This window comes from Stigmatopora argus, chromosome 21, assembly GCF_051989625.1.
Source record: "Stigmatopora argus isolate UIUO_Sarg chromosome 21, RoL_Sarg_1.0, whole genome shotgun sequence".
Classification (NCBI taxonomy): domain Eukaryota; kingdom Metazoa; phylum Chordata; class Actinopteri; order Syngnathiformes; family Syngnathidae; genus Stigmatopora; species Stigmatopora argus.
Genome location: NC_135407.1, coordinates 11568347 through 11712525, shown reverse-complemented (window position 1 = coordinate 11712525; position 144179 = coordinate 11568347). Strand labels below are relative to the sequence as shown.

Here is a 144179-nt window from a genome sequence, read left to right as displayed (position 1 = left end):
CATTCGTCCAAATTATTAGGTAAATTGAACCTGGTTGGATAAGATAATTGATTTAGGATAGGCATAGTTTCCCTAGAAGAAACATGGAGCGTCTTTAGGTGCACAAAAGACTTTCCCTGTTTGGCCTGAAGGGGGATATGCTTTGGTATAGGTCATATTGATGACTATTGGGACGTTACTGCCTATTGCTTTAGGGGCATACAAATTAAGAATTTAGCCAAAACTTACTGCATTGCAATTATGGGGTTAATACACCTAAATGTTACGGTGATAACGATTGGCAATAACAAGCTTAGATAAAGGGGAATATCTACAACAAATTCTGGTAGGGCCTTCCATGGTGTGAAACAAGTGAAATAATGTCTATGTTTTAGAAATAACATCTCCAAATTATAAAATATCAACCTTGGAGAAATGCTTTAAGTAGATGGGTTGACTAGAATGGGCGAAATTCGATATTATTAAAAGGGGGTGTAACTTAATGCAGAACATGGAGATAAAGTTTTTACAAACGGTTAAATAAAAGGGGGTGTGTGTGTGTTTCAATGTGTCACAACTTTTCCGTTATTGCATTATTGGCGAATAGATAGTTAATCACAGCCACTCGCTTGGCAGTCTACATGCTGACTGACTGGGGTAAGGGGCGGTGGCAATTGAACAAATTTCTATTTTTAGATATGTGGCATGTGGATCTAATACATTAATTATCTAGTTTCTTCAGGCATCAATTTTGCGGTTCGAGGATCTACTAATGCGGAGTAGATCCAGACCTTCCGGAGTGTGGAGTGTTCCTGGTGTCCTCATGAATTCGTAGGTTTTCTCTGGGTACTCCAGTTTTACGCCAACAAACCAAAATTATGGATGATTGGGGGAGCACTCAAAGCAAATTCCTTGATTATGAGTGCGAGCGTGGATGAGTGTCTGTCTTTTGTGTTTTAATTGGCTGGCCACCAAGATATATCAATATTCTAATATCAAGGTGGAATATTTCTGAAATCGCTGATAAGCCTTTCAAGGACGGCGGTGGCAGAGTAGGACAGAAACAAAAAGAAAAGAATTTCGCCAAATGAAATTTTTTTTGATTTCTGCGATGGGAAATTTTGGGGACCTGGGGGACTAAACAAAACCAAAAGACTTATCTGGGAGGGCTGCCATTTGGAGTCGTGGTAAATTTCATGCCTCAAAAAAAAGGGGGAGGTTATATATATTCAATCTATATGCATATATATGGCCAAAACACGGGCGATTCCCCCTCATGTCAAGCTACAAAAGCTACACTGCCATTCAAAGTATACATATGGATTTAAACAGATTGGGGAAACCTTGTTGCAGAAACTGGTCTAGATTGGCAAGCTTGGATGACACACCCGTGCAAAAAAAAAAAACCCATCAGGCCTTCGATAAAATTAAACCATACGGTGGGGGCATTACAAATCATTATTCAGACTGACAAATTAACTTGTGGATCCTTGTCTGACGTTTTTCCTAAGTCCATGGGCAGGTGGAGAAGACTCTTTTTACAAAAATTCTACAATTGTGTCTCAACAACAATGGCCATGTCTATGAGACGGTAAGAAAATCGTCAGAGATGGAAACACCCGGATTCGCCCTAGTAAAATTAAAATCTGAGATGACCAGAGAATTCATTTCTGCAACAGGGAGTTCCCAAACGGGAGGCGGTAAGAAATAATTGGTTGTTGTTGATGGAAAATGCAGCTATTATAAATCAAACCTGGATAACATGTATTGTGCCCCGCCCTCTCTTACGAGTAGTACCCGCGCAAATTACTCCTGATTGTGTAATGGAGATAATGACAAATGAAAATGTAAGCCCCAATTGTGAGAAATGGAATAATGTCTACCCAGTTACAAGAACTTTTCAACACATGTCGTTTAAATCATTTTACCTGCTTAAAACCTTACAGGGCATGGTCTGAAGCTGGAGGCGATAAATGAGACGTGGTGTGCCCACGTCCTAAAACCGACTACACCCTGGTACCACGTTCTGACCTATGATGGTGGTGGGGTGGAAATAAATTATACGACTCCTGCCAAAATGACAGCAGGACTTTGTGCCTTGGTCTCACTGCTATTACCAGTGTCTGTTTTTCCATCTACAGTAGAGGAGATACAATTGGCTGCACAGAAATCCGGTATGATGGCGGGCCCCTCGCGACGGCGTCGATCGGCATGGAGAGAGGGTGATCCGACATACATTGATGCGATTGGCATCCACGGGGCGTACCAGATGAGTATAAGTTGGCTAATCAGATCGCAGCAGGTTGGGAGTATATTTTTCTTTTAATTACTCCAAACAAAATGTTGATTGGATAAATTACCTGCATTACAATGTCAAAAAACTTGGAAACTATACTGAACAGGGATTTGTGGCGATAAAGGAACAATTGGCAGCCACCAGTCTTATGGCATTCCAGGATCGCATAGCAGTTGATATGCTGCTTGCGGAGAAAGGGGGCGTATGCAATGTTTGAAAATGTTGCACTCAACAACACGTCACCCGGTGGGTCCCTCACCCAGGCCATTAGTGGCCTGCAGATCCTCAACCGCAATATGAAGAAGCATTCTGGAGTCGGAGAATTCCGCCTTGGAAAGCTGGTGGCATGTCCTTTTGATTTGGCCCAAATTTGTTGCATTTTTCGTAGCCCTTTTTGCTACGATTTTGACATTATGTGGGTGGTGTATTATTCCCTGCTTAAGATCTTTGATAAGCCGACTTATAACCACTGCGATTGCCCCTACAAACTCTAAATTGCATGAATTATATCCTCTGTTGATGAGACGTGCTGAGGGGAGCAGTGGATTTCAAGAGCATGGAAATTGCGAGGATGAATTGGGCGAAGATGATTTTGTGTTTTGCTTTTCAGACCAGCCGTGCCAGTGAGCAGGTAAAACTAAAGCCTACGGAGACGGACATTTCCTCCCCATTTGTATTTTTTTGCCATAAAATGAATTAATGGAATAAAGCCGAAAGGAAGTTTTATTAAGGAGATCATGTGCAAATTTATAATATAGGGGGGAATGTTGGGGTAATCATTATTATAAATGTGTTTGCAATGAATATAAAGCCTTATAATATACATGCTTACTATATTAATCAATATATTTGCTTATTAGGAATAGTAATGCTCATCCTAAATGTGTAACTATATTAAACAATATAGTTATATGTGTTGATCGCTTTCAACGAAGACAAATGCCTACGCCAAGGTCGCTCTCCAGGACAGCTGGGTCCAGCGAGAGATACAAGTTCGAAAGGACATAAAACAATCCACTGAGTTCTTGCTCCGAGGACTGATTACTGGAAGAGACGCGTCGACCCCTTCCCCAGATGCGAGTTCAACAGGGAAGATCGGTGAAGGACGCTTAAATTGTTGTTGGCTCAACGGATGGCTATCAATCAACTTGTATATTGTTTTTCCTTTGTGACGCTTGATATGGAATTGTTTTGTTTCTTGCTTACGCAATTGGATCGATTACTCGCATATTGTTTTAATTTGTGACGCCAGGTTGACGCTTGGTTTGCTTGATTATGGAATTGTTTTGTTTCTTGCTTACGCAAATGGAATCGATAACCTTGTAATTGTTTTGATTTGAAGCCTTAAATGGGCAGGACATAATGCCGCTCTTTAGAATAATCTTGGGGGGGCGAGCTGCCGGATGTATTCTCTTCTTGCAAGAATTAAATGTGATGTGACTACAGATGCCTTTTTTATTGAAAGCTGAATTGGGAAAACCTAAGGATAAACGTACAATTGGATGAACCCAACACCACCACTCTAATTAAAGACCTGTACTCACATGACTTGTTGTTTTGCTGATAATTGGCTTGGGTTTGTATTTTAGGTTTGGCCTTTGACTCCAGTAAAAAGGCATGGAGCCTCTTGTCTATGGGAGGAAAATAGCATTGTGAAATTATTCAACAAACTTTTAAACTATTTTCATAAGGAACGACATGATATAGAAAACAATTAAGAGTCCAGGAAACAGTTGTCATACTTGCCTGCACAAAGGAAGCCTTGGCTCCCTCATACAAAACAAGCTGCTCAGTTTCAACAAAATTAGCAGCATGACCTTCTGAGTCGATGCCTAGAAAGAGGATTTTTTAAAATGAAAAATGCATTATCCACCTCTAGATAGTGTTTACATGTATAATCCGAACTAGGGTTACTATACAAATCTACAATATTAGAGTTTTTACCCTTCTCAATAGCTTGATGAGGCTAAAAGCTTTTTCTTACCTCTGACATAGTACCTGACACCAGCACGGAAACAGCTTCTCCGTGAAATGAGGACCCATTCAAAGATCTTACCATTGATGCGACACGGTTTCATGACAATAACTGATCAACAGATCAAGGAGAGTAAAGTATAGTTTGTAAGCAAAAAAGCCAACATTTCTCTTCTCACCATCATCAGTTAAATATGTAAACGAAAGGATACAGCCATGTACAATAGGGATAGCAAACCTGTGGAGCTATGGAAACTTAGATCAGAAATCAGCAGATAAATATTGTAAAAAAAAAAAAAAAAAATCAGAGTAATAAAGTGAGTGAGTTTTGTTCAGTCTTGCTACCTCTGGCTGGGCCGCCAGCTCTCGAAGGAGATTAGCATTCCACACAAACCTCTGATCAGCCTGAAACAGAATGCAATACAATCATTTATGTTTAAGTTTGTGAGCTATGAAATTGTTTTACATGCTGAACTGTTACATTTGATTATCAAGGAAATTACAACCCAAGATTTTCTTCTCATCTCATCTCATTTTCTGAACCGCTTTATCCTCATGAGGGTCTCCGGGCCAGGTGCGGGGGACACCTTGAATCAGTGGCCAGCCGATCGCAGGGCACAAGGAGACGGACAACCATGCACACTCAACCATACCTAGGGGCAATTTAGAGTGTCCAATCAGCCTACCATGCATGTTTTGGGAATGTGGGAGGAAACCGGAGTACCCGGAGGAAACCCACGCAGGCGAACATGCGAACTCCACCCAGATGGACATGACCTGGATTTGAACCCAGGACCCCAAAGCTGTGAGGCCGACGTGCTAACACTCGCTCCACCGGGCTGCCCCCAAGATTTTCTTCTATACCAATTATCATTGTTGGGGTCATGGGTGTTTGGAACCTCTGCACTGAACTGGTCGCAAGTCAATACTCATACTATATGGAAATGGGAAACCTTTTACATAAACTTGGTGGAAATAAACCCCCTATCGAATTTAAAACTACAAAACCAGTGTAAAAAAATCACATTACACCGAGTTTCATAAAGGGGTGGTGCATGGGCCTCACTCACCCTCTCGAGCAGGCTCATCTCTTGGAAGTCGGGGCTGGTATTGGCCAGTCGCTGAAGGGTGTGTGTCAGGTCGTAATCAGTGCAGAAGTAAAAACCGTCTGTTGTCAGCACATTATTTAGCATGGACAGGAAGGTTTTATTCTCCTGAGACTAAAAAGGACAGAAAATTACAAGGAGAGGGCAAAATTACATAAACCTGTGTTGGAGATGGAAAGTGGTGAAAATCCTTATCCCTTTATTCTCCCAATATTGTCACACCTCACTTTGTACTTTACTTCTTGTAACTTGTAAAAAAGAAAATGATTGCCTGATCGATAATCTAATTTTGAAAAAAAAAATACAGGATCAACCAAATTTTGTTAAAATGCAATATGGAAAACTGCAGGATAGAGTCATAAATAAACCATAAGGAGACATTTTGCATTGTATATCATCATTAAGAATTGTATCAAAAATGAAAAAATAAACAGTGTTGTTGATGTTGCTGGTGCCATTGACTGTGATAAATGTCCCAACCATTTCAACCGAGAGGCTGGCAGTGAAAATGATCACTTCCTGCTGTCCAAGATGGATTGGGGGTTATTAAAGTCAATAAATTTAGAAATGTGTAAAACTGAACCAATTGAATTTAGTTTATATTTTAAATACCTATGTACCTTTTGTTTACAAATACAATTCGTGAGTTAATGCAGTTGTGGAGGCCTCAACCACTAAAAAAATTCCAACTGAAGTCAGACTGATGTCAAACCCAGGATAGTTACAGATTTTTGCATTTTGGGACCATGCGGTCGATAGGATTTCATTTCTCCTCATGCCGTGTGACCGGTCTGTCAACATGTGACAGCTAGCGCAGCAATTCAAAACTAAATGCAGCGCTGACAACTACCCCGGAATTTCTGGGGTTTATCCCGGAAATGCAACACAAACTCCGGGACCCCGGACACCCTCCCTAAAGTCCGGAAATCCAAAGAAATTGTCACTTAATTTTTTTTTAAGCAACCATTTTGGAAAAGTACCAAATTTCCTATTTTAATTGCTCGAAATTCACACCATCACTACGGCCTCTGCCATCTTGATTCAATGGCACTGTAAACCGGAAGAATTCGGTAACACGAGTGGATTGTGAATCGTCCGAGTTAGAAGTTCTGACAAATGATTCGTCTTGTGCGACTTCAGCGTGGCAATAGATTCGGAATCGATTACATAGGCTAGTAGCCTCGATCGCTTTAACATTTTAGTTTTCCTTTTTTTCCATAAGAGAAGTAAGTATTATTAAGGCTGACTAAACCACCAGTCTTTTGTTTTGAAAAAAATCCTATAATTTCCGGGGTTGTTCTAAAGGAAGTAGTACATAACACTGGTAAGTCAATGACAATAAAGCTTTCAATTCAATTAAATTCAATGTGCTTCCTCAGAATAAGCGGAAAATGGATCGCAATTTGGATGAAACTTTTAAGAAATCGAGACACTTGCAGAACTTTATTGCTTCTTATTCGACGAAATATCCCATATTGACGCCGTCTCCAAAAGGACCGAAATTTGCACATTGCACAACATGAAAGGTAAGGGATCAATATGCCTCCTCAGAATAAGCGCAAAATGGAACGCAATTTGGATTAAGCTTTTAAGAAATCCAGACACTTGCGGAAATTTATTGCTTCTTTTTCGACGAAATATCCCATGTTGATGCCATCTCCAAAAGGACCGACATTTGCACATTGCACAAAATGCAAGTGCGGGTAAGGGACCAGCTGAAAAACTTATGTTAATGTTGTAAAAAAATTGAATTTGACAATAAATGATCAACAAATTATACTTTGTTCACTTTTATACTTATTTTAGTTATGCTGTACTTTTTCAATAGTTTGCAAAAACCCAATATTTCAATTGATGTAAAAACATGACCATAACAGTTTGATTTAAATTGTCCTACGCTTGTTTTTTTTACATTTTATATCAATTTTGCGTGAATTCATTCACCCCAGAAATACCCCGGAAATGGGTCAAGGGTACCTATAAAATGCATCGTCTGATAGGGCGCAGTCTCAGTTGCGGGTATATTTTCTTTTTTTTGTCAATACATAGGGTGCCTCGTCGGATAAGGCGCGAGCATGACACTAGGCTAGCGTATGTTATGCTAGCCGCTAGCATATGTTATGCTGGCCGCTACCGTATGTTATGCTGGCCGCTAGCGTATGTTATGCTAGCCGCTAGTGTGTCTTTATAAAGACAGCACGAGCAAACACAAGTTTGATAGTGCTTTATTGAACTAAAATGTACACAAGTTAATAGAAGTTAAAGCAGTTAAACATCTACAAACCCGTCAAACTCCTCATCTTCTGTATCTGATATAAAGAGTTCGGCGTTCAACATGCTATGCTCCATCTCACGGTCAGTCAGAGATGTGTATTCCGGGAACTTGATTCCAGCTTTGGCGAAAGTTCGAACAACAGTGCTGGCCGACATTTGAGCCCAGTCACCCACAATCCATTGTAACTTGTGACATGCACCACTCCCAAGCCTTTGACTCTCCTCGCTGTTATATCGGCATCGACAATCCATTCCAAAGCGTCAGGTAACTCGTGCGACGGTGCCTGCCCGAACTACTATGTTCGCCATCCGGCATTCATCACTCCCAAGCCGTTGGCAAAGCTGTTAAAAATTGTGTTTGATCCATGGCTTCAGTCCACTTTCCAAGCGTTCATACCCGCATTCTGTTGTTATTCGCGTCAGGCATTTCCTCCGTATAACTCTAATGTGCTGTTTCTTTGAGTATTGAGAGTGTTTTTGAGGGTTAAAAGCGCTGCGAGCACACGGAAGTCAAATGTCTTGCCACTCGCCTGGGATGTTTTGAATGGATTTATCGAAATGCTTGGAATGCACGGGGAGGGTATTTTTAGGGTGAACGTCCGCTGGGTCAAAATCACTCAAGCGGTCAGGGCCATACAAAAATTAAATTTAGTGCACTAACAAGGCGTACCGACCGATTGGGCGCATCGACCATTTTAGAGAAAATTTAGACTTTTAAGTGCGCCCTATATTTGTGAAAATACGGTACTCCTGAAATGGGGTATACGGAGGTTGGCAGCTCTGTAAATGTGATCAATTCTGGTTCTGATTTCACAACCAAAACTACTTTAAAAAAGTGGATGTTCCCTGACGCATTCTTTTGGGGGTTTGATCTAAAGTCATACTTTGATATGCGAGCTTAATGCGTTCCGGGACTGAGCTTGTATGTTGATTTACTCGTATCACAAATCAACGTTTCCCATAGAAATTAACTAAATACAAGTTAATTCGTTCCCACCCTGTGAAAAACACCCAAAAACAGGATATTACAATGGAAAAACATTTTTATTGGTTGTAATTCACCAACCACTAACATAGTAACAAATAACTTGTGGTTTAAAATGAGGGTGGTATACTAGTATACTTCGCGTTAAATTACAATGTTTCAAAGTTTGTTTTTATACTACCTCTGCAGCTTTACAAATTCAACGTTCTACACAAGGTTACATGCCTTATTATGAGCCTTTGCATGTTTTCCCTGTCTTTGCATGAGTTTTGATACCTGGATCTCGGACAGATGCAAAATTGTCTTCTTGTAGGAGATGATGTCAAAATCCACTGCTTTCCACACTGCATGACCAAAGAGGCTGCCCACATTTTTCTTCCTTGTGAGGACGATTAGGTACATTCCTAAGTAAAGTCAGTTGGGGCAATATATCACATCCAGAACAATATGCTCAAACTGCGTTGATAAGATACATTTATCATACCTACCAGCAACCAGGCGAATGGTTCCAAGGATGCCACAAATAGGCCTGGTGACTGCTGAGGCAGGGATATCTTTTTTACCTGTGAAAACACTTCAAATTACATGTTTCATATTCAGGAGTTTCAAATATTTTTCTTTGTGAGAGTTGCTTTGACAAGATAAACAAAGGATAAAGATACAGATTTACTGTGCCTGCCTGACCAGTCAAAGAATATCAAGTCAAGTCACTCTGTGTCATAAGACCGTAGTTAGTTTATTATTATTACCATTCAATTCCAATAACAGATTACCTTTCATAGATAAGAGAAGTTACTTTTTTTCAAACCATCCTAAATAAACATCTTTACTGTGGATTGTCAAATATATATATATATATATATATATATATATATATATATATATATATATATATATATATATATATTTTTTTTTTTGTTAAATGACTGCCTACATTTTTGCTTTGAAATACACATTTGTCTCAGAGAGATCCCGTGCTTTTCTTACTTTTGAGAGTCATTTCATTAGACACTCTGTCGATAGCCAGGACAGCATCCGACCCTTCATCGCAGGCCTCAATGAAAAACTTTTCCGGGGTAGTATGTCTGATGAGAAATTGTGAAAATTAGAAATATTCGGGTGTGCTAATCATTCAGTTAGATGTTAACTACTGTCTGAAGAAAATAATATAAAGCCCTGAACTTTTTATCTCATAATAAAGATTTTTTTCCTCTGAATATTACAATGTATGACTTCTTGTGATCTCCCGTGACCATCGCAAACCAGTGTACCGTGGCACAGTGGTTGGAAAACACTGGTCTAGAGGTTCAACAACTTCTTGGAGACCCAAGAATTTTGGCCTGAAATTTGACTAAAAATGCAGTTTCGGTCCATACTCCTTTTTTCATTGAAATAACACTATAAAATGATATGTTGTGATAGGATGTTCCCCCTTTTCACCGGTTTGTTTGTTGTTTGTTTTCCCTCACGTTCATTAGGTACATATTTGAGGAATTTGAGATTTACACATTTTCTGCAGCAGTCTTGTCTTTGTGACTATAACCAACATGAATTTTGAAAAAAAAAAGCCTCTATTTAAAAATGAAAAAAGCAACTACTATCACCTACTTTATGACCCTTAAAAGGGGACACGAAGATGTACAGGAAAGATGCAGCACTTTGGTAGGGATTGGAATCTAGTAATACAGCATTAAGAAGTAAGGATTTGATAGAAAGTTGTTTTATAATGGAGGATTTACAAAGGAAGAATGGAGTTAGGGTAATCTTGAAGAAAGAGTTTGTACAGAGCTCTAGAGGTGAATAGAGTGTCAGATACACTAATGACTTTGAAGCTGGAGATTGAGGGTATCATGCTTATAAAATGTTAGCGGGTACGCTACAAAAGTAGGATGTGAGTTGGAACAGAAGCAGAAATTCTGGAGTGACTTGGATGAAATAGTGTTGGAATTATTGTAAATAAGTTATCCTGATTCTGGTATGACTGTCGAAATGCTTGCTAATAGAATTAGGGGTGTCTTGAGCCCTGGGGAAAGTTTCACCTTATTCAACAAAGGGGAACTGCCCCAGGGGTCTGGAGCCTGTTTGAACCATTGTGTGAAGATTGCGGGAGATCGGGAAAGAGACTGTAAAGGTGTTACCTTGAAAGAGCATATGGTCATACATCCAAGAACCTTTTGTAACTGGGAGATAACGCTCTCTTTCCTTTGATCAGCTTGAAACTTCCTGTAACTTGGACTCCCAAAACACAATTGTGCAAGTTCTCCTACTTGAAAAGATTAGAGAGGCCTGTAATTGTCAACATGGGAAAACTTCAACCATGAGAGACAGAATGTGGAAAAAAACTGAAAATCCCATGGTTTGATTTTTAAAGAATTTATTTCCAAATTAGAGGTAAGTATTTGGTCACCTACAAACAAGCAAGGTTTCTGGCTGTCAAAGAGGTCTAACTTCTTCTCATGAGGTCTCCACTCGTTACCTGTATTAATAGCATCTGTTTTAACTCATTATTGGTATAAAAGACAGCTGTCCACAACCTCAATCTCTCACACTCCAAACTCCCCTATGGCCAAGACCAAAGAGCTGTCAAAGGACACCAGAGACAAAATTGTAGACCTGCATCAGGCCGGGAAGACTGAATCTGCAATAGGTAAAACGCTTGGTGTAAAGAAATCAACTGTGGGAACAATTATTAGAAAATGGAAGACATACAAGACCACTGATAATCATCTCCCTCGATCTGGGGCTCCATGCAAGATCTCATCCCGTGGCGTCAAAATGATAACAAGAACGGTGAGCAAAAATCCTAGAACCACACGGGGGACCTAGTGAATGACCTACATAGAGCTGGGACCACAGTAACAAAGGCTACTATCAGTAAAACAATGCGCCGCCAGGGACTCAAATCCTGCACTGCTAGACGTGTCCACCTGCTGAAGCCAGTACACATCCAGGCCCGTCTGCAGTTCGCTAGAGAGCACTTGGATGATCCAGAAGAGGACTGGGAGAATCTGTTATGGTCAGATGAAACCAAAATAGATTTTTTTGGTAGAAACACAGGTTCTCGTGTTTGGAGGAGAAAGAATACCGAATTGTATCCAAAGAACACCATACCCACTGTGAAGCATGGGGGTGGAAACATCATGTTTTGGGGCCGTTTTTCTGTAAAGGGACCAGAATGACTGATCTGTGTAAAAGAAAAAATGAATGGGGCCATGTATCCAGAGATTTTGAGTGAAAATCTCCTTCCATCAGCAATGTTGGGTTCATTCTGGGATGTTACTATATGTTCATTTGGAATTAATGGAATAAAGCTGAAAGGAAGTTTTATTAAGGGGATTATGTGCAAATTTATAATATAGGGGGGAATGTTGGAGTAATCATTATTATAAATGTGTTTGCAATGAATATAAAGCCTTATAATATACATGCTTACTATATTAATCAATATATTTGCTTATTAGGAATAGTAATGCTCATCCTAAATGTGTAACTATATTAAACAATATATATATGTGTTGATCGCTTTCAACGAAGACAAACGCTTACGCCAAGGTCGCTCTCCAGGACAGCTGGGTCCAGCGAGAGATACAAGTTCGCAAGGACATAAAACAATACACTAAGTTCTTGCTCCGAGGACTGAGTACTGGAAGATACACCTCAACCCTTTCCCCAGATGCGAGTTCGCAATGAAGATCGGTGAAGGACGCTTAAATTGTTGTTGGCTCAACGGATGGCTATCAATCAACTCGCATATTGTTTTCCTTTGTGACGCTTGATATGGAATTGTTTTGTTTCTTGCTTACGCAATTGGATCGATTACTCGCATATTGTTTTAATTTGTGACGCTAGGTTGACGCTTGGTTTGCTTGATTATGGAATTGTTTTGTTTCTTGCTTACGCAAATGGAATCGATAACCTTGTAATTGTTTTGATTTGAAGCCTTAAATGGGCAGGACATAATGCCGCTCTTTAGAATAATCTTGGTCGGCCGAGCGGTCCGGATGTATTCTCTTCTTGCAAGAATTAAATGTGATGTGACTACAGATGCCTTTTTTATTGAAAGCTGAATTGGAAAAACCTAAGGATAAACTTACAATTGGATGAACCTAACAATCAGCAAGGACATTGAAGATGAGACGTGGCTGGGTCTTTCAGGATGACAATGATCCCAAACACACAGCCGGGGCAACAAAGGAGTGGCTTCGTAAGAAGCATTTCAAGGTCCTGGAGTGGCTTAGCCAGCGTCCAGATCTCACTCAACCCCATAGAAAATCTGTGGAGGGAGTTGAAAGTCCGTGTTGCCCAATGACAGCCCCTAAACTTCATTGCTCTAGAGGAGATCTGCATGGAGGAATGGGCCAAAATACCAGCAACAGTGTGAAAAGCTTGTGAAGAGTTACAGAAAACGTTTGGCCTCTGTTGTTGCCAACAAAGGGTACATAAAGTATTGCGCTGAACTTTTGGTATTCACCAAATACTTATTTTCCACCATGATTTGCAAATAATTCTTTAAAAATCAAACAATGTGATTTTCAGTTTTTTTTCCACATTCTGTCTCTCATGGTTGAGGTTTACCCGTGTTGACAATTACAGGCCTCTCTAATCTTTTCAAGTAGGACAAGTTGCACAATTGGTGGTTGACGAAATCCTCATTTGCCCCACTTTATATACAGTAATCCCTCGCAAATCATGGTTAATGTAGACAAGACATTGCCGTGATAAATGAAAAATCGAGAAGTTGGATCAACCCCATTATAACTACCACAATACAGGTTTTCGCGCCTATACAGAAATACAAGTACAATTATCAAAATATAATATATATAAAATGTAAATATTTATATTATAATAAATCATATTTATTCAAGTTTAACACTCAATTTTGTACCAAAAACTGAAGCAAAGTTCGGATGCGCGTTATAAATAAATCCCGGTGAAAAACGGTCCTCCGCAGCCGTTATAATGGGAGACGTAAAACCTGTCTTTGTCCGCCAGATGGTGATAATCTACCTTCTTTTACAAAAGCCAGCCCCCTCCAAAAAGCCTTCGGCAAGTTTATAGGGGAGGGTAAAAGAAAAAAAAAGTTGCTCCAGAGAAACATTAGGGGGACACCTGCTCACGAGTCCCGCTATTCTCGCACAAGAAGAATGGAATCAAATGTTTGGTGAATCTGATGATGATGAATCAGACTTTGAAAATTTTTAAATACTATGATGATGAATTAGACTTTAAGGATTTAAAATTGTAAATTTCATTTGAGACTTGTGTTCATATTTGTAGTAGTTTGTTTTACCAGGTTTCTGTGCCACATGTTGTAAATAAATGTTTTGTCATGGTTGCCATGTGTTAAGCATTTGGCAGTTACCAGTACCAGTGCAATCCTTGGTGTGAGCTGAGAAAAACTGAGAAGAAAAATGTTATACCAATTTTTAGTCACAAATTATGGGTGTGCGTTATACTCGAATAAGTACAGTACAGTGGTACCTCGTCACACGACCGCTCGTCATACAAAATTCTCATCTTACGACGGAAATTTCGATCGAATAATTCGCCCATCATGCGATCAAAATTTCGTGATGCGACCAAGCTTTTTTGCATATCTTTCGTGTATAACAATATCTACGAGCACTGAACGATTAATTCAGACGAGTTTTTCCTCCTACGCATCGACCAGGAAACGCACAACGCGCATGCGCGGGCAAAAAGAGGGCTTTCTGGGTAATGAAGTATACTCGTGCACACAACGCCAATAGGCAAGGGCACTCTTTCTCAGAATGAAACTTCATTACCCACAATCAATACGTGGGTAAGCTGAGCTGTTGCATTTCCTGTTATTTTTATTGTCTAATACGAGGAGTATTATATTACTTCTCGTTCGCTGCTCCTAAGAACATCAGCGGCACTGGCTCGCAATTACCTCTTTGTAATATTTCTGGTCGCAACTCTCTCTCAGAGGCGCCGTTCAAAGCGGTTGCAACCAGAGCCATTTCAACGAGGGAGTTGCGAGCCGGTCTTTGAGCAGCGGAGCGATCGCTAAAATGTACTCCAAGACTATTTCTCGTTGGCAAGTGGTCGTGGGTTATCCGATTGTGAGAACATTTGTGTGAATCGTTTTCGGAATATTTTGAAGGGAATACGTAGTACAACAGCAAACAGCCCATCGATAGCGAACGTGAGGGTGGAGGCGTGGCAAACCGCTAACCCGGAAAACGAAGGTAACAAAAGATTACAACAAAATTAGAATTCAGTTTTGTGTAAAGTTACACTAAACGTATGTTTGAGTGTCGGTATATATTAATCCAAGTTAATTTAAATTTGTTTGTTCCGTTTACGAGTGCCTTGTCGTGGAAAAAAAAAACGGTGACTTCAACAAAGCATGTTTAAAGACTGTTCTGCCTAAGTTTATCCAGTACGTGAATTGTCACACCAGAGGAGATAAGACTCTAGACCACATGTGTCAAAGTGGCGGCCCGCGGGCCAAATCTGGCCCACCGCATCATTTTGTGTGGCCCGAGAAAGTAAATGATGAGTGCCAATGTGACATACTAGAGTGTTTGATCTATTAGTGTGACATACTAGAGTGTTTGATTTATTAACGATTGCATGTAAAGAAGGTATAACGAGTTTGGATTGAATGGGTGTATCGGTGTTCGATTGTTGATCCTTGGATCCACATGGCAAGTGTGGGGCATGTTAAAGAATATCGGTATTCGATTATTGATGTCTTAGCAAATAGCTTGAGGCACGGGAGATGTGTTGAATTATTACAGTAAAAGTTGGATTGAAGAAACAACAACATCTCACTGTTCTGATTATTTCCCCCTGTGTGTCAAGATCAAATGCAGGGTGTAACATTTTGGAGGCACCGCTCCGATTGCTGTTCAGATGTCCAGTGTCCATGACCTGCTCACTGAATTCTGAGCCAGCTAAATCCCCCCACAAAACCAGGCAGAGGGCAGTGAGAGGAGGTGTTGCTGTTTAAGAAGAACTGGAAGTTGGCGGTTGAGTACTTGTCATCTGAGGCCAATACGAGATCATCAGAGGGACAGTAAAGACGTGCCAGTTCAGAGTTCACTCCTGTACAGTCAACAGAGCTCCTAGATCGTCAACAAAATGGAACAGTTACTCGAAGAGGGGGTAGGAACATTGAACAACCTGACGGAAAGTAACCTACTGGAAATATGTGATTTTCTTAACATATTAAGAAGTGTAAAACGGAAATCGCGTCGATCATTAGTGGCTCACATTGTGAAGTACCTAGAAAGAGAAGAACTAGAGGAACTGCAGGACGAAGGCATGTCTGAATTGTTGAAACTGAAGGATGAAATATCAGATATGAAGCATTAAGTCAAAAGAGATGAAAACGAAAAGCAAGGATCAAGATTGGAAGTTTGCCCAAGCTACCAGATGCTGCGGACCCTCAGGGGTGTGTGTCTCCCCAGCCCCAGCCAAGCTCATACTGGCGCAAGGACTTCAAAATTGCCGGCCAAATAGGTGAACCAGGCCAGAGGGACAAGCTGACATTCTCCAGCCTTGTTCATCAAATTGAAAATGGACTGAATAGGGGTTACCTAGATGTGGAAATTATTGATGCAGTTATCAGAGCTATCTCCCCTAGTTTGCAGCTACGTAATTATTTGGAAGAGAAACCTAACCTCACTCTTCGCACACTCAAATGCATCCTACGCGCTCATTTTCAGGAAAGGAGTGCTACCGACCTCTATGTGCAGTTAGCTTCAGAAGTGCAGCATATCAAAGAGACTCCTCAAAGTTTCTTAATGAGAGTCTTAGTTCTTAGGCAGAAGGTACTGTTTGCATCTCGAGAATCAGAATCAGGAATCCAGTACAACCAAAGTTTAGTCCAGCGTATGTGCTTGCACACGATACTCACTGGTCTCCAGAGTGACAGTGTTAGAGTAGATATGCAGCCTCTCTTGCTGAACTGTAAGACTTCAGATGAGCTTTTGCTAGAGCGGTTAAATGTAGCCTGTGCTAATGAAACAGAAAGGAGAAATAAAAAGAAGTTTAGTACCCCACAGGCAGCGACACATGTTAGCAAGGTGCACTCAGAAGAACTACAACCTACCAATTGCCCTGGAGAAGAAAAACCAAAAGTGTCCCGTGAGGTACGAGCGGAGTTGACTGAACTTAAGACAAGTGTTGCTTCTCTTATAGATCTCAGTGCAGAAATAGCCCAGATCAAAGAGAAACTACAGCAGGCTATGTTTCAGCCTCAGTCCTACCTCCCACCTTCAGTTAGAAGACCAGTTAGGGAGCCCCAGTCACCTTCTGCAAAACAAAATTACTACAGCAAGCCCCCAGCAACCCCCTGGAACACTAGCCGCCCTGCTTATGTCCCAAGAAGGTGTTTTGCTTGTCAGCAGGGAGGGCGAGATGTGAAGTGTACACATTGTTATCGGTGTGGGAGTGGAGAACATTTCCAAGCTGGATGTAAAATCCGAGGAGGCAGACCACTAAAAGAAGAGACTATAGCAGAGCTAACTCAGGAAAGGGAAGGTGTGGTTCGTGTGCTTTGTGGCACATCCAGTCCACTGGCCATCGTCAATCCTCCCAGCATGAAACAGCAGCAGGTGGGAACTCAGCAACACCTGATGGTGGCACTTGCCGATTCAAAGGCAAAGATCAGACGACTTAGACAAGAGCTAGAAAAGAGGAATGAACAACTGCTGGACAACAGACACAAGCAGGAAAACATGGAGGGAGAAATAAAGAGGCTCCAGCAGGAGAATTTGAAGCTGCTCGTAGACGCCAGTGCAGCCCGCGCCTATCGCGATGAACTGGATGCGCTGAGAGAACGTGCAATCAAAGCTGACAAGCTGGAGAGTGAGGTGGCACGCTACAGGGAGCAAATGCACAAGATGGAGTTATACAAGGCCAAAGTGGAGAAAGGGAGACGAGGGATGGAGGAAGCGTACACCATTGCCACCGTGAGTGTACGGAAAGCTGCAGAACGAGGTAAAAAGCACTATGACAGCAAAGTGAGGAGCTCCGTGCTACAACCAGGAGAGCGGATCCTGATAAAAAACCTGACACCAGAAGGAGGAAAAATTGACAAGAGTATGGAGAGAAATAAACAGCAGCCAGTATCTCATCTTCAAGAGACAGACCAAGACAGTGGTTACGAAGATGACTTTCACTACGAGCCCCTCCAGGTGCTAAAAGAGAGAGATGCCCAAGGGATGGAGTCTGAGCACAGGCCACTGCCAGCGGATCAGAGACTTAAAGTGAAGGGCCCTGCTGCCGGACCAGTATAAGCAGAAGATGACTAACAGCTGGAGGACCTGCTTGGTGAGGGAACAAATCTGGCTGTTGAAGATCCTCGTGATGATCATTTATCAGAGACCTCTCCGCCAACCGCTGTGAATGAACCCGAGGCGTTGACTTATGAATGGCCAAGAAGGGAGAGACATCCACCACGACGAACGACCTATGATCAGCTCGGTGTCCCCTCCTGTTATAGTACTCAGTCACCACATCAACTGCTACCTGCTTACCCTGCACCAGGAGTGGTTCCTTGGTTAGTACACCTGCAGCCATATTACATTCAACCACCCTTTATGTATGGACTCCAACAGGCTTGAGCCTACAAGGGTGACATGTATTATGCGAACATGGACTGTTACGGACTGTGATTACAGTTTCCATCCAGTGAACATGGACCGTACGAGTTGTGGATTATATTTGAACTGTGGCCCTTGCCGCCTGGAGTTTTCATGAGTATCAGCTTACAGAAGAGGATGTGAAATGATAAGTTCGCTAGACTGTTTAGCATAACAACCAACAAGGGGAAGATATTTGGAATGTACTGAGGTCGGGACGGCATTTGTTTTTGTGGGGGAGTGTGTGACATACTAGAGTGTTTGATCTATTAGTGTGACATACTAGAGCAGGGGTCTCGAACTCAATTTACCTGGGGGCCGCTAGAGGCCGAGTCTGGGTGAGACTGGGCCGCATCAGGATTTCCACAAGAAAAGCACTGATAAAACTTTCCAACGTTATCAAATATCTTTATTTTTTAACAAAAAATAATGAATTAAATAAATTAACTTAAAGATGAATAAAAAATAAATCAATCAGTAATATAAAACCAAATAATACTAATGAGCATACAGTAGATATACACTGGCTGGCTAAGTAGAGAAAATGAATTATTTTTATTCCGTTTCAAATGTCTGTATTAACAGCTCTTTAACCTTTAACTTTCTGAACTTGAATGGAACATTGAACATGAAATATTCTGAACACGGCTTCTTTTGCCTACTCCTTGCTGCTAGAGACCTGGCAGCGCTTCTTCTCACATAGTCACATTTGGCTTGAGGGAGGAAGCAGTGGAGACCCTCAGTAGAGCTTGAAGATGCTCATCAGTAAGTCTGGACCTGTACTTGGACTTATTGAAGTTCAAGGTGGAGAAGAGCTTCTCACACAAGTATGTGCTCCCAAAAAGGCACATGGTCCGCTTGAACCTTCGGGAAAGTTCAGGGAAGCTGGGGGTCAACTCTCTCAAAAATTGCCCAAGCTTGTCTGCTTCTCCACTCACCTCCCTGAACTTGGCTTTGAGTGCAGAGTTGCACTGCAGGTCAATGAGCTCCATTTGAAGCTCAGGAGGGGCATCTTGCACATCAAAGGAGAAGGGGTCCGCAAACATTTGAAATGTGGCTTTGTGTGTCTTGAAGTCTGCAAATCTGTGATCAAATTCCTCCTGTAGCTTCGAAATGGCCTCAACATACTTCTCACCACTGAATGGTGTGCCTGCATCCACGAGAGCCTTGCATGCTGGGAAATGGCAAAGGTTTGTCTGAGAGAGCTGGGCTTTCCATAACACAAGTTTAGTGCAGAATGCTCTCACGTTGTCATAGGCAGCACTGACAAGTTGCCCCTGGCCTTGTAGCTTCTTGTTCAGTACATTAAGCTCATGTGTGATATCAACAAGAAAAGCCAAGTCCATGAGCCATTTGGGATCACTTAGCACAGGATCAATCAACTCACAAACGGCGTAGCTAGCTTTGACTGCTGCATTACTGTCTTTGGTAGCCTTCTTGAAGAGATCCTGTTGCCTCAGAAGACGTGTTTTAAGACTGGCAACCTGGTTGGCTCTCTCATCTCCCTGGTATTTTTCGTACTCCTCAGCATGTCTCGTAGTACAATTACGTTTCAAATTGTATTCCTTGTGCACCGCAACTTTTTCAGTGTAAATGAGACATGTCGGGGTGCCCCTGTGTTCAACAAAGAAATATTGCACTCCCCACTTTTCTTGAAACTGTCTGTGCTCATCACCGACCTTTCTCTTCACGGCAGGCTTTGAAAGAGACATCTCTGGGGCTCTGTAATATGTTTTTCCACTTGGAATGAGTCTCGGGTTGATCTTTCACATTCAGTCGCGCGGGTTTGTGGCGCATGTGCACTTTCGCTCTCCGTTTCAATCGCGGAGATGGCTACAGACACTGACACAGGCTGGATCACGGATCATAGCGCCTCATTCAGTTCTATGCTGAGAGCAGCGGAGGAGTGTGCGCGCCGAGCGGAGGGATCGGCCTCACGGCTTCTCCTCCGCCCAGCTGATTGGAGGAATGAATGAGTGAGTGAGCGAGGCACTGGACAGCCCGGCCGATGTCCCGCCCTCCAGAGCCGTATACCTCACCGTGATTGGTTCATTCAGCTCCGAACCAAAGTTCCCTCTATTTTTTTGTTGGTCTGAGCAGAAAGACAACCTCCCTGAGCGCACTGAGTACCAGTGTGAGCGACATCATCGGTACTTAAAGACGTTTCGCCGACGGACGTTTGACAGACGGGCAGGTCGCCGAATGGATGTTCCACCGAACGTTCATTCGGCCGAACGGAGGTTTTGCCGAAACGGGATTCGAACGCTCGCCCCGCCGGATCGTGTGTGTACAAGTTTTTCAACCTCGGCCCGTGGGCCATATACGGCCCGTTAGGATTTTTAATCCGGCCCGCCGCCGGTGTTTTCCAAATTATAGTAAAAATCAATGTTCGTCTACCATCAATGGCAGTCCGGGAATAAGCACTCTTGGGCAGGCAGATGTAGCAGAACCGAGCCGTAAAATGACAGCAATCGGGTCAAATCCATCCTAAAACAGCATTTAATGATTAAATACAAATACTGGATGATATCGCGATGGAGGCAAAAAAACGTCTATAGACGTCCATTCGCCAAACGGCTCAAAATGCTCTCAAATTCGGTCAAATCCAGCTGAAAACAGCGTTTAATGATTAAATACAAATACTAGTATTTGTATTTAATCATTAAACTAACAAATACTAGTACGACCTGTCCGTCTGTCAAACGTCCGTCGGCGAAACGTCTTTAGGCGAATCATCCGGTCACGACATCATCATTGCTCGCTATCGGCAGACCAGTATCACACCTGCCACAAGCAGGTGCATGTCAATGTTCCCTCTAATTTTTCATGTAAAACATGCTGTAAAACAAGAAAAACATGAGTGGACAGAGCTACTGCCACTGGCTGCCACTTAAACGGCGCCATCATGGGGAAAGGGGTAAAAAAAAAAAAAAAAAAAAAAAAAAAAAAAAAATATATATATATATATATTAAAAAAAAAAATCGATATTTCATATTAAGACGGGGGCCGCAAATTATCGTCCCGCGGGCCGCAGTTGGCCCGCGGGCCGCAAGTTTGAGACCCCTGTACTAGAGTGTTTGATTTATTAACGATTGCATGTAAAGAAGGTATAACGAGTTTGGATTGAATGGGAGTATCGGTGTTCGATTGTTGATCCTTGGATCCACATGGCAAGTGTGGGGCATGTTAAAGAATATCGGTATTCGATTATTGATGTCTTAGCAAATAGCTTGAGGCATGGGAGATGTGTTGAATCATTACAGTAAAAGTTGGATTGAAGAAACAACAATGGATCACTGTTCTGATTATTTCTCCCTGTGTTTCAAGGTATGCTGTATGTTTAAAAGGATGGTTGAGTTTGGGGTTTGTAATATACACTGTTTAGTGTGTGAGAAAATAGATAATGTTTATTAATGTTTATTTACTTTTGAACTACGGGCGTGAATGTGCGATTCGGGTCACGCACATGGAATAGCATTTAGCATGCTAACTTCGGCCACCATTATCGTGGACAGTGTCTATAACGGTCATAGAAAGGATGTTATATTATTGATATTGCATTGTTTGCCCTGTTGAATAGATAAGTTGTAAAAGGAAAAGATATAACAAGTTAGGAGTGTGTGTGCATTGTGTTCTGGGTTCTAAAGTGTTGCTAATATATATGTATATGTATATGTATATATATATATATACATATACATATACATATACATATACATATACATATACATATACATATACATATACATATACATATACATATACATATACATATACATATACATATACATATACATATACATATACATATACATATACATATACATATACATATACATATACATATACATATACATATACATATACATATACATATATATATATATATATATACACATATACATATATATATATATATATATATATGTATATATATATATATATATATATATATATATATATATATATATATGTATATATATATATATATATATATATATATATATATATATGTATATATATATATATATATATATATATATATATATATATATGTATATGTATATGTATGTATATGTATATGTATATATATATATATATATATATATATATATATATATATAGGTGTAATTGTACATTGTTTTGGGTTCTAACGTGTTGATAATGTATATATATATATATATGGGTGTAATTGTATGTTATGGGTTTTTGTGTTGAATCATTACAGTAAAAGTTGGATTGAAGAAACAACAATGGATCACTGTTCTGATTATTTCTCCCTGTGTTTCAAGATCAAATGCAGGGTGTAACACCAACTTTCTGTTTTATGATGAAATTCAAATGAAGATTGTAGATTATTTCCTGTGTTTCCTCATTTTAAATCAATAATTGCAAACAATTTGTACTAATTTGAATGTCCAAAAATGATCTATCGATTAGCACGATTGAGAAAGCTGTCTATTTATTAATCGATTAATTTTGGCAGCCTAGTTGGAAGATATAACGGCCCTCCGGATGTAATCGAAACTACCACGATTAGTTGGGGTGTCAAACAAAAAATGAGTTTGACACCCCTGCTTTAGTCCATGTTTATTCTAATATCAAACTTGCTTAAAGAGCCACACCCCTCCCTCACCTTGCTGGATCAGACCATCTCTGCCTGTCCCTCACCCCTCATACACCCCACTCCGGAGGCTAACAAGGCCACAAATAAAGATAATAAAAACATGGCCCGAGGACGCCCTTTCTCAGCTGCAGGACTGTTTTGATGACCAGTGAGACACAGGCACTCATCAAATGCCGTAACACCGCCTTCAGGTCAGGGGACAAGGTGCAATACAGCGCTGCCAGAGCAGACCTGAAGAGAGGCATTAAAAAGGCCAAGGCAGCATATACAAGGAAAATTGAGGAGCACTTCACAGGAAATAACCCAAAGAAGATGTGGCAGGGAATACGACATATTACCAATTACAATGACAATAATGTCTGTTAACGCAGATGCCTCACTAGCAGAGGAACTGAACCGTTTCTTGGATAACTTTATTGGATAACTTTATTAGTCTATTGCTAGAAGAGCTTCGGAGGGACTCTACAGACTCATGCAGGGGGTGGGAGGTGCTGTCCATGATGGACATCATCCTGGTCAGCATCCTCCGCTCTCCCACTTCCTCCACAGAGTCCAAAGGACAGCCCAGAACAGAGCTGGCCCTCCTGACCAGCTTATTCAGCCTGTTCCTGTCCCTCTCCGTGCTCCCGCATCCCCAACAGACCACTGCATAAAACACTGTAGATGCCACCACAGTGTCGTAAAAAGTCCTCAGCAGTGTCCTGCACACTCCAAAGGACCGTAGACTCCTCAGTATGTAGAGGCGGCTCTGGCCCCTTTTATACAGGGCATCTATGTTTGTGGACCAGTCTAGTTTGTTGTTGAGGTGAACACCCAGATACTTAAAATTCTCCACGATTTCTGTCTGTACCCTGGATGTTCACCTGAGTGGTCTGTTGAGGATTCCTCTGAAAATCGATGACCATTTCCTTTGTCTTACTGGTGTTGATGTAGAGGTGGTTTTGCCTACACCAGTCAACAAAGGCTGTGATGACTCCCCTGTACTCCAGGTCGTTCCCGTCCGTCACCCATCCAAGAATAGCGGTGTCTGACAAATCAGACCCCGTCTCAACACATCCACCACCACCCTGCCGCAGTACACTGGAGCTTCAGGAACATGAAGTGAGACAGGTACTGCGGACTGTGAACACCAGGAAGGCTGCTGGCCCTGACGGAGTACCCGGGGACGTGTGCGGTCGATTGGTCGCCGGTCTTTTGGTGGCCGTCTTTTGGTCGCCAGTCTTTTGGTCGCCAGTCTTTTGGTCGCGGTCTTTTGGTCGCCCCGACCGCGATAACGGGCGACCAAAAGACCGACGACCCAAAGACCGGCGACAAAACAAGGTAAAACAACACGGTCTACGCATCAATAAAAGCCAACAATGGCCATGAGCAGTTTCACTGAGCCGACGTGTGAGTGTATAAGAGTTTGTATGTACATGCGTTGTCCCTTTAAGAAGCTACGTCAGTCAGGGTCTTAACAAGTTCTCCAGGAAATGTGGAGCTTTTCTTTAGCCCAATAATTACTAGGGCATTAAGTATGACTAAATAGTAATTCGCAGTTTGTATTTAGGGAATTTGAACAACGATTTTAAATGGTAATTATCACTTACCTTCCGGGCGACCAAGAGACCGGCGACCAAAAGACCGGCGACCAAAAGACCGGCGACCAATCGACCGTGTACCCCGGGGAGGTGCTCAAAGCCTGTGCTGACCAGCTGACTGGTGTTTTCACAAAGATCTTCAATTGTTCCCTGCAACAATCCATCATCCTATCCTGCCTGAAATCTGCCACCATTATCCCTATCCCTAAAAAGCCAACCATTGACAGCCTGAATGATTATAGGCCTGTTGCACTTATGCCTGTGATCATGAAGTGCTTAGAAAAGTTGGTCGCCCGCCATATCAGGGTTACAATCCCTCCTTCAGTTGACCCTCACCAGTTTGCCTATAGAGCAAATAGGTCCACTGAGGACCCCATTGCCGTAGCTCTACACACAGCACTGAGCCACCTGGAGCACCATGGGAACTACGTGAGGATGCTTTTCATTGACTATAGCTCAGCCTTCAACACTATAATACCAGACATTCTGGCTGACAAACTCTCCCACCTTGGACTATCCGCTTCCATCTGCTACTGGATTAAGAACTTTTTAACCAACCATCCAGAAACTGTTAGACTTGGTGCCCACCTCTCTTCCTCCATTACACTGAGCACTGGCTCCCCTCAAGGCTGTGCACTGAGTCTTCTTCTGTACTCCCTGTACACATACGACTGTACAGCGACCCACCACTCTAACTCCATTATCAAATTTGCCGATGACACTACTGTGGTCGGACTCATCTCGGGGGGTGAGTCTGCTTACAGAGATGAGGTCAACAAACTGTCTTCGTGGTGTTTGGTGCACAATCTCACACTAAACACCACGAAAACTAAAGAAATAATCCTGGACTTTTGCAAACGCAGCCCAGATCTGGCCCCACTCCTCATAAATGGAGTATGCGTAGACAGGGGCCAGTCCTTCAAATTCCTGGGGGTCCACGTCACGGACAAGCTCTCCTGGTCTACCAACACCACGGCAGTGGTGAAGAAGACCCAGAAACGACTCCATTTCCTGAGGGTACTCAGGAGGAACAACTTGGACACTAAGCTTCTGGTAACCTTCTATAGAGCCACTGTGGAGAGCATCCTGGCATACTGCATTACAGTGTGGTACGCTGGAAGCACGGCAGCAGACAGAAAGGCCATGCAGAGAGTGATCAACACTGCCCAGAAGATCATCGGCTGCTCTCTGCCCTCACTGGATGACATTGCCAGCCCTCGCTACCTCAGCAGAGCCAGGAACAGTCAGGGACCAATACCACCCTGGTCACAACCTGCTCCAGCTGCTGCCCTCTGGCAGACGCTACAGGTCTCACAAAGCACGGACAAATAGACTTAAGGACAGTTTTTTTTCCACCGCCATAGGGACTCTGAACTTGCGTTAGCACGACACACAATCCCTTCTGTGCAATAACTTCGGTGTGTGCAAAAACAATGTGCAATATCTTAGATTGTGCAATATTTTAGAATTTACCTAGCCGGGTTGTGACTTTTTATACTTTTGCACAAGTTGTCAAGTGCACTTGTTCCAAGTTCCGGATTAAAGTACCAATACCAACTGCTCTCTTCAATTCCTTGTGTTCTGACCGACAGCCCCAAGCGAACAGAGCATAAGTCATATTGAGCAAACACCTTATAGAGTCCTCAAAAAACCTCTTCAACATCAATTATAAAGAGTACCCTTGTGCCTCCAAGCACAATTACTATATGTCAGCTCACGCCTTTGTGCAGTTATTTTCGCAGATTGGAAGGGGCAGCGACTGGGTGTTTCCAACTACTGGACTGGAAGTCTAGTCACCTATTGTTTATTTCCACCAAAAATACGGATTTGGAATTCATGTGAGAATTGTGTTAGGTAATATCGCAATACAGTAATACCGTGAGATACGAGCTTAATGCGTTCGGGGACCGAGCTCGTATGTTGATTTATTTGTATCTCAAACCAACTTTTCCCATTGAAATGAACTAAATACAAATTAATTTGTTCCCACCCTCTGAAAAAACACCAAAAAGCAGGATATTGAAATGGAAAAACGTTTTATTTGTTCTAATTTGGCATTTACTAGAGTAAAAAAATAAAGTGGTTATGATATTTGAGTCTAAAATTAGACATTATTCAGTACATACAACGCGGAGTGCGCGGGGGGAGTTTTTGCACGGCAACGTGCTTTTAACATAACATAAACAAATTTAAATGAACTTGGATTACTATACACACTCAAAAATAAGTTTAATCTAACCTTACACTAAATTTAATTCTAATTTTGTTTTAATTTATTTTACCTTTATTCTCCCGGGTTTGCTCTTATTGCCCCGCCTCCACCCTGACTTTCAGCCAGATGGAAAAGAGACACCCGGAGAAGTTGGCAAGTGATAGTGCGTTATTCTATTGTGAAGACATTTGTGTGCATCATTGTGCGAAGGGAAGACAAAAGCAAACAACCCTTGAGAGGTTTGTTGGCAGCTCTGCTTTGATTAAGAATGTCCGGGAAGGCATCTTCTTCCAAAAATCTCATCCATGTTAAAAAACATTCTCTTCAGTTATGTTGGGGAACTCTTCCTCGTCGTACCGTGTCGCTGCCTGATCTGGCAGGGGCTGTGTTGCATGGCAAACCTCGCTCGCCGCCGGATTGCTGGCCAACTGGCCGCTCGAGTGACGCACCCACGCCACCGGATCGCCGGCCGACCGGCTGCTCGCGGCGGTGCACTCGCGCCACCGGATTACCAGCCGACCGGCTGCTCAAGGGTTGCTGTGGCTCCACTTTTCAGTCCTCGCTCTACAACGGGGAGGCGGCGGTGGCTCCGGTAATGATTATTTGGCAGGATGCTTAGGAGACATTTCAAATGACGATTCAAAGTCCAAACAAAGCAGTGAAAGGCTCGGCATGATATTAACTAATCGAAGGTACTCGGATGATTTGCCTAAAGACGTTTCGCCGACGGACGTTTGACAGATGGACAGGTCGCCGAATGGACGTTCCACCAAACGGTCATTCGGCCGAACGGCTGTTCGGCCGGACGGAGGTTTCGCCGAAACGGGATTCGCGCGCTCGCCCCGCCCCCGGATCGTGTGTGTAAAAGTTTTTCAACCACGGCCCGCGGGCCATATACGGCCCGTTAGGATTTTTAATCCGGCCTGGCGGTGTCCAAATTATAGTAAAAATCAATGATTCATTTCCCTTTGCCGCTCATCACCGTCAATACCAGCCCGGGAATAAGCACTCTTGTGCGGGCATGTCAGCCCGAGATTAAGCACTCTTGGGTGGGCAGATGTAGCAGAACCGAGCCGTGAAATGACAGCAATCAGGTTAAATCCATCCTAAAACAGCATTTAATGCTCAAATACAAATACTGGAGCTCTTTGGACATTAGAACTGAGCCCAGGGAAGTGAATTCCTCGGTAAAATGTTGCGATAAGGCAAAAAAACATCTATATACGTCCATTCCCCAAACGGGTCAAAATGCTCTCAAATTCGGTCAAATCCAGCCGAAAACAGTGTTTAATGATTAAATACAAATACTAGTATTTGTATATACAATACTAGTATTTGTATATACAATACTAGTATTTGTATATACAATACTAGTATTTGTATTTAATCATTAAACACATTTTGAGCCGTGAAGTGAATCATTGATTTTTACTATTATTTGGACACCGCCGGCGGCGGGCCGGATTAAAAATCCTAACGGGCCGTATATGGCCCGCGGGCCGAGGTTGAAAAACTTGTACACACACGATCCGGGGGCGGGGCGAGCGCGCGAATCCCGTTTTGGCGAAACCTCTGTTCGGCCGAACCGCCGTTCGGCGGAACGTCCATTCGGCGACCTGTCCATCTGTCAAACGTCCATCGGCGAAACATCTTTAGGCGAATCATCCGGCCACGCTAATCGAATGATGACAGCATAAAGAATGTATGAAAATGTTTGCATTGCCAACAAACATGGCTTGTGAGAAACAATAAGGAGAGTTTATGAATCAAAAGAATTTATGCAACAGCGTACTAAATCCCAGCGGCGGAAAAGGCTGAGCTGTTGCTTAGCCATGGTGACAAATGGAACTCAAGGTATGTACTTTGAGTCTTAAAACACTGGCCTAAAACAGCGACACACAAGCAACCTATTGTTGCCCTTTCATAATCAAAACCTTTCAAAATCTCTGTATAGTGTTTAGGGGCCACAGCAACATTTACTTTAAAAGCAGTACTTGAGCTGTGTAAGTATATGTGAGTGTGTGCGTGCGTGTGTGTATACAGTAATCCCTCGAATATTGCGGATAATGTACCGGACATGGCCACGATAATTGAAAAACCGCGAAGTAAGAAAAGACTAAATGTATTTTTTTATTTATATTTTATATATATATGTGTATATATATATATAATAAAAAAATAAATATATATATATAAACATATATATATATATATATATATATATAAATATATATATATATATATATATAAATATATATATATATATATAAATATATATATATATATATATATATATATATATATATATATATACACACACACACACAGTGGCGCAAATAAGTATTTAGTCAACCACCAATTGTGCAAGTTCTCCTACTTGAAAAGATTAGAGAGGCCTGTAATTGTCAACATGGGTAAACCTCAACCATGAGAGACAGAATTTGAAAAAAAAAATGAAAATCACATTGTCCACAACCTCAATCTCTCACACTCCAAACTCCACTATGGCCAAGACCAAAGAGCTGTCAAAGGACACCAGAGACAAAATTGAAGACCTGCACCTGGCTGGGAAGACTGAATCTACAATAGGTAAAATGCTTGGTGTAAAGAAATCAACTGTGGGAGCAATTATTAGAAAATGGAAGACATACAAGACCGGCTCCATGCAAGATCCCGTGTCGTCAAAATGATAACAAGAACGGTGAGCAAAAATCCCAGAACCACATGGGAGGACCTAGTGAATGACCTACAGAGCTGGGACCACAGTAACAAAGGCTACTATCAGTAACATAATGTGCCGACAGGGACTCAAATCCTGCACTGCCAGACGAGCCAGATGAAACCAAAATAGAACTTTTTGGTAGAAACACATGTTCCTTTGTTTGGAGGAGAAAGAATACTGAATTGCATCTGAAGAACACCATACCCACTGAGAAGTATGGGGGTGCAAACATCCTGCTTTGGAGCTGTTTTTCTGCAAAGGGACGAGGATGACTTCTCTGTATAAAGGAAAGAATGAATGGGGCCAGTCTTTCAGCATGACAAGGATCCCAAACACAGCCAGGGCAAAAAAGGAGTGGCTTCGTAAGAAGCATTTCAAGGTCCTGGAGTGGCCTTGCCAGTCTCCAGATCTCAACCCCATAGAAAATCTGTGGAGGGACTTGAAACTCTGTGTTGCCCAACGAAACGACAGCCCCAAAACATCACTGCTCTAGAGGAGATCTGCATGGAGGAACGGGCCAAAATACCAGCAACAGTGTGTGAAAAGCTTGTGAAGAGTTACAGAACACGGTTGGCCTCAGTTATTGCCAACAAAGTATTGTGATGAACGTTTGGTATTGACCTAATACTTATTTTCCACCATGATTTGCAAATAAATTATTTAAAAATCAAACAATGTGATTTTCTGGATTTTTTCCCCACATTCTGTCTCTCATGGTTGAGGTTTACCCATGTTGACAATTACAGGCCGCTCTAATCTTTTCAAGTAGGATAACTTGCACAACTGGTTGTTGACTAAATACTTATTTGCCCCACTGTATGTATATGTATGTGTATTATAAATATATATATATATATATATATATATATATATATATATATATATATATATATATATATATATATATATATATATATATATATGTATATCTATATATATATATATAAATAATATTGCACATCCCTCAGAGAGCAGGTAAAATAGGTTTCGAATAGACTAAAAGAGAGTTAAAGTTGTTTAGTGCAGTAATGCCTCTTGCATCGCAATGTTTTCCAGACATTGTACTCCATTGTTGCATAAAAAGGACATAAAACAAATCCACATGAAAATGGATATTATTCAAGATCATGAGTGTTCTCCTTGACACAGACGAATGTCTGAAATGATAATCGGTCAAACTTGCTGTAAATTCCAAAACTAAAAGAAATGGACAAAAACATTACCTAGACTATCAGAAACAACTAAAGAAACGTATTGCCTTACTGTCCTTGTGTACTATTGTTATACGAGTTCAATCAAAGGAAATACAAAAGCCAAGGTAAGTATTTTATATTTTACCTTCATAGAAAATAATGAATTTATTAATTATGAATGGAGAGTTTAAACTTCCCTACTTCCTGATGCCCAGTCACGAGCTAGTCGATGAACTTTAGCTGTCCTGTCACCTTGTTTACATAAACAAAATCACAACACGTTTCCTGTCTTTCTTCCCTCCGAGCAGTTAACTGGTGCCTGGACAAAGTATTGACAAATGAAACTAGGTTAAATATACTTACAAATTGTAACGCTCGTAGGCAATCGCCATCTTCATTTCGTCGACTAAGTAAAGCGAGCCGAATGTGACAGCGACTGAACACGAGTTGCCAGATGAATAATGATGACGACGAGACTCAAATCAATGTTTAAACAGCTGATATTGTGTGAAATCTGGCAACCACTCAAAGGCGTGACTATGGCCTCAAATGAACGAACCAACCCAGTATGCGCCTTCATGTTGATATTTAAAGTTTCAGTCGCTTTAATGTAAAAGCAAAATCACAATTTTTTAAATTGCGGAATATTTCCCTTTTCCCCAGCTATCCGTTTTTTTCGCACATTTTTGGGTATGTGAATTTCAATCAGGCACAGTTCACGTCTACCAGCTCAAACGGTGAAGGACCCTGCTGTATAAAAGTTGGAAAGCCTCTCTTTCGATCTCTTTCCACTTCCGATCATCACTCCGGATCCTGTGTTACTGTGGAATCTTGACGGTCAACGTTTGTTACAAATTGAGTATATGTATTCTTCGGAACTCAAATGGAAGGTAATTCCGATGTTACGTCTCATATGAATGACTTCTCTGTTTGGAGTTAGTACTGCATTGCCTCCTTTCGTAATTTTGGAAACACGTGTTTTGGAGCTGCGAGGCGCATGGTCTTGGTAACCATTCGTGGAAATTTCCTCATACCTGCTATATAACCTTTTGTTTGAGTGCAAATGGAATGTCAAAATGCATCGGAACTATTTAATATATTCATTATCTTCATTTCAGGCATTTCAAACGATGCATACATTCCCAGGCTTTATGGGAATAACAACACCACACTACTGGAACCAATCTTCTGCATACAGATGAATGTTTGCCTTTGTGTTAATGGTGAGTAATAATTCCCCCAAACTAGACACATGAGAAGGCTGCAGTGATGATTCACTAGACTAGAGTCTCTGATAACACAATGATGCTTTTCACAGTGCACTGAGTATGCCTGCAGTTTGTTATGAATAGATTGTGTAAACACAACCCATTTCTAATTTTTCCCCCCTCCCCTCAGGTACACTTGGTTTTGCCAAACTATGTTTTTAAAACAAAGTTGTATTCGTACAACAGACAGCAAGGCCACACATTTGTGTCCTACAGGCGAGACCTACTCAGCGGAGCTGACCAGTTGCAGAGTGATGCCACACAAAGGTAGCACCTTGCGGGGACTCTGTGTTGGCTGTTTGGTAGAACAGTTTCCCAACCACTGGTGTGCCGTGAGCAATGGTCAGATGTGCCGTGGGGAATTCATCAATAATCTCTAATTTTCTGAATTGCTTAAGCCTCACGAGGGTTGTGAGGGGTGCTGGAGCCTATCCCAGCTGACTTTGGGCCATAGGCTGGCGACACCCTGAATTGGTGGCCAGCCAATCGCGGGGCACAATGAGACACGCAACCATTCACGTTCGTACTCGTATCTAGGGGACATTAGTGTCCAGTCAGCCCAATGTCTTTGGAATGTGGGGGGAAACCATAGTACCTGGAGAACACGCACGCAGGCCTGGATTTGAACCCAGGTCCCACACTGAGGCTGACACGCTAACCACTCACCCTCCAGCCTGCCTGCAAAAAGTCATAATGTAATATTCAGATAAATTTAATTATAACAAGATTAAAATTGAACTATTACAAGTTTGATTTAAGCAACTCTGAGTGGCTTTATTTACTGCATACATTTTATTGATGACACATTTTAATCAAATTGCCAATAGTGTAATGTGACTTTCTAATGGAAGTTATGTTCAATAAAATCATATTTCTACTCTAGATGTGGACTGTCAAAACCTGTCTCAGATGGCAATGTTTTTACAGTTGAGTGATCCTAGTCATTTTAGACCAGAAATTGCATTTCTGAGAAGTGTTTACCATATTTTCCATTGTGTTTTTGTCCAAGTGTGGTATTACATCATTGGACCTACTTTAAATATAGTATCTTAAGGTGTGGAATTTTGTCACACAGGTGTTTTGGTACCAATTGGGTGCTCCAGCTGGTCACTAGAACAGGAATGCTACAGAACCTCAGTGGTAAGATTTGTTAGGGTTTGTCTAATGTCAAATTATTCTTGGGTAATGTGTAAGAACCCTAAAACTTTTGTTAAAATTGGATATAAGTTTTTTTTTTTTATCAGCCGGTGCAGGGGGGTGTAAGTTAATATTGGTCTGTTGCGTCAATGATGATTCATTACTCGGTTCTACTGATGTATAACTGAAGATTAACTCGCAGCGCACTGAGACTTTCAGACCAATGTGTGTGTATATATGTTTGCCTTCAACCTAGCAATAAATGTTAACTAATGTTTTTCCTTCTTGCAGCTGTTTTTGAGCTGCCCAACATGACCAAGGACTACAGTATTTGAGAAGATGGGGAAGATTTGTAACTAGGTTTACTGCAAAGTTATTTTCTTTTCGGGCATTTCAAACGATTCATACATTCCCGGGCTTTATGGGAAAAACCAACACCACACTACTGGAACCAATCTTCTGCATACAGATGAATGTTTGCTGTTGTATTAATGGTGAGTAATAATTCCCCCAAACTAGACACATGAGAAGGCTGCAGTGATGATTCACTTGACTAGAGTCTCTGATAACACAATGATGCATTCACAGTGCACTGAGTATGCCTGTAGTTTGGTATGAATAGATTGTGTAAACACGACCCGTTTTTATTTTTTTCCCCCTCTTCCCCCCCCAGGTACAGTTGGTTTTGCCAAACTATGTTTTTTAAAAAAGTTGTATTCGAACAACAGACAGCACGGTCGCACGTGTGTCCTACAATGGCTTCCGTCAGGTGAGACCTACTAAGCGGAGCTGACCAGTTGCACAGTGATGCCACACAAAGGTAGCACCTTGCGGGGGCTCAGTGTTGGCAGTTTGGTAGAATAGTTTAAGGTTTAAAGTTATTATTGGTCTGTTGCGTCAATGATGATTCACTAATCGGTTCTACTGATATATAATTGAAGATTACCTCGCAGCGCACTGAGACTCTCAGACCAATGTGTGTGTATATGTTTGCCTTCAACCTAGCAATAAATGTTAACTAATGTTTTTCCTCCTTGCAGCTGTTTTTGAGCTGCCCAACATGACCAAGGACTACAGTATTTGAGAAGATGGGGAAGATTTGTAACTAGGTTTACTGCAAAGTTATTTTCTTTTCGGGCATTTCAAACGATGCATACATTCCCGGGCTTTATGGGAAAAACAACACCACTACTGGAACCAATCTTCTGCATACAGATGAATGTTTGCTGTTGTATTAATGGTGAGTAATAATTCCCCCAAACTAGACACATGAGAAGGCTGCAGTGATGATTCACTAGACTAGAGTCTCTGATAACACAATGATGTGTTCACAGTGCACTGAGTATGCCTGTAGTTTGGTATGAATAGATTGTGTAAACGTGACCCATTTTTAATTTTTTCCCCCCTCTTCCCCCCCAGGTACAGTTGGTTTTGCCAATCCATGTTTTTTAAAACAAAGTTGTATTCGTACAACAGACAGCATGGTCGCACGTGTGTCCTACAATGGCTTCCGTCAGGTGAGACCTACTAAGCAGAGCTGACCAGTTGCACAGTGATGCCACACAAAGGTAGCACCTTGCGGGGGCTCAGTGTTGGCAGTTTGGTAGAATAGTTTAAGGTTTAAAGTTATTATTGGTCTGTTGCGTCAATGATGATTCACTAATCGGTTCTACTGATATATAATTGAAGATTACCTCGCAGCGCACTGAGACTCTCAGACCAATGTGTGTGTATAAATGTTTGCCTTCAACCTAGCAATAAATGTTAACTAATGTTTTTCCTCCTTGCAGCTGTTTTTGAGCTGCCCAACATGACCAAGGACTACAGTATTTGAGAAGATGGGGAAGATTTGTAACTAGGTTTACTGCAAAGTTATTTTCTTTTCGGGCATTTCAAACGATGCATACATTCCCGGGCTTTATGGGAAAAACAACACCACTACTGGAACCAATCTTCTGCATACAGATGAATGTTTGCTGTTGTATTAATGGTGAGTAATAATTCCCCCAAACTAGACACATGAGAAGGCTGCAGTGATGATTCACTAGACTAGAGTCTCTGATAACACAATGATGCGTTCACAGTGCACTGAGTATGCCTGTAGTTTGGTATGAATAGATTGTGTAAACACGACCCGTTTTTATTTTTTTCCCCCTCTTCCCCCCCCAGGTACAGTTGGTTTTGCCAAACTATGTTTTTTAAAAAAGTTGTATTCGAACAACAGACAGCACGGTCGCACGTGTGTCCTACAATGGCTTCCGTCAGGTGAGACCTACTAAGCGGAGCTGACCAGTTGCACAGTGATGCCACACAAAGGTAGCACCTTGCGGGGGCTCAGTGTTGGCAGTTTGGTAGAATAGTTTAAGGTTTAAAGTTATTATTGGTCTGTTGCGTCAATGATGATTCACTAATCGGTTCTACTGATATATAATTGAAGATTACCTCGCAGCGCACTGAGACTCTCAGACCAATGTGTGTGTATAAATGTTTGCCTTCAACCTAGCAATAAATGTTAACTAATGTTTTTCCTCCTTGCAGCTGTTTTTGAGCTGCCCAACATGACCAAGGACTACAGTATTTGAGAAGATGGGGAAGATTTGTAACTAGGTTTACTGCAAAGTTATTTTCTTTTCGGGCATTTCAAACGATGCATACATTCCCGGGCTTTATGGGAAAAACAACACCACTACTGGAACCAATCTTCTGCATACAGATGAATGTTTGCTGTTGTATTAATGGTGAGTAATAATTCCCCCAAACTAGACACATGAGAAGGCTGCAGTGATGATTCACTAGACTAGAGTCTCTGATAACACAATGATGCGTTCACAGTGCACTGAGTATGCCTGTAGTTTGGTATGAATAGATTGTGTAAACGTGACCCATTTTTAATTTTTTCCCCCTCTTCCCCCCAGGTACAGTTGGTTTTGCCAATCTATGTTTTTTTAAAACAAAGTTGTATTCGTACAACAGACAGCATGGTCGCACGTGTGTCCTACAATGGCTTCCGTCAGGTGAGACCTAAGCGGCGCTGACCAGTTGCACAGTGATGCCACACAAAGGTAGCACCTTGCGGGGGCTCAGTGTTGGCAGTTTGGTAGAATAGTTTAAGGTTTAAAGTTATTATTGGTCTGTTGCGTCAATGATGATTCACTACTCGGTTCTACTGATGTATAATTGAAGATTACCTCGCAGCGCACTGAGACTCTCAGACCAGTGTGTGTGTATATATGTTTGCCTTCAACCTAGCAATAAATGATAACTTTTTTTTTTTCCCCCCTTTGCAGCTGTTTTTCAGCTGCCCCAACATGACCAAGAACTACAGTATTTGAGAAGATGGGACATTTCTGTAACTAGATATACTGCAAAGTAAACTTAAGCCTTTAGCTTAAGCAAATTAAAATTGTTGAAGCTTCCACTGAGTGAATGGTTTAAAATAAATTTATGAAAATAAGTGTATTTGGTGTGCTGCTTATTTGTATACATCATCATATTTAGTCATTGTATCATTAAATAAGTTTGTGTAGTGTTAACATTTTCTGGTGAAAATAAGCCAAAGTATCCCCTCCATATGGTATCACTTATGACTGGTATTTTAACTATTGACAGGCTTTTAAATGTATTTGGTAGTTTTATGCCTGTTAACTGATGCAGCTTATTATTTACATTGGATCTTGGTTATACTATAAAGATTCAAATCATGATGGAACTCTACCAATAGAAGAGTGATGGTCAAATTTAAACTCACGCGTGGGGTTATATTTTTGTTTTAACCAAAGGCATTAGTGCAACGGAAAAGGTTAACACTTATTTTGAAGGATGTAAGAGTACGCCCTTATTGTTCTCTGCTCTGCATTTTCGATTTAATGTTAGGTTTTGGATTCACGCTGCAGTCCTAGAAATATACTGGAATTTCCGCCAGTCATTCAGAGACACTACCAGGCAAGAATAAATTGACGACTTCGTCTCGAGGTCTATGTGGGCTATTCAAGCTAACTGCCATACAAGCTAGCAGCAGCTCACAGTCAACGTCGAGCAAGGTGATCTTTTAACATTTGTTAAATATGTTAAAACTATATGGGCAATTCGGTGTTAGCCATACCAAGTGGACAATGCCACAAAATTGCTTTACAGTAATCGTTGTCAGAAATAGCCTAATCAAAACACCTAATGTAACTGACGTCCTTGTGCGACGTTAGCAATAATAGATTGCGTGGCAATGAAAATTACGAGACTGAGCATTCTCACTCTATTCACAGGTTCGCGGGGTACAACAGCGATCTAAACTCAGAAAGAGTTGGACAAGCTTGCCGAACAATAACGTAGGCTTCATGACATTGAAGACGTCAAATCGACGAACAGAAACGTATCCCAACATACTTCCGCATTCAATTTACCTGAGCAGTAAGTGTTGCGGAGCCATTATATGGAGACTAGCTATAACAAGTTTATTGTGTCGACGCTAAAGTTTCACAACAGTGCACTGCAATTTTATGGAGCTGTACTGTTGTCTAGTCCCGCCTGTCACTAATACGTTTTTCTAATCAACTTTAACCACGGCACAAACTTTTAAACAAGAGGAATTGAGCATTTTTACAATTCCTAGAGGAATAATGGCATCTTTGGTAGGAAGAGCATGGGGCTGGGTGCGCTCTTGGGGTAGCAGTGGTCTGCCAGATAAGACTTCATTGGGCAAAATTGAGGATAAAAAGCTTAATCAGTCCAGTGGAAGACAAAAAGAACAAATTACACAGGGAGAGGAGGAGTACTGTGAGGCTCAAGAGAATCTACAACCCGTGGAAAATGAAGATCTCGGTGCTGGAAAACAGATGGAGGAGATGGGTGTTGACCATGTTCCTAGATGGTGGAATAAATATCTTTCTACGCCTTTCTTACCCTGGACAAGAAAAACACAGCCAAGTGGATTCAAGGAAACAAAACATTTTAGCAGGAACTGTGATCTGGAAATTGATGGGGACTTTTCAGACTATGGGACACCTCCTCCTTCCCCGACGCCACATTCCAGGCTGCCATCCCCCTTTCGACTCTTTGTGCACAGTTGGAATGTGGAATTGTTTCCAGAGCACTACGAGATCTGCTTCAACTTTCTCCGCCATCTGTTTGACCTATTCGTGGTGGGATTCCTCTGGATTGTGTCGCCACCCGTCAAGCTGATTTTAGAAATTTTGGGGATTCAGGGACCACTAAGGCTTTGGCTACATGGCATGGCCATGTTTTTTGTATCTACAGTAGGAATGGCTGGAGTCCTTTGGCTGATCCAAGAGCATCTGCCTGAGTTTGCTTTTATCTATGGTATTGTGCAAGCATTAGTGATCTCTGTTAGCCTAAAAAAGAGTGTTCTCCTTGGACTGGATGAAGAAAAGACACAATTGGAAGAGGAGAACAGAGAAAGCGAAGTGACAGAGGAAGACAGAAAAGAATTTATTCCCACAAGTGATAAAATAAAGATGACATGACTTTGGTAAGTTGAATTATTGTTATACTTTAAGCTCACTTCAAGCAGTTTGTGATTATTAAACAAAATTACTGAATCGTATCTAATATCAGTGATTACAAATGCAATAAATCTGGAAATAACTGCCACTTTACTGTATACAGCCACTGAAATTCACACTAGACAAAAATAATGCACAATCACTCTAGTTTGTTCTCTATTTGGTTGGTTATCTTTGTGGTTGAATGAAAAGTGCCCCTGGTTATTATATGAGCTGAGCGGTTTTGTGTTAATTAAGACCTTCATAGTCGATGAAAGCTTGATCTTATAAACATAACCACAAAGGCTTGTGCCATTTGTTGGTTTACCCTTAAATATCAAGATCAGAACCTACAAAACCCATTGACAAAATTTCATTCATTCATTCTATCCTCTGAAATATTTAACCTTAATGTGGCTCTAAATCATGGCTGCCCATTTTTTTCATTGCTTTTGAGCTACTTTTCTAGTTATCAACCATAAAAAAGACGTGAATAGTTGCAAGAGAAAATGGGAATCGTTTGGGAATATACTTGAATTTCTGCTTAATTGGCTGCTCAAATGTTCTGATCTTCATCTTAGTTAAATCACTGACAAGACAAACAGTCTTTGTAAACTACTATTATGAAACAAAAAAAGAGTTTATAGTTTTTATGAAACACAACAAGTAAACCAGTGGTTCTTAACCTGGGTTCGATCGAACGCTAGGGGTTTGGTGAGTCGGTCTCAGGGGTTCGGTGGAGCCTCTGCCATGGAGGTAAAGACACATGGACTCATCATGTCTATTCACGATAACATGCCCCGCTTGACCATCACTGGCTGCAGATAATCACGTAACATTGCTTGGCCAATCAGTGCTGCGAGGAATTTATATACAGTGGTACCTCTACATATGAGCAGCTTTACCTACGAGATGCTCGAGATACGAGGAAAATTTCGAGCAAATAATTCGCTCTAGATACGAGAAAAATTTTGAGCTGCGAGAAAGCCAGGTGGCCTTGACATGAGAGGCTGTTTATCATTGTAGCCCACTGTCTTTTTTGGCCGCATCTCTCAAAACGCACAACGCGCATGCGCGGGCAAAAAGAGGGCTTACTGGGTAATGAAGTATACTCGTGCACACAACACCGATAGCCAATGGCACCCTTTCTCAGAATAAAACTTCATTACCCACAATCAATGCATTTCCTGCTTTTCCTTCCTTAGCCTGTTAGTTCCCGCGATCGCTCATTCAAGACTACTTCTCGTTGGCAAGTGGTCGTGCGTTATCCTATTGTGAGGACATTTGTGGGCATCATTTTCGGAATATTTTGAAGGGAATACAACAGCAAACAGCCCATCAATAGTGAACGTGGGGGTGGAGGCGTGGAGGGGTGGACAGCTAACCCGGCCAGAACGTAGGTAAAAAATTTTTTAATTCAGTTTTGTGTAAAGTTACAATAAACATATGTTTGAGTGTGTCTGTATATATTAATCCAAGTAAATTAAAATTTGTTTGTTCGGTTACGAGTGCGTTGCCGTGGATAAAGTCCGCCCGAAATCCCAAACATCTCCCCCTGCCTGCTCCTATGTCCGCCTGTGTATCCTCCGCGAAATGCGTCTAATTTTAGTTATATTAAACACTTTGAATTACTATTAAACCACTAGTTATGTGTTACGTTGTTAATAGATGGCTAATTAGAAGAAATAAAACTTTTTCCAATCCAATATCCTGTTTTTGGTGTTTTTAGTTCATTTCAATGCGAAACGTTCGCTCGAGTTACGAGAAGATCGACATACAAGATCAGTCCTGGAACGAATTAAGATCGTATGTAGAGGTACCACTGTATCTTGAATTTGAAACTGGTGGTTTTCGATGAATGCGCATATGAAACTGGGGGGGTTCGGTATCTTCAACAAGGTTAAGAATTACTAATGTAAACAATCACAGTTCAGAGTAGAAAACTGAAAATTTGGGACTTGATAACTGGTTGACCCTCCTTTCGATTCAATAACCTCAACCAAACATCTCTGACATTCAGGATTATTTTTTAACTCATTGATCATTCTGCGCTGTTCCCTCATAGTAATCCTTACTGGATAACCACGCCTTGGCAGAGTGGAACAGTGCTGAACTTTCTCCATTTGTATACAGCAGTGGCGGTCCTTGCATTTCCTAGTGACGCCTTCAGCAAAAACTTTTTTATAGCTATAAAATCTCTACTGCAGCTACAGCTGCGACACATAAAAAAGTAATCAATAAATCACTGCACAAAAAATGGGGTAAAATCCCTTTCCTAGCTGCATTTATTGATTAAATACAAATACTGGAGCTTTTCAGACATTACAACCGGCCGGGCCAGGGCGGTGATTTGCCCGGGAAAAGACACCAATAAACGTCAATGGCGAAACGGCAAAAATTGCATTAAAATGGGGTAAAATCCACTTCCTAGCAGCATTTAGTGATTAAATAAAAATACTGGAGCTTTTCAGGCATTACAACTGGGCCAGGGGGGTGATTTTCCCGGGAAAAGACAGTGATGGACGTCCATGGCGAACCGGCAAAAATTGCACTAAAATGGGGTAAAATCCACTTCCTAGAAGCATTTATTGATTAAATACAAATACTGGAGCTTTTCAGACATTACAACTGGGCCAGGGGGTGATTTTCCCGGAAAAAGACAGCGATGGACGACCATGGCGAACCGGCAAAAATGGCTTTAAATCAACACAACAATATATTTGCTTGTGGAGCTTGCTCCAGATGCAGTTTGTTAGCTCTGGCTAGTCCACTCTATCACTAGCCAATCATAGTTGGTGAAAGCGATGACGTATCCCTACGCCTGCGAGAAGGCATTGTGGTGTTGCCAACTCAAAATCTGATTGGTTAAAGCAACAGTCTTATCAACACTTGTTTAATGCAGCAGAGCCTGCAGAACTGATTGTGAAGGCCTTGAGGCAGATTTCTGACCCTGGCAACAAATAAGGGCTGAAATGTGATTGATTAAATGCTTCAATATGAAAACACATCTGAAAGCAGTGCAACCAGGGGGAAAGGCAATGAAAGGAAGCTAACAGACACTTTGGAATTATTTAATAAGTATTCATGGACAAAATATAATTAACATCAGTCTGTGATTCAGATATTTCTTAGACCAGCAGAGAAGGCCTTGAAGGCCCTGACGGCACACCACTGGTATACAGTGTTTGCTACCATGGGCACATCGACATCAAGGTTTTTGTAAATCTTTTGGTGAATACTTTCCAGCTTCATGCAAATTATTCTTGATCACAGAGCTTCTTAGAGTGCTTCTCTGTGTGACCTGGCTCACGTCATCCAATGCCTCTTGACACCAGCAAACCCATAATTGCTGTGTTCTTTTTTATAGGCCAGGGCATCTTTAACCAGCACATCCTAACTAATCACATTGTTTGGATCCCAGGTTACCGGACTGCTGGCACACATAGCTCTTTGTAATTAGCCGAGGGGTTCATTTTTCAAGTTTCTACCCTTCACTGTGACTGTTTAATATTGTGTTGAATAAAAACATGAAAACTTAGTTTTTGTGTTTTGTTCGTTTAGGCAGAATGAATGTCTAGTTATGTGACTATGGTCCTCCTCAGACAGGCAGTTATATCTTAGTTGTCTCCAAATCCACATTGACTAACTGCTCTTTCCTTCATAGGTGCTAAATTCTAGCTGATTGATCGATTCAATAACAGAACACATTACACAGGGAGAGGAAGAGTACTGTGAGGCTCAGGAGAATCTACAACCCGTGGAAAATGAAGATCTCGGCACTGGAAAACAGATGGACGAGACGGCTGTTGACCATGTTCCTTCAATGAATTTCACATTGATTGACACGTTCACGGGAACACTATTCTTTTAATCTTTGCTGTCACCACTTGACACCAACAGGAGGACCACCTACTACTACTTGGAACATTTAAATGCTCTTGAAATGCACCCTTTGCCAAAGAATTGTGAGACTTTTTGTTTATTTTTTTTCTGGTCTAATTTTTCACAAATGACAATTTCCCAGTTTGTGGTATTTTGAAAATCCCTTCGAGTTTGCTCAAAATTACAAACATTGTGCCAAAATTTCATTTTTGTAAGAAAAGCACAAAAACATGCAGCATAAGAGCAGAGAGACTTTAAAGTCCAACTATCACAAATTTTTACATGCTAATTAAATGATAGAATTTTTTTCAAAAAGTATTCAAAAAATAAATTAACATTCACATAAAGCCACAACTATTGAAATTGTACAATAAACATAATTTATGTAATGTCCCTCTTCGTAGTTGAAAGGAATGAAATTAGGGAAACCAAGGATGCGGGAAAGGGCAAATGACTCAATGGCAAACAGATAAGCAGACGAGTAGACTCATTGTATTTATCATGCGACGAGTTGGAATACAAAATTAAAATCCTCATCACGCCCACGTCACTGAATGGTAAGTATCTTACATTTACAACCCACGACTCTACAAGCAAGTAAAGGTATTGAAAAAATAATATATAATCTGAAATTATGCAAACTGGAATTTTTTGTTGGTGCACTTTTGCGACGCCAAGACCAAAAACGCTGAAAGAATGTTGTTTTGGTTTCCATCTTTGTTAACAATTCTTTATTGGCAAAATATTTTACACTTGGTCAAAGCAGTCTTTAGTAATATGTATTGATATATAACAACGGAATTTTAAAATCTTATTGGACTTGTATTATAACAATAAAGGCATTCAATTCACTTATCTTAATGGCTGCTCAACTTCCTTCTATGTGCTCAGTCCACTCAGCTCACCGCTCGGTTGGCCGGAAAAAAGTAGAGGTTTATATCGGCAGTGTTCATGTTGGAGCAATTTCCTACACATCATGTATTAATCATATTTCTGATATTACGATTGAATTTCTTGGGCAACAAATGGAAACAAATATAAAGTCAACTTGGTTATTTCAGGCCCAAACTATTACAAAACCTTTATTACATAAACAGGCAAAAAAAACATCTAAATGCCTTAATGGCAACAATTTATTTTATATTCCTTATCTTTATCGGTTCAAGAAAAAATAATTTAAATAAACGCAACACTTTTGAACGTTAGAGGAAACAAGTGTTCCCTCATATATATCTTACACTTGTTTCCTATTAACTACTCATTTTCTATTACCATTACCATTTCATCGCATATATACTGTATTTGTCGCAAAAATAAATCCAGGGTAGGGCTTATATGCCCACAAATTAGACTTGACATGCACGAAACTGCAAGGTGACAGACGAAACGCCATAGCGCAAGACAATGCTGACGATACGGGCATTTATTTCAAAATGGAGAAAAGATACAGATAAAACGCTAAACAAAATGTATTTTGATGTCTATGAATCAAATTCAAGAAAAAACTCATCTTGCATAAAACGTGAAAAAAAACTCACTTACTTGTGCCTGCCATTGTTCGCTCCGGACGCCGCCATCTTTCCGTAGTTAAACGTGCTCTGACTGGCCAGACGCGAGTAGCCTTGATACATGTCATACCAATGCCAACACATTCCAATAGCTAAGGCTGATCGAAGGTCTTGTGGTTGATGCTTAAAATATCAGCCTTGATACCTGTGTAATGTGCATCTCATGCTATTATTGCACCCAGAGACTTTATGAACACTAGACCGCTACTGACAGACTTCCTGAGTGTACTGCTCACGTGACTACCTCTTTCAATTTGTCTACGTGCAGGCAACACTCTTTTGGAGCACAGAAATAAAACCATTGTACATTTGTGATTAGGAAATAAAACAAAATTCCGTTTTGATTTTTTTCTTTTTATTTGTTTTTCATAAGTGACAACGATTACATTAACATGAACCATCGAAAGAATCGAGATATTTCGACATTAGAAGCAATATGGCCGCCACAACATTTTAAACTTTTAGTAAAAAAATTGTAATTTCTGTCTTTAAAAAGCATCAGGTTCTCGTCAAGATAGACTTACTAACTCTTTTTCCAATTTGAATAATTTGATATTTTGCATTTACAAAGGCAGGCATATTAACTTCCTTGCGATAATGACCCAAATAATATGCAATCCAGCAGACGATCCTTTCGATTTATATAGTATCTCAGAAATACCATGTGCAATTTTTCTTAAGATTTTCCCTTCAAAGTAACGCACTTGAACTCCCTATTAAAACCATGCATATGGAGGTGAACATTGTGAATAACTTATGAGAGAAATTGTAAAATTAGACGAATTTAAGGCAATTTTAAGGGTATGGCTTATACGGTGGGCATTTTAGGTATATGCGAGAAAATACGGTATATTTGTTAAACTTTGTTTTTCATAGTTCACTATCATTAGATGCTGTTACAATAATTTTTACAGGGACTTCAGTTACTAGTGTTTTCCTGATTATTGTAGTTTAGTCAGTTCGTGGCTTTTTCTTGGCATTGTTAGAGGTCAATGTTGTATGCATATTTTAATCAAGCTATAGATAAAGCCAAACACTTCAGATGCTCTTTGGACAAAAACTGCTTCCAAACTGTACCACTTTTGGGGATTCAATTTCAGGGGTCCATTATAATTTTATTATTATTATGATAGTAGCAACACCCTCACTAGATATGTTTAAATATGGGATCAAGCTGATTGTATCATAAAGATGTGTAACCATGGTTATGGTTCTCAACAATTCATGCATCTATTTTAAAAAAGTATTTCCCTTTTCCACTTTTAACTCCATAATAACAGCAATTCAATGATGGCCTCTCATTTTATGTCTTATTCCAGAGAACACCAAAAATGAACAAAAGCCTGAAAATAATAAACTAAATTAGGATTATGTTCAATTGAATATGTTGAGGATTTACCAGAGATGGACAATAACATGAGGAAACTCCTTAATTTTCCGTTCATCTTATGCTCACAAGAGTTGCGGGGAATGTAACATTTCATGCGCACACTCATACCTAGAGGCAATTTCAAGTGTTCAAAAAAGCCCTACCATGCATGTTTTTGGAATGTGGGAGGAAATCGGTGTATCTGGAGAAAACCCACACAAGCCAGGTGAGAACATACAAACTCCAGAGAGAAAGGTCAGAACCCACAGGGGATTGAACCCGCGATCTCAGAACTGTGAGGCGAATGTGCCAACCCAGGCATGGGCAAACTACGGCCCGGGGGCCACATGCGGCCCGTTAAACATTTTAATCCGGCTCGTCGAACTTGATAATATTAAATTAATAAACCTTGTTATTTTTTATTTTCCCTGCAATTCTAATAGTTTCCACTAGATAGCACTGTAGAAGCATTGGCTTTGTTGAGATGAAGCAGAGGCCTATTACTCCACGTTTGCACTTTACCCTCTGACCCTTCTCGGCTCATAAGCCCCTCTGTAAAGATGAGCGGACCTAAGAAAAGGAAAGTGGACATAAAATGTCGAGTGTTCAATACGGAGTGGACAAATAAATATGTTTTTCGCTGAACAGCGATCATCTGCTGTTGGTCTAATATGCCAAGAAACTGGCGGTTTTTAAAGAGTATAATATTAGCTGGCACTTTGCCACAAAGCATGCTAACTATGCTAGCAACCTGCCAACAAAAAAAGGAAGCTGCTGCTCAGAAGTTGGCAGCTAAATTAAAGGCTCAACAAAGTTTTGTTTCCACCGTCAAACTGCCATTCAAGATTCAAGTACCAAGGTCAGTTTTATGCTTTCATTCAAAATAGCAAAGGCCAGCAAAACACTGTAATGAGGGCAAGTTTTTAAAATAATGTATGGTGGAGACAGCAGGCATTTTGTGCCAGGAGAGCAGAGACAAATTTGAGAAAATAAGTTATCACGGCAGACAGTGACTCGCCGTGTGGAACTGATAGATGAAGATATCAAGAGCATCATCTTAAACAAAAAGACAGTCATTCGTATTGTATTCTTAAGACACTGCTCGGCTCCTCATTTTTATCCGAGGTATCAACAACACGGACGGAGGAGTCTGACAGTGGAGTCTCTGAAAGGACAAACACGGGGAGAGGAATTGTTTGACCGGGTGTCTGCTGTCATCGAAAATGTGAAGCTCGGGTTTCGACAAAATTGACAAGTCATTTCAGTTGGTGGCCTATCCTCTGTAATAGACTGCAGTGGTCCAGTGGAGCTGCAGCTCGAACTGATCGACCTTCAGCCAACCCTGTCTTAAAATGGAAGTTTAACTCTCTGAAACTAAATGACTTCTATGCTTCACTCAAGAAAGCGGCCTTTCCAAGGCGTCGGCGGACAGCGCAGAAGATGCAGCTGTTGTTTGGCTCAACCAACGTGTATGAACAGACCTTTAGCATCATGAACATCAACAAAGTCAGCCACAGATCCAAGTTAACAGACAACACCTCAGATCAATTTTGTGAATTGCCACAACAGAACTACATCCAGACTTTGATGCGCTGGCTAAAAAGGAGAACAACACTGTTCCCATTGAAATTGAAAGTGTCTCTGTGATGGCCACATTCTCCAAATAAACAGTCCACGCTGATCAAATATAATTCCACTCCACAGACTGACTTGCTGCCACTGTTTTGTCCTTGTACTAGTCGTTGTTGTCTTTTGGCACCGGTGACACACATTGAATATAAGAAGCAGGACAAGTACATCTGCTTCTGCTATCATTTTTTGGAAGAAGAAAAAAGACAGCCAGGAGAGTGATGGTGATATCGAAGGATAACAGAATTTTCCATGCTTTAAAATAGAAATGGTTAGTCATTTAAAAAAGGCACCTTTTATTTATTTGATTTTCAGTGTTCCAAAGTCAGATATTTTGTTGTAATGCTTTTCTTCATTTTCATTTGAAATTAAAGCAAACCTTTTCTCCATGTCCCAAGATGTGTATTTTTTCTTCTTCAATGAGGTGGGGTTACCAAAGCAATCCATCCATCTGCTCCTGGTCTGGCCCCTTTGTCAAATGTGAGAACCCATTGTGGCCCGCGAATCAAAAAGTTTGCCCACCCCTGTGCTAACCACTCTCCTCTGGGCCACTGCATTAGGGAATTAGTACGACTGAAAAAAATACCCTAGCCTTCATTTCTAGAACGCATAAATAGATGGGCATAAGTTGTTTAACCTTAGCTGTTACTGACTACCGTAATTACTCGAATATAACGCGCACTCGAAAATAACACGCAGGTATAACTTTGGGCCAAAAAAATCTGGAAAAACGCAGTACTCGAATATAGTGCGCACCTAAAATTTCCCGCTGACGAAAATCAGAAATCTTACCTTTTTTTCTTCGTTTCACGATTGTTTTGTTCAAACAAATTTATTCATTAGAATCCTTCAAATGAAAAGTTCCTCTCTCTTTGTCTGTCCTCTCATACATCTCTTCGTTGAGAATCCTATCAACGTCCACGCTTCCTTCATCCACTTCCTCTTCCTCCCACAACACATCATCCGATTGGCTTTACGAGATGACGTAAAATCCGTGCGTCAAAGTGAGTTTGACAATGCTTTTTTTCGATCGAAAATTTGTAATTTATTTTAGTTATTGATTATAACACTGAACTGAGAGAGGGTGAACTGAGACGGGTACGAGGCTAGAGGGGGGCAGTGGTGGTCTCGGCTTTACGAGATGACGTAAAATCCGTGCGTCGGCTTCACGAGATGACGTAAAATCCGTGCGTCGGCTCTACGAGATGACGTAAAATCCGTGCGTCAAAGTGAGTTTGACAATGCTTTTTTCGATCGAAAATTTGTAATTTATTTTATTCAATTCAATTTCAATTCAATTTATTTGGCAAGAAAAAGCACCAGGCTAAGGGCCATGTAACAAGACACAAAAAAAAAAAAAAGTTTTTGATTATAACACGCACCCCCAACTATTGGAATTAATTATTTTGCAAAAACCTGCGTGTTATATTCGAGTAATTACGGTAATTTCATAGCCTAGATGCCATATGTCATGTATGAAGGCACACTCACCTTGGTCCTGTGAAACAGGAACACTAAGGAGATGTCCAACAGCCTGATGAAGCCCTCCTCAAAGCCTGCCTTTTCAATGGCCTCCCCTTCTGGCTCTTCAAACTTGGAATGTACCTCCATAGTCTGTGGTTGGCAAAATAGCTGGCTTATTGTACGTACACGCCACACATGTTGAGGGTGAAGAAGCATCCCAGAAGTAAAAACAAAATGAAATTGATATGGGGCAGGTGATGCTTTCAGCTTTTATGACAGCCATCAGCATCCTGATCAATGATAACGGCTTGGACATGGTTCCAAGAAATGCCGTAAGGAGGACAACGATCCTGTCATTTTGTTCCCAGTGGACCCGCCTGAGTTAGTATGATGTCTGCATTAATTTTGGTGAGATTGGGTTTTGTAATAGAGACGGACGGTCCTTGTCCCTGTTGTAATAACCCCCAGATCGCAACATATGGGTGAATCATCTTTGAAAATTGATAAAAGGCAGCAGTGCTCACTGAAAGCACTCCCAGTCCAAATTGATGAGATGTCGTGGCACTGAAACATGATGATTCAATGACGGCCATGCCAGCGACAACAATATTACAAAACAAAAACAAAAATCATAGCGCAGGACCTAAGTCCTCCTCCAGCTATTCAAATCCTTCTCCTTGGTGCTTGTCGTCTCTGCTGAAATGGATTACTGATAAAATTTGCTAAGAAATTCTATAGCAAATAACTTGAAAAATGATAGACAATATTTAGGACACAAATCCATCAGTAAAGGCTTAAAAATGAAATTATATCCAATTTAGTCTTACCCTCTCAGCTGCCTTGGCCCACTCAAAAAATCTCTGAAGAAAAGATGTGACACCCAGAATGTGCTGCTCAAAAGCAATCCACATGCAACCCGATGGTGTAGTGGTTCTTCGGCCTGTCTTCGGTGTGGACAGTCTGGGTTTGACTCCCACTCGGTGGAAGTGTGATTGTGAGAGCGAGTCATTGGTTGTCTGTCTCTCTTTGTGCCTTAATGTGTAAAATGTATAGTGTAATCTGCCTTTTGCCCGAAGACAGCTGGGTTAGGCTCCAGCAACCCACGCCAAATATGGGAACCAGGCAGGGGACACGCTGAATTGGTAGCAAGCCAATCGCAGGGCACAAGGAGACGGACAACCAATCGTGAACACAACCATACATACCTAGGGCAATTTTGAGTGCTCAACCAGTCAACCATGCATGTCTTTGGGATGTAAGAGGAAACCGGAGTAACCCGAGAAAACCCACGCGAGCCCGGAGAGAACATGGGATCGAACATCAGCAGCAGCATTGCGTGTAACATCATTACTGTGATCCTTCTTCACTTTGCGGCTTCATACATCGCAGATTTTTTCTGCAGTATAAAAAAATAAAAAGTACATAATGTGAAAATCCACGTTGAAACTCACAAGCAGAAGCCACTTCCCTGTCTTCTGCTTGCTACTAAAGCAACAATCTTCTTGGCGGGGGCCCCGACGGCGGAGATCCTCTTGGCGAGAGTCCCGATTGGCAGCGATCCTCTTGGCAGGGGCCCCGATGCCAGAGATCCCCTTGGCGAGGGCCCCGACGGCAGCGATCCTTTTGGCGGAGGCCCCGACGGCGGCATTCCTTTTGGCAACGACTTTGAAGCCGAGGGCGGAGACTCTCGGCAACGGCGAGGACTTTGAGGCCAAGGGCGGAGACCATCTCGGCGACGGCGACAATAAGGCTGATGGCGGAGACCCCCTCGGCAGTGACTCTGATGACGATCACCCTGCATGCTTCCCGGGCGAGGCGACCTGCAAAGACGCCATGGTTTTGGGTGAGTCACTTCGCCACCGCGCACCAACATGACGGTCAGGAGACCGTTCAGGGGGAGGCGACCTGCGACAGTGCCGTCGCCTCTCCAGAGACTGTCCAGGGCGAGACGCCTGGCTACTGCCTAGCGGGACTCCCCAGCCGATCGCTTGACGGGCGAGCCAGTCACCTCCTCGCATGCCGTCCGGGAAGACTTCCCGACGGGCCAGCTCGCCGCCTCCTCATGGGCCGACCGGGACGATGCCCTGGCGGGCCAGCTCGCCGATTCTTCGCGGGTCGCCCAGGACAACCCCTTGACGGGCCAGCTCGCTGCTTCTTTGTGGGCCAGCCAGGACGACCTCCCGATTAAGGATTGTTTCTTTTTCGGGTTTTGGACATTCAGGGGTTGTTTTTATTTTCATTCCTGTTTGGACAGCACGTTTGCCCTCCTCCGGGGCCCCCTGGCACCCTCCCTTTGTTTTGATATTGGTGTTGGATTTTGGGACGTCTGGGATTCATCCCTTAAGGAGGCGGGGGTCCTGTCACGTTTTGTTGGGGTTTTGGATGGATGTGTGCGTGTTTTTCCTTGTGTGTGCTGTCTGGGTGATTTGGCGTTTCGCTTCGTGTCCTTTGGGGCTCCCCTTCCCTTATGTTGCCAGGTGTGTGTGATTGGTAATCAGCCCTTGTGTGTGCATTTAAATCTGTGTCTGACATATCTGGTGTGGGAGTATTACTTAGTGTTTCGTTTGGGCTCATTCACGTAAATCATGTTTTTGCCTCTTCGTCAGTGTGCGTCCTCTCTGCTCAGTTTTGTTTTTGATATCCTTGTCCCAATTTTTGTACTGACCACTTTGCATTAAAATCCTGAATTGTGCACCAAGACGTCCCTCGCCTTTTCTTTGCTTGTCGCATTCTGGGTTCAACTTCGCCACGCCCCGAGGCGAATCATGACTAATTTTAAATTATTGCAATATATTTCAACTCGTAGCTGCCTGGCAGCTTGACAGCTCTGGGGTCCTGGGTTCAAATCCAGGTCGGTCCACCGGTGTGGAGTTCGCATGTTCTGATGCAGTGTGAATGCTTGTTCCAGACCAACGATCAGTAGACGAAGAAGATAATGAGGAACAGCTAATCATTTAGCATGGTTAGCAAGAGCAGCAACACAGAGAATGAAAGTGAAAGTACTATAACATATATGATCTCATATTGCACAGCCACTTTGGTTTGAAAGCATATTTATAAAAATAAAGATGCCTTGTCAAAATATATACAGGTTTTAGAATTATTTTCAGTGTAAGGAGGGTGCTGTCTTTATTGCCCAACAGAACAAAATACTTTTAAAATCATAATATATATTTATTTCTTCAAAATAAAGTAACGTAATTACTTTCATTACATGAGTGAATAACGAGTAAAGTAATTAATTTTCTTGTTCACAGAAGTTTGAAGTTTCATTGTCAAAATGTGTTATTGTACTAATGAAGTGAGAAATGTTATCGTGGTAATACTTTTTTGTCATATCGCCCAGGCCAAGTAAATTATGACAACCAATCGTGTTCTTCTCTACTCTGCATTGTATAAAAATTGAGAGTCATCTTCCATGTTTGAGACTGGTTAAGTACATAAAAACAGCAATGCTCCAGGAAGACAGCATCACTGTCTTTTGGCCTGACAGTGTAGGAGTATTCAGCAAGAGTTGTTTTTCATTTAACAATAACAATAGAACATAGTAGTTCCATAAAAAGACTGGTAGGCCGTGTCGCACAAGTTACGTGACGATTTAGAATGGATTGTCAATGCCTTGGCCAAAGTGTCGGCGAGCACTGTAGTTTGAGCTTTTGTGAAAGCTGGAATGACTATCATGAAACCCTATGGTGACAACTCTGACCCTGACAATGAGATGGAACCCAAAATTGTTGCCGAACTCGCCCACTTGGCCGAACTTTTATGTCGGATACAGAAGATGACGACTTTGACAGATTATTAAATGTTTGAACGATTTGCATTTATTACTGTGAATATACATTACGTCAATAAAACACAATTTTGCTCCTGTTGCCTTTTTTGTCCCTGTCTTTAGTTTGGGTAATTTACAAATATGTTAGGTTTAGCAAGATTGCTATTGCATTTTCATCAAAATTATATCAGTCTCATTTAACAACATAAAGTGAATTAAAAATAAAGGATGAAATTTCAGGACTAATCTTGCGCCTTATATTGTATTTGATAGTCGACTTTGTTCAGGGGTGGAGAATGAAATGAAAAATGGCAAAATAAAAATTAATCAATTCTTTGTCAATGATTTTAAGAGAAATTGATGTTAAACATATAAAAGTTATTAAAAATATTTGAAAGTCCTTTGTCAGGTATATTTTCTGGAAAATGGCAGAATAAATAAATCGATCCAAATTACAACTTTAGGTTGTTTATTCATCTCTGGTTTTGTTTCATCAAAACATTTTATTTATAATATCACTATTTAAGACTGCAGTCACCTTTGTTTAGAATAATAAACGGCAAAACAACTCAGCACAAATCACACATGATTTTAATCCAATAACTATTGTTTTTTAGAGGTTGAAACATACTAAAATACTTCCAGAAATGTGTGCAATTCAGAAGGTTAAATCAAACTTTATGTTGTAAATCTTTATAAAACAAAACCACAATTTCAGCAAGAAAAAAACAGACCATAAAATAACTGACTTGCACTAAATGACTGGATCACAAAATGTACATTATGACGCAAAAAAACATCCTCACTGCAATTTTAACTAATATTTTTGTCAGGCCTGATTTTCAAATAATGATAAAGTGCTCCTAATTTGTGACAGAGAATATGTTCCTGAACATATTGATATGTGTGGACTAAATGTTGAGTTTTACCCTCCCTTAATAGGTCCTCTAAAATTATAATTCATTTTATTTTTTTTAAACAATAATAAACAAAATAAAATAATAGTAATAAAATTGTAAAATTCAGGAGCCATTCTATGTAGCCATAGATGGTGGAATAGAGAGCGCAGGTTCATATCTGTAAACCCGGGTACTTATGGTTGAAGTCGCATGAATGAAAGGTAGCCTGAAGTTTGTCTTGGCACTAAACTGTAGGCCTGTACCTTTTGCTGTGATGGATAACTACATCCATCCATTCAAATACCCTGTAAAACATGTAAGGCTACCTAATGAGCATGTGACCTTCCAGACTTCGGGGGTGCCGTAGGTCCTCTGCCCCCCCCCTGTCCGTGATCCCGCCGTCCATGCCCCAGGATACAGTGTGCACTTCCACACCCTTCGTTGTCATCATCTCCTTCGCTTTCAGAGGACGACTCGCCGAACTGTCGAGGTTTCTCATAAATACAGCAGCCTGAAACACAATTATAGTGCATATTAGTGCTCAAGGTCAAACGCATGGCTGAGTAACACGGATCTACAAACAACTTTTTGGTTATAAATACTGTCAGGGTTTTTATTTCATATTATTAGACATTTGCTGGCAATGAAGAATACGTTTGGCCTTTCTACTAAAGAATGCTTTGCTCTACCTTATCATACTTGTTCGCAAACAAGTACAAGCTTTGCTCCTGGAAGCCTTGTATTAGACTAAACAAAGAGGAGCCAGAACGCCTTGGAGTGCTGGGAATCTGGTCTGGGAACTGTACCTGAGAAATCTGCCTCCACCACAGACACTCCTACAAGGCTTCCTGACGCTTCGGTCCTCATCTGTTTTGACTGTTGTGGACGTGTTTTGGTACACATGTATTATGCTCAACACACATGCACGCTCAGATGTCTCACTTGTGTTCCTACCCCTCCCTTTTAGAGTTGAGACGTCTATGTAACCAGGGCCCTCGAGTGTGATAAAACAACAGAAGACGTGTAAGGTCAGAACGGAGTTGGGAACCAGCACTCGTTCTCCTTGAGTTTTATCAATTTACTGACATTTAATTGGTCGTTCAAGGCTAGGAGTCAATAAACCAAAGGGACTGATTCAACATCTAGGAAGAGCATTTAAGACCCTTTTAGCGGGCTGGACTTCGGCTCCGCATCTGCTTACCGAAGGTTGACGACTTATCCGAAAGAGGTTAAGACATCTCTGGTAAGCTTGAGTAAACGGTCATATGAATGTGCATTCGTGAGAGAATTCCGAGTGTGTTAGGTTTGTGAAACCTTTCTGTTGGGGTTATTCTGGATAATATTATAGATGTATGCATTTTAATTACTTTTGTATAAGAGTGTCTTTAATTTGAGACTGCGGCAAACTCGAGGTCACCCTCCAGGACAGCTGGCACCAGCTTAATACCTCACCGTATCCTCGGCTCCAAGGACTGTTTACTGGGAGCAAGTTCGCAATGAAGATCTGCGAAGGACTCTTAAATTGTTTGGACTTGGATTCCGGAGCAGATGGCGATAATCGAATACCTGATATGCGATTATTGTTGCAGTTGTTTTGACCTCGATGGTGTTATTCGGTTAGCTTGTGCAATTGTTTGAATCAGATTACCTTAGATGTTTTGAATTATGCGCTACTAAATGGACAGAGGAGGATGCCGCTCTTCAGAATCCTCTTGAACGAAGGCGAGTTGGGAATGATTCTCCTTGCAAGTTGTAACCAGTGTATGTTTAAAGATGTCTCCATGTTTGATTAAATTGTATTAATAATAAACCCATCACTTTCCTATGAATATACATTTATGAGAGGATTCTGAATGTGTGAACTCGAGTAAAGAGTTCATATGAATGTCCATTCATGAGAGGATGCGTAAGCTTGCATAAACGGTCATGGATGTCCATTCGTGATATATACTTCCTCCTAAATGTGTAAAGCCAACAACAAAGACACTAATAAAAATGATCCTGAACAACGTCTGTCTCGTATGTAAGGATTGAACATTTGTTGAGAACTTTCATATTCATGGTTTTAATAGGGAGTACAAATGTGTTACTTTGATGGGAAAATCTTAAGGAAAATCATCACACGTGATATTCCTGAGATCCAAAGGATCGTCTGCTGGATTGCACATTATTTGGGTTAATATTATAAGGAAGTTAATATGCCTGTCTTTGTAAATGCAAAATATCCAATTATTCAATTTGAAAAGAATAAGTCTATCTTGATGAAAACCTGATCCTTTTTACAATCATGCAGCGAAAACCTTAAAAAAGAATTTCTGTGTTCCGAAAGGGTGTTGCTTGAACGTAGACAAATTCAAAAAACAATTCACAGGTACATTCACCAGGAAGTACATTTGGTCATCCTCCTCCCCAATTGTGACAGGATTCTATGTTTATAGGAAGAAGGATGGCTCGCTGTGCCCCAGCATCGACTGCCAGGGCCTCAACGCCAGCACCATCAAAAACAGGTACCCTTTGCCTCTCAAGCTTTTGCTCCATTTTATATGGTCTGCATTTTCACCAACTTGGACCTCCGTAACGCCCACCACCTAGTTCGCATTCGGGATGGAGATGAATGGAATACCCATTGGGTCATTTTGAATACCTACTGATGCCATTCAGACTCTGCAATCGACCAACGGAGTTCTAGGTGTTTGTCAATTATGTCCTTCGAGATATGCTGGACCACAGAGCACAAACAGCCCGCGCGGCTGGTCTGCAACGTCTCTTGGAGAACCGCCTTCACGTGAAGGCCGAGAAGTGCGAGTTTCCTGTCTCACAGATCAAGATTCTTTGTGGTCGAAGCAGAAATTTGAATGGATCCTGTGACTGTGATTGCCCCCACTCAGTGGCCCAGGCCGGAAGGAAGGAAACAGTTACAACACTTTTTGGGGTTTGCAAACTTCTACACACGGTTTATCAGGGACTAAAGCTGCATTGTGGCCCCCTCATGGTGCTCACGTCCACCACGTCCCTGTTCCGTTGGTCAGAGGCAGCAGAAGCATCTTTCTGTGACCTCAAAGCCTGTTTTACCTCAGCTTCTGTGCTCGCCCATCCTCATCCCAGGTTGCATTACATTGTGTAGGTGGACGCCTCAGAATTGGGGTTAGGCACTGTCCTCTCACAGCATAGACTGGGGGACTGGAAGGTACAGCACTGAGCCATTTATTCCCATAGGCTTACCCTGGCTGAGTGCAATTACACCATTGGAGATTGCAAATTGCTCGCGGTGAAGTTAGCCTTGGGGGAATGGGGTCATCATCTCGAAGGGGCACCTCACCTGTTTTTTTTGTTTGACCCAACCACAAGAATTTATAATATTTAAAGTCAGCTTGCAGGCTATATCCCCGTCAAGCCAGGTGGGCCATGGTTTTTAGTAGGTTTGTTTCCACGCTGTCCTATGTCCCAGGTTCTAGAAACGGGAAACTTGATCCACTGTCCCGTCTCTTCCGACCCCGATTCCGAAGAGGAGCCCACACCCTCCTGTATAGTGCCGACCATGAGGACTGACCTTCCTTGAGGCCGAGGTCTTGGGGGCCCACATGGCGGAATCTGACCCGAGAGAAGCTACACAGAAGAACTTGTATGTTCCCGCCTCAGTTCGTTTCAGGATACTTACTAGAAGAGGCCCATACCTCTCGCCTGACCTGCCACCCGGGAGTCACCCGAACAAAGGCTAGACATTATGCTGAGCCTCTCCTCCCGTTATCACCCGCAGACAAACGGACAATGGGAGCGTCCCAATCAGCAGCTGGAGGCAACACTCCGTTGAACCACCCAGGCCCAATCGACCACCTGGAGTCATCATCTGCCTTGAATTGAGTATGCCCACAATTCACACCTTAACGTCTCTTCCAACCTGTCCCCATTCCAGTGTTCCCTTCGGTTACCAACCTCCTTTGTTCCTATCTCTGGAAGCAGATATTGCTGTGCCGTCCATTCAGGCATGTCTCGCCAGATGTGCAGGCATTTGGGACCAAGCCCGGGCTGGGCTGCAGCACTCCTCCATGCGCACCGAGAGAGAGGCCAACCGCCGCCGTGTCCCTGCACCGGCTTATGTCGGGTGGTTAACCCACACGACGTGCGTCTCAAGCTTCCAGTAGCCCTCCACATCCATCTCACCTTCCACGTGTCACAGTTGGTCGAGACGAGCCGGTCAAGACGAGCCGGTCGAGACGAGCCTGTTGTCCCCCCTGTTCCCCCCACTGCCTCTGATGACGATTGCCAGGAGTCCGGCTTCCAAGGTGGAGCGGCTTCTGGACGTCCTCCACTGGGGGTCGGGTGCCAATTGGGGAAGGGTATGCCCCTTAAAAGTGCAGTTGGGTCCCGGCTCAGCAGATCCTCTGCCGGACCCTTATTCGGGACTTCGGCCGGACCCACCTTGATGCTGGAGACGATGTTTACGAAAGATAGAAGCCATACTGAGTAGCTTATCGCTTGCTGTTACTTCAGTTAGAAACAATAATAAGAAAACTAGAGAAAAACAATCCTTCACTAGGCGTGTCCCAAGGACAAATTTTAGTGTTCAATAAAATGACTCAAACCATTGCTAATATGTGAAAAGAATGTCAACTGTATCTTGCTTTTCACTTTAGCAAACTAACCACTAATGTTACAGTAATTTTGAGGAAAAAAAACACCCATTCAAAAATATTAATAAATATTTTTAAACAATGCACACGTAAGCTGAAAGTTAGTTTAGCATTAAATATGAATTAGGTGAAAAATAGAATGTGAGTTTTGTTCACTGCTGATTAGAGCCCATTGAAAGCATCAAATTGACTGTCATTTGGCTCTGTTACCAAGATTTAGAGGTGAGACCTTAAGCCCGAGTCCGACCCTACCTGACCTGAAATTCGGGTCGAGTCTAAAATGTCAATCATGACATCGGGTTCGGGTCAAGCCAGGCTTCTCTCTCGTTGGAAAAAAAAGTACCGTATTTACGCGAATATAAGCCACATTTGTTTGACAAAAATTAAGATGACTGAATCGAGGGTACGGCTTATATGCGCATAAAAAGACGACATGCACGAAACTGGAAGTCTACAATGCCATAACACCATAACGTCATGACACCACGATGCAAGACAATGCGGCTGATACGGTCATTTAATTCAAAATAGAGAAAAGATCAAACGCTAAACAAAATTTATTTTGACGACTATGAATCAAATTCAAGAAAAAAAAGGTGAAAAACAACTTACTTGTGCCCGTCACTGCTCGCTCAGGGCATCACCATCTTACCTAGGGCACTGCTGTCTTACCTAGTTAAACGTGCTCTGACTGGCCAGACACGATTAGCCTTGATTTTGAAATAAAACAAAATTCCATTAGGATTTTTTTCATTTTATTTCTTGTTCGAAAGTGACAACTATTGGGAGTAATATGAACCATCGAAATAATTGAGATATTTTGACATTAGAAGCAATATGGCTGCTACACCATCTAAACTTCTGGTAAGAAAGCATCAGGTTCTCATCAAAATAGACTTATTTCTTCTTTCAAATTTAACAATTTGATATTTTGCATTTACAAAGACAGGCATATTAACTTCCTTATGATATTGACCCTAATAATGTGCTTTTGATTCATACAGTATCTCAGAAATACCACGTGTGATGATTTTCTTAAGATTTTCCCTTCAAAGGGGGCGGCTTATACAGGAGAAATTGTAAAATTCTACTATTTTAAGGCAGTTTTAAGGGTGCGGCTTATACACGGGGTGGCTTATATGCGAGTAAATACGGTATACTAAAACGATGTGTGGACTCTTGCTGACTTTTTTAACATAAATGTTTATAAAAATGTATACTTAAACGATGCGTGATACTAAACTAAGTAATACTTCAAATAAGTAATTTGGATAAGAGAAGGCGCTGTAATGTAATTGCAATTGGAGCCGCAGAGACAGAGCAAGATCTGCACACATGTGAACGCCGCCTCTTAATAATCTTCCCCTCCGCCAGTCCGCATCGATTTTGACCTGGTATCCCCAATATGGAGGAGCAATAAGTTAAGGATAAACTAAAGACAGGAGAACTGAAAAGACAAACACCCACTCGTAAGAGTGAGGTGTGGGAAAGCTTCAAATTCATTCTTGAATATGCAACAGAAACTTGCGTTGGCTTCGCTGAATGTAGTCAATGTGGCGCTTTGCTTTCATACAAGAGCAAAAAGACAGTTGTACTGGCAAAAGTGATGATCATCAAACATCTAGATCATATAAAAGGTGAATGTTTATACAGTCTTGTTTGACTTAGATTTTGTTACGAAAGACAGGCTTTAATTTCTCATCTCATTTTCTGAACCGCTTTATCCTCATTCGGGTCACGGGCGGTGCTGGAGCCAATCCCAGCTGTCTCCGGGCCAGAGGCGGGGGACACCCTGAAACGGTGGCCAGCCAATCGCAGGGCACAAGGAGACGCACAACCATGCACACTCACACCCACACCTAGGCGCAATTTAGAGTGTCCAATCAGCCTACCATGCATGTTTTTGGAATGTGGGAGGAAACTGGAGTACCCGGAGGAAACCCACACAGGCCCGGGGAGAACATGCAAACTCCACACAGGTAGACCGAACCTGGACTTGAACCCAGGACCCCAGAGCTGTGAGGGCGACGCGCTAACCACTCGCGACACCGGGCCGCCTAGGCTTTAATTTATTATCATAAATCCCCCATCCTCCTCCCGAATCGGAAGTCCCGAGTCCTCACAAATAAAATATGAAATTTGGGGGTTGCTCCGGGCTCAGGCTTGCAAATCAAGTTAATTTGCCGGGCTCGGCAATTTTTTTCGGCCTGATCTTACCTCTACCAAGTTTGAACCCAAACTAATCAATCATTCACAATCAGATTTTTCATAACTGTGATAACGCAAAAGATATTCTAGTGTATACTCCGATATCATAGCCTCTTAACTTGAGTGATCATGAGTGACTACAGCTAGTAACTTCTGAGGGCTCACCGGATAAAAAAAGACCCACAAACGAGACAATGGGAAAGTTAAAAGAGCTCAGCACAGATCTGAAAAAGAGAACCATTGACTTGAACTAGTCAGGAAAGTCACTTGGAGCCATTTCAAAGCAGCTGCAGGTTCCAAGAGAAAAAGTGCAAACAATTGCTTGTAAGTATAAAGTGCATTGCATTGTTTTGTCACTGCCACGATCAGGATGAAAATGCAAACCGTTACCTGCTGCTGAGAGAAAACTGGTAAGAAGGGTGAAGAGTCAATCCAAGAGAACCCAAATAATTAGAAGCTGCTGGTGTCAGTGTCCAGAGTCAAGCGTGTTTTGCATCGCTATGGACAGAGAGGTTGTCGTGGAAGAAGGAAGCCCTTGCTCCAAAATCGGCACCTTAAGGCTCGACTAAAGTTTGCTGCTGATGACATGGACAAAAATAAGTCCTTCTGGAGAAGAGTTCTGCGGTCAGATGAAACAAGAATCCAACTGTTTTGCCACAATATGTCTGGAGGAGAAATGGTGAGGCCTTTAACCCCAAGAACACCATGCCTACGATCAAGCACGGTGGTGGTAGTAATATGCTGTGGGGCTGTTTTGCTGCCAATGTAATTGGTGCTTTGCAGATAATGAATAGGACAATGAAGGAGGATTACCTTCAAATTCTTCAACAAAACATAGATTCATAGATGGCGGCGCGCACTGACGCAGCGGCTTCAAGCTCTCCAGTTCGGTGTCGTTCGTTATCTTACAGTCGCCAGGATTTACTCACTATCCGAAGGATATGCGATACATCCGATTTCTTAACACACTCTCCGGGATCTCCGTGGCTAGCCAGCCCACCAAAAGCACGTCGAAGGCGGCGAAGGGACAGGAAACAGAAGCGTGGATGCCGGGCGGGCCTTGCTGCTAAGCTGAAACAACAACCACACCGAGCTCCGCTTCCTAGTATCCTTTTGACCAACGCCCGATCCATCACCCACAAAATGGATGAGTTGGAACTTCGTATTGCTACCAACAGCTTTGTTAGAAACTGTAATATTATTATCATCTCAGAAACGTGGCTACACCCGCATATCCCCGACGCGGCGGTATCGCTAGCTAGCCGAACGCTTTTTCGAAACGACCGTTCTAAAGTATTAACAGGCAAAAGCAAGGGAGGAGGACTGTGCATGTATATACATAATGAATGGTGTTGTGACAGTAAAATTATTGACACTCACTGTTCCCCGGATTTAGAGTTATTAGCAATACGATGTAGGCCCTATTATCTACCAAGAGAGCTAAACGTCGTCATAGCAACGGCTATCTATATACCTCCGAATGCTAACGTTAACACGGCACTTAACCTCCTGCTAACGGCTGTTAACAAACAACAGCTTGACCACCCCGATGGAGTTTTTATTGTCGCTGGTGATTTCAACAAGGCGTGTTTAAAGACTGTTTTACCTAAGTTTATTCAATACGTAAATTGTAATACTAGAGGAGACAAAACTCTTGACCATGTCTATTCTAACATCAAACATGCTTATAAAGCCACTTCCCTCCCTCACCTAGCTGGATCAGATCACCTCTGCCTATCTCTCACCCCCGCTTACACTCCACTCCGGAGGCAAACAACGCCACAAATAAAGACAATAAAAACTTGGCCCGACAACGCACTCTCTCAGCTGCAGGACTGTTTTTCCCGCACCAACTGGGAACTTTTTGTACACGACAACCTCCAAGACTACACGGACTCTGTACTTTCTTACATAAAAAACTGCATCGACAACGTCACTATAGATAAACGAATACGGGTTTTTCCTAACCAAAAACCCTGGATGACCAATGAGACACAGGCACTCATCAAATGCCGTAACTCCGCCTTTAGATCAGGGGACAAGATAAAATATAGCGCTGCCAGAGCTGAGCTGAAAAGAGGCATTAAAAAGGCCAAGGCAGCATATACCAAAAAAATTGAGGAGCACTTCACAGAAAATAACCCAAAGAAGATGTGGCAAGGAATACGACATATTACCAACTACAATAACAATAATATGTCTGTTAATGCAGATGCCTCACTAGCGGAGAATTTGAACCGTTTCTTTGCCCGCTTTGAGACTGACAAATCAGACCCAGTCTCAACACCCCCACCACTACCCTGCAGCAATACACTGACGTTCCGGGAACAGGAAGTGAGAATGGTAATGCGGTCTGTGAACACCAGGAAGGCTGCAGGCCCAGACGGAGTACCTGGGAAGGTGCTCAAAGCCTGTGCTGACCAGCTGGCTGGAGTCTTCACAAATATTTTCAATTGTTCCCTGCAACTATCCATCATTCCATCTTGTCTGAAATCTGCCACCATCATCCCTGTCCCCAAAAAGCCAACCATTGGCAGCATGAATGATTATAGGCCTGTTGCCCTCACGCCTGTGATCATGAAGTGCTTTGAAAAGTTGGTAGCCCGCCATATCAGGAATACAATCTCTCCCTCAATTGACCCTCACCAGTTTGCTTATAGAGCAAACAGGTCCACTGATGATGCTATTGCCATTGCTCTTCATACAGCACTGAGCCACCTGGAACACCCTGGGAACTACGTGAGGATGCTCTTCATTGACTATAGCTCAGCCTTCAATACCATAAAACCGGACATTCTGACTGACAAACTCTCCCACCTTGGACTATCCTCTTCAATCTGCTGCTGGATAAAGGACTTCTTGACCAACCGACCACAGACTGTTAGACTTGGTCCCCACCTCTCTTCCTCCATTACACTAAGCACTGGCTCCCCTCAAGGCTGTGTACTGAGTCCTCTTCTGTACTCCCTGTACACCTACGACTGTACACCCACCCACCAGTCTAACGCCATCATCAAATTCGCTGACGACACCACTGTGGTCGGACTCATCTCAGGAGGGGATGAGTCGGCTTACAGAGATGAGGTCAACAATTTGTCTTCGTGGTGCTCGGTGAACAATCTCACACTGAACACCACGAAAACTAAAGAAATAATCTTGGACTTTCGCAAACACGGCACAGATCTGGCCCCACTCCTCATAAATGGAGTATGTGTAGACAGGGTCCAGTCCTTTAAATTCCTGGGGGTCCACGTCACGGACAAGCTCTCATGGTCTACAAACACCACGGCAGTGGTGAAGAAGGCTCAGACACGACTCCATTTCCTCAGGGTACTTAGGAAGAACAACTTGGGCTCCAATCTTCTGAGAACCTTCTATAGAACCACTGTAGAGAGCATCCTGGCGTACGGCATCACAGTGTGGTACGCTGGAAGCACGGCGGCAGACAAAAAGGCCATGCAGAAAGTGATTAACACTGCCCAGAGGATTGTCGGCTGCTCTCTGCCCTCACTTGAAGACATTGCCAGCCCTCGTTACCTCAGCAGAGCCAAGAACATCATAGGGGACCCTTACCACCCTGGTCACAATCTGTTCCAGCTGCTGCCCTCTGGCAGACGCTATAGGTCCCACAAAGCTCGGACAAATAGGCTTAAGGACAGTTTTTTCCCCACATCCATCAGACATCTAAACTCGCGCTAACATAACACACATTCCCTTCTGCGGTATATGAATAGATGTTTGGTTGGTGATCTGCCTCCTACTAGCTGACTTGAAGTAAGGTAAGTGGCAGACAGTGTGCGGTAATCGAGAGGTAAGCGACCTGTATCCACAACAGCGGAATGACAAATTACAAGTCCGTAACTTACACTTATTTACGTCTTTTGCCGATTAAACGTAGCTTATGGAGAAGCACCATCAATTTCGTCACACGCAGTTTCTGCGTGTGATGACAAGTAGGCTTTTGTGTTGTGGTAATGACGACATGGCCTATGTCCGATTATTATTATTATTATTATTAAAACCTAAAGTCATCAGTATAAAAGTTGGGTCTTTGGCGCAGGTGGGTGTTCGAACAGGAAAATGACCCCCAAACTGAAAAGTGGTAATGGAATGGCTAGAATTAAGGTTAATAATATTGGGCAATGCTGAAGAAACAAGTCCATGTCAGAAAGCCAACAAATTTAACTGAACTGCACCAATAATGTCAAGAGGAGTGGTCAAAGATTCAAACTGAAACTTGCCAGAAGCATGTGGATGGCTACCAAACATGCCTAATTGAAATAAAAATCGCCAGGGGACATGTAACCAAATATTAGCATTGCTCTAGGCATGTATATATTTTTGACGCAGCTGATTTGCTCACAGTTTGAGTTAAGTCATAGAAGAATCAAACCTCATGATTGTTTTTTGTGACAAAGAAGTATCTGTTCCAATCATTCTATCTGAGAAAAAACAGATTTGCAGATATAACTGGAAACTCAAGACAGCCATGAATGAATGACATTATGTTCTTTACAAGTTGTCAGGGTTTTTATTTCATATCATTATAAATTTGCTTGCAATGAAGAATACGCTTGGCCTTGCTAATAAAGAATGATTGGCTCACCCTTAGTTCATTATTATTATTGTCATAATTTCTTGCAACAAAGTAAATGTTTTGCTCCTGTAAATTTTGATTAGACTAAACCAAGAGGAGCCTGAATGCCGCGGATCGCTGGGATCTTGCTCTGGGAAATGTAGCATGTGACCTCCCCCACGAACGCTCCACAAGTCTTCCTGATGCTTTGGTCCTCATCTGTTTTGACTATTGTGGGCGTGTTTGGTACACATGTATTAGCCTAAACGCACATACACGCTCAGATGTCTCAATTGTGTTTACACCCTTCCCTTTTGGAGTTGAGACGCCCATGAAATAAGGGCCCTCGAATGGAATTAAAAACAACAACTGAAAAGACGTGTAAGGGCAAAACGGAGTTGGGAAGCTTTCTCAGCGTTCATTGTCCTTGCAAGTGGAAATTCCAGAAAACTGTCTTTTCCTCATTATTTGAGCACGAATTTGGGAATGTCTAATGGCGAACCTGAAAATTTCCAAATGTGTATTTGAGATGACACCCCAAAGAAAATGAACACCCAAACAATAATTTGCCTCCCACAAAAGACTACCGTATTTTCACGCCTATAAGGCGCGCATAAAAGTCAAAAAAATTCTCCAAAATAGACAGGGCGCCTTATAATGCAGAGCGCCCTTTGTGAACGCCGAGCGGCGCCGAGCGGCTGGCGAGAGCGCTGGCTACCGGAAGCAGCTTATTTCCGGGTGTCGGTGCGCAGTGACTGCTGGGAAATATAGTTCTTCCTCGCTACACCCACACGCTAAAAACATGTTTTAAAAAGGCAACGGAAGCAAAACTGAGTTCGGTTGTACTTTATTTAGACATTTTACAATTTACTCAAGTCATCACCTTCAAATCCCTCAAACTCCTCATCTTCTGTGTCAGAATTAAACAACTACCCAAACGAGCCTTCCAAATAGCCGCCCCCCCTCTTCGTTCTCAGAGTCACCGTAATTTCCATGTGGCTCCTTAGAAATTATGCCGGCTTTGGCAAAAGTCACTTCAGCTGGTGTCCTGTCCCCGTCACAAGACAGCACCACATGAGCTGCAATTGGAGCTGATCGATCTTCAGTCTGACTCAGTCTCAAAAGAGAAGTTCAAATCTCTTAAACTGAATGACTTTTACGCTTCACTTAATGAAGCCACGTTTCCAAACCTCCGGAGGACAGCACAGAAGATGCTGGCATTAATTGGCTCGACTTACGCGTGTGAGCAGACTTTCAGCGTCTTGAACTTTAATAAAGCCCGTCACAGATCCCAGTTAGCTGACCAACACCTCAGATCTATTTTGAGAATTGCCACCACAAAACTAACTCCAGATTTTGATGCACTGGCAAAAAAGGTAGAACAACACAGTTCCCACTAAAATGTGACTTTCTCTACTGTGTTAAAAATAGCAACTTGAACATGTATGAACAGCAGCAAAGTGTGGTGCAAATAAATTATATGACTCCTGTCCTTGGTTTCACTGCTCTTACCAGTATCTGTCTTTCCATCTACAGTTTAGGAGATATAAATGGCACCTCAGAATTGCGGTGCGGCGGCCGGGCTCTCCCGACGGCGTTGAGCCTCATGGAGGGATGGCGATCCAACTTACATTGATGCAATTGGCATCCTCAGAGGTGTACCAGATGAGTAGAAGTTGGCTAACCAAATTACAGGAGGTTGGGAGTCTTTTTTCTTTGGGTTACTCCAATAAAAATGTGGATAGGATAAACTATATCCATTACAATGACACCCCACCCCTTTCTTTTGGAGTTGAGACATCCCTGCAATCAGGGCCCTCGAATGTAATAAAACAACAGAAAAGACATGTAAGGTCAGAACGGAGTTGGGAAGCTGTCTTAATGGTCGTTCTCCCTGCAAGTGAAAATCCAGAAGACTCTTTTCCTCTTAATTTGAGCATGAATTTGGGAATGTCTAATGCCGATCCTGACAAATTCCAATTCAGTTGAGAAAATCTGTTAATTGATATGAACAGTGGGAATATTCCTTTAAATCTGCCCCCACACACAAAAAGGAATTCTATACAATTAATCACAATACCACACCAAATCCAATGCAACTAGGATGTTGAGTTACACAAATTGAAACAGCATAAAATGGTACATCTACTTTCGAAATAATTTAATGCAGGAGTAGTTTTGAGGTGGATTTTTTGTAAGTACATAGACACATTTTACACGAAAAAGCGCAAATTCATTTTAAACGTTTTAGGCAGAGCAAAAATACTAGGTTAAGGGAGAGCTACTTACATTTTGAAGATCTCCTCCCCAAGTGCTCATTGTCAACTGTGTCACTGGACCATTCCACCTTTTTTTCGGTTTTCCTCTTTCTTAACTTGATTGTTAAACTGCGTCCCTCCTGGGAACATAGATATATTATTTGATTTCACTTTGATTGGTCATGTTGGTCAAGACTCCTTCCTAAATATAATTCATAGGCATTCGAAAACATTTTGGAAAACGGCAAGCTAGCATTATGTGTAAAAATTACAGGTCTTTAGAGTTCATACACTTTTTTGAAGGACAATTACGGTACAGCATTGTATCATTTCTTGCATTACAAGCTTCCTCTTTTGAATTGGGAGTACTGAATGAAACTTCAGAGCAGCTATTTTTCAGATTTTGTTCACATGTAAAAAAAAAAACTGAAGTTCAAATTGTGTTTTTACTAATATTTAAAGTTTACATATCTAAGTTCTATTTATATTTCCAAAAGTTTTATTTAAATGTTGAAAACTCTTCTGTTGAAAGATTATTATTTTAAATTGTATTTTTTTCTTACATTTGGACTCTTGTGTGAATGTTTTCTTTATTACTTGAATTCAATTTGCACAGTTTTTTTGTACTTTAAGTTAAATGATTTAAAACATTTCCACTGACACAGCTTTTCAGGTTACTGACTGTTTGATTTGTATAATTTCGGGCTGAATTCACGAAGGAAACCGAAAATAATCCAACTCATGATATTAAATAGATGGTCATGATCCCTTTGGGGGGGTTGTGGGTGACCCTTGGGAATATATATTCAGTTTATTTTGTTGGGCAAAACCAGATTCTCCACTACAATGGTCATGGGATTACACTCTTGAGTATCCGTGGGAAGGTCTTTTCAGGGGTACTGGATAGGAGGGTCAGTCAAATCTTGGATTCAGGAGGGGCAGTGTGGTTTTCGTCCTTGCCGTGGAACAGTGGATAAGATCTCAACTCAATCTCACCAAAGTGAGTACGCCCCTCTCATTTCTGCAATTTTTCCAATTACTTCTTTTGATGGAACAACACTGAAGAAATGACACTGAGACATTGTAAAAAAAAAATATATATATCTATATCTATATATATATATATACACACATATATATACACACACATATATATATACATATATATATATATATATATACACACATATATATATATACATATATATATATATACACACATATATATACATATATACATATATATATATATATACATATATACATACATATATACATATATATATACACATACATATATACATATATATATATATATATATATATATATATATATATATATTTATTTTATTATTTTTTGCAAGATGTCCACTCATTTGTTTTTCGTGTTTTACAGCCTTTCTATCTTCCAGACTACTGAGGGACTGTGCGGATAAGCTTGGAAGAATGACTGCATAATTTCAACCTCAGTCTAAGTCTGCCGATGTTCCTCACCTTGTGGAAGACTTCCTGTGTGTGTGGTTCCAGTTTTATCTAACTCTTCGTCTTTTTCTTGTCTGTATCTGTTCTTGCTACTGCAACCAAGATGGCGCCGGTCAAGTGGCAGCCGGTAGCGGTAGCGCCGTCCGCTCTTGCTCGATTTGTGTTTTTACTGCTTTTCTATCTTTTTTAATTGCATTTTAATATTTCTTAATGCTTTCCCATATACTTTGCTTTGTACTTTGTGCTTTTTGCTTTGTTGTTTTACGACCTTCGCGACTCGACCCCACCCGTCGCGTGGCTTGGTTTCTTCGTGCTAGTCCTAGACGTCTTTGGAGCCGTTCAGCCTTGCCTCCGCTGTCATGCACGCGGGTTCAGCTGTGAGCAGTGGACGATAGTGCCGGGAGAAGAAGCGACGCTCAAGACCGAGCATTCCATCATTGTTATGGGAGTGTGAGATCTCTCCCCGCTCAAATGGAGGAGCTGTCGGTGCTTGCCGGGCTGCAATGAGAGAGTTGTATGCTTGTGTGCTTTGAAGCCCCCCACCCGCCTCTCCACTGCTGTTGATCAGGTGATATGACAGTTTAGGAGGATCTAGGCAAGGAAGATGATCATCTCCAGACTACTGAGGGACTGTGCGGATCAGCTTGAAAGAGTGATTCTGCATATTTAACCTCAGTCTCAGTCTGCAGAAAGTCCCCACCTTGTGGACTTCCTGTGTGTGGCTCCAGGTTTTTTTTACCTAGGTCTACAATGTCTTCTGTGTCTGTGCTTGCTACTGTCTTGCTACTGCAACCAAGGGAATTTCCCGAATACGTCTGCATCGTAATCCAAATTCATTTAAATTTGTTTCTGTTATGCTACGAGCGTGTTGCCGTCCAAAAAGTCTCCCCCCACCCTCTCTCTGTCCGTCTCTCTCCCTTCTGCGAAATCCATCTAATTTTAATAATATTAAACACATTTTAGTAGTATTAAACCACTAGTTATTTGTTACTTTGTTAATAGATGGAGAATTAGAACAAATAAAAATGTTTTTCCAATCCAATATCCAGTTTTGGGTGTTTTTTCAGAGAGTTGGAACAAATTAATTTGTTTTTTGTTCATTTCTATAGGAAACATACGTTTGAGTTACGCGAAAATCGACATACAAGCTCAGTACCGGAACCCATTAAGCTCGTATCTCGAGGTACCACTGTACTCACTTTTGAGAGATGCAGTATTTAGTGGTAGGGGCGACATTGACGACACAGCGCTTCAGGTTATGACGATAACAAGTGATGTCTTAAACCCATCTAAAACAAAAACTTTAAAAAAAACAGACCAAGAGGCTTGACCTCCCATCTGGTGACCGGGAAGTCGGCTCCTCCGGTCAGCTGTATCCTCCGCTAACAGCGGAAGACCCAGCTGATGAGAGACTGCAGTAAAAATGTCCCCTTTTGCTGAACATTGGGTTTTCACATACTAGATGCTTTAACATTCGATTATTTTATTGGCTGTGAAAGTGATTGATGAAAATCAAGTTTTTTTATCACTCCAGGTGATCCACATTATTTTTATAGTAATTATGTAATAATTTAGTGGCTGCCTTTGATTATTGAAGGGCCAGGACACTCTCTGACCTTCTCTGACTTACACCCTAAGGCCGCAAAACCTGAATTAGGACAAATCAAGCAGATGGTTTGGTGTGGAACAATTTAAATTTAAAATTAAACATGTTCACAGTACGCACAGTTTTAACCATTTTCTGACAGTCAATGATAACTAAATTTGAATCTTTGCTCAGGTCCTTCTTTATACAGGTACAGTAATACCTTGAGATATGAGCTAAACGCGTTCCCGGACTGAGCTCGTATGTCAATTTACTCGTATCTCAAATCAATTTTTCCCATCGAAAATAACTAAATACAAATTAATCCGTCCCGACCCTCTGAAAAAACACCCAAAACAGGATATTACAATAGAAAAACATCTTTTTATTAATTCTAATTCACCACCTACTCACAAAGTAACAAATACCTATCTAGTGGTTATGATCTTCAATACTAAAATTTGACATTACAGTGGTACCTTGAGATACGGGCTTAATGCGTTCCGGGACTGAACTCGTATTTTGATTTAGTCATATCTCAAATCAACGTTTCCCATAGAAATGAACTAAAAACAAATTAATTCATTCAAACCCTCTGAAAAAAACACAGGATATTGGAATGGAAAAACATTTTTATTTGTTCTAATTCGCCATCAATTAACAGAGTAACAAATAACCAGTGGTTATGAAGTTTAACAGTACTAAAATTAGGCGGATTTAGCGGAGGGGAGAGAAAGGGTCAACGCGCTCATAACATAAACAAATTTAAATGAACTTGGATTACGATTCAGACACTCAAAAATAAGTTTCATCTAACCTTACACTAAACTTAATTCTAATTTTGTTTTAAATTTGTATACCTTTCTTCTCCCGGGTTGGCGCTAGTTATACCTCGTCATACGACCGCTCGTCATACGATAGAAATTTCGATCGAATAATTCGCCCGAGATACGATCAAAATTCTGTGATGCGACCAAGCCTGGTGGCCATGGCACTGTCTTTTTTGCATCTCTTTCGTGTATAACAATATCTACGAGCACTGAATGATTTCTTCAGACGAGTTCAGACCAGGAAACACACAATCAATATGTGGGTAAGCTCAGCTGTTGCATTTCCTGTTATTATTATCTAATACGAGGAGTATTATATTACTTCTCGTTCGCTGCTCATAAGAACATCCAGCGGCACCGGCCCGCAATTCCCTCCCCCTAATATTTCCGGTCGCAACTCTCTCTCATAGGCGCCGTTCAAAGCGGTTGCGACCAGAGCCATTACAACGAGGGAGTTGCGAGCCGGTTCCCCCGTTCCGTTTATGAGTGCGTTGTCGTGGAAAAAAAAACCGAAGCCCCCCCCGCCCCTTCTGTGCGTCTCTCTCTCCCCTCGGCGAAATCCGCCCAATTTTAGTTAGATTAAACACATTTTATTACTATTAAACCACTAGTTATGGGTTACTTTGTTAATAGATTGGGAATTAGAAGAAATAAAACATTTTTTTCCAATCCAATATCCTGTTTTTGGTGTTTTTTCAGAGGGTTGGAACGAATTAATTTGTTTTCCATTCATTTCAATGGGAAACGTCCACTCGAGTTACGAGAAGCTCGTCATACGATCTCAGTCTCGGAACGGATTACGATCGTATGTCGAGATACCACTGTATTTGGCCCACATCCAGCCTGAATTTCAGCTGCAGTTTTTAAAAGGAACCTATCGAGGGTTGTTTGCTTTTGTCTTCCCTTCAAAATATTCCGAAAATGATGCACACAAATGTCCTCACAATAGCATAACCCACGACCACTTGCCTACGGGAAGTAGTATACTCCTCTCTTATTGGCGAGCAAGCTCCGCCACGCGTATGCAACGCTCCGCCCAGTGCCAATAGAGACATTTACACGAGGCGGTTGCGGCGAGATGATGTTCTCATAAGCAGCCTCTCGCGTAGGCTGTATGCTCATATTAAAATTTGTCTCGCATCTCAAAGTAAATATTTGCTCGAAATTTTACTCGTATCTCAAATTGCTCGTATGTCAAGGTATTACTGTACTTATGACAGAGAGACAGTAACGGAAAGCACGGATGAGAGAGAGAGAGAAGAGAGAGACAGCTCGAGAGAAAAAGAGAGGAGAGAGAGAGACAGAGAGAGAAAGAGAGAGGAGAGAGAGACTTGACGGACGGCAACGCGCTCGTAACATAACAAACTTTAAATTTAACTTAAACAAACTTAGATTATTACTACACACATCTAAAAAATAAGTTTTAATACACTAAATTTAAACCTTCTTATTCGATAGCTGAGGCAAAGATGTTAATGTATTCCACCGCAGCTTTTGAGTCGGAACTTGCTGCTTTTCCATACCTTAGGACCGAGTGAATCCCAGTTCGCTTTTTAAAATTAACGAATAAGACACAACTCACTTTGAGGGTCTTTTTCAGATGCTTATTTGGCTTTTAAGCCCATGTAGATTCTGCTGTCTTTTTTCGCAAATTATCGACTTGATCACACTATCTCTGGTAAAAAAAAAATGCAACCTGTACGGCACTGTGCTCGTAGATATCTTTACTCAAGGGAGATGCGGTAAGAAAGACAGAACGATGCTGTTCTCCTAAGCAGTCTCTCGCATACTCGGGGCACCCGGACCGCTGCATCGGAAACCATCTCGTGTGCTCTCGTATGTCAAATTTGTCTCGAATCTCAAGGCAAAAATTTGCTCTGAATTTTCCCCGTATCGCAAGACAAAAATTAGCTCGGAATTTTTCTCATATCTCAAAGCAAAAATTTGCTCGGAATTTTCCTCGTATCTCAAGGCAAAAATTTGCTCGGAATTTTCCTCGTATCTCAAATTTCGCGTATGTTGGGACACTAGTATGTCAAGTTATTACTGGATTGAAGTTTCTAAGCCAAAGTCAGAGCCTAAGGTGAATATAGATGTCTCAGATTTTAAAAAAATAATGCACAATTACCACCCAAAAATAGCAGTGTTTGATCTTATCTGCGTTTATTTATTTTAAGAAAATCACGTTGACTGCTCAAATCAGCATGCCCTAATAAAATGTGCTTGTCTTAATCCTGGTAAATTTGCCCATTAAATAACCAAATTGACATGGTAATACACAGCATTTCATACGTTCGTGTTAGGTTACGCTCATGAGGGGCCTTTTGAACAACTGGAATGTTTATAAGCTATATAAAGACCATTCGTCAGAAACTAAAAATCATCACGACAACCATTTAGTAGTTTACCTGCTGAGGGGGTGGCGGTGTGCTTGTTTGAACAGTCTCCGTTATCGTTTCACTTGACGTCCCAGGAACCTCCGCCATCCGTGGAGCTTAATTGCTAGCGCACACGTTAGCCAACTTTAAGAAAGGTTTCTAAAATCACTAGCTGCAGCGTTCACCCAAAGGCATCAATAAGAACCAACTTTCATAAATGAAACCAAAGACACAAACGTAGACTAAAGTTGGGCCAAAGATGTCGACCACCGTGACGGAATGGGTTGTGGTCACTTGAAAAGTCAAATTACAACAATGTACAGGGGTTAGCTTGATTTGGGACGGAAGTGCATTATCGTTCTATGACATTACGTTCTAGTTTTGTATATAATAGATTACGATGTGATGTGCTTGAAACAATCGAAGTGTAATAAATGATTGTTTTATTTATAACTCCTGCAAATATTTTTATTTAGTCGCGCTTTTAAAATAGTACACTAGAAAGCTTTTATTTTGGTATGCACAAGATTGTGTATTTCCGATTTGTACTTTTCAATGTCGGAGGATATTTGTAGACGGACAACATGGACTGTATTCCTGTTGTTACCCAGAATAGACCGTCTTCAAGAAATAGCATGCTGACATAAAGCATCAATAGCATTATTTAGCGTACTAAATCATTTAAAAATGTATGTTGAGCGCGGGCGTTACGCAATTAAAAGTTGCTAAATCGTTGATAAGTAATCGTGAAGAAATGCGGACATCACCAAGAAAACGAATTTAAAGGTCGTTGAGGGTGTTCTCAACACTATGAAAGTGATAGATCCTATAAATTATGGATTTTGCTCTCTATTTTTAGAAGTGCTTTCATTCAGTAGGATGACATGCCTTTTTAGTGAATTTTAATACAAATTATTTCCTGAGTGCGCGTGTAAACTGGTCCTTCAGAATGTGGAGGCTATGTGCTGTTCTGAAGCGCACATGGGGAGAATCTATCAGATTCTGTTCCAGCAACTCGTTCAAGCCTTCAAAAATATCTGACTCCAAGTCAATTTGTCAATCTCGTCTTCAAATTGAAAAGCAGAAGCGGAAAAAACAGAAGGAGAACGTGATCCTAGCCTCTCAACACATTGTGAGTAGGAATTATATTATTGTGTTTTCATTTATGAACTCTGAGCTCTGAGAACGCAAAAAAAGTTTTTACAAAAAATTCTTCACACATTGATATCCACATTGAGAACCGCCTTGTGATGCATTGGTTCACTCGCCTGACTTGGGTGCGGGCAGGCGCGGGCTCGATTCCCCTGGTGGCGGTATGATTGTGAATGCGTGTTGTCGTTTGTCTCTCTGTGTGCCCTACGGCTGACAGGCGACCAGTCTAGGGGGTCGTCTGCCTTTCGCCAGCTGGGTTAAGCTCCAGCAACCCCTGCAACCCTTTCGCGTATGCACGGTGCGGAAGATGAATGAATGAGTTATGTTTGTTTCCAGACTGCTGAAGCGGATGCCATCAAATGGAGGCAGAAGGAGCGAATCCACTACACTGCAGACACACCACCAGGAGCAAAGAAAGGTAAGTGTGAAAAGTAAGGATTTTTTTGGTTAGCATCCCCCCCCTCGTAATTGTTTCTGTGTCGATGTTGTCACTTTCTGCAGAATTCAAATTTATTTTATTATATGTAAACATGTTTTTGCAGACACAAACCTTCCATTCCCAACTGCATACTGCCCAGATTATGTGGAATCCAGATGGTATCAGTGGTGGGAGAAGGAAGGATTTTTCACCCCCGAGCACCATGTGAGAGATTGACACTGATTCTGCATTGTACTTTTATAATCTTTATTTAATCACAAAATTGGCAGACAAACAACCTTTGACTCTTGCAAACACCGATACGAACGAACAAGTTAGAATTTTATATCAACCTACTTCTGCATGTTTTTGATGAATTAAAAAAAAACAATAAGTAACATGCACCATGTATGGCTGCATCACATTTGATATTAACCTGTTGTATTTTAAGACACTAATATAAAGTTAATGCGTCCTTGGGATAATTATCAAAATTTATTTAACACAGTAAAACACACAGTCGTACCTTTACTTACGAAATTAATTGGTTCCAGAACTTATTTCGTAAGTTGAAAATTTTGTAAGTAGAACAGTACTTTATATGTAATCTGTCTAATTTGTTACACGGTCCTCACAAAACTACCAACTAAACCTTTAAAAATTGATCAAAATATCCCAATTTTGTAGGAAATGTGTGAAAACACTCTAAAATGATCAGAAAATTGTTTAGTAAGCCTTTAAAATGAATAATAAACATGCAAAATCTATTCGTGTTGAAGCGCAGGTGCACAAGTGTCAGGAAGCTAACCTTGGGTAACAGACAGAGCAAACAAACATGCACACACATCTAATAAACATAAAATAAAGAATTCAAAACAACAATACATTGAACTTTTAATCTTTTTCATTAACAATTTACAATTTCTTTGGCATGTAGTTTTTCACCCATTTTATTTATCGCCGCTGCTTCTTACCTGTTTGGGTTTACGTTCGCTTTCGGCAGTGCTTGTTGACGGATGCTTTGAGAAAAAATGATCTAAAGACAATTGCTTTTACTAATGGTTCTAAAATGCACAAGACAAACGTCGTCAAAGTAGGCGCTCGACACGTGACCATTTTTTTCTCATTTGTGTTGTTGGAATCGTAGCTGCTTCCTCCTGGGTCCTGGGTTCGAATCAAGGTCGGTCCAGCTGTGTGAGCTTGCATGTTCACCTCGGGCCTGCGTAGGTTATCTCCGGTTACGCCGGTTTCTTCCCACATTTCAAAAACATGCATCGTAGGCTGGTTGGTCACACTAAATTGCTGCTAGGTATGAGTGTGTGCGTGGATGGTTGTTTGTCTCCTCATGCCCTGCAATTGGCTGGCCACCAATTCAGGGTGTCTCCCGCCTCGTGCCCAAAGTCAGCTGGTATAGGCTCCAGCACCCGCCGCGACCCTTGTGAGGATAAAGTGGTTCAGAGAATGAATGAATGTTTAAATATTTGCACACCATCCCCTACAATATTCCTACGAGTTCAGAATGGTGACCCCTGAAGAAGATCATGCCATACATGTAGTTGGGCATATTAATTTAGGTGGCAGTATGTATGACATGATGTCTTGTTTTCCTTTTAGAATGTTCAGAAATTAACTCATGCTGTGGATCAGAACTTCAGTTTGTGCATACCACCCCCAAACGTGACAGGAACTCTGCATCTGGGCCATGCTCTGACTGTAGCAATAGAAGATGCTTTGGTTCGATGGTAAATGCCAGAAACAGATGTAGAATGTTGTAATTTAAATGTTTTATGCTATAATTATATTGCTGTTGGATGAATGACGCGTATTCTTATTGATTGATTGATTGATTCTCATTAATCTACCAGGAGAAGGATGCAGGGACACAGAGTACTATGGGTTCCTGGCTGTGACCATGCTGGTATAGCAACACAGGTAAATCGTATCCATTTTTTACAACTTTTTGTCGTTATTTTTAAGGATATCAGTGTGTATTGTACTTGTAAAGAGAGAACACAAAGCAGACCATTGGGGGTGCAGCCTTCCATGGATGCTGAATGCAAAATATTTATGACAAAGAATTGTGCTATTTAATAGGGTGCTAAATCACCAATTTCATGATGTACTATCAATTCTTTGGTCAATTTCATTAAAAAGTGCCACAATTTGATTCAAGGGACTTCACTACATTTAAACCGATATTGCGTACATATTTAACGTGACCGGATGATTCGCCGAAAGACGTTTCGCCGACGGACGTTTGGCTGACGGACAGGTCGCCGAATGGACGTTTCGCCGAACGGACGTTTCGCCGAACGGACGTTTCGCCGAACGGACGTTTCGCCGAACGGCCGTTTCGCCGAACGGCCGTTTCGACGAACGGCCGTTTCGCCGAACGGCCGTTTCGACGAACGGCCGTTTCGACGAACGGCCGTTTCGACGAACGGCCGTTTCGACGAACGGCCGTTTCGACGAACGGCCGTTTCGACGAACGGCCGTTTCGACGAACGGCCGTTCGGCCGAATGAACGTTTGGCCGAACAGACGTTTCGCCGAAACGGGATTCGCGCGCTTGCCCCGCCCCCGGATCGTGTGTACATGTTTTTCAACCTCGGCCCGCGGGCCATATACGGCCCGTTACAGATAACATTCATTTAGGAATAACAAGGTCGTGTACTGCCCCCTGCTGGATATATTTCTAAATACAAGTACGCACTACACTACAATGTGCTGACAAAACAAATTCACTGAACACTGCTCACCGTGAAATCCGTCAGGCAGAGTACCATCCTCTGGATGCAAGTTTAATAATGGGTCATTTGGGAGTAAATAGAATTAGTCAAGAGCCAGTACAAAGATAATCATTTTACTTGCTTTTTAATATTAAACACATTATCAATAAGCTGCCATTCAAACAAATATTTTATTAAAAAGAAGACAAAGCAAATTCACAGATGGTGTTTTTATTAAAGCAGTAAAAAACGTACACCTGTACAAAAATTACAAATACAATACAAACTATGTACAAAAATTACAAATACAATACAAACTTACAAATTATGTACAAAGGGAATTCACAGATGGCAGTGGCAGTTTTTATTAAAACAGTAAGACTTACAAATTAAGCGCAATGGCTTCTAGGTACTGTAGTTTGTTTGGAAATCGATTCGGGGTTTCATAGTCATCCGTGAGCTTTTTTAACCGTTCATTAACAGCTGCGTATGACTTTTTGGTCTGTCTGGGCATAATACTGCCATAAGCCTGTTGTATTCGTATTTCCCAATCACTTTGCTCTAATTTGAGTTTGCTTATCAGACGAGATAAATTTGGATGGACAACTGACACTCTACATTGAAATGCGCGGTGCCAACCTTCAACAGAATTATTAGTGCGTGGTATTCCCAGCAGTGGCGGAGCGTCAGGGCCTTCAAGGCCTTCTCTGCTGGCCTAAGAAATATCTGAATCATATTATATTTTGTCCATCAATACGTACTTATTATTCCAAATGGTCTGTTAGCTTCCTTTCATTGCTTTCCCCCCTGGTTGCACTGCTTCCAGATGTGTGTTTTCATATTGAAGCATTTAACCAATCACATTTCCGCCATTATTTATTGCCAGATCAGATCTGCCTCAAAGCCTGCACAATCAGTTCTTGCGGGCTCTGCTGCATTAAACTAGACTGTTGCTTTTAACCAATCAGATTTCGAGTTGGCAACCCCACAATGATTTTTCATAGGCGTTAGCATTTTGCTGGCTGGGACATGTCATTGCTTTCACAAACTATGATTGGCTAGTAGGCGGGCCAGAGCAGTACCGAGGCAGCCGAGATCGCAAACTCCACCCACTATGGCCGACAGAATCAAAAACAAATAGATTCTGTTTGCTCACAAAGCTATTTTCCTGACGGACTTTTTCAGGAAAAAAAATGGAAAATCATTAAGAAAGGGCGGTCAACTCCGAAGCTAGCAAGCCTGTTACAGCCGGGAAAATGGTGTGTGGGGCACTTTAAGCGCGCTAACTTCGCTCCACAAGCAAATAGTATATTGTTGTGTTGATTTAAGCTATTTTCAAAACGGACTATGCCGGAAATATGACAGGACAGGCTCGACTTTCATCATTAGCATCGATGGCGATAGGAAAGAAGGAAGAAAGAAAGGAGGATGGATATTGTGTAAAAAGGATTTTTGGTGAGTAAAATTACAAATATGGCTATATTCCTAAATAATATTTCAATTGTGGGCCAAGTTCAGATATCTGAAAAGCTCCAGTGTTTGTATTTAAGCTCCAGTGTTTGTAATTAATCACAAAATGATGCTAGGAAGTGGATTTTACCTAATTTTAGTGCATTTTTTGTCATTTCGCGTATGGACGTATCGACGTTCATCGCTGTCTTTTTACCGGGGAAATGATACTCCGAGCCGGGTTCTATTGTCTAAAAAGCGCCAGTATTTGTATTTAATCAATAAATGCTGTTTTTGGCTGGATTTTACCCCATTTTCGGGCAATGTTTGCCCGTACGCCATTGACATTCATCGCTGTCTTTTCCCGGGAAAATCACCCCCTGGCCTGGTTTTAATGTCTGAAAAGCTCCAGTATTTGTATTTAATCATGAAATGCTGCTAGGAAGTGGATTTTACCCCATTTTTGTGCATTAATTTATTGGTTATTTTTTATGTGTCGCAGCTGTAGCTGCAGTAGAGGTTTTATAGCCATAAAATAGTTTTTGAGGGTTGGATTGATACGTTGAAGGCGCTACCAGAAAATGCACCGCCCGCCACTGATTCCCAGCAAGGTCTTTTCTCTAACATTCCATAAGGGGATAGCAAAACATGGACCGCGTCGCCTTCCCCTTGGCTCACCTAGCCAACCCGGATGTCCGGTGTAAACATCCAATCGAAACATCCCCACTTTTATTTGTTTAATAAAATAATAAATTAAACACTTTAATTTTTTTCACTTACACACACACAGTTTACAAGAAATTATAATTAATATACGTTGGATGAAATGTATGATATGTTAGAGAAAAAAAAGACAATAAGAACATCAAGACCACTTTCCACTTCCACTTTAAATCTTCATCTCAAAATGTACTGCCCCCCGCTGGACATATTTCTAAATACAAGTACGTACGTGCTGCCAATGTTTTATATTTTTATTTTATCCTTGCGTTTAAAGTAGTAGCCATTTGCCATATTTTAGGAAATATATATTCAAAATGATTTGCCGAGAACCTTAATTCAAAGATTAATCTCAACGTTTTCTATGCTGGTGTAAATTTTCTGGAGTAGGATTTCTGGATTTACAATTTCATTACAGTAGTACTTACTGTTACTACTACTTTATTTTCTCTATTTCTTCTGTCACGTACTGTTCTGCATGATCTCCAAATGGCTACTACTTTAAACGCAAGGATAAAATAAAAAAAAATAAAAAATGGCAGCACATTGTAGTGTAGTACGTACTTGTATGTAGACATATGTACATGCCCTTGTTATTCCTAAATGAATTATCTGTAACGGGCCGTATAAAGCCCGCGGGCCGAGGTTAAAAAACATGTACACACGATCCGGGGGCGGGGCGAGCGCACGAATGAACGTTTCGCCGAACGGACGTTTCGCCGAAACGTTCATTCGGCCGAATGAACGTTAGGCGAAACGTCCATCCGGCGACCTGTCCGTCGGCCAAACGTCCGTCGGCGAAACGTCTTTCGGCAAATCATCCGAGTACCCATATTTAATAAAATCAAATATGTTTCACCGATTCACTCATTTTCCGCTTATCCTCACGAGTCGCCGGGGTGAGCCTATTCCAGCCAACTACGCAGGCGGAGAATCGCAGGGCATAAGGAGAGAGACAAACATTCATTGGCACACTTCTACCTAAGGGCAATTTACAGTTTTCAACCAGCCTAGCATTCATGTTTTTGGAATGTGAGAGAAAACCGGAGTACCTGGAGAACACCTACGCAGGCCGAGGGAGAACATGTAAACTCTACACAGGAAGGTCAAAACCTACTGGGGATTGGTTTGTGAATCTCAGAACAGTGAGGCGGACGTGCTCACCATAAGCTATATGAAATGCAAAGCAATCTTGACTTTTGGAGCAATTGTCTTGCTATAAATTGTCATACCTTAGAATGAAAGCAACTTTTTAAACAAAATTGCATATCTAAAAATAATGATGCTGATTCAATTGAGCTTAACCAATCAGTATATAGATCAAGATTGATTTATTGTTACATTCCTACTACTATATGTAATCACAAAAGATGTTCAGGAGAACAGTGGAATGATTAATTTCTTAAAATATTCGGTGCTCGTGATCAACGTTCCCTCTCATTTTTCATGTCTGAGCGTACAGACAAGCTCCCTGTGCACACTAAGGACCATTCCCATCTAGCGTCTTCCTACAATTCCAACAGCATTCAAATGACTTGTGTGGAGCGTGACGCTTGAGAAAGTCCAACTTTCATTCAGTCCACACTTTTCCCTCCGAGAAGTCGCTCGCTACTTCGGCTTCGCAACATGTTTGGCAGACCAGTCCTTTATCACTTGAAATAGAAAAAATGTCACCGAGTTTTAGTTCTTCGATTCGCAAGTACGCCGACAGCCATTCCATCTTAAAAGAACCGCATTTCTTTTTAAAATTTGGCTTCTTGAGTGGCTCCGCCCGGTCATTTCGCCATAAATTAAGGGTTGGCAGCAGGTCCACCGAACTATATATCCTAACCTGCAGAACACATACACATAGAGCATTTTAATTACATTAATTCATTAATTGGCTGCGTAACTAACGCAGGTTACACAGCCAATTAATGTCGTCAACATTTACTCAAGCCGCGAAAATAAACACGCATGGATGGAATGAACTGCATCATATAATTGGCTGAACACAATGTTAATCATATTTTTATCCGGAACTATCATTTGTCATCGCTTTTTAGTGACAGACTGCCACTTGAGTTGCATTGCAAAATGGCACAGAAAAAAAATGTAATGTGTTTATTTATTTATTTTCACAATTAAGATTGAATTTTATTTTGCGCACTGGCACGCGCGCAGTATATAGGAAACGTTGTTCACGATTAAAGACTGTTGTCAGAACTATGAAATGTCGTCTTCCATTTTTTGGGGGACTGAAACACTGCATATTCCTAAACTCATCTTTTTGAAATAGAGCATAGTGGAGAGGATGCTCCTTCAAGAAAAAGGGAAGCACAGGCAAGACTTGACAAGAGAAGAGTTTTTACAGGAGGTTTGGAATTGGAAAAATGAGTGAGTCTTTATTTTTTATCTCTTAGATAGCTGTATCTAATGTAAGGTTGTTTCAAAATTCATTTTGGCACTCTGTTTTTGTGTTAGGAAAGGAGATGAGATATATCAACAGCTGAGAAAACTTGGTGCATCCTTAGACTGGAGTAGAGCCTGTTTTACCATGGATAAAGTAAGACATTAAAATTATTCTAAATCTAAAAAAAACACATTTCCTACCTATACCCATATCAAAATTTCAAGGTTATGATCTATTTATTTTATATTAAAAAGCATAAAGAGACTGCTGTTGGCGGACTAACCCATTTTGAGCCAGAATATCCAATATGGCGGAGGGCTGTGATATAAAGTTAATTCTCTCAGTTTATTGCGCAGAAAGGAATCTGTGTCTTTTGAGAGGAGGATGCCCACATAAGCTACGATGAACCACATGGAGAAATACTCCCAGTGGTGCCTGAGAGGGAGGGACGATGAGCACCCTAATCACACCAGGAAACTGGCCTCCTCGCAGGAAGAAATAAACAAACATGTCACGCAAACATACCGCGACCCCAAGAGGGAGCAGGAGATGGGAGAGTGCAACATCCTCCTAGACCCCCCAGAAGCAGATGTATAGTTCAACATCTCTGAAATGCAGCTGAAGGAAGTCAGTGAGGTTGTCTAGAAAGCAGCTCCAGGACCTGGAGGCACTTCATACAAACCGTATAGAACTGTCCCAAACTCCTCCAGCCTTTGTGTTAAATCCTGCAAGTGTTCCCTAGTAGGGGGAAGATCCCAGAGCAGTGACGAATGGCGGAAGGGGCGTGGATCCCAAAGGAGGATAACTCCACCCAGCTAGAAAAGTTCTGTATCATACCCCTGTTGAGTGTCGAGGCTAAGGTCTTCTTTGGTAATATTTTCAAACGGCTGAGCACCAACCTGCTAAAGAACACCCACATCGATACATGTGAAGGGTGGCATTCCAGGGATGCCAGGCAAAATGGGGTACAGCTAATCTAGGAGGCCAGGAAGAACAAAGGCAAACTATTGGAACTATGTCTCAGCATGGAGAATGCATACCGTTCCATTCCTCGCAAACTGGTCCAGTACACTTTGATGAGATATCACATATTATATATATACACAGTAGATGTACAGACCTCATTCCTGATGACAACAACAATCCCAGGAGCATCAGTATCATCTTGGCACAAGGAAGAGATGCCATAATCACAGGGTGTACAATTTATGTGATGCTGTTTTTCCTGACCATGACCATGCTAATCAAATCTGCTGAGCCAGAGTGCAGAGGGCCACACTTAGAATCTGGACAACGCCAGCCACCTATCGGCATTCATGGATGACCTCGCAGTCCGAAGAGAATCAGTCCCAAGAAGCCGGTGGATTCCGAAGGGTCTCGAGAAGCTGGTAAAGCGGACCCAGATGAGTTTTAAACCAGCCAAATCACGATCATCGATGTTGAAGAAAGGTAAGGTTGGGAACAATTTTCAGTTTAGCATCTCGGGTGAAGCCATCCCCCACCTTAATGAAGAAGCCAGTCAAGAGCCTGGACAAAATCTTTGACTGCTCGCTAAATGCTGCATCAGCAATTCAGTCCACCTGCACCTAGTTGGAGGGGTGGCTGCAAACTGTGGACAAGTCAGCCCTCTGGGTAAGTTCAAAGCCTGGGTCTATCGGCATTCCCCACAGGATCTTATGGCCACTCCTCACATACACCTTCCCAATCTTGGCAGTTGAGACCCTTGAGAGGAAGGTCTGCAAAAGAACAGTACAGAGACTCAAGAGACCCAAACGTGTCCAGTGCGGGGATACAACTAAAGACTGACAGGAAGTGGAGAGCAGAGGAAGCTGTTCAAGAAGCCAAAGTCAGGCTCCATCACGGGAACTTGGTGGAAGTGGTCACACGGAGCCGTCCAGGGCTAGGATCCTTCCGAACACCTCAACTGAGCACCAAGGGAAAGGAGAGACGGAGCCTGGTGCTGGTTGGGGTAACAGTGGCAAAGGATGAGATAAGATCTTGCAAGGCTGTGGGGATGAAACAACAGGGAGTTTGGACAAGATGGGAAAACACAATGGAGAGTAAAGTGACCTGGAGGGAGCTTTGAAGTGTCGAATCTCGGCAATAAAGATCCTCGTCCAGGCAGTGTATGACATGCTCCCAAGCCCATCAAATCTGCACATGTCGGGCTTAGCAGAAACACCAGCTTGCCTCCTGTGTTCCAAGCAAGGAACCTCAAAGCATATCCTCAGCTGCTGCAGCAGTGGACTTGAGAGGCCGAAATGGGGTCGAACCCACCCCCTAAGAGAAACATCACCTTCGTCAAAGCTGGGGAGCGGAAAACCCCGGCCAGGACCAAAGCGGCAGAAATCGTGGACTCTGCAAGAGACTGGCATCTGAAAGTGGACCTCAGTTGTCAACTATAGTTTCCTAGCAACACCGTATAAACACTGCAACCTTCATTGTCCTGATCTCCAATTCCACAAAGCAAGTGGTATTACTGGAGATGACAGTAGATGGGAAGATAGATTGGAGGGCACCTTTGAAAGGAAACCCGCCAAGTATGCAGGTCTAATCAGTGATTGTCAGGAAGCTGGGTGCAGAGCAAGATGCCCCTCGGTGGAGATTGAATGTATGGGATTTGCAGCCCAAACATTGGCCAGAGCACATATTTTAGGCTTCAAGGGAGAGAGGAAAAGGAGAGACATCCACTTTACCATCAATGCGGCAGAGAGAGCATCGAGATGGCTCTCGCTTAAGAGAGGAAACGAGTCGGGGCTGACCACCACCTGGAGGAGGGTGTCTGATGTCGGAAGACCCAAAACACCTGATGATCCCAGGCTTAGGGTTAGGTGATGTGTCCAGATGCATCAGTAGTATGTTCATACTCACTACCACATTTTCTTCATTAAATTTTCTGGCTCTGGCTTAAGAGAGGAAACAAGTCGGGGCTGACCACCACCTGGAGGAGGGTGTCTGATGTTGGAAGACCCGAAACACCCGATGATCCCAGGCTTAGGGTAAGGTGATGTGTCCAGATGCATCAGTAGTATGTTCATGCTCACTAGCACATTTTCTTCATTAAATTTTATTTAATAGCACCAGACCTTGAACTTTCTGGGGAGTTGGCTCTGGTCAATCCTTGAGAGGCCATCAGTAAGTCTTCTCATGATGGTCCTCTCCATCTGTTTATCAGAGAGTTCTGCGGTGTACTGCCTCCCTAGACTTTTGATGGGTTGCTCAGAGAGGAGGGGGATTCTTTCTCCTCTGACTATAAGGGTAGTGTTGTCATTTCTGACTCCTCTTCTGAGTGACAGACTATGGGATTTGGAGGGTTTAATCTTCATCCTAGCCCACGATATCAACTCATCTGTCAAAGCTGGGTTGCCTCGACAATAATCTTCATACAGAGGAAGCAGCAAAACACGTGGTAGTTTTTGACTCCCGGCCGATGGAGGTTATCTGGAAGGGAGGCCTCATCTCGATGGCTCTCAAAATGGCCGCTGCCCGCTCCGCTTTCTTTGTTCTTGGCTAGCCCCCTTGGCTAGCCCCCACCCTTCCTAAGAAGAGGGCGAGCGGACGGACAGAGCTAGCGTCCACGTCGAGGTCCCCCAACCAGATACGCCGTCCGCTCGGTCGGTGATGGTATTTAATAGAAGTTAGGCGGAGACAAACTTTAGGCGGGAACACGAAAAGGGGTGTGTTATATACAAAGTGATGACAGGCCTTGACCTGTAGGTGTCAGTAAAAATTCTATTCTAGTGACTAAATTCATAAGAGTGCAGAAGGGTGCAAGATTAAATATAAGAATACAATTCATATTTCACATCATCCATCCTCTTCAGCAGTCGATATGTGCATGCTGCTGTCTGAAGGAGGCTGGTGGCGTCCATGTAGCTCCTTAATGGGGGTAATCTCTTGCCAGACGGTAATCTGATTCCGCCAACCATTTGTCAGGGAGGCATGTGGAAGAACTCCAAGGCGTAGCTGATCAGCAGGTGTGGGACAGACCCATACGCATTGGCGAGATAAAGGAAAATGACGTGCTTGTCGGTTTTCTCCCGCTTAGCCTTTTGGATCTGGTCCCAGATCATGGCAGAACTCGCTACGAACCCTGGAAAGCCCGGGATTCCTGCTTTTTGGCAGTTGGTATCGATATAGCCATTCTCTAGAAAGTAGGCGGACATCCTTTTCGCTAACACCATGAAGATCTTCCCTTCTACGTTACGCAGGGCGATGCTTCTGAATTGGCCTATTTCTTTGGAATTCACTTCCTTCGGGATGAAGCCCGCTACAGCCCTTTGCCACTCCGATTGAATGAGCTGCTTATTCCAGGCAGTTCTCATTAGGTACCAGAGTAGCTCTAATACCTGAGGGCAGTTTTTTATATATCATGTAGGGCCAGGTGCTGATGAGGGCCTTGACTTCTTCACTGCTTTCCTAACTTCATTGAGCTTGGAGGGCATGATGTTAAACTCAGCTGTCGGCGGTGAGGCCCGGGGAATGTACCCTGGTGTTCCTAGTGGGACGTCTCTTAGTTCGTTGCTGTACAGTCATACCTCACCATACAAGTGCCCCGACATACGAGCAATTTGAGATATGAGTAAAGTTTCGGGCAAATATTGATCTTGAGATACGAGACAAATTTTGATATACGATCATACAGCGGATGCGAGATGCTGCTCATAAGAACATCATGGGCACTGTCTTTCTAGTGGCAACTCCCTCGTGTAATGTCTCTACGAGCACTGGCCGGAGCGTTGCATTTTTTTCAGTGTTTTTTTTCCCCCTGTTAGTCAGTGCGAATGGCTTGTATGCTACTTCTCGTTGGCAAGTGGTCGTGCGTTATCCTATTGTTAGGACATTTGTGTGCATCATTTTGGGAATATTTTGAAGGGAAGACAAAAACAAATAACCCTCGATAGGTTGCATCTGAAAATCAGGGTGGAGGTGGGGCAAATAGAGCCAACCTGGGAGAAGACAGGTATCAAAATTTAAAACAAAATTAGAATTAAGTTTAGTGTAAGGTTAGATTAAAATTATTTTGAGTGTCTTCATCGTAATCCAAGTTCATTTAAATTTGTTTAGGTTATATTACGAGCCCATTGCTGTGCAAAAGTCACCCCAACCCCCCTGAAATATAGAAGTATCACAGTATAACACCATGAGCCTTGTGGCAATTTTCACTTTGGCCTGCTTGAAAATGTTCTTGATAAAACATACCGTAATTACTCGAATATAACACGCATATTTTTGCTATATAATTAATTCCAATAGTTGGGGGTCCGTGTTATAATCAATAACTAAAATAAATTACAAATTTTCGATCGAAAAAAGCATTGTCAAACTCACTTTGACGCACGGACATTGTGCAATTTCCAACTTTGAATTCAAAATACACGCATATTAAAGATCGTCAAGCCTCACAAACATCACAATCCTGCATTAATAAGCTGGAAAGTAGAATACTACATTGTAGTGTAGTACGTACTTGTATTTAGAAATATGTCCAGCGGGGGGCAGTACATTCCCTTGTTACATGTGATAGTCTTTTCCATTGTGCATATCTTCAAATCATTTATTTATTCAATTTGTATGTTCCTTTTCTTGTTTGAGAATGACAATAGATATTTCAATTAAAACATGGTATTGTCAATTGAAATGTAGTCAATGTTCAAGGAAGTCTAAAAGGTATTGCAACATAACATGTCTACATGATATGTTTGTCCACTCTGTGTATCATCTATTGCCCTAAAATTCAAACGCATAACTCCACGACACTCGACACGCTCGTACCTGAAGATTTCTCTATCCGGTTTTGAACAAAACAATCGTGAAACGAAGAAAAAAAGGTAAGATTTCTGATTTTCGTCAGGGGGAAATTTTAGGTGCGCACTATATTCGAGTACTGCGTTTTTCCAGATTTTTTTGGCCCAAAATTACCTGCGTGTTATTTTCGAGTGCGCGTTATATTCGAGTAATTACGGTAGTTTTAGCCTAAGTAAACTTGATGTAGATTTTAACAATAATGACAAATCATTTTCCAAATAGGTTGATTTTTGGCTTGTCTTTATTCATCCATTTCTTTTTCCCCCTGGTGGATTAAAGTTAGAAAGCAGCAGCTCGCCTGGATGTGCATTTGGAATGGAATGCAAAAGTAATGCTATTACAATCAAATGTTATGTCTGATGGTGCCATTTTTTTAAATAAATTCATATTGCATTGAATATTCAATGCTATTTTAAAGAAAAATATTCCATCCTCTTGGTTTAAATTATGATTTCTTATTATTTTCACTTCCTTCTATCATTATACATATTCTTAATTGTAAAAATTATACAATCAACCTTTGTCCATGATTTTACAAATTAATTCAATTTGAATGAATGTGTTTCCATGTGTTTGATTTCAGAATTTCAGTAAAGCAGTGACTCAGGCCTTTGTCCGCTTGTGTGATGCTGGTCTGATATATCGTTCAGAGGGGCTTGTCAATTGGTGCTGTACTTTGGAGTCCGCCATTTCAGACATAGAGGTGATAAAATATCGTCCATGAAAATAGATACCCACTGTTGCCTATGAGGAAAACATTTAACAACACTGACAAATTACTCTGCAACATAGCAACAAAGATGCATTATGTGAGTCCTATGAAAAAGTTTGGACACCCCTGATTCTTTTCAAGATTTTCCTTTATAAATCATTGGTTGTTAGGAACAGCAATTTCAGTTAAATATGTATCATATAGCACAATGATATTTAAGAAGTGAAATGAAGTTTATAGGATTTACAGAAAGTGCACTAATTGCTCAAACAAAAGCAGGAAGGTGCATAAATTTGGGCACCCTTGTTGTTTTATTCATTTTAATACCTTAAGCACAAATTATTGAAAAACAAAATTTGTTTGATAAGATCATTGACCCTTGACCTACATTGACAGGTAAAGCCAATCATGACAAAGTGTATTTAAGATGGCCAGTTGCAAGTTGTTCTCATCTTTGGATTGGATTGGATAACTTTATTCATCCCGTATTTGGGAAATTTCATTGTCACAGTAGTAAGAGGGTGAGAATGCAGATACTGAAAAGGCATTTTAAACATAAATAGATAGAAAGAAACCAAGCCACGCAACGGGTGGGGCCGAGTCGTAAAGGCCGCAGAACAACAAAGGAAAAAGCAGAAAGTACAAAGCAAAGTATATGGGACCATTAAGAATCATTAAATCAAATCATTAAGAAAGAAAAGCAGCAAAAACACAATATGAGCAAGAGCGGAGGTAGCTACCGGCTGCCACTTGAGCGGCGCCATCTTGGTTGCAGTAGCAAAAACGGACACCCATTCAAAAAGTTTGCCAACCCCTGGTATAGACAAACTTGCCTCTTTTATTAAAAAGAAGACAAAGCAAATACACATGGTGTTTGTATTAAAGCAGTAAAATATCCACTAGATGAAGCTCTGATAACAAATAGAAAAATCCAAGGATGACCAGGAGAGAAAAACATTGTACTATTTTGAAGTGGTGTTCATTGAGCCTTATTTAACTCAGATTAATCTCTGGAAGAAACTCAAGTTTGCTCATTAAAATTGCTAAACACTGAATAAATTGAATAAGTTGGTTAAAAGTCACAATGAATTACTTCCTGTATTGTTTTTTTATTTTAGTTTTCTTCTATACAAATAAGAGAGACAATTCTGTTTCCCACAGTTGTACCTGTAATAGAATTACAGACTAATTTTTGACAATTTTATTAAAAAGAAGACAAAGCAAATTCACAGATGATAGTCATCCGTGAGCTTTTTCAACCGTTCATTAACAGCAAGGTCTTTTTTCTAACATATCATATATTTCATCCAACGTATATTAAGTGTAATTTCTTGTAAACTGTGTGTGTGTGTGAAAGGTTTTACTGCTTTAATAAAAACACCATCTGTGAATTTGTTTTGTCTTCTTTTTAATAAAAGAGGCAAGTTTGTCTATACCAGGGGTGGGCAAACTTTTTGACTTGCGGGCCAGAGTGGATACTAAAATTTGACAGCATTTGGACACGCAATGTAATTTATCAAACCTGGGGATTGAAATATAAGAAAAAAGACACAATTGAAGGTGAAAATTTATTTTCAAATTTACTTTCAACATTAAGAACATTATTATTTAACAAAAGAGAGCAGTCTTTAATTGAGAGTGATGAGCGGTATTGCAGGGCAAAGGTAAATGAATGAGGTCATTTTTACTATGATTTGGACAACGCCGGATTAAAAAGCCTAACGGGCCGTATATGGCCCGCGGGCCGAGGTTGAAAAACTTGTACACACACGATCCGGGGGTGGGGCGAGCGCGCGAATCTCGCGACGGCGAAACGTCCGTTCGGCCAAGCGTCCGGTCGGCGAAACGTCCGTTCGGCCAAGCGTCCGGTCGGCGAAACGTCCGTTCGGCCAACCGTCCGGTCGGGGAAACGTCCGTTCGGCCAACCGTCCGGTCGGCCAACCATCCGGTTGGCGAAACGTCCGCTCGGCCAACCGTCCGGTCGGCGAAACGTCCGTTCGGCCAACTGTCCGGTCGGCGAAACGTCCGTTCGGCCAACCGTCCGGTCGGCGAAATGTCCGTTCGGCCAAACGTCCGGTCGGCGAAATGTCCCTTCGGCCAACCGTCCGGTCGGCGAAACGTCCTTTCGGCCAACTGTCCGGTCGGCGAAACGTCCGTTCGGCGAAACGTCCATTCAGCCAACCGTCCGGTCGGCGAAACATCCGTTCGGCCAAACGTCCGTTCGGCCAAACGTCCGCTCAGCCAAACGTCCGCTCGGCGAAACCTCCGCTCGGCCAAACGTCCGCTCGGCGAAGCGTCCATTCGGCGAACTGTCCATCGGCCAAACGTCCGTCGGCGAAACGTCTTTTGGCGAATCGTCCGGTCACACCTCAAAACAACTGTCAAATGACCTGAACACAAAGATTGTTCAACATCATGGTTTAGGGAAGGATACAAAAAGTTAGGTCAGGGATTTCAGCGTTCAGTTTGCACTGTAAGAAACTTAGTGATGAAATGGAAGACCACAGGCACAGTTCTAGATAAGGCCCAGAGTGGCAGGCCAAGAAAAATCTCAAATAACCAGTCAAATTCAACCCACAGACCGGTTCCAAAGACCTACATGATGTTGCTGCAGATGGTGTCTTTGTGCGTCATTCAACTATTTAGCGCACTTTGCACAAGAATATGCAGTATGGGAGTGTAATGCAGCAGAAGCTTTTTCTGCGCATATGCCTCAAACAGAGTCGCTTGAGGTATGCTAAAGCACATTTGGATGGAAGAACACAGACAGCATTCCAAAACAAACACTTGTTACCCACAGTAAAATTTGTTGGTGGTTCCATCGTGCTGTGGGGCTATGTGGCCAGTGCAGGTACTGGCATTTTTTTTTAAAGTTGAAGGTCACATGGTATCCAGTCATTATCAGAAGATACTTATGAACAATGTTCAAGAGTCAGTGAAGTAAAGTTGTGCCGGGGCTGGATACTTCAAGACCACGACCCTAAACATTGCTCAAATTCTACTAAGCTATTCATGAAGAGAAAAAAGTAAAACGTTCTGGATTGGCCATCTCAGTCCCCAGACCTGAAAATTATTCAAAATCTGTGGTGTGATTTAAAGCGAGCTGTCCATGTTCCGAATCCATCAAAACTGACTGAGCTGGAGATGTTTTATAAAGAAGAATGGTCAAAAATGCCTTCAACCAGAATCCAGACCATCATTGGAAGCTAAAGGAAATGTTTAGTGCAGGGGTCTCCAGCTCTGGCCCTTGAGGGCCCCTATCCAATTTATTTCCCATATCCCCCTCCTCTACGACACCAGAATCAAATGATCAACTAATCAGCAAGCTGCCCAGGAGCTTGATCACGATCCTGAATATTTGATTCAGGTGTGTTGGTGGGGGGAGACAGGGAGACCCCTGGTTTAGCGGCTGTTATTTCTGCAAAAGGAAGATCTACTAAATATTGAGGTTATTGTTCTGTTGGGGTGCCCAAATATATGCACCTGCCTGCTTATGTTAAGTAATTATTGCAAACTTTCTCTAAATCCTAAAAACTTCATTTCACTTCATAAATATCACTGTGTTGTCTGCAATATGGTATATTTAACTGAAATTGCTAATCTAAAGAAACCAATGATATATAAAGGAAAATCTTGAAAATTTTCAGGGGTGCCCAAGCTTTTTCAACTGTAACTGCTAGCAATCTTTTTGGTACTTAATGGTTGCTTATCAATTTTTTTTACATGTCCTGTTGTTTCATTTAAATACTACAAGATAGCTTTAGAGCTCCTGCATTTTTTTTGTCAAGTTACAGTTTTTTCAGTAAAATTGTTATCAAATATGTCTAAGATGATATAAGATATGTTTGAATGTCTGTATTTTTGGTCAGGTTGATTCAAAGGAACTATCTGGGAAAACATTGCTTTCAATACCTGGTTATGAACAAAAAGTGGAGTTTGGAACCATGCTCACCTTTGCATACCCCTTAGATGGTCAAGGTGAGTAAGAGTCCTGAGGCCGAGTCAAGAAATACCTTATTTTTTATCCATTCGATGAGACTCCTAGGTAATTATTTTACTCTTCCAGTGATTAGAACTTTAACAACGTAGTTGATGCAAAAATGTTGTAGCATAAAGTGTTTTTCAAAGTAGAAGTTAACGCCGGAGTCATTAAAACTATATTTTGACAAAATGATCTACACATGACTTACTGCCTAAAAGGTTGGTCATTGGCCTGCAAAACAACACTAAAACCAATTGAAACCATTTATAAGTAAGCTCTAGTAAGAAGATCAAAATGCACCACCACTGGCAGATGTTACAAAAAACACAAATGCCTGAACTGGGACAATACTGTTAAATATGCAGATTCCACCTTAGTTCTCAAATCAACCTTTCCCACAGAAATGAACTAAATACAAATTAATTCGTTCGCACCCTCTTAAAAAAACTGGATATTACAATAGAAAAAAATGTATTGGTTGTAATTCACTATCTACTAACAGAGTAACAAATAATTAGGGATTATGATGTCTAATAGTAAAATGAGATATTATTCAGTACAACGTGGAGTTCGCGGATGGAAGAGAGAGAGAGACAGAGAGAGAGACAGAGAGAGAGACAGAGAGAGAGACAGAGAGAGAGACAGAGAGAGAGACAGAGAGAGAGACAGAGAGAGAGACAGAGAGAGAGACAGAGAGAGACAGAGAGAGAGACAGAGAGAGAGACAGAGAGAGAGACAGAGAGAGAGACAGAGAGAGAGACAGAGAGAGAGACAGAGAGAGAGACAGAGAGAGAGACAGAGAGAGAGACAGAGAGAGAGAGAGAAAGACTTTAACTTAAATGAACTTAGAGTCCTATACACACACCTTAAAAAAGTTTTAATCTTATGTTACACTAAATTTAAATTTCAATAACCAAGGAAAAGAGGCTAATGTATTCACCGCTGCTTTCGAGGCGAACTTCCTGCTTCTACATACGTATTGGCGAACCAGCTCAGGGATGCGTACATTACTCATGTTTTCGGATTATTTCGTGGTTACTATCGATTGTCATCATACGCCTTTTTTTCGCACTATCCTTCATTGGACCGGCTTGCTTTGGACCCATTGTGTTTCCCTTAATTCTCCACTGACTAACGCAAAAAACACAGAAAAAATGCAACACCCCGCCAGTGCTTGTAGAGATCTTTGCACGAGGAAGATGCAGTGAGAAAGACAGTGCACTGAAATCATAAGCGTCTCGGCCACCTGGCTGTCTCGTATGCCCTTATATCAAAATTTGTCTCGTATCTCAGGCAAGTATTTGCTCGGAATTTTACACGTATCTCAAATTCCTCGCATGTTGGGGCACAAGTATGTCAAGGTATTACTGTATTTTCCTCTTCATCTTGGTATCTTTTAGATGCCAGGTATACTACAGTCTTCCCTTGATTATCGCGACTTCACTTATCGCGAATTCACTTCTCCATGATTTTTTTCTGCTATTAATTATTCCATCATTCCCCCCAATTTTTTTTAATTTTTTAAAAATTAAATTTGATAAAAATGTGAAAATCCACACTGAAACTCGAAACCGGAAGCTACTCTTGCTACTAGGACTAAGCACCCAAGGAAAAAAAAGGTAGTTATAATAGGAGTGACCCCCCTTCAAGATTTTTCGATTATCGTGGCCATGTCTGGTCTACATTAACCGCAATAGTCGAGGGATTACTGTACTTCTCTGTTTTGTCTGTTTTAAAAATTCAGGTGGAGAGATAATGGTGTCTACAACTCGTCCAGAGACTATCCCGGGAGATGTGGCTGTAGCTGTTCACCCTAATGATCCTCGATACCTGGTCAGAATATAGTTTTTGTTGCATTGGAATTATAGATAACTCAATGACTTGCAGTCTTGGGAGGCAGTTGAGACTAGGGATGTCCCAATACAGACCTTTTGTACTACTGATCCAATCCGATTTTTCCTACAATATTCGTCGCCAATTCAGATCCGATGCCAAATGTATTCCCATATTTTTAGACCAGTAAAAACAATGCAAATTCTGATATAACCAGTAAATGATAAATCACTTTGTATTAAAGAAATACAGTCATACCTCTACCCAGCCCTAACCTCACCCCTCATCCCTACTCTTGATCGTTGAAACCAGGGAACGCAGAATGCAATATAGGCCAAGGAAATCAAGTACAGTCGTACCTCTTGTTGGATCTAATCGATAAACATTCAATAACTTCGAATTAGAGGAAGCACAAAGAGTCGGCCATGATGAGTTTTATCTAGCTTCAGCTGAAGGAGGGGGTCAGAGCAGCCAGCGGCAGGAGCGCGTCTATCCTCCAGCCTGACTAGTTTGAACTCCCTGCCTCCCCCCAACAGGTTGACCAGTTTTATTGACAAAGGTCATGTGACATAGGTACAGACTTTAGGCGGGAAACTGTGAACAAAGAAATGGGTCTGTCATGGTAGATGACGCGCCCCCAACTCATAGGTGTCACGGACGGAAATTTCCGCTAGGTCATGCAAAATTCTATTCTAGTGACTAAACTAAATAAACCTATTGACTAATAAAAAGCATAAGAATACATTTCATACTCCACATTTCCCCCCTGTAGTTACTTTGAAAGAATTTTCTTCAAACACATCAATTCATATCCCTCCTATCCAGGTTCTAGAATACAAATATCATCAACAGTTACTTATCAAGGGGTATGGAAAATAATAAAATCACTTGTCAAGGCAAAGGCGAAAAACTCGAGGTATTTGGCGTCATTCGAGAAAAATTCCTCTGCGTCCCTCTTAATGAGCGAACACAATTTTTAAGTCAAGACAAGTACAATTACCCGGACGACTCGACAAACTGAGGCTCGTCACACTTTGAAAGAGCAATAATCTCCAGTATGGTTTGCCATGCGGTGATACTGTATGTCACTGTAAGCTACCAGCGTGTGCTGGATAGTGTTTCAAATCATAACTTTGATACAGGGGATTACACACATAGAAAAAATACAGAACAGAAACAAAATCGCAAATGAGGGAGTTGCAAATTTAAACAGCATTGACTGGTTTCGTCTGGGATGAAGGTGCAGCAGTGTTCTCCCATCATGGCACACACACCTCCATCCTCTGTCCCGCAACATCCCTAAGGGCTATGACAGTTTGGTTAATAAACACTCATGTAACAGTTCAATGTCTTTACACGAAGCATAACTTTATCCACCCCAAGTTGGGAAAATAGCAACTGTATGATTTTCTGGGGGGGCGGACCACAACTTATGGTCACCAGGAACATCACTACCCCAGATTGCATCATGTGGTTTGAATTGCACTGATTTTGCACTGATTTTGATCTCTTACTATTATGTTCACTCCCCTTAAAAGGAATGCATCTCATCTGCACCACTGCAGATTTAAGTGTGGCGTCTAGACCCAGTGAATTCAGGTTGTCAGGATACCTGTGGAAATGGGTGTACGGCTACACACAACTTTCATTTGCAACAATCAGTTTTTTCTGGAACACCATGAAATTATACCACACGTCTTCTTCATAGTAGTTCTCCAGATTGTTCTTTCATCTTGCTGTTGAGGGATCGAAGACCCTCCAGGGCCTTGGTTAAACTCCCGTCAGCTGCTGTATTGTTCGGGATGAACGTGCAATTTGGTCAGCGAGCTTATACTCATCTGGTACGCTGCGGGGAACCCCGATGTTGATGTAGGTTGGGTCCCCATCCAAGAGCGGACCGCTTGGCTCTGCCTTTCCAGTGATGAGGCAGGACGTTTCCTGCACTTGTTTTCCAACTCGAGTCTCTGTGGGCGGGGCGTTCAGATACGCCCAGGTTGTCACTGACAGTGCAGTCACTGACAGTCCAGTCACTGTGATGTGGGTGGCAACAGCTTTCACTGTGGCTTCTGTATAGAGGTGCAAAGTCTATGGGAGGTCAGGGTTAAGTGAGGGGTGCTCGTGGCAGGTGAGTAGACGTCAGATGAGTTTCTTCACGGACAAGGGTTTTGACACCGTCCGACTTAGTCTACTCAAGAGTCACCTGTCTCGAACGACCTTGACCTGAATCGACTTTGACTTTTCAGCGATCTTTGCTGCTGTGGAGGTTGGTGAGTTGGGCCACGAATGGGTCTTCCCATCGTGGAGAGAACCAGGACTTCCTTTTATGACTCGGATCAGGATCCAGTCACCTGGCTTCACCACCTCCTGCAAGATAGACAAAAAGATCACGGCAGCTTACATGTTCTTTGGATAAGTTTCTCTCCTTCCTTAGTCTCTCGTCATGGTTCATCTTCCCATAGAGGAAGTTGGAATGGTCTTCCATGAACTATCTCAAAAAGGTGTTAATCTCAAGCTAGTTCTACCAGTTGTTTTGCACTATGCTGTTTGAAAAAATGAGCTCCATTGTCACTCCAGATGATTCTGGAGATCCCATGTTCTTTACAGATCAATAAAATAACAACTTAAACAGTTCCTACAAAAATTTTAAAATAGGTATTTATACCTCTTCACCATACCTCCCCCCTGTTGAGACATTTATGGCTCAATTATGGAATACATTTTTGGTAGGTACGGTAGGCCATTAGCTTTGTACAGTTCGTCTGCAGACTGTTCTTGAGATCGGCTCAGTTTTGTTGTTGTGTATGCTGCTGTGTTCTGCCGTTGTCTTTAACACGTGCTTAACATCCATCATTATGTTTGTGAAAATTTAAATACCTTATCAGTCAAAATTAAACATGCTAGCTGATATTCTATTTTGAACACTGTTTCCTTGTTAAGATCAAAACCCATATTTGTTTTTTCCTCTTTCCTACAATTACACAAATTAACTAATCATACTAAGAATAGGAAAAATACAAAAAGCAAACCAGGCTGCTTTCTCCTCAGGAAAAACAGCTTTCCCGTTCTCTGTAACAGTTTAGATTCACATCAATTAATATCCAAAAACAAAATGCACACATTTATAATTCTGAATAGAATTGAACCCACTAAATTGTAACCACCCCTTGTTTGTCAAGGTTAATATTTTAGCATAATTGTATCCTTTAAAGCAATTAAAACTCATTACTTTTAAAATGCATACTAATCAAGTCCCAATTCAATTAACAATGTGTATCGCGTTGCATATTAACCTCAGTTGTTTGAAATTCAAAATATCCCAAACTAGTAGTCTTTTAATCAAATGTAACATTCCATTGTCTTTGGAGTTTGCCAATCAGCTCCTATAAAACTTTCTTAATCAATATTTCTCAATAGTCAGGCATAAAATTAAAATCTAGTTACATTTCTATCCATTGTAGTTTCTCTTTTCTCTCTAATTGTTTACTTTAAAAATATGTAAGAAGATCTAGTCACAATTGTTTACTTTAACTATCTGTAAGAAGGTGTAGTCTCAATTGAAACGCTTTTTTATATGGAGACAATAAAACCAATATAAAAAGTTCCTCATGGCTTACAGCATTGCTCCCCGAGCAATAATCTTTCCAATCAATATTGGAGTGCTTGCCATTTTGTCTGATTACGTCAAAAGTTTATCTTACCTGCCTCCGCATACGTTTCAACTGAAAGAACCTTCTTACAGAGCACAAAATGGATCCGCTATTTTCATGTCTGCTGGTTTGGTCAGGAACATTTGCACTCTCATCCTGGGTTGCTCATCATGTTTCCTGTTGAGAAATGCAATCTCCCTCTGCCAACCCAAAATTAATGCGTTTCTTTAAAGTTTTTTCTTTTATGCAGACATATGATTAGCCTCATCCTCCAATTCCAATCGTGTAGTTAATAATGGCGTTTGGTACATTCCACTAAATTGGATTTCCATATTTTTCCGGAACGAAATATGGAAACTTTTGTCAATTCAGTCAATTATTCTGTTAACACAATTTGGATGCCATTATCACAATAAATCAATAGTACTTTGGAATTTGGTATCAAGCACTGTCTTTTCAGTGCTCCTAAATTTTGCATAGCAGATTTGTTTCTCCACTTCAATTTTCACATTTGGAGTACTGCTGCTTTTTCCATTAAAAAATTCCTTGGACAAAATATTTTTCCATAATTTGTCGTTGCCATCCCTGGAACGGGCTTATTGGCGAATTCCGAAATCGATTCCAATTTGCTAAATCATTTTCCACCTTGATACCTAACCGATTGATTATATCTTGGTGGTCGGCCAATTAGAAACACAAAAAGACAAACAAACAATCATTCACGCTTACTCATTTTCAGAAATCAGTGGTCTGCAATTTTTCATTACTGGTGAAGAGCGCCATCCCACGTCTGGGCTTTTTGGCAGCTTACCTCCATTTTGCTGTCTTATCAGCCTAATCATTCTCAAAAGAAATAGGTTAACGTCATTTGGTTGACATCAACTGTTTGATGCTAATGCAATTCGTATATCATTAATATTCTAATAGTCATTAAAATGAACCACGCCAAAGCATATTTCACTTGTTCCGGGCAAAACAAGGAATGCTTTTTGTGCACTTAAAAACATTCCATGCCTCTTCCGTCCCAGGGAAATCATGCCTATCCTAAATCAATTATTTTATCTAAATTTACCTAATAATTTGGATAAATGCCGTTTCTGCATTGTTTTCATGTTTGATATCATTAATAATTTGGATGATTCTTAATACTTAAGTCTAAATCGCAAATCACTCTCATATTTCTAAAACCCAATAGTTAAAGCTCTGGCTTAATTCCTATCCGCTCTAAGAAGGCGGTTTTATTTAAAATAAGAGCCATTCTCTGTGCTCACTGTTACCTCAATTACAATTTAGGGAAAATAACCTTTCACTATGCATTTCCTAATATAAACTTCAGTGTTTAATAAAGGACCCATAATTTTTCACTAATATATCATAACACTGTCAACTATCTCTCTCTCTCTCTACATCTCTCTAAAACTCTCTGTCAACTTTCTCTGTCTCTCTCTTTCTTTCTCTATCTGTCTTTTTCTTTCTCTATCTGTTTCTAAAACTCTCTGTCAACTTTCTCTGTCTCTCTCTTTCTTTCTCTATCTTTCTCTAAAACTCTCTGTGCAGGGGGAGGGGGCCTTGGGCTAGGCTGGTGTGGGCTCTCTCCTGACTCTAGGTGTGAAAAGGGGCACTAAGAGCTTTGGGGGACCCCCCTCTTTTTGTTTGCACCGGGTGTGCTTGGTGGGTGAGGGGTGTCCGCATCTGTGAAGGGGGGCCGGCTGTAAAGTGGGCTTCTTGCCTGCTCCACATTTTTCGGCCATTTTCTTCCTTTGTTCTGTGTGTGTCTTCAGCAAGATTCAAAAGCAGGCAGACTTTTTAAGGGAATTCTCATGTTCCTTCTTCAGATTTTGGTTCTCTGAGAATTCCTCATAGGCCTTCCTCTTAGCTCATCTTGCCAAAGGTCGTACCTCTTGAGCTCATGTTCAATGATCTTCATAGGGAGGGCCCCAATTTTGAAATGTGTGACTAGTACCTGAACTTGTGAAAAACATATCATTCTTGTTCTCCATGAAGATAGAAAGTTTCTTGAGGAAAGACAACCACCTAAAGCAGCTCCTCATCCTTTCTGTCCAGAATCTTCACAACCATGTTAACCATGTTTTTGTTTCATTCTTCAATGATCAGGAAAATCTCTCAGCATGAATTCCACATCTTCTTACTTCACGCCCCTTTGTTTGAACGTTTTTTTTAAACAATGGTCACATGTTACGCTATTAATACATTTAAGGCGATATTTTACGGCGATTCTTTAGGGACGTCCCATCTAATTTATCATCTCTTTAATACTTATCTTTTATTATCCTATTTATCCGTCTACGCCGTCTTTTTAACCGTTATTCTCTTCAATCCTCTCGATTCACGAGCGCATACTAAGCGCGTACCAAGCGCGACATAAAGCGCGTCACGGCCTACTTCCGGTTCTTAACAAACGCTTCTGGTTTATATAATATAAGTACTATACTTTTTAATCGAGCGCTTTCTTACTCATCGGGTGCAGTATTTTTGGAAGCTTTATTTTTGACAATCTCCAGAAATCCTTTTAACAAAGGGGACTCTAACCCCTATTTTAGGGGGACTTTTAACCCCCACCCTAGGTTAAGCCGCGTCACCAGCCCACCTCTTGGATCGACATTTAGTTGGCCAGACCGACTAAATGTACGTCCGTTGCATACCTTACGTATCTATTTTCCTTTTTTCTGACATACGTACTTCTCAACAGTATGCACAATTTATCCCCTATTTATGAGGCGTTTTTCTCGACTATTCCACGAATGAAAAACGGGATTCCCACCAGCCTTGTCCTAAATATTAATTTTAAACAGCCCCTTACCGTCTCTTGTGCCTCCTCTTTTCCGATGGGGGTTCGTTCTTCAAACGGGCCGCGATCGACCGAAATGCCTCTCTCTTTCAAAGTAAGAGTAGCTGACGTCAGTAATTCTTGGCCTTCAGTCCACCGCGGTCCGAAAATTCAGAAATGAATCATCCCGGGTTTCGGCACCAGAAAATGTTGGATCTAATCGATAAACATTCAATAACTTCGAATTAGAGGAAGCACAAAGAGTCGGCCATGATGAGTTTTATCTAGCTTCAGCTGAAGGAGGGGGTCAGAGCAGCCAGCGGCAGGAGCGCGTCTATCCTCCAGCCTGACTAGTTTGAACTCCCTGCCTCCCCCCAACAGGTTGACCAGTTTTATTGACAAAGGTCATGTGACATAGGTACAGACTTTAGGCGGGAAACTGTGAACAAAGAAATGGGTCTGTCATGGTAGATGACGCGCCCCCAACTCATAGGTGTCACGGACGGAAATTTCCGCTAGGTCATGCAAAATTCTATTCTAGTGACTAAACTAAATAAACCTATTGACTAATAAAAAGCATAAGAATACATTTCATACTCCACACCTCTACTTACGAAATAAATTGGTTCCAGAACTTTTTTCATAAGTTGAAAATGTCCTAAATAGAGCAGTACTTTACATGTAAATCCTCTAATTCGTTACACAATCCTCACTCACCTACCAACTAATCCAGGGGTGTCCAAACTATTACACAAAGGGCCGCAGTGGGTGCGGGTTTTCATTCCAACCCATCAAGATGACACCTTTTCACCAATCGGGTGTCCTACAAGTGCAATCAGTGGATTGCAGTCAGGTGCTTCTTGTTTTCTTCAGAAATCTCATTGGTCAAAATGTCTGTGCTGGATCGGTTGGAACAAAAACCTGCACCCACAGCGGCCCTCGAGGACCGGTTTGGCCATCCCTGAACTAATCCCTTTAAAATTGGTCAAAATGTCCCAATTTCATAAGATGTGAGAAACACCCACAAATGAGAGAAAATGATCATTAAATTATTTATTAATGTCTTAAAATGAATAACAAGTATGATAGTTTCATTAATAATTATACTTTAATATAATTATAAAACAATACAAGGAAGACATCTATTAATTTTACATCTCTGGTGTTTATCTTGCAAGGACAATCCACCCTGACTTCGTCCTCATCACAGATGATTCTCCTGAGCGGCATTTTCTCTTGCCCATTTAAGGCCTCAAACCAAAACAATTACAAGGTTATCGATTCGATCCAATTGCGTGAGCAAAAAAACAACTGCAACAATAATCGCATATCAGGTATTCATTAATAACAATTAAGGTCGGAACTCAAAAACAACTCTATTGGAAATTAAACAGACAAGCCTCCATTCGGCAAAACAATTCCATATCAAGCGAACCGAGCGTCATAATTTAAAAAACATATGCGAGTAATCCCGGAGGTTGATTGATAGCCATCCGCTGAATCAACAACAATTTAAGCATCCTTCACAGATCTTCATTGCAAACTTGTATCTGGGGAAAGGGTCGAGGCGTATATTCCAGTAATCAGTCCTCGGAGTGGGGACTCGGTGAAATGTTAAGTCTCTAGCTGGAGCCAGCTGTCCTGGAGAGTGACCTCGAGCTTGCCCCAGTCCCAAATTGAAGAAACTCTTATACAAAAATAATTAAAATGCACACATATAATAGTATCCCAGAATAACCCCAACAAAGTACAGACGCTCCCCTACTTACGAACATTCAACTTACGAACAACGGAACATACGAACATGTCTGCAAATTGCGTTTAAATCGAAAAATGTTCGTAAGTCCAATTTTGTATTTTTTTCCGAGTAGTGCTTCTTTCCGCCGCTAATACGCCTGGCGCTGTGAGGGCTCAGCTCACCCAGCATCTACCTTCTTCGTTGCAATGCGGAAGTGCATGAACGTATCTCCAGTGAGCAAAGAACCTTTTTCATTTGTATCATTAAATATCTCGTGCATCCATTATTGAATATGGTTGGTAAAAAGTGAAAGGCTTCTATTGAGGGAGTTGCAAGGAAGAGGCAAGCCATTTCATTTGAAACGAGTGGCAATAATAACGAAGCTTGATGCGCGTGAGAGTGGTGAGCGTTTCACGGGCATACAACTTCAACTTGAATCGTTCGACCGTCAGTACCATTTATAAACAGAAAGATCGAGCAGCAGGACCCAAATATTGAACGTTGCACAAAGTTTGCAAATCAATTGAATGATGCCATACAGTGCTACCGCATCATTTATGATGAAAAAAAGAAGAAAACTGTGCAATCGTCGTTAGATCGCTTCTTTCGGCCAGTTTCTAATACATAAATCTCTCTCTATACAGTACTGTACATATTCTCTCCATTTTATTAAATGTTTTTTTCAGTACAAACCAATGCGTGTTACTTATACAAGCCTTAAACATTCAAATGCACTTATATAAACCTTCAATATACTTATATAGGCCTTAAACATAAATTATAATACAAAATATAGCACTGAATCAACTTACAAACAAATTCAACTTATGAACAATCGCTCGGAACCTAACTCGTTCGTAAGTAGGGGAGCGTCTGTATATACAAAATATACCCGTGTTGAAACACGGGAACAAGAGGAAGCTAACAGTAGGCAACATACTAGAGAGACCGCATGAACACATGAACACTCGTCTAATAAACACAGCATTAAGAATTCTAACAACAACATTATTCATTCATTCATCTTCCATACAGCGCATCCTCAAAAGGGTTGCCGGGGTTGCTGGAGCCTAACCCAGCTGACTTCGGGCGAAAGGCAGACTACACTCTAGACTGGTTGCCAGTCATCCGTAGGGCACACAGAGGGACAAACGACCATAGGCACTCTCAATCATACTGCCACCAACGGGAATCGAGCACTCGCCTGCCCGCACCAAAGTCAGGCGAGTGAACCTCTACACCACGAGGCGGCTATCTAACAACATTAATCAACAACATTAATGTTTTATGATTTCTTTGGATTGTAATTTTATAAGTTGCTACTGGTTCTTACCTGCTTGGATTTAACTTCCCCTTCTGCAGTGCTGGTTGACAAACATTTTGAAAAAAGAACTATCGAAAGATGATTTCCTTTGACGACTTTTAATAATGTTTCTATCGTGCAACAAACAAACATCGTGAAACTGGGCGATCGCATGACCCGTGAAGACTTTCTGGATGTGTTTTTTCGACAATGACAGAAAGTTACTGAAATTTCTCCAGTATTTCTTTGATTTTCGCTGTTGGAAGGCTCGCTGCTCCCTCCTCGTCCACCTTCTCATTATATTGCTCCTGGATTGCCGAGTTTGATTTCATGCTCCTCGCTGACCACTTATTTTCATTCGCGCTTGTAATTTTCTTGGGAGGCATGATGACAAAAACAGAAGCAGCTGCTTTATCTACACTTGGAAAAACTCAACAAAAAGACCGTTAGAACTCTGTGATGACTAACGGCAATCAAAAGTACAGAAGAGAATCTTGAAACGTGTAGTGGTTGTTTTGAGACAGCCAATGAGAGCCCAGTAGAGCCCAGTAGAGTTTCGCGAGGTTATAAAGTGAGAATCAATGCATCTGCCACAATTTCAAAATAAAATAATGGACACAGGAAATGCATTTAATTTTGGGAGGATTTTGAAAATTGGATCTTTTTCGTATCTCGAGGCACTCATTTACTTTCGTAACCTGAAAATTTCATACCCAGAGGAATTCGTAAGTAGAGGTATGACTGTACTTTGGTCACGAAATTACACGATCTGTGACTTTCATTGTTATGATTGTGGACAGAGGGCGCCGAAGCAGGCAATCTTAAGATAGTTACAGTGATAGTAGTATATCTTTATTAGTAAGCCACATGTGCAGCAAGCCTGGGCGAAGGTACTAAAGGTGTCAATCGGGGAGGTCGGTGAATGTGGCGTGGAAGTCGAGAGCTGTTGGGTTCGTAACAGAATCTGAGGCAAAGGTACCAGAGCCGTGAATCAGGCAGGTCGGTGAACGTGGAGTAGAGGATGAAGGCCGTGGGGTCTGTAACAGAATCTGAGGCGAAAGTTCAAGACGCGTGGGCCTAGGTTAAATCGAGAAGTTGAAGATCAGATACAGTTAAATTTCATTCATATGCCACCCGTCGGGACCGAGCAAAAGTGGCATGGTGACGAAGGTTTTTAAAAACTGTTTTATTGTAAAAATACAAATAAGGCTTAATTTCTCATGTTATCCATCAGCTCAGTCCAAAGCTCTCAAAAATCGTCAGCTGGCGGATCTTCTTTCGGTGGAGCTTGAGCATCTCATTGTCTAACTGACATGTTACAATCGACGTCTCAACTCTTAAGGGACGGGTGGGAAACAGAAGTGAGACGTCAGTATAGTCAAAACAAATGAAGGTTTGAAAGTCATGTGCAGCTCAGGGTGTTTTGAATCCTCTTTGTTTAGTCCACTCCAAGCAGTCCAAGGTCCAAGGCGTTTTGGTGTTTAGTCTACCTAAAGTTCTCGAGAGCAAAGCATTTACTTTGTTGCAAGCAACCATATAATAATAATATGAAACTAAGTTTAATGGTAAAGCAAAGCATTCTTCATTGCAAGCAAATATATAATCATGTGAAACTAATAATCCTCTAATGATAAGGAGCAAAGTTTAATTGTAAAGCAAAATTCTTCATTGCAAGCAAATATATAATAATGTAAAACTAATAATTCTAACATTAATGTAGTAATAACATTTAACACAATCAGTTGTATTTCACCCAGCCATAAAAAAAATCAACAAATTTCAATGTTTTGACAATATTCTTTTCTTGAATGGCTCATCAAAGTTAATGTTTTAATTTAAAATCATGTCTGGTGGAATTGACTTTTCGTAAATAACGCCTCCTAAACGGCCATCAACCAATCATACATTCTAGACTACGTTGTTAAGGGAGCATGAATCGACAAATTCTCAGATGCCCCATTTTCTAATCGATTGATTTGATCCTTTTGAGATCAGCAACTATCATAAAACTTTACAGAAAAAGACAAAAAGGATCCACAAGCTGCGGACGTCCAAAATTGTGAAACGATGCCTGGATAAATAACTTTGAAAAAGTGAAATATTTTTTAAAGTGAAGAAAACAACAAAAAGGCCAAAAACCAAAAACTTTGGGGTACATACTTTAAACCCCCAAGAAAGTCAATCTTTTGCAGGAAGCATGGTGATTGGAAAAACTAATTACTTACCGAAATTGTTATTTTTTACTGGTGCACCCTTGGCGACGCCAGGACCAAAAACACCAGCTAAAGCATTGCTGTTTCAGTTCCGATGTTGTTTGATATGTAAGATAAAGTTTTGATGTTTTGCCCTGTGCTGGCAAAAAGGTTCTGTCCTGCTTGAGAAATCGCAGCATGGCAAAGTCAAATTAACAGAACAGTCCTGCCATGTAGTGGGAAGTGCTATAAAGTGCATAGAAACTGCTAAATGTAATTTTGAAAAATAAATATAATAACTAATGTACTTTTAAAAGTTATGACCGAAATTACTTTTAAAAGTACCGTAATTACTCGAATATAACGCGCACTCGAAAATAACACGCAGGTAATTTTGGGCCAAAAAAATCTGGAAAAACGCAGTACTCGAATATAGTGCGCACCTAAAATTTCCCGCTGACGAAAATCAGAAATCTTACCTTTTTTTCTTCGTTTCACGATTGTTTTGTTCAAAACCGGATAGAGAAATCTTCAGGTACGAGCGTGTCGAGTGTCGTGCAGTTGGTGGAGTTATACGTTTGAATTTTAGGGCAATAGATGATACACAGAGTGGACAAACATATCATGTAGACATGTTATGTTGCAATACCTTTTAGACTTCCTTGAACATTGACTACATTTCAATTGACAATACCATGTTTTAATTCAAATATCTATTGTCATTCTCAAACAAGAAAAGGAACATACAAATTGAATAAATAAATGATTTGAAGATATGCACAATGGAAAAGACTATCACATGTAACAAGGGAATGTACTGCCCCCCCGCTGGACATATTTCTAAATACAAGTACGTACTACACTACAATGTAGTATTCTACTTTCCAGCTTATTAATGCAGGATTGTGATGTTTGTGAGGCTTGACGATCTTTAATATGCGTGTATTTTGAATTCAAAGTTGGAAATTGCACAATGTCCGTGCGTCAAAGTGAGTTTGACAATGCTTTTTTCGATCGAAAATTTGTAATTTATTTTAGTTATTGATTATAACACGCACCCCAACTATTGGAATTAATTATATAGCAAAAATATGCGTGTTATATTCGAGTAATTACGGTAGTAATCTGTAATCCTTAGTGAGATGTCTATTTAAAAAAAAAGACAATTCTGAATGAATATATTAATTAAATTATAGTCCATTCCAGACAACTATTGCTTATTTTTGTCTGCTCACGTGAAGTCTATGCTTATGTAGTTGGCAACGACGCTTCTTGCAGGTTTAAAACTTTTTCTTAAGGTTGAAAGACTTTCTTGGTGAAGAGAAGAAAAATTGTCCAGGCAAAGATAGACAGAGTCGAGTCATTTTATTTATATATATATTTTAAATTCTCTTTCATGCACAGATAACACACAATTCTTAAAAAAATATGGGAATTATGATCAAAACATAGAACAAAGTCCAAAATTGAATGAGAACAAAAATGCTGGAAATAAGTAGTTTAAAATTCCAATTGTTAAACAGCCCAGGCCTTGCCTTCCGTTATTTATGGAATAAGGGTAAAAAAGGCTTCACCCCAGCCTCTGTGCTGGTGCATGGAATCGCACATGATTTAGAAGTACTCTAGCGTTGAATAGTAAACAATAAATTTCTACTTCATCATTAGAGAGATAGCTAGATAAAAGTGCGTTAGGTTGCAAAATGGTCATACAATAGCAATGGCCCCATATGTATGAATATAAAAATAAACTAAAAACATTTTCAAAAAACACCCAAAGGTGAGAGTGGTACCTTTGCCTGACTTCAGAGCGGGCAACATGGAATCGATTTACACTCGGTTCCAGTGTGAACGTTAATATGAATGGTTGTGTGTCTCTGTGTTCCCTATGACCAGACGGCCGACCAGTCTAGGTAGTAGTAGTAGTAGTGTAGTGCACCTTTTTCCTAAAGTGTCCGGATAGGCTTCAGCACCCCGTAACCCTGACAAGGATAATCAGTGTTGAAATGATTGAATTAATAATATTTTGAACAAATACACATTTTCACTAGGCCAACTAGCATTTGTTGTCAACATTAACCAATTTCAGAACTGTTTTAAGTGGTGCTGGACCAGCAACAACAGCAGAAGTACTCTACCTCAAAATAGCTTTAAATAGTAATGATAACCCCAACTATTTCCTCTTATTTATTTATTTAACTCACGAGTCTCATGCAGTGAGATGGACAGGACCCCAATTACATTGGAAGTGTAGAGGGCCCAGACTTTAGTGCCATGGCTTTGGTTAAATTTTCTTCAGATCGTGACCTCAGAGAGAGAAGAAAAACATTGATGGATAAAATTTTTTATGGTAGTTGATTTACAATGTCTTTGTTTCAGAATTTTCATGGAAAGCAATGCCGACACCCTTTCAGTGACAGACTGCTGCCCGTGGTGACTGATAAAACTGTCGACATGGAACTCGGCACAGGTCTCCTGCCTATTTTAGAGATGGTCGCAAAAAATATAACAGTGCAACAGTTCTAGTAACAACACTGAAGTTTCTTTAATATTGTTCAATCTCCTTATAAAGGGGCACACCTTTTAATTTTTGTTGGCCTCTTTGCTGAATTTGTTTTAAGGTGCAGTAAAGGTTACTCCTGCGCATGACCACAAAGACTTTTTACTGTCACAGAGACATGGTCTGCCTCGTTTCACTGTTATTGGAGGAGATGGGAAGATGACGTCATCCTGTGGACCATGGCTTGAGGTACATGAACATCAAGGTCAAATTCACTGCCGAAAGAGCATATCTGTCAGTGTTTAGTGATACTATCAGCTAGTTTATTTGTCTGCCTTAATATTAAAACTTAAAAATATGGAACCAAAACAGTAAAGAATTTCTTTCTTTGTATATCTCGTTGGTTGATTCAAGGGAATAAAGCGTTTTGATGCCAGACAGCTGATAGTAGACGTTCTGCTTGAAAAAAAACTCTTCAGAGGAAAGAAGGACCATGCCATGACCTTACCTATTTGCAGGTAAATAGCACCTACACAATCATAAATAATTAATAAAAGAGTTATATTAAACATTTTCATCGAGCCGTCACATCTCTCTTTGTCGTCACTCACATGGAGCGGCAAGAACAGCATGTTAATAATACCTCAACATGAGAACCCAATTCGTTACAATACAGTAATCCCTCGAATATCGCGGCTTCACTACATCGTGTTTTTTTTCTGTGGGAAATTTTGGGGGGGATAATTATTTTTTTTTCACATACAAATGTGAAAATCCATGCTGTAACTCTCAAGCGGGAGCCACTCCCCTGTCCTCCGCTTGCTACTGGAACTCATCACTGGAGTAAAAAAAATATATATATATATATATATTTTTTTTTTAATAGGGTTGGCCCTACTTCGTGGTTTTTCGTTTATCTCGGCCATTTCTGGTCTACATTGACCGCTATAATCGAGGGATTACTGTATGTAAACAAATTGTAAATATAACTAGGACTGCAAGCAGTACTGAACGGACCCGAGCACCCCTGCGAGGGTTGGACTGGGGTGTCGGACACGCACCGTGTCCCAGTGGGTCACAAAATTGCTCGTTAAAGTGACGAGGCTTTAAACACACGATGAACTTTGACCATCAGTGGAGCCTAAGCCCAGTCATGGAAAGTCTTCGTTTTGTTAACTTTCGATCACCCATGTCTTAGGAATAGAACCACTAAATTTGGGTCCGAGTTAATTAAAATGCACAGCCTGGAAATGGCCAAAAATCTTTTTTTTTTTCAACTTCAATCCAAGATAGCCGACTTCCTCTTTGGTTCGTGACGTGTACAAGATAATTTTTTGTGCATTTTCCCACCAAGTATCGACATGCCAAATTTTATAGCTCTATGTTGAAAAAACAGTATAGGAGAGACCATTTTTAAACAATGGAGGGGGTGATGTTCTAGTTTTGGGACGATATGTACATAACACACAACACGTGTTCGTTGGGCTACCCGGACGGAACATGTGTGCTAAATTTCATGGCCGCATGTACTTCCTAAGCGAAGACAGACAAATGTTCTTCCTGTTTTTGGCAGATGACTGGTTGTCTCTGCAAAAAGTAACGACATGTGGACATGGGCTTGGAAAGACAGCATGACCAAAGTCTTAAATATAACACACGTGAACATAAAGACTCAAAATAAGGTTAAGCTACCCGTCCTGCTAGGAACTAGATGGCAAAAAGTAAAGTGAAATGCTTTTGTTCGCCACGAGTTGGCGCTGTCGAGTTTTCGCAGAATACCTCTTTAGGACCCTTTACGGCGAGACGATCGAGTACTACAGTAAGTTTGGTGCACATAGATTGAAGTTCATCTAGATTGTAGCACGTCAAAGTTGGGGGGTAAAAATATGGCGAATGTCTTTTTCACCTCCCTGTCGAGACCCCTCCCCTTTTACGAAAACACTATTTTGTTGATGGCCCACTGAGACCGAAGTCTTAAATTTTGAGCCCCTAGGACGAGTTTGTTCAAATGCAGACCCAGCAAACAACCAAAATGACGTCAAATTTGCTCATTTTTATCCACTTTGAGCCAATACGGCCAACTTCCTGTTTGGTTTAATATATGACTCCCAGAGACTTTTTTGTGCAATTGGCCACAAAGTATCAACCCACCAAATTTCGTAGCTGTATATAAAAGTAGAGGCATGGGCTTATTATTCTTTTTAAGTTTGAGGGGATGTGTTTGAGCCTTTTTTGTACGATTTTCTCAAAACCACTAAAATATTAAATTTTTCGCAAGGCCCTAAAGATTCGGTAAATTTGGTCAATATTTGAATAGGTTAAGGCCTCCATATAGGCCTATAATCTTTAAATAATCCTTCTCAAGGTACCTGGCAGCAAGCCTGAGCTGGACACTGTCAAGATGATTGCCAAATTCAATGGCTCCGTTATCCGTCAATGTTGTCATCAGTGTCTTTCTGAGTGGCCCCATGCAGTGTGTTGACGTCCTATCGTCATGCCAGCTTCACGGCCGTATCTACTGCATAAATCCATCTTAATGCTGGTGCGGATGCATTGATTCTCCCTTTAGAACACCACTACCCTCTACTGGGCTCTCATTTCATCGCTCTCATTCTATCTCATATAATGACAATAAGAGCATTCATTTCAATTCAATTGGCTCTCACAACAACCCCTATCCATGTTTCAAGATTCTCTCTTACATACCTGTCCATCTCGGCTAGATGCTCCCCTTATTAATGATTGCAATTCCCCTTATTAAGCGATTTAAAAAAGGTACAAATGCAACGCAGCACATATTTTCCTCACACACACACACACACACAGGACACGTAAAAGTCTAAAATGTACTACAAAGTGTACGGCTATTAGCCCTGGTAGAATGGGCTCTTGCCGCCATCTGGCGGACAAACACGGGTATTACATCTCCCAGTGTAACGGCCACAGACGGAACTATTTCAGCAGCGTAGGGCACAACTTACAAAGTATGAAAGTTGTGAGCATCTTTCATAAAAAACTGGGACACTGACCAATTTTAAAGGGTTTAGTTTGTATTTATGTTTAGACTATGGAGCGAATCAGAGAATTTACATATAATGTGCACCTCTACCTACAAAATTTTCAAGTTACGAAAAAAGTTATGAACCAATAATTTCGTAAGTAGAAGTACGACTGTATATACTCTATAGACATATATCCATATAATCAATTTGAAAAAAGAAATAAGTCTATCTTGACAAGAACCTGATGCTTTCTAATGACAGAAAAGACAATTTTCTTACCAGAAGTTTAGATGTTGCGGCTATATTGCTTCTAATGTCGAAATATCTCGATTATTTCGATGGTTCATACTACTGCAAACAAGAAAAAATAAATAAATAAATAAATCAAAGTGGAATTTTGTTTTATTTCATAAACACAAATGTACAATCATGCAGCTAAACCTTCAAAATCATTTTCCTCGTCATCGTCTGATTCGCCAAACAATTTATTCCAGTCTTCAATTCGCTACTGTACATTATCATCATTCCATCTGGCTTTCTCATGATCATATACCTCTATATCTGTTTCTGTACCTGCTGTGTTTGTATCTTCTGTGTCTTCCTCTCTGTCTTTTCCTTCATTGTCCTGCCACAGAATATCATCCTCCGTGCCATTTTATTGCGTGTTTTTATGCGCTTATGAGCCGTACCCTCGATTCAGTCATCATTCTTTTTTCCGACAAAAGCGGCTTATATGCAAGTGAATACGGTAATGCATCTAGGCACTGTATATGTGATATTTGGCGTGCCCAGTCTCTCTCTATTGTGTATTCCTTCTTCAGCATTTAGAGATAAAGTGGTGCCCTGACTTCCACCATTTTTCACCGCCATTTTTCATCTGACTTCCGATTGCGATTTTCAGCGTAGATTTAAACATTTTGATGAACTTTTTCTATATGCCTCAGAAAAAATCTGCCATGTAGTGAAACCGCGAAGTGAAGAAGGATCACAGTATTGCCCTTTTCTGTTTGCTTCCTATGACATTTCGCATCGCTCACATCACCTGTGGGCAAAGACTGTGCCGAGTCTATACCAGATTTGTTTGGATTTTGAATCACCGTTGAAAATCCCTCCGAAGCGTCCTGGGCCATCCAAGGCATCCAATGAGCTCAAGAAAAAAGGAGACATGATGACACTGACTGAAAAAAGTGACATTGCTACGTAGTATGGGAGTAGTAATAATAGGGGTGATCCTACATCGCGTTTTTTTTATTATCGCGGCCATGTCTGGTCTACCTTATCCGCGAAATTCAAGGGATTCTACATACGTAATTTGAGTGATAATACAAACAAGAAACATAATCAATGTGAATGAATTCAAAGGGTTTTTGACCGGTTTTAACCTTATTTAACCACATAGAACCCGTTGACATCAAGATCTCTTTTCCAAGGGTAACCTGGCCACATTCACATTCACACTCCTACCTAGGGGCAATTTAGAGTTTTCAACCAGCCTACTATGCATGTTTTTGGAATGTAGGAGAAAACTAGTGTTCCCGGGGAAAACCCATACAAGCCAGGGGAGAACATGCAAACTCAACACAAGAGGACCCCAGAACTGAGTATGGTGATGGCTCTTGGGAAGAAACTGTCCTTGTGTTTGTTTGTTTTGGCTGTTATGATCCTTATATTAGCGTCCGGTGGGATGGAGACAGCTGTGGTTATAACGACGGCTAGCTCTTTGGGCAAAAAGAAGGGTCTGTTTCTCATCGACCTGAGGTCTGGGGAACAGAGTTTATCCAGAGCACTGCTATTGTTACATCATCCCTCATTCACGTAGATGCAAACCCCACTGCCTATTTTTCCCCCCCGAGTCGCTAGTCCTGTCCAATCTTAGTAGCGTGCAGCCTGCTAGCTGCACCGTTGTGTCGGGTATTTGTGGATGTAGCCACATCTCTGTGATCATTAGCATGCATCGAGCTGTAATTCCAAATCATCCATCTTGTTTACAATTGATCTGACGTTGGAGAGGTGATGCTTGGCAGCGGTGGTTTTAGTGGCTGTTTTTGAGTTTAGCCAACAGACCCGCTCTACAGCCTTGCTTCTGTTTTCTCTCCCAACATCGCCTCCTTTGCCGGCCAGACCTGATAACAATCCATGGAGGCCCCGCTATCCCTATCCCTTCCGGAATGCTGTCGCTAGAAACCATAATTTCCTGCTGGAAGAACGTGCGAAAAGACACACATAAAACATGAAAAGAGTGCACAATTAGGGATAGCTTAAAGTTGCTGCATGCTCATGCGCCGCCATCCTGGGGAAAAAAAGTGATAGTATAAATTGGAATACATAGCACTCTCTACTTACTATTTTATGCGATGGCGCCTCTGCGAGACTGACTAGCTTCTACAGCACGCTAGCGTGTTCATAGAGCCGCTGCGAATGGGAGGCCAGCGAGGTGTTCAGAGATAATAGGAAACCAACTCCAGAATGACAATTTACAAAGAAAAAAATATCGGATGCAGGGAATGGGGTGATGGTACTGCGGCCTTGACTGTAACTAGGTGTCAATGAGGCTATGCTGCGTAGATGTTGCGATTTAGGTGAGTGGCAAGTGGGCCTGTCATCTACGTCCAGAGGGTGGCACCCAAGACCAACTCTTTTAAACACTGCTATATCAAAGTAGTCGTATCTCTACTTACAAAATTAATTGGTTCCCCCCAAAATTTTGTAACTCAGATTTTTTTTGTAAGTATAGCAGTAAATTCTGTAAAAGTACAGTTGTATCTCTACTTACAAAATTAATTGGTTCCCCAAAAAAATTTGTAACTTGGATTTTTTTTGTAAGTATAGCAGTAAATTCTGTAATTCGTCCCACGGTCCTTAAAAAAATTACCACCTAAACCCTTTAAAATGATCAAAAAGTGTACCACTTTTGTAAGAAAGATGTGAGAAACAGACAATATGAAAGGAAATTATAAGAAAATTATTTATTTATGTATTAAAATGAATAAGAAGAATGCAAAAGCATTTTTTTGCATTAGTACAGTACAGTAAGTACTAAGCTAACACTAGCACACGAACACATGCACATAAACACTCATCTAAACAACTTCAAATTATGAATCCAAAACAGCTTAGCATCGTTGTTTTTAATGCTTCCTTCTGCTTCAATAGCGTAGCAATGCTAGTAGGTTAAGGCCGGCTGTATTGCCTTATAATATAAGTCAACCACACACCACTTTCTTATCTTGTTTTTCGATGAATAATAGGGACCAATTATTCATTTCATTTGCACCAATAATTTTAAATAAAGAACTCCGTGAAGACAAAAGACAGTCAAAATAGAGTTGTTGTTTTTGTGGGAGACTACAAGTAGAAGTAAAGCAGGCTGCAATGTTACTGGGACAATTTCCAAATAAAATTCGGGATTCAGGAAATGCATTTACGTATTGGTACAACAACTGTATGTGCACCTGTGCTTTGCTTGATCTATCGTAAATTGGCCAGCATTACATGTCTGGGAACTGTAATTTGCATATGAAAGTGTTTCGTAACCTGAACATTTCGCATGTAGAAGCATTCAATGGTAGAAGGACCACTATGTTTCTCATCTTTTTATCCTAATTGACTTTGGCAGATGCAGTTATCGAAATCAAATAATAAAATGTATATTTTGTGATGAAACAAGTTACTGTCCATAAGTCTTTCTCTACATGAACATGTTTGGTCTTATTTTGCCGCAGATTAAATCTTGATACTCAGAAAAATCTGTGGATAAAAATCCTACTCTAAGTCAAAAAAAGGGTGCAGAAAGATGCATGATATTGTTAACAGTATTGTAATAAGTCTTTAGGGCTCACCAAATTGAACAAGTTAGATTGGACACTAAAGCAGCACACAGTAATCCCTCGATTATCGCGGTTAATGTAGACCAGACCTGGCCGCAATAAACTAAAAAACGCGAAGTAGGGTCACCTACTTATTATGAAATTATATATATATATATATATATATATATATATATATATATATATATATATATATATATATATATATATATATATATATATATATATATATATATATATATATATATATATATATATATATATATATATGAGTTCTAGTAGCAAGCGCAGGACAGGGGAGTGGCTTCCGCTTGCGAGTGTCAGCCTCGATTTTCACATTTTTACGGACTTACAAAAAAAATTTAATTAACCCCCCAAAAATTCCCACAGGAAAAAAAACGCAATGTAGTGAAGCCGCGATAATCGAGGGATTACTCTACTGATTCCATAACTGTCAACTTATACGTTTTTTCCCTATTTAATACGTTTTTTATCATTTCAAATTGTGCACGCCATATAACAACTTCTGTACGGGAAAAAATGTTTTTAAAAAATTAAGTATTTTTGAGAAACCGATCTCGTCTTACTTACCCTTTTCACCTCTAATCCGTATCGTATCGGTCACTAGTATCGGTCACAGACGAAAACATCATCGTCGATTGCGAATGTTGTCATGCTTTGAGCAAATGTGCACGCGCATCAGTCACTTCTGCCTTTTCACTATATAGCGCGTCAGCAAGCAGTGTACCCAGACAGTCAAGCTGTCAACGCCATACAGCGACATGTACAGAATCTTGAATTTAGTGCATACAAAAGGTGCACCGTCTGTCTACTTTGGGGAAAATTTTATACTTTTAAGTGCGCCCTATGTGAGCAAACGTGCCCCGTTGTATGTGTACGGTTTATTATCGCTTAATAAGGGGAATTGGAATCACTAATAAGAGGAGCATTTGGCCGAGGTATGTGATTCATATTCTTTGGATGAATGTTGTTCAAATAACTTTCCACATCTCAGCCGATCAGGAGATGTCATTGAACCGCTTCTGAAGAAGCAATGGTTTGTTCGCTGTCATGGAATGGCTCAAAAAGCTGTAAAGGTAAGTTCTGTAGGTGATGTTTTTGTGATTGGTGACAGCTGAATTACTCAGTCCGACTCCATTTTTTAATTGTCAGGCTGTTGAGGATTCTGAGCTAGAATTCATCCCTCACTTTTACACCAAAACGTGGAGGAACTGGTTATCCAACATCAAGTAAGCCCTTTGAATTGCAGTGATAAAATCAAGTGAGGCAGTTAAAAAACATCTAAAAGGTTGCTGTGTGTAACCCATTGTTCCACAATGAATTCTTGTGATGATTCTGCCTTTTGTTTCTTGGTATAGGAGTGAACAATGCAGCTCTGTTTGCTTTACAGTGATTGGTGCATTTCCAGGCAGCTGTGGTGGGGGCATCAGATTCCTGCTTACAGAGTGGAGTTTCCTAATTCGACTGATGAACACGAGGTTGGGTTTTGCTGTCACAGTGGTCATATTGCATGAAAATGTATATCTGGCTACCTCATAATACGATTTGCGAAAAAAGGGTCATGATGACTATTACCTCTTATGGCGATGCAACAATTATCGATACACAGATCAAGAGATAATTCTAATACATTCTAAAATACAACTAATAAATAGGAAAAACAGGCTGTTTTTATCTTTCTGCTGTAAAAAGTGTTCATCACCAGTAGAGTTTTACTCCATTTGAACATGGAGGGTGGCACGGAATGTACGTTTGTTTATTTACTGCTGTCCCTCCCACTTGAAACAGATGGGAAATCTTTGGGCCTCAATAGTCTTAATTTTTGGTGATTTCGAGTCATTTCTGAGTCACTTCATGTAGATTTTGAAGCATTTGTGGGTCACTTTCTGTTTATTTCAGATTACTGACACTGGCATGTCCCCACATGTATACCGTCATATTTTTCAGACTGTAAATCACAGACGTCGTTTTTTTTAAAATAGTACTGTGTAAATATATATATATATATATATATATATATATATATATATATATATATATATATATATATATATCAGTGGCGGGCGGTGCATTTTCCGGTAGCGCCTTCAACGTATCAATCCAACCCTCAAAAACTATTTTATGGCTATAAAACCTCTACTGCAGCTACAGCTGCGACACATAAAAAATAATCAATAAATTAATGCACAAAAATGGCGTAAAATCCACTTCCTAGCAGCATTTCATGATTAAATACTAATACTGGAGCTTTTCAGACATTAAAACCAGGCCAGGGGGTGATTTTCCCGGGAAAAGACAGCGATGAACGTCAATGGCGTACGGGCAAACATTGCCCAAAAATGGGGTAAAATCCAGCCAAAAACAGCATTTATTGATTAAATACAAATACTGGAGCTTTTTAGACATCAGAACCGGGCCCGGTGTATCATTTCCCCGATAAAAAGACAGCGATGAACGTCGATACGTCCATATGTGAAATGACAAAAAAATGCACTAAAATTTGATAAAATCCACTTCCTAGCATCATTTATTGATTGAATACAAATACTGGAGCTTTTGAGACATTACAACCAGGCCAGGGGGGTGATTTTTCCCGGGAAAAGACAGCGATGGACGTCAATGGTGAAACGCCAAAAATTAAACTGGGGTAAAATCCACTTCCTAGCAGCATTTTGTGATTAAATACAAACACTGGAGCTTTTCAGATATCAGAACTTGGCCCACAATTGAAATATTATTTAGGAATATAGCCATATTTGTAATTTTACTCCTTTTTGAAATTAGTCCTTTTTGAAAATAGCTTTTAATCAACACAACAATATACTATTTGCTTATGGAGCTAAGTTAGCGCGCTGAAAGTGCCCCACACACCATTTTCCCGGCTGTAACAGGCTTGCTAGCTTCGGAGTTGACCGCCCTTTCTTAATGATGTCCATTTTTTTCCTGAAAAAGTCCGTCTGAAAAATAGCTTTGTGAGCAAACAGAATCTATTTGTTTTTGCTTCTGTCGGCCATAGTGGGTGGAGTTTGCGATCTCGGCTGGCTCGGTACTGCTTTGGCCCGCCTACTAGCCAATCATAGTTTGTGAAAGCAATGACATGTCCCAGCCAGCAAAATGCTAACGCCTATGAAAAATCATTGTGGGGTTGCCAACTCGAAATCTGATTGGTTAAAAGCAACAGTCTAGTTTAATGCAGCAGAGCCCGCAAGAACTGATTGTGCAGGCTTTGAGGCAGATCTGATCTGGCAACAAATAATGGCTGAAATGTGATTGGTTAAATGCTTCAATATGAAAACACACATCTGGAAGCAGTGCAACTAGGGGGAAAAGCAATGAAAGGAAGCTAACAGACCATTTGGAATAATAAGTACGTATTGATGGACAAAATATAATATGATTCAGATATTTCTTAGGCCAGCAGAGAAGGCCTTAAAGGCCCTGACGGCCCGCCACTGATATATATATATATATATATATATATATATATATACACAGTACGTCATATTTTTCAGACTGTAAATCACAGTTGTCATTTTTTTAAATAGTACTTTGTATATATATATAGATATATAGATATTATATATATATATATATATATATATATATATACACACACACAGTAGTACCTTGACATACGAGTGTATTTTGAGCAAATATTTACCTTGAGATACGTTGCATTTTTTCCGTGTTTTTTGCATTAGTCAGTGCAGAATTAAGGGAAAGCGTTCTTCATTGCAAGCAAATATATAATAATGTAAGACTAATAACCCTAACACCGTGGCTCTGTGTTAAGATGGAGAAGGCTGCATGTGGGAAAGTTTTCTGGTATTCCCGAAACTTCTGCGCGTCGAGGAGGGAGAGAAACATCAGTCTTTTGTATTCTTGAAATCTGGTCTGCGTCTGGCAAATAATATTGTCCAGACTCCTGTCGGGGAGTTGGTGGTAGTGCGCGCGAGAATCTTGCGCTTGACCTCTTCGTGCGCTTGGAGCACTCGCACTGCGTTCAGTGGCCTCGTAGATTTCCTCATATCGGCTCCTCTCGCGCTCAACTGTGTCACAAAACTCCTTTACTCTTGCAAGACAGAACTGTACATCCAGTTTGTTGTTCTGTAGTATTGAAAAAAAGCATGTCTGAATGCTCAAAAATGCCATTAAATGTGTGAAGCAAAAAACAAAATTCAAAATCATCCAGCTGTGCTTTAAATCCATCAGCACACCGCACAGACTCATTCACCATTACAGAGACAAACAGTACTTTTATTTCCCTTCTGATCTCTTCCTCCATCACTTCAGCAATAGCAGTGATCAGGTTGTTTTGTATTTTGCCCGACGTGCCACTAAACACTTTATTAGTGGACAGGTGGTAATGTAAATCCTTGTTTCTCTCAGGAATGAGAGAAAGAAGTTCCACATAATTTCCTTTGTTTGGGGATGCAGCGCTTTCATCGTGTCCCCGAAATGAAAGTTTACACAGTCTATCAAACATTTTAAGATATCCCTACTTCTCTTTACCTTTTCGTTGTGGCACTCCGTTTCCCTGCGCACTTGCTCGCTGAAGTGTAATTCCACTCGAGTTTCCCCCAAAATTTTGGAGAGCACCGTTGCTTGTAAGTGTCCAACAATGCCTTTGTTGTCTCGTTGCTGCTTTAGTTAAACAAGTCAAATTTCCAAATCCAGTGTTGCTCCAAACACCATGTCGATCAGTGGCAAATAACAAGCACTCCCAGCAATACAATTTGCAGTGTTCCTCAGAGCCCGTGAGCCAGGGGTAGCGCTCGTAGTTAGCGAACTGAAAGTGGCGGACAAACCCTTTTCCCGGTTGTAACAGGCTTGCTAGCTTTGGAGTTGACCACCCTCTCTTAATGATGTCCATTTTTTTCTGGAAAAGACCATCTGGAAAATGGCTTTGTCAGCAAATCTGCAACCAAATCCATTTATTTTCCTCCGTCGGCCATTGTGGGTGGAGTTTGCGATCTCTGGCTGGCTCACTCTGGCTTTGTCCCGCCTACTCTATCACTAGCCAATCATAGTTGGTGAAAGCGATGATGTATCCCTACGCCTGCGAGAAGGCAATGACATATCCCTACGCCTGCGAGAAGGCCTTGGTGTCGCCAAATCGAATTCTGATTGGTTAAAGCAACAGTTTTATCGACGCTTGTTTTATGCAGCAGAGCCTGCAGAACTGATTGTGAAGGCCTTGAGGCAGATTTCTGACCCTGGCAACAAATAATGGCTGAAATGTGATTGGTTAAATGCTTCAATATAAAAACACACATCTGGAAGCAGTGCAACCAGGGAGAAAGCAATGAAAGGAAGCTGACAGACAATTTGGAATCATTCAATAAGTATTCATGGACAAAATATAATTAACATCAGTCTGTGATTCAGATATTTCTTAGGTCAGCAGAGAAGGCCCTGAAGGCCCTGACGGCACACCACTGGTTGACAATAATGCATGAATGTTTTTGTTTGAAAAGATACATTAGTTTTCTTAAAAAGCTGATTTTTGTCATTTGCATCATAACTTTAGACAGTGTATGTGTGTGTATTTCCAAAACCAGTAGCCATTCATTTACAAATGTGATTGCACTTTAGTTACATATTTATATGTTCAGATATTAAGATCTCATCTCATTTTCTGAACCGGTTTATCCTCATTAGGGTAGCAGGGGGTGCTGGAACCTATCCCAGCTGACTCCAGGCCAGAGGCGGGGGCACCCTGAATCGGTGGCCAGCTGATGGCAGGGCACAAGGAGACGGACAACCATGCACACTCACACCCATACCTAGGGGCAATTTAGAGTGTCCAATCAGCCTACCATGCATGTTTTTGGAATGTGGAAGGAAACCGGAGTACCCGGAGGAAACCCACGCAGGCCCGGGGAGAACACGCAAACTCCACACAGGTGGGCATGACCTGGATTTGAACCCAGGACCCCAGAGCTCTGAGGCCAATGCGCTAACCACTCCCGCCAGATATTAAGGTGTGATAGTTTTTGCATTATTTGAATGTGGCAAAATAACATACTTTTTCTCTCGCATATTTTTTATAGTCACTTGTTTTAGATGTGCTGTCATTATTTTGTGTTTAAAATTTAATTCTATGTTCAAAACGTTTTTTCAAAATTGAGTCATGGAAAAGAGAGGGTCGTCTTATACTCAGGCCAATATGGTATGTATATATATATATTCATTTATTTTCTGAACCGCTTATCCTCACAAGGGTCGCAGGGGTGCTGGAGCCTATCCTAGCTAACTACAGGCAAGGGAAACCCTGAATCGGTGTCCAGCCAATTTCAGGGCAGAAAGAGATGGACAACCATTCACGCTCACACTCATACCTAGGAGCAATTTAGCGCATTCAACTAGCCTACCGTACATGTGTTTGAGATGTTGGAGCAAACCAGAGTACCTGGAGAAAACCCATGCAAGCCTGGGAAGAATATACAAACTCCACACAGGAAGATCTGAATTTAGGATTGAACCCTCAATCTCAGAACTGTGATGCCGAGGTGCTAAATGCTCGCCACCGGGCCGCCTGATAGTGTTTAATAATATTAAAATGGTTTGGAAACACAGTCAGTCATAGAAATATAATTGTTTTTATTTTGTTAGGACCGGTGGATATGGGGAATTGACGAGGATGATGCTCGTCACAGAGCTGCTCTCAAATATCGACAGAAACCAGAGGACATCGTTTTAACCCAGGGTACACACTTTTTAAAAGCTATTACCTCATTGTGCGCTGTTCAAAAATTGGCAGATACTTATAACATTTTTTGTAATTTTTGCTGACCCAAATAACATCATCATAACATTGTTTGTCTCAATTTAACATTGTGCTTTCATTTATGTATACTTTTTTAAATGGTATTCATGTTGCAGTTATCTTTCCAGTGTTGAAGGATCCAATCATAGTTCTTTCTGCTTGTTGCATTGGTCAGACTCTGATGTTCTAGATACCTGGTTCTCTTCTGCACTGTTTCCTTTTGCCATGCTGGGTTGGCCTCAACAGGTACTCATCACCTTCAGCAGTATGTAGTAATTGATCGAGGTAATCATTGGTGTTTAAGACTATAACCACAGCTGTCTTCTGCAGACTAGAGATTTTCAGTGCTTCTACCCAAATTCCATCCTGGAGACAGGCAGTGATCTAATCTTCTTTTGGGTAGCGAGGATGGTAATGCTAGGTACAGAGCTGACAGGCCAGTTGCCATTTAAACAGGTAAATAAGTCAAATAAAAACCGTATGTTTATTGCTTTTAATTGTTTGTTCTAATCACAATATTTATTCTTTCCTCTTCTTGAATCTAAGGTTCTGCTTCATTCTCTCGTGAGAGATAAACATGGTAGAAAAATGAGTAAATCCTTGGGAAATGTTATCGACCCTTTGGATGTTATAAATGGAGTCTCCTTGGAGGTGTGGAACAATGACAAAAAATTGTTCTATTATTATCTCAGTCTTTCAATTATGTTTTAGTCATTCGTTGAAAAGGAAAACAGCTCAAATACATTTCTGATATATTTATTATCACTTTCAAAAAGGCCACCTATATGTTTTAAGGTATTACTGTAACTGCAGAGTTTTTCCTTTAAAGAAGGGTGTGAATAATAATGTGTGGAAGCAGGACAACCAATAAAAAAGTTCTGCCCACAATTATTGTTTTCCTTTCAGAGGCTCCAACAAAAAATTAAGGAGGGAAACCTTGACCCCAGAGAGCAAATGGTTGCCATGGACGCTCAGGTCAGATCTCCCTTATTTGTGTCCCCTTTCTTATTTTGTGTTGTGATCATATTCTCCTGTTTTTAACTACTCACTGTGCTTCCGACAGAGGAAAGACTTTCCTTTAGGGATCCCTCAGTGTGGGACTGATGCTTTGAGATTTGCCCTTTGCTCTCACAATATGTTGGGTGAGTGATTGTTGTCTCTCTTAATATCCTTTTAAGTAACTTCAAGCGTTTGGTCTCCTTTTTTTGTTGAATCCACCTAGAAAATGCAAACGGCACACGCGAAAGCCTCGAGTGTACAAAAGGTGTTTACTAACATGTTCAAGGGCACCTCGGCAAGAGTCAAGAAATACATGGTCGATTTCCTGCTGAGACAGGGTTAAAACAAACCAACGCATAAGTGCCCTTCCATCCTCTAGTCAGGAAGTCTCACAGCAAGCCATCTTCCCACATGCCCCATAGGACGAGTCTAGAGTAATTTAAGTGGGGTTACATCAATGGGCTCAATTGATCCTGAAAAATTGCAAAACAGTGGGTCTGTGTGGCTAATTAATAGAGGTAGTTTATGTAGTCCAAATGCTACATTAGTCTTAATTTGAAAAATATATAGACCTTCAAGGTTTCATCTTCGCGGCCAGGTTGGTGTATGGGGGCATTGCCGATAATCAACAGACGCTTGAGGGGTAGGTTATTCTTTTCTAAAAATAACAAAATTTTACCCACTCAACTAAAAATCTAGGCCTTGGCATTGGCCCTCCACATGACGTTAAATTTCTCCTTCAGGAGCTTTGAAGGCTCAGGGGTTTTCCAAGTGGTACACTAGCCGGGGCTTATTCTTGCAATCTCCACTGGCATGACTACAGAGAGCAAGTATTGTAATCCTTCATGGGCTTGTGTCCGAGCATTTCCTTCTCCCCAGCTGTGATGAATGTGCTTCGGGGCATTTTCTTCCAAAATAGTTTAGTCTTGTCGCAATTAAAAACTTGCTGTGGAACTTACCCATCTTCCACAAGTTGTTCGAATTTTTTATAACTCCTTCTGCTGCCTCTTTGTCTGCACTCGATGCCTCACCATGCCGCACGACAGAGTACGAGTATACTTCATTACCCAGAAAGCCCTCTTTTTGCCCACGTGGTGCGTTTCCTGGTCGAAACTCGTCTGAATAAATCGTTCAGTCCTCGTAGATATCAGTTATACACGAAAGAGATGCGGCAAAAAAGACAGTGCGCTACAATGATAAACAGCCTCTAATGTCATGGCCACCTGGCTTGGTCGCATCTTGAAATTTTGATCGTATCTCGGGTGAATTATTCGATCGTAATTTTCGTCGTACCACGAGCATGTCGTACCACAAGCTGTGAACATCCAACAACACTGGTGATGTCACTTTTTTTCTCAAGGTTTGTATTTTAAAGACACTTATACAAAAGAAGTAATTGTCTATTTTTCTCAGTGATGTATAATATGGATCTTTTATTCTTTTTTGCCTTCATTTCAGGAGAAGACATCAGTCTATCAATCTCTCGGGTCATGAACTCCAGACATTTCTGTAATAAAATATGGCAGACATTGAGATTTACTTTCGGCGTGCTGGGTGACAACACTACACCAATGGGGACCCTGGAGGAGGTACAATCAGCTTTGCAAATTCAATGAAACCTAAAGCATTGCTGACCGCAAGTAAAATGTACTGTTTAAATTTCGTTTGTGTCAGCAACAATGTTCCCTCTAATTTTTTTTGTCTGGGCAGAAAGACAACCTCCCTGAGCACACTGAGTACCAGTGTGAGCAACATCATCATTGCTCGCTATGGGCACACACCAGTATCACACCTGCCATAAGCAGGTGCATGTCTACTACACATAAATGATTTAGTATTAATAAAATGTAATGATTAATATCTATGAATGGGTGGCCCGGCGGATGAGTGGTTCCTGCGTGGGTTTTCTCTGAGTACTCCGTTTTCCTCCCACATCCCAAAAAGATGCATTGTAGGCTGATTGGACACTCTAAAATTGCCCCTAGGCATGGGTCTGAGTGTGCATGACTGTCCGTCTCCTTGTGCCCTGCGATCGGCTGGCCACCGATACAGGGTGTCCCCCGCCCCTGGCCCAAAGTCAGCAGGGATAGGCTCCAGCACCCCCCGTGAGCGATAAAGTGGATAAAGCGGTTCAGAAAATGAATGAAAAAATATCTATGAATAAAACATCTTCATAAATTCCATTAGAATATGCACAAATCCGACTTAAATTTTACCTTATTTTACACATCTGTCCTTCTCACTTCTCATTCTCGTTCAAATGACTTTTCTGCTGAACGTGTCACTTGAGATAGTCAAATTTCCATTTATATGCAATATTTGGCTTTGATTTATTTAATAAGGGATAGCACATATTAATGAACATATTTATATTCATGTTAATGAACATATATATGTAAGATTGTACCCGAGGGCTAATTTCCATTTATAGTCCATTGCGTAGGTTGAAGAAAAACGATCACACATACTAGACACACACACACGCACGAGCACAACCACACACACAGCAGATTTAGACAGTTCTCACCCGATTTCACCGCTTGTTCTTCTATTTGCATAGTAAAGTAAAAAGGAATGTATTAAGAAATATTAAAATGTAATTAAAAAAGAGAGAAGGACTGTAAAACACGAAAAACATAAGAGTGGACAGAGCTACTGCCACTGGCTGCCGCGTAAACGGCGCCATCATGGGGAAAGGGGGAGAAAAAAAACGTTTGCTTTTTATTTTGTGCTCTCCATATGATTGCTGCTGCGCGGAGAAGATGAGAGTAGTGCGCAATTGCGCACGCGCGCAGCTTAGAGGGTTTCACGTTATTTTTACAACGAACCGTAAGAGGGTGCTCTAGTTATGCATTGATCATTTCAACATTTGACTTTTGGCTTATCCCCTTAGCGGTCGTATCCATATCGTATTTTCACACCTATAGAGTGCACTTAAAAGTATTAAAATTTTCTCTAAAATGGGCGGGGCACCCAATCAGTCGGTGCACCTTGTTAATGCACTAAATTCAAAATTTTGTATGACCCAGACTGCTTGAATGATTGGTTTAATTTATTGCCGACATGCTACTTATTGCGATCAACCCAGCGGACGTTCACCCTAAATATAGCCTCCCCGTGTATTCCAAGCATTACGGCAAATCCATTCAAAACATCCCAGACGAGTGACGAGGCAGTTGACTTCTGTGCGCTCGTAGAGTTTTTAACCCTACGTACAAAGAGGGGCAGGCAGCGTCGCACAAGTTACGTGACGATTTAGAATGGATTGCTGATGCCTGGGCCAAAGTGCCGGCAAGCACTGTAGTTTGAACTTTTGTTAAAGCTGGAATCACTATTACGAAACCTCACGGCGACAACTCTGACCCTGACATTGAGATGGGACCCAGCATTGTTGCCGAACTTACCCACTTGGCTGAACTCTTTGTCGGATACAGAAGATGAGGACTTTGACAAATTTGTAGATGTTTGAATACTTTGATCTATATGAATACACATTACGTCAATAAAATAAAATCAAACTCAGTTTGCTCCTATTCCATATCCATATTTAAAACAAAAGCTAGCTTGCATGCTAACGTGTGTGTCATGCTACCACAACCATTGTAGTGCATCCTTAAAAACAAAACGCCTTTTGTATTGACAAAAAAACTGAAAATACACCCGCAACCTCGACGGCACCCTTTCAGGCGGTGCGTCCTATAGGTGTGAAAATACGGTACATGCTACATGCTTTTCTACTTTTTCCATTTCTCTTCATTAGACATCTCATTTGACCAGTATGGATCGATGGATTTGCTCCCGACTATACAGGACAGTAGCACAAGTGGAGAAGGCATTTGAGGAATATGAGCTGCACTCCGTCACTGCTGCTTTGTACTCCTTCTGGGTACACAACCTGTGTGATGTCTATATGGTGAGAAAGTCACATATTGGTTACATTTCGCCTACGTAACTGCAAAAATATTGCTAACCAATCAGGTGAACTTTGTGTGAACACAAACATAAATGCCTGCATAATCAAAATTCTTAGTATTATGATTACAATACATTCTGCTATGAAACATTCAAGAAAATATTTATATTGACTGCAAATGGACTAAAGTCCCTAAAAAACTTTGTTTGTTTTTTAGGAGAGTGTGAAACCTATGCTACTTCAACAAAACGAAGTAACTGGTGTCTTGAAGTCTGGTGGCAAAGTGAGACCAACAGCAAGTGTTGTCCTCTATCACTGCGTATCTCTGTCTTTGGCCCTCCTCTCGCCCATCATGCCATTCCTTACTGAAGAACTGTGGCAGAGACTCCAGCCATTCAGACCTGAAACTGTAGCCCAGAGGAGCCTTTGTCTTCAGCCTTACCCCCGCTCTTCTGATCTGGTACCACCACCACTACATCTTCTTGACCATCCATTCTCTCATATAACTAGGATGTCAAACATAAGACCCACGGTCCAAATGCAGCTCGTTAGGGTGTCTAATCAGCCCCGCTAGATTGTTCTGCCTGACAGGCAGCTTGTTCATATTGTACACAGTAAGCATTTGACATCGATATAAAACCCTTCAGATCACCTCTGCCTATCCCTCACCCCCGCATACACTCCACTCCGGAGGCTAACAAGGCCACAAATAAAGATAATAAAAACTTGGGCCGAGGACACTCTTTCTCAGCTGCAGGACTGTTTTTCCCGCACCAACTGGGAACTTTTCGAACACGACAACCTCCAGGACTACACAGACACTGTACTTTCCTACATCAAAAACTGCATGGACAACGTCACTCTTAATAAACGGATACGGGTTTTTCCTTACCAAAAACCCTGGATGACCAAGGAGACACATGCACTCATCAAATGCCGTAACACTGCCTTCAGATCAGGGGACAAAATACAATACAGCGCTGCCAGAGCAGAGCTGAAAAGAGACATTAAAAAGGCCAGGGCAGCATATACAAAGAAAATTGAGGAGCACTTCACAGAAAATAACCCAATGAAGATGTGGCAGGGAATACGACATATTACCAATTACAATAACAATAATGTCTGTTAACGCAGATGCCTCACTAGCGGAGGAACTGAACCGTTTCTTTGCCCGCTTTGAGACTGACAAATCAGACCCAGTCTCAACACCCCCACCACCACCCTGCAGCAATACACTGAAGTTTCAGGAACAGGAAGTGAGACTGGTAATGCGGTCTGTGAACACCAGGAAGGCTGCTGGCCCTGACGAAGTACCTGGGAAGGTGCTCAAAGCCTGTGCTGACCAGCTGGCTGGAGTTTTCACAAAAAATTCAATTGTTCCCTGCAGCAATCCATCATTCCATCCTGCCTGAAATCTGCCACCATTATCCCTGTCCCCAAAAAGCCAACCATTGACAGCCTGAATGATTATAGGCCTGTTGCACTCACGCCTGTGATCATGAAGTGCTTTGAAAAGTTGGTAGCCCGCCATATCAGGAATACACTCCCTCCCTCAGTTGACCCTCACCAGTTTGCTTATAGAGCAAACAGGTCCACTGAGGATGCTATCGCCATTGCTCTACACACAGCACTGAGCCACCTGGAACACCATGGGAATTATGTGAGGATGCTTTTCATTGACTATAGCTCAGCCTTCAACACTATAAAACCAGACATTCTGGCTGACAAACTCTTCCACCTTGGACTAACCTCTTCCATCTGCTGCTGGATAAAGAACTTCTTAACCAACCGACCACAAACTGTTAGACTTGGTCCCCACCTCTCTTCCTCCATTACACTGAGCACTGGCTCCCCTCAAGGCTGTGTACTGAGTCCTCTTCTGTACTCCCTGTACACATACGACTGTACACCAACCCACCAGTCTAACTCCATCATCAAATTTGCCGATGACACCACTGTAGTCGGACTCATCTCAGGAGGGGATGAGTCGTCTTACAGAGATGAGGTCAACAAACTGTCTTCATGGTGCTCAACTCCCTCGTGTAAATGTCTCTATGAGCACTGGGCGGAGCGTTGCGATTTTTCAGTGTTTTTTCCCCTGTTAGTCAGTGCATAATGGTGCACACGTGGCAGAGTTTGCTCGCCAATACGAGAGGAGTATGCTACTTCCCATTGGCAAGTGGTTGTGCGTTATCCTATTGTGAGGACACTTGTGTGCATCATTTGCGGAATATTTTGAAAGGAAGACAAGTAAACAACCCTCGATAGGTTCCTTTTAAAAACTGCAGCTGAAAGTCAGGGTGGGGGCGGGGCAAATAGAGCCAACCCGGGAGAAGAAAGGTATAAAAATTTAAAACAAAATGAGAAGTAAGTTTAGTGTAAGGTTAGATGAAATTTATTTTTGAGTGTGTCTGTGCCAAAAGTCTCACTTGCTCTCTCTTTCTTTCTCTCTGTCCCTCTCTCTCCCTTCCACAAAATCCGTGTAATTTTAGTACCATTAAACATCATAACCACAATTCCCTCACATAATTCAAGAGAATGGTTTTTGAGATGGATGTGACTGGTCTTTTTGGAAGAGGATGCCTTCCCAGACATTCTTAGTATACAAAGATCAACTGCGGATCATCATCATGTGTGGGAATGCTGCTGTCCTCATGGTTTAAAAAATAAGAACAAAACCTTGGTGCCTGTCTACTGGATGAGCAATCGGAAACCCTGGATCACGAAAGCCCTCACAATGGACTGGTTCTTAAACTGTTTCATCCCGAATGTGAAACTGTACCTCGCTGAAAGGGGGCTGCCCTTTAAGACCTGGACATTTTTTTAATATATAGATTATATTTAGATATGAATACATTACAGTCTTTTCATATGCTTATAACTGTAATATTTAATAAATGCACTTCTTGATAATTGTTTGTGTACTTGTATTTTTGTATAGGCGTTAAAACATGTAGTACTGCAGTAATAATGGGGGTGCTCCTATTTTGTGGTTTTTCGATTATCGCGGCCATGTCGGCTCTAATTTATCTGCGAAATTCGAGGGATTACTGTACATCCGCAATGCAAACATTACAACACCGCCAACCTTAAAATAATATCATGTATGCTTTCTGTTATTAGGCTTATAAAAACAAGTATCATAGTTATAATCTGAAAAAGACATTGTTGGAGAAAATAAATGTGTTGTTTGTAAATTATTCAGGATTCTATAGACATTATAGACAGCTTGTATATTTATTTTGTTATTTCCATCCTGCTAGAAACACTGGCATTTCCCAGAAGAGGAACATGGTTTCCTTTTGGTTCAGAAAGTGATCAGAGTGGCACGATCCCTTAGGGCACAATGTGGTTTGACCAAAGAAAAGCCTGAAAGTAAGCCTTCCTTTGTAATTAGTTTATGATATTAATAATTGATCAATTGACGATATTTGATCCTAAAATATTATTTGTAGCTACATTCAGATGTTTTGGAAACATGTAGTGTCCTTGTATTTATAAGGTTTGACTTCTATATGTATTTCAGTGTGGGTGGTATGTTCACCAAATCAGTCGCAGACTCTCCTTCACTTTGGTTCTGCTGTATGGACTTTGAGCCGAGTCTCCCGCATCAACATCTACTGTCCTGAAGAACCTCTCTCTCATGTCTCTTCCGCTGCCCCACCCAAAGGCTGCCTTGTAGGTGTTGTGGACCTCACATGTCAGCTGCACCTTCCTCTTCAGGTAGTATTCTGCTTCTTATATCTCATGAAGCAGGAAAATATAGAAATGATGGCATCTAAAACATAATACTTTGTTGCCTCACATTTCACATGAATTCATACTCAATATTAGTAGTAAACATTTTCTATACCTCCCAAAGATGTTCCTGCAATTTTCTGTAGTTTTACCCACTGCTCCTGGATATTTTCACAGATGTTCAAAACGAGTTAAATTAAAAATCATTAGAATACTTTAATTTTTTGTTTTTGTTAGGTCAAAACAACCCCAGAAAATAACACAGCCTCTGCTATTTTTCATATAACAGTAATCCCTCATATATCGCAAATAATGTCGACCAGACATGGCCGCGATAATCGAAAAAACGCAAAGTAGGATCACTCCTATTATTAGTAACAAACTACATTAATACCTTGACATACGAGCTTAATGCGTTCCGGGACTGAGCTCGTATGTCAATCTGGCATTGACGGGGTCCAGTTCGGTGGCCTGCTGTATGGACTTTGAGCCGAGTCTCCCGCATCACACATGACCATAGTAAATAACTAAATACAAATTAATCCGTTCCCACCCTCTGAAAAAACACCAAATACAGGATATTACAACGGAAAAACATATTTTTATTTGTTCTAATTCACCAGCTACTCAGAAAGTAACAAATACCTATCTAGTGGTTATGATCTTCAATACTAAAATGTGACATTATTCAATACAGACAGACGGTAACAGCTTAGTGCGCGGACGAGAAAGAGAGAGAAAGGACAGGATAGAGACTTGACGGACGGCAACGTGCTCGTAACATAAACTTTAATATTTCCCTTAAATGAACTTAGATACACACACTTAAAAATAAGTTTTAATCTTATGTTACACTAAATGTAAACCTTCTTGTGTGATAACTGAGGCAAAGATGTTAATGTATTCCACCGCGGCTTTCGAGTCGGAACTTGCTGCTTCTCCATGCCTCAGAACCGAGTGTACTCCAGCTCGTTTTTTAAAATTATTCAACCAGCTACGACTTGCTTTGAAGTGTTCTGCTGGTGTCTTTTTCAGATGCTTCCTTTGCTTTCAAGCCCATGTAGATTCCGCTGGCTTTTTTGCAGTTTATAGACTCTGTCACGCTATCTCCAGTAAAAAATGTAACCTGTATGGCCCGGTGCATGTATATATATTTAGGGGAGGGAGATGCACCGAGAAAGACAGAGTGATGCTGTTCTCATAAGCCTCTCGCATAATCAGCCACCCGGACGGCTGCATCGGGAACCATCTCGTATGCTCGTAGCTCAAATTTGTCGCGTATCTCAAGGCAAAAATTTACTCTGAATTTTCCTCGTATCTCAAATTTCTTGTATGTTGGGACACCTGTTTGTCAAGGTATTACTGTACACTTAATCAAAATCTCTCGATACATGGGCCCATTCATTCTTTCCTTTACAAAGATCAGTCGTCCTGGTCCCTTTGCAGAAAAACAGCCCCAAAGCATGATGTTTTCACCCCCATGCTTCACAGCGGTTATGGTGTTCTTCGGATGCAATTTAGTATTCATTCTCCTCCAAACACGAGAACCTGTGTTTCTACCAAAAAGTTCTATTTTGGTTTCCTCTGACCAAAAAACATTCTCCCAGTCTGGATCATCCACATGCTCTCTAGCGAACCACAGACAGGCCTGGATGTGTAATGGCTTCAGCAGGGGAACACGTCTGGCAGCGCATTGTGTTACTGATAGTAGCCTTTGTTACTGTGGTCCCAGCTCTCTGTAGGTCATTTACTATGTCCCCCCATGTGGTTCTGGGATTTTTGCTCACTGTTCTTGTTATCATTTTGATGCCACGGAGTGAGATCTTGCATGGAGCCGCAGATCGAGGGAGATTATCAGATACTATTAATACAGTTAACAAGTGGAGACCTCGTTAGACCTCATTAGAAGAAGTTAGAACTCTTTGACAGCCAGAAATCTTGCTTGTTTGTAGGTGACCAAATACTTATTCTCCACTCTAATTTGGAAAAAAATCTTTAAAAATCAAACAATGTGATTTTTCAGTACACGGTCGATTGGTCGCCGGTCTTTTGGTCGCCGATCTCTTGGTCACCGGTCTTTTGGTCGCCCGGAAGGTAATTGATAATTACCATCTAAATCGTTGCTCAAATTCCCTAAATAGACACTGCGAATTACTATTTAGTCATACTTAATGCACTATTAATTATTAGGCTAAATAAAAGCTCCAAATTTCCCGGACTTTTATTGTTTTTTGTTGGAGAACTTGTTAAGACCCTGACTGACGTACCTTCCTAAGGGGACAACTCATGTACATACAAACTCTTATACACTCACACGTCCGCTCAGTGAAACTGCTCAGGGCCATTGTTGGCTTTTATTGATGCGTAGACCGTGTTGTTTTACCTTGTTTTGTCGCCGGTCTTCTGATCGCCGGTCTTCTGATCGTCGGTCTTTTGGTCACCAGTCTTTTGGTCGCCGGTCTTTTGGTCACCGGTCTTTTGGTCGCCCGTTGTTTGGCTCCGGGCGACCAAAAGACGGCGACCAAAAGACCGGCGACCAAACGACCGCACACGCACGGGCTAGTGGATAGTGGTTAAGGTAAGTGGTTAAGGTTAGGATAGTTACGGATGACTATGCAAACAGTACGTACAAGCCATTGCACATAATTTTATTTATTGCCTTTTATTTTAATGTCAAAGTTCCTTTAAACAATCTGAAGTAAAAACTCTCTCTCATGATTATAATTTTGAGAGCGAGCGAATCCGGCGACGAAATGTCCGGCGGCGAAATGTCTGTTCGATGAACTGTCCGGCGACAAAGCGTCCATTCGACGAAACGTCCGGGGACGAAGTGTCCGGCGACGAAGTGTCTGTTGGCGAAATGTCCGGGTACCGATGACAATAGAGGCTTTTGATATATTTGATGAACATTAGAAACAGGACTGATATTAATTTTGAGCTCCACTGCCAAAGGCATTGAAATAATATTGACTTTTATTAATCTTTCACTTAGGAGAAACAAGTTTCTGAATGAAATAAATACTTTTATTTTTTTAAATGTTTATTGATATATTACCACAGAGTGCCATGAAGATTGACATACAAATGACGCTGCTCACCCAACGTAAAAGCAAGCTTGAGTCCAAGCTGAACAAGAGCCTCTCCAAATTCCAATCTCTAGACTACTCGACTAAGGTCCCAGCACACATTAGGAAACAGATGGAGAGTAAGGTAAGTTTTTGGCTAATGGTATCACACTTAAAGATCCTGTAAAGCAGGGGTGTTAAAAATGTGTTCCAAGATCTATTGTTCAAGGGGTCAATCTCCCGCGATCTACTTTTTTCTGGGTCACCGACAAAGCTCAGCAGTTACCGTATGTTCGCGCATATTGACCGCCTCCTCGTATAAATTGTACCCTTAAAATTGCCTTAAAATCGTTGAATTTTACAATTTCTCTCGTAGAATACGCCCCGGTTCACACTTTTCACCTCCATATTTATGGTTTTAATAGGGAGTACAAATGTTACTTTGAGGGGAAAATCTTCGCACCTAGTATTTCTGAGATACTGTATGAATCGAAAGGATTGTCTGCTGGATGTCACATTCCGAAAAGGGTCTTGCCTGGACGTGGACAAATTCAAAAAGGAGTGTGTCCGAGTCTCTGGATGCAATAATAGCTTGAGAAACATTACGCAGGTATCAAGGCTGATATTTTAATGATTGACTCCAAGACCTTAAATAATCCTAAACAACTATTGAGATGTGGTGACATGGTAAACACTACAAACACATGTATCAAGGATACTGGCGTCTGGTGAGTCAGAGCACTTTTAACTACTGGTAAAAGTTTAGATGGCGGCGCCCTGAGTGATCAATGGCAGGCACAGTGGTTCTTAACCTTGTTGGAGGTACCAAACCCCACCAGTTTCCTATGCGCATTCACCGAACCCTACTTTAGCATAAAATGAAATATGATTTTTTTAGAATTCAAGATATACAGTTGTGGTCAAAGGTTTACATACACTTGTGAAGAACATAATGTCATGGCTCTCTTGAGTTTCCAGTTATTTCTACAACTCTGATTTTTCTCTGTTAGAGTGATTGGAACAGATACTTCTTTGTCACAAAAACATTCATGAAGTTTGGTTCTTTTATGACTTTATTATGGGTGAACAGAAAAAAGTGATCAAATCTGCTGTAACATGTCACTTGGCCATTTTCACTTCAATTAGGCGTTTTTGGTAGCCATCCACAAGCTTCTGGGAAGCTTCTGGTTGAATCTTTGACCACTCCTCTTGACAGAATTGGTGCAAGAATCAGAGTTGTAGTGTATGTAAACTTTTGACCACAACTGTATAAATTCCTCGCAGCACTAATTGGCCAAGCAATGTCACGTGATCATCTGCAGCCAGTGATGGTCAAGCGGGGCATGTTGCCGTGAATAGACATGATGAGTCGATGGGTCTTGACCTCCGTGGCAGAGGTTCTGATCGAACCCAGGTTAAGAACCACTGGGCAGGGCCAAGTGAGTTTTTTCTCGTTTTATGCAAGATATGTTTTTTTTCTTGAATTTCAATCATAGACGTCAAAATACATTTTGTTTAGCGTTTTATCTCTTTATCGTTTCTCAATTTTGAAATAAATGACCGTATCGGCCGCATTGTCTTGCGTTATCGCGTTCCGTCTTTGTCACCTTGCAGTTTCGTGCATGTCAAATTTAATTTGTGCACATATAAGCCGTACCCTTGATTCAGTCATCAATTTTTTTTGTTACAAATACGGCTTATATGCGAAAAAATATTGTATGTATGTTGATGTACCTCGCATTTGACTCTATTGCAAGTTATATCGACGCGTGGGAGAGGACGGGTAGAGGAGTGAAAATCCACTTCCGATTCATGCTCTAGCTTACTGCAGACATGCCAAATTGTTAAGAGCTGAGGAAACCAAAATACCCGACCAAATCTTATTGTCGTGTAATCTACCAAGAGTATCTTGGTGATACAATTGAGGTATTGAGTGTCCCTGCCGTAAAGTCATTTTCATGAGTTGTTTCTGAGTATTTGAAATCGGTTTGAAGTGCTGCAAACACTTATAATGATTAAGCGCTGAATTTCTAAATTATAGCAACAAATCTTAAGCAATCAACTAAACTAGCGAGCATATTTATTAGGTTGCGTTAATTGATGGATTAGTTGACTTCATCTTACTTAACATGGCCGAAGCATTATCAGTACCACTTCAGTGCAATTTCAACATCCAAATTCATTATGGCTTAGCCACTGAAATGGCCTATTTTAGCTATTAAAATATTTTTTTCCTCCCCAGCATTTGTCCAGCAAAAGGCCAAATCGGCACCTGCTCGAGAGCTTTATTGTTTACATTTAGGTGTTTTTACGTTGGATTCTAATGTTAATGTCTCTAACCTTTCATGAATGAACTTTTTGGCTGACATCCAATCTATTTCACTCGGAAGGCTGGAAGCATCAATGCCCCTGAAACATGATTATTGAATGGCAGCCAACCCAGTTCAAGAGGCTCAAGAGGGATACATTATTCACTCTTTTTAAAGATTTGCTAAACATATATTACTATTAGTTCTTTCTACATTCACCTTTCTCCTTTAAATTTAGATGGAAACGGTTCGGGCAGAGTTGAAGACGATTGAAGAGCAGATGAAAGTGCTGCAAACAACAGAACCCTCAAGAAGCTACTGTTATCATGAGTTAGATCAGTGTCCTACGGGCACATAATTTTCAAACAGTAAAATCATGAGATAATAGCAAAATGTATTGTATAATTTATATTTTTAAAATTACATTTACATTATGGTGTCATGTACCTTGTGAGGAATAAATCTCAGATTATGAAGATTGAATTGAATGTTTTTATTGTCATTATACAAGTATGAGATTTAAAGCTTTCACCACAAAATGCACAAATAACAACAACAAACAGACAAATAAATAAGTAATGAATAAATAAGTACCGTATTTACTTGCATATAAGCCGCCCCCGCGTAAATCAGATCAGATCAGGGGACAAGATACAATACAGAGCTGCCAGAGCAGAGCTGAAAAGAGGCATTAAAAAGGCCAAGGCAAAATATACAAAGAAAATTGAGGAGCACTTCACAGAAAATAACCCAAAGAAGATGATGCAGGGAATACAACATATTACCAATTACAATAACAATAATGTCTGTTAACGCAGATGCCTCACTAGCGGAGGAACTGAACTGTTTCTTTGCCCGCTTTGAGACTGACAAATCAGACCCAGTCTCATCACCCCCCCCTCCCCCAATACACTGAAGTATCAGGAACAGGAAGTGAGACTGGTAATGCGGTCTGTGAACACCAGGAAGGCTGCTGGCCCTGACGAAGTACCTGGGAAGGTGCTCAAAGCCTGTGCTGACCAGCTGGCTGGAGTTTTCACAAAAAAATTCAATTGTTCGCTGCAACAATCCATCATTCCATCCTGCCTGAAATCTGCCACCATTATCCCTGTCCCCAAAAAGCCAACCATTGACAGCCTGAATGATTATAGGCCTGTTGCACTCACGCCTGTGATCATGAAGTGCTTTGAAAAGTTGGTAGCCCGCCATATCAGGAATACAATCCCTCCCTCAGTTGACCCTAACCAGTTTGCTTATAGAGCAAACAGGTCCACTGAGGATGCTATCGCCATTGCTCTACACACAGCACTGAGCCACCTGGAACACCATGGGAATTACGTGAGGATGCTTTTCGTTGACTATAGCTCAGCCTTCAACACTATAAAACCGGACATTCTGACTGACAAACTCTCCCACCTTGGACTATCCTCTTCCATCTGCTGCTTGATAAAGAACTTCTTAACCAACCGACCAAAAACTGTTAGACTTGGTCCCCACCTCTCTTCCTCCATTACACTGAGCACTGGCTCCCCTCAAGGCTGTGCACTGAGTCCTCTTCTGTACTCCCTGTACACATACGACTGTACACCAACCCACCAGTCTAACTCCATCATCAAATTTGCCGATGACACCACTGTGGTCGGACTCATCTCAGGAGGGGATGAGTCGGCCTACAGAGATGAGGTCAACAAACTGTCTGCGTGGTGCTCGGTGAACAATCTCACACTGAACACCACGAAAACTAAAGAAATAATCCTGGACTTTCGCAAACACAGCACAGATCTGGCCCCATTCCTCATAAATGGAGTATGTGACAGGGTCCAGTCCTTTACATTCCTGGGGGTCCACGTTGTAATAACTTTGCAGGTTATATAAAGGTTAATATATCCATAACAGCAATAGACGGCAGAGCTCGGATTAACACACGTGTAGCCCTTTATTGCAAACCTCCAACTACACACACACACAAACCGGACACACAACACTACTACTTCCGGGTTACGCTGTGCTACCCCACGGCTCCAGGTGGCGTGGTTAAACACTCTTCCATAACCCGAGGCACCTATCATTATCAATATATTACACTCCCCCTTAAACTATGAAGTTCCTATTTAGACTTAGCACTCAACTCCAACAATTACCTTTGCCTCATTAACTTTTTATAATTTTACTTCTCAACTTGTAACTAAATTATTACTGCTAACACAACCATTAGACTCAATATTCCAGTCTTTGACATTCCAATCTCAGGAACTCTTTTCACATTTTTGTATGAACAGGAACTCTTTTATTTTAGGAACGACGTTCCTCACAACTGACCGATCACAAATTCAGTCGCTTCGGAGGTGCTCTATCTCTCACTGGGTACCTGCGCCCACACACCTCTGGGGAACTGACTGCTCGGTTGTCAGGTGTAACTGTCTTGTCACAGGCCACTGAGCCTGGCGAAGATGTTACGTGTCTCTTCAGGTGAGTACGGGCTACCACCTACTGCTCCAGGTGTGCCTTTCCCCCCCACATCTGCGTGAACCACCACAGGGTACTTGTTTGTGATGTCCAGCTGCTCATCCGGAAGCTCCAATGTCTCTGGTCTGGACGGTTGGTTGTACAGCAGATGATCAATGTGGATCGAGCGTCGGCTCACACCATTCCACACCAGGTAGGTGACTGGTCCGAGTCTCTTTTCCACTGTTCCTTTTGTCCACCTCTCCTTCCCTCCACGGAAATTCCGGATCAGAACTGAGTCACCCTCAGACAGATGTCTCAGCTTGGAGGTGGTTCTATCATGATAGTGTTTCTGCTTCTCTTGTTTTGCTTCCACCACTCGAGCGAGATCTGGTTTCAGTAAGCTGAACCTGGTCCTGATTTGACGTTTTAAAAACAGTTCCGCTGGTGCACATCCTGTAACAGTGTGCGGTGTACTCCTGTATGCTATCAGGAAGATAGCTAGCCTGTGCTGCATAGTTATTGTGACCTTTTGTTTCTTCTCCTCGAGTACTTGTTTCAGCAGTGATGCTTTCACTGTCTGAACTGCTCGCTCTGCCGCTCCATTGGAAGCGGGATGGTAAGCTGGTACCAAAGTTTGTTTTATTCCGTTGCTCAGCAGGAATGTCTTGTACTCCTGCGAAGTGAATTGAGGTCCGTTGTCAGAAACAATCTCCTCAGGAAGCCCGTAGGAAGCAAAAATATTCCGCAACGCCTCAATCATTTTGGTTGCTGTGGTTGTTGCCATGGCGATGACCTCCAGCCATTTTGAATGACTGTCCACTAGTACTAAAAAGTGGTGTTGGTCTTTCTCTGCAAAGTCAATATGTATTCTCTGCCAAACTCTAGTCGGCCATTTCCAGACGTGTAGAGGTGCGGTTGCAGGTAGTTTCCTCACACTCTGACAGGCGTCACATTGTTGTACTGTATGTTCTATGTCACTGTCCAACTGCGGCCACCACAAATAGCTCCTGGCCAAGGCCTTCATCCTGCACCCTCCCGGGTGTCCTAGGTGAAGATCATGCAGTAGTCGCTCTCGGTGTGCTGGTGGAATGATAACTCGAATTCCCCACAATATGCAACCTTGTTCCACCGACAGTTCATTTTTCCTGAAAAAGTATGGTTTCAGTCTCTCGTCCTTGTTTTGACTTGGCCATCCAGACCGAGTCAGCTCCAGTACTTTGCATAGGACTGGGTCCTTGAGAGTGCTCTGTGCAATCTCTGTAGCTTGCACGGGAAGCTCATCTACTACTGAGAAATAGAAGATGCTGTTTTCCTCCGCGGTGTTATCCTTCCCCTTCCCGGGCAGTCTAGATAACGCATGTGCGTTGGCATTTTCTGCTGACGTTCTGTACTCTATACTGTAGTCACTTCCTCCGTCTTCATCTTCCTCTCCAAAGTCGTTGTCTTGGTCATCACTACCAAAGTCATCTGCTGAATCATTTTTGGTTTTGGGGAGTTTTTCCTCGGAGTCCTCACTTTCATCCTGTGAATCCTTGGAGCGCTTGTGCTTTTGCTCACGGGGTACTGCACGCACTTTCTTGGGCTTTGAGTCACCATACTCCTCATCTGCATCGTTACCGCCCCTTGCTGGTATAACTGAGAAGATGTGTGCCCAGTCCAGTTTGAAGTTTTTGAGCCAGTTACGGCCAAGTAGGGCTGGTCTGTCACCTTTTACGATCACTAATGGTAGCTCCCCACCCTGGGTTCCATATTTTACCTTGGCCGTCACTTGTCCCATCAAAGGAATGTTCTCTCCGGAAAAAGTTGACAGCTGCACTTTACTTACTTCCAAAGGCAGATGAGAGAGATGCTTCTTATACACAATTTCCGAAACCAGTGTTACAGCCGCTCCTGTGTCCAGTTGCATCTCGAGAGGAGTTCCTTCTAATATGACCTGTACTGTCATTTCCTTCCTCCAATTCCCGACAGCATTTGTGGGATACACGGCATTCAAGCGATATGACTCCCACCGTTCATCATCCGCATTTCCTGTTGTCTCATTTTTATTTCTTACATACTGTGTGTATCCTTGCCAATTTTTAGTTTTACACATCCTTGCTATGTGTCCTACTTTTGAACACTTGTAACATGTCTCTCCTTTATACCTGCATTCATGAGCGGCGTGGTTGCTTAGTCCACATCTGTAACAGGGTTGGTGATTTTCTCTTCTCTGTGGTCTGAATTTTCCACTTGTGGTTTTACTTTTCCAATCGCTGGTGGCTGGTTGGTATTTCCACGCACTTTTGCTTGTCTTTTCCTGGTCAATCTTATTTAATGTGGCAGGTTCTTCCATTTTGCTAGCGAACTCCAACGTATTCTTTGATGCCATTTCCATGGACAACGACAGTTCACATGTTTTTTTAAATGTTAGATCTTGCTCCGTGAGTAATCTTCTCTGAATAGCTTCCACTCTCAATCCACAAACAAATCTGTCTCTCATTGCTTCGTCCAAATGGAGACCAAATTCGCAGTGGCTGGATAGCTGCTTCAACGCCACAATATAATCCGACACAGACTCGTTCTCTCTCTGATTCCTCTTTTGAAACTTGAATCGCTCCGCGATCACCAGCGGTTTCGGGTTGTAATGAGATGCTAATCTTCCACTTAGCACCTCATATGAGAGGCTACTAGGCTTCTCTGGTATGCAAAGGCCCTTCAACAGTCCGTAGGCCTCTGCACCTATTATAGACAGGAACACGTTGTTTTTTTTTACCTTCCTCCACTTCGTTGACGATCATCCATTGCTCAAAACGTTCCAAGTAAGATTCAAAATCTTCTTTAACTGCCTCGTATTCGCCGAGATTTCCCAGGAATCTGGCCATGATGCAGCGCCGCCGTTAGCTTAGCACGCTTGCTAATGCTAGTCTGCAAAGTCACGTTACCTCCTTGTAACGCCTTAATCTCCTCGTCCGAAACTTTTAATCCCTACCGCTGGAAAGGGATCCCATCCTCGTCGCCACTGTAATAACTTTGCAGGTTATATAACTGTTAATATATCCATAACAGCAATAGACGGCGGAGCTCGGATTAACACACGTGTAGCCCTTTATTGCAAACCTCCAACTACACACACACACAAACCGGACACACAACACTACTACTTCTGGGTTACGCTGTGCTACCCCACAGCTCCAGGTGGCGTGGTTAAACACTCTTCCATAACCCGAGGCACCTATCATTATCAATATATTACACACGTCACAGATAAGCTCTCCTGGTCTACAAACACCACGGCAGTAGTGAATAAAGCCCAGACACGACTCCATTTCCTCAGGGTACTCAGGAGGAACAACTTGGACACCAAGCTTCTGGTAACCTTCTATAGAACCACTGTGGAGAGCATTCTGGCATACTGCATCACAGTGTGGTACGCTGGAAGCATGGCAGCAGACAAAAAGGCCATGCAGAAAGTGCCCAGAAGATCGTCGGCTGCTCTCTGCCCTCACTGGAAGACATTGCCAGCCCTCATTACCTCAGCAGAGCCAGGAACATCATCGGGGACCCATACCACCCTGGTCACAATCTGTTCCAGCTGCTGCCCTCTGGCAGACGCTATAGATCCCACAAAGTACGGACAAATAGACTCTTATCCGAAAATAGAGCTCTCTGGGCGAGTAAGACGGCAGGACGGCGCGCAGGAGAATGGTGGAAGTTTAATATCTCCCAAAACAATGACGGCAATAAAGATGAGTAATAATGCAATAAAGATTAAAGATGAAGAACGTGTTCTTAGTACTTTGAGAAATCGACAAGAAAAATTCAATATGGTTCACAGTTTGAAACAGACAGCTATGCGGTCCTGGGTTCAAATCCAGGTCGGTCAACCTATCTGGAGTTTGCATGTTCTCCCCGGGCCTGCGTGGGTTTCCTCCGGGTACTCCGGTTTTCTCCCACATTCCAAAAACATGCACGGAAGGCTGATTGGACAGTCTAAATTGTCCCTAGGTATGGCTGTGAGTGTGCATGGTTGTCCGTCTCCTTGTGGCCTGCGATCGGCTGGCCATCGATTCAGCGTCCCCCGCCTCTGGCCTGGAGTCAGCTGGGATATGCTCCAGCACCCACCACGACCCTAATAAGGATAAAGCGGTTCAGAAAATGAGATGAGATGAGTTTGAAACAGTGTGCCAGAGATTGTTGACACGGCAATTGCCATCGAATATGGCAATTGCCTTGACAGTTTCATGTTCTTGTACAAAAGTATATTTGTACAAAAAAGACCTCCCCATCAGCATGTTCCTTTGTGCGCTGAAAACATCTTGCAGAAAAAGCTCCTTGTCAGGTTTGCTATTAGACACTTCCAAATTCACGCACAAACAGGCAAAGACAGTCTTCTGGAATTTTCACTTGAATTGAATTGAAATGGGATTGAATGCTTTTATTGTCATTAAAAAAGTATAATGAGATTTAAAGCTTTCACCACATAGTGTACAAATAACAAGACAGACAAATACATAATCAATACATAAGAAATGAATACATAAGTAGTCCAAGTGAGGACAGCAGAGTGAAGCGGGCTTGTTCCGCCTGAAGTCAAGGATGAGTTCTATGTTTTTTGTCGACGTTCAGCGCCAAGTCGCACCACTCGCTGAGTCTATGGACGCAACAACAAACAAGCAGACACATAGAAAATCAATATATAGTAGGGATAAATAATCAATAAATAAGAAATAAATATGTAGTCTAAGTGAGGTCAGCAGAACAGAGCGGGTTTGTTCCACTTGCAAGGAGAATGACCGTTGAGGCAACTTCCCAACTCCGTCCTGACCTTACACATCTTTTCTGTTGTTTTATTACATTTGAGGGCCCTGATTACTTGGAGGTCTCAATACTAAGGAGAGGGGTGAAAACAGAAGTGAGACGTCTGAGCGTGCATGTGCGTTGATACATGTGTAGTCAAAACAGACAAGGACCGAATCATCAGTCAGCCTTGTGAAGCGTCTGTGGTGGATGCAGGTGCAGTTCCCAGACCAGATTCCCAGCACTGCAACGCGTTCTGGCTCCTCTTTGTTTTGTCCGCTCCCAGCAGTCCAAGGTGTTTTGGCTTCTCTTTGTTTAGTCTAACCAAGGTTTTCAGGAGCAAAGCTTTTATCAGTATAATGCTGATAATAAAAAGCAACGCAAATTTAATAGCAAGCCAAGCGTATACTTCGTTGCAAGCAAATGTATAATAATATGAAATAAAATCTCAAAAATAAAAAAATAAAAACTCATCCTGCTGCCCCTACGGTCAGAAGATTCCATCAAAATATTGTCAGAGGGGGGACAACCTTGCACACTCACACCCATACCTCGGAGCAATTTAGACAGTCCAATCAGCCTACCATGCATGTTTTTAGAATGTAGGAGGAAACCAGACTACCTGGAGGAAACCATGCAGGACATGTAATAACATGTAAACTTCACACCGGTGGACCGACCTGCATTTGAACCCAGGACCCCAGAGCTGTGAGGCTGACGCGCTAACCACTTGCACCACCGGGCCACCATTAATTAAAGTACTTACATTTTTTTAATATATTGATTATATGTAGATATACGTACATATCTTTTCATGTGCCTATAAGTAATATTTAATAGATACACTTCTTGAATAATTGTACTTGCGTATTTGTATTTTTGTATTGCACGAAATCATAGTATGGTAGTAATACTACCATACTATGTTTTCGTGCAATACAAAAATACGT

At 41.4% G+C, this 144179-nt stretch overlaps 4 protein-coding genes, 1 long non-coding RNA gene, 4 other non-coding genes and 1 pseudogene across 17 annotated transcripts in view; 7 read left to right on the top strand and 3 right to left on the bottom strand.

Annotated features, from left to right (window-relative positions):
• sacm1la (SAC1 like phosphatidylinositide phosphatase a) overlaps positions 1-31096 on the bottom strand; it is a 59775-nt gene extending 28679 nt beyond the window's left edge. The window contains exons 1-10 of the mRNA XM_077590740.1: positions 30933-31096; positions 9602-9699; positions 9103-9177; positions 8891-9018; positions 5320-5469; positions 4595-4654; positions 4462-4495; positions 4260-4361; positions 4022-4107; positions 3820-3906 (exon numbers count right to left, since the gene is read on the bottom strand). Of these exons, the coding sequence (XP_077446866.1) occupies positions 3820-3906; positions 4022-4107; positions 4260-4361; positions 4462-4495; positions 4595-4654; positions 5320-5469; positions 8891-9018; positions 9103-9177; positions 9602-9699; positions 30933-30967 (855 nt within the window). The 5' untranslated portion in view covers positions 30968-31096. The remainder of the gene's footprint in view (positions 1-3819; positions 3907-4021; positions 4108-4259; positions 4362-4461; positions 4496-4594; positions 4655-5319; positions 5470-8890; positions 9019-9102; positions 9178-9601; positions 9700-30932) is intronic.
• Positions 31097-31135: 39 nt separating this feature from the next.
• Positions 31136-43212, top strand: c21h6orf47 (chromosome 21 C6orf47 homolog). Of its 9 annotated transcripts, XM_077590748.1 has the most exons (16): positions 31139-31459; positions 31688-31792; positions 31968-32104; positions 32721-32763; positions 32913-32977; positions 33266-33468; positions 33648-33743; positions 34015-34214; positions 34394-34491; positions 34765-34964; positions 35144-35239; positions 35513-35712; positions 35890-35988; positions 36262-37014; positions 37234-38456; positions 42134-43212. In XM_077590748.1, the coding sequence occupies exon 15, from the start codon at positions 37588-37590 to the stop codon at positions 38449-38451; it is 864 nt and encodes a 287-aa protein (XP_077446874.1). In that variant the 5' UTR covers positions 31139-31459; positions 31688-31792; positions 31968-32104; positions 32721-32763; positions 32913-32977; positions 33266-33468; positions 33648-33743; positions 34015-34214; positions 34394-34491; positions 34765-34964; positions 35144-35239; positions 35513-35712; positions 35890-35988; positions 36262-37014; positions 37234-37587; the 3' UTR covers positions 38452-38456; positions 42134-43212. The 9 variants fall into 9 exon arrangements, 8 of the variants coding, with proteins under 8 accessions (XP_077446874.1, XP_077446869.1, XP_077446871.1 ...); XM_077590743.1 differs by lacking the exon at positions 32721-32763; XM_077590745.1 differs by having other exon boundaries at positions 31968-32763.
• LOC144067584 (small nucleolar RNA SNORD52) lies at positions 31832-31898 on the top strand. Its single transcript, XR_013297993.1, has one exon. It is a non-coding gene; the product is annotated as a small nucleolar RNA SNORD52 (small nucleolar RNA).
• LOC144067581 (small nucleolar RNA SNORD52) lies at positions 34254-34319 on the top strand. The gene has a single exon (XR_013297990.1). It is a non-coding gene; the product is annotated as a small nucleolar RNA SNORD52 (small nucleolar RNA).
• Positions 35004-35069, top strand: LOC144067583 (small nucleolar RNA SNORD52). Its single transcript, XR_013297992.1, has one exon. It is a non-coding gene; the product is annotated as a small nucleolar RNA SNORD52 (small nucleolar RNA).
• Positions 35752-35817, top strand: LOC144067582 (small nucleolar RNA SNORD52). The gene has a single exon (XR_013297991.1). It is a non-coding gene; the product is annotated as a small nucleolar RNA SNORD52 (small nucleolar RNA).
• Positions 43213-52729: 9517 nt separating the features above from the next.
• Positions 52730-73359, bottom strand: ppp1r11 (protein phosphatase 1, regulatory (inhibitor) subunit 11). The gene is made up of 3 exons (XM_077591371.1): positions 73034-73359; positions 66760-66868; positions 52730-53566 (listed from the first exon to the last, which is right to left on the bottom strand). The coding sequence occupies exons 1-3, from the start codon at positions 73109-73111 to the stop codon at positions 53382-53384; spliced, it is 372 nt and encodes a 123-aa protein (XP_077447497.1). The 5' UTR covers positions 73112-73359; the 3' UTR covers positions 52730-53381.
• Positions 73360-73536: 177 nt separating this feature from the next.
• On the top strand, positions 73537-136488 carry vars2 (valyl-tRNA synthetase 2, mitochondrial). The gene is made up of 29 exons (XM_077591370.1): positions 73537-74135; positions 74492-74573; positions 74698-74798; positions 76188-76315; positions 76439-76505; positions 81749-81846; positions 81934-82015; positions 88254-88373; positions 92252-92360; positions 94109-94197; positions 108242-108332; positions 108484-108611; positions 108777-108880; positions 116207-116288; positions 116365-116441; positions 116603-116690; positions 121828-121921; positions 122157-122227; positions 122312-122437; positions 122528-122632; positions 122888-122956; positions 123045-123123; positions 124439-124569; positions 126741-126893; positions 127111-127353; positions 130157-130268; positions 130420-130616; positions 133692-133841; positions 136244-136488. Exons 1-29 carry the CDS (start codon positions 73953-73955, stop codon positions 136361-136363), a joined length of 3279 nt encoding a protein of 1092 aa, XP_077447496.1. The 5' UTR covers positions 73537-73952; the 3' UTR covers positions 136364-136488.
• On the top strand, positions 82086-85185 carry LOC144067538 (uncharacterized; annotated as a pseudogene).
• Positions 95246-96002, bottom strand: LOC144067540 (uncharacterized). The gene is made up of 3 exons (XR_013297964.1): positions 95888-96002; positions 95712-95809; positions 95246-95503 (listed from the first exon to the last, which is right to left on the bottom strand). It is a non-coding gene; the product is annotated as an uncharacterized LOC144067540 (long non-coding RNA).
• Positions 136489-144179: the final 7691 nt, after the last annotated feature.

What these genes read in the sequence shown, in the direction of transcription:
- ppp1r11 (XM_077591371.1), bottom strand. Translation starts at nt 73,111, where the DNA reads ATGGCGGAGGTTCCTGGGACGTCAAGTGAAACGATAACGGAGACTGTT. An exon ending in CACCGCCACCCCCTCAGCAG is followed by an intron (nt 66,869 to 73,033) that starts GTAAACTACTAA and finishes CTATGTTCCCAG; the next exon opens with GAGGGACGCAGTTTAACAAT. An exon ending in GGGGAGGAGATCTTCAAAAT is followed by an intron (nt 53,567 to 66,759) that starts GTAAGTAGCTCT and finishes ATTGTGTTTCAG; the next exon opens with GCTGCTGTATTTATGAGAAA.
- vars2 (XM_077591370.1), top strand. Translation starts at nt 73,953, where the DNA reads ATGTGGAGGCTATGTGCTGTTCTGAAGCGCACATGGGGAGAATCTATC. An exon ending in ATGACCTTACCTATTTGCAG is followed by an intron (nt 108,881 to 116,206) that starts GTAAATAGCACC and finishes TCCACATCTCAG; the next exon opens with CCGATCAGGAGATGTCATTG. An exon ending in GACCAAAGAAAAGCCTGAAA is followed by an intron (nt 130,269 to 130,419) that starts GTAAGCCTTCCT and finishes TATGTATTTCAG; the next exon opens with TGTGGGTGGTATGTTCACCA.
- c21h6orf47 (XM_077590749.1), top strand. Translation starts at nt 37,588, where the DNA reads ATGGCATCTTTGGTAGGAAGAGCATGGGGCTGGGTGCGCTCTTGGGGT.